At 42.7% G+C, this 144179-nt stretch overlaps 1 protein-coding gene across 1 annotated transcript; it reads right to left on the bottom strand.

Annotated features, from left to right (window-relative positions):
• Nucleotides 1-49151: 49151 nt before the first annotated feature.
• TMEM200A (transmembrane protein 200A) lies at nt 49152-127343 on the bottom strand. The gene is made up of 2 exons (XM_054985685.1): nt 127220-127343; nt 49152-52835 (listed from the first exon to the last, which is right to left on the bottom strand). The coding sequence occupies exon 2, from the start codon at nt 52817-52819 to the stop codon at nt 51344-51346; it is 1476 nt and encodes a 491-aa protein (XP_054841660.1). The 5' UTR covers nt 52820-52835; nt 127220-127343; the 3' UTR covers nt 49152-51343.
• Between the last annotated feature and the right edge of the window lie 16836 nt (nt 127344-144179).

The raw sequence follows: 144179 nt of genomic DNA, 5'->3' as shown, positions 1-144179 counted from the left end.
CTATAATCTCCCTGAGGTTTGTCTAGTTCATACAGAAAGACAGGTAGGCCCCAAGAATAGGGACAGGTACTTCTGTTGAAATGAATTATAAAAATGAAACAAAAATAACAAAAGAAATCATAACAAAACCCAATAATGAGGCCATTCCTTTAGGAGTTAATAAAAAACCCAAAACAAACTCCCATGCACAAGTCTACTAATTATTCCCCTCTGTTAAATCTTCACTGGGTATAATTTAGCAGAAGGGCATCATTGTGTCCAAACCAATAATCCCAAGTATTGGAAATATCAGAGGAATAGTGGAGATCGTTTTATATCTATGGCGGAAATAGCTGAACATTTGTTACCCAGGCTTTTAAGTATGAGGTTTTATATTATTTCATTTTTTTATGGTCAGCTTTATGGTCTGCTTCTAACCAAGCAGATCTCTGGAGAGGTGGTGTAAAATTTGCTAAAGAAATAATAAATAACAGCAGTAGTGCTCCTTCTATTCCTTCTTTTACCTATGGTGGAAGAGAATGGTAGTTTGGGAGTTATGCAGGACTCTTTTTCAGATACCAATATTCCTTCTATAACCATCCGATTTATATTTTAGTCAGATTCTTTCCAGTGACCTGGATGATTTTGGCATTCAATTTTATAATGCATACATCATCCATCTCTATTTGTTGTGGTCTTATTTAAAGCTTGTCATTCTTTAATGTTCACTTCCCCCTGAGGAATTAATTTCCCCCTGTTCCAAAGCCCAGCAGTACTATGCATGATGTATTTTAGACTTCCAATCTGTAACAGCTTTCAGACTTGATAAACCAGCAACTCTACAGCCTTTAGGGAGTGCAGAAATGCTTTCTTGGACAACCTACTGTGGAGCAAAAATAAGCCCTGAAGCTTTTGGTATGAATAAAGCAAAGACACTGAGAATTCCTGAATAATCATCGACACAATGAATTTTGTACTACAGAGCACTGTATGCATACTCTTTGGACATGCAAAATGGTTTTGTATAAATATCCAATAAAATCCTGACTGGAGGGGGAGTTTCTCCAACCGGGTGGAATTTGTGTCACACCTCACTTGATGGGAGCAGAAAGAAATAGTTTTGAATAAGGACAAAGAAAGAGAAATAAGATCTGAATGTTTGGAGGTGGCTAGACAGAGCAGCCTTGGGGGCTATAATAGCATTAGGGTTGCTAGCCAGCAGTCTTTTGCAGGAGAGAACATTTGGGGGTGGAACATGAGGTGGAGAGTGACATGTGTTGTGGTGACAGTTTAGCTTGAAGACCTGGAAGTAATGTCACCATGTGAAGTGATGCTGGGGATTTCAAAACACTGCTCAATGTGGTGATGTCACTTCTGGGTCTTCACCCGGAAGTTATGTCACTGCATTGCACAATGTTTCTTTCCCCTGCGTTGTTCCACTGCTGCACTGAGCAGCAGCAAGGGCCAAGAGCACAGGTATGGGAGGTTGCCTGCTACTTGCTGCACCAAATGGCATGTCTGTAGTTGGGATTGGGCATGTATTATGTATTATAAAGTTAGAGTTGCCTGTTCACGTATCTGATTCCTTCCCTTTGCTATACTTGATAAGTGTAAGTGTGTAGTTATTACAAAAATACTACAATTCTTCAATACTTTCTTCTCTCAAGGAAGCTGCTATGAAACTTCATACTGCTCAGAAAAAGTTGGAAGCACACCTATCTAGCACACTGGTGATGATATGTTAAATAATACTAGTAGCTATATATAAACTGGGAGGTGGGAAATCTCATTAAAATGCTCTACTTGTGTAACATTGATTACCGGGAGTATCTCTGGGCAATTTGAGAGATTCTTGTGAAGCCCTACTGTATAAACCAGTTTAGGAGTAGGAGTAGACCTACCTAGGATTGCTGTTTAAGGATTCCAGAACACTTTTCTTGAATGCTGAAAACTGCCCCATTCTGCTTCAGTGTGGCTAGTAGGTCAAATGAATCATTATTAATATAACTTTTGTATGAAAAAGGTTGATTAACAAGCCTAGTTTTACAGAAAAAATGTCATCTTTGGATACAGAAATGGAAAAACAATTTTTAGAACTGAAGGAGTTGAAATTTAAAAGTTTCAAAGAAATCTTAAGAACTATGAAAATAACAGGTTTTATGATTGGTCATCACATAAACGTGAGGTGCCTGAGAATAAATCAGTATCTTTCAGTACTGCTGCTGCTACTAATTATGATAGCAGTAGGAACAACACAGAACATCAGAAGATTCACTGAATTCATCTTCCTCCAGCCCTAGATACGCTTTTCAAGGGAAAACGAGCTGTTCCAGTCCCATTGGACCAAAGTCGTAAATGTGGAGTGCTCATTGGTAGATTTAGGGCTATACTTTGATTGCTGCAAATGAGGACCTGAGACCGTTTTGGTGTGTGAGTCAGGGTCCAGGCTGTGCATGTCTAACTGGGCTGATCTATGAGGGAAGGGATACCTGAATATTTATGAGATGATGATCGGGGGCAAGTGTTAAGATCTAACAAGGAATTAACGGTACTCAGGAGATGGGCAAAAATGGCCCTTTCATATAGATAATTGCTCTGTACAGATGGCCTTTGCAAGTGAGATACAAAAGAGGTTTGATAATTTTGATTATTTTATCTTGTAAACCTTGGTCATTTTATATGACCCAAAAGGTATGAAGAGCTCAGGGGGCTATCAAAGGAGTCTGAGCTGATGTCTTCCTGCTGCATTGGAGGTATCAAAGGAGGCAACAAGGATCCCTGTTTTCCACTTGGTATTTATTCATTCAACTTATTCATTCAACTCAATTGATACAATAAAATTATAAGGTACTTACAAACTTGGAGATCATGTAAAACAAAAGAATGTCTTTCTTTAGCTCTGGTATTCATTGGCCAGAGATCTGTTGGAGTATTGCATCCTGCCTTTTTGTACTCCTACATTCCTGTCATCTGGGTCAAAAGTTTCAGAGTTGAGGTACTCTTCTCTTCCTGCCCCAAGTTCAATGCTTTTGAGAAGTGGGTTTTTTCCATTCTTCCCCACAGCATTGTGGTGCATTTGGGCACCTCCAGGAGTTTCATTGGCTTTTCTCTGATCTTTCTCAAACCTGCTTTGCTCCAAAGTATTGGAAAAGATCACCATAAAGAAAGGATGGCTGCTTCATGAGCGTGTGTGTGTGTGTGTGGGGGGGGGAATACGTGTGTTGGATTTTCCAGCTCATATGGTAGCCATTTTCCCTTACCATGACCTCATGACAGCCCTTTCCCTGCAGCTAGAGGGCTTTTAATTTGTTTAAAAGATGAGCACTAGAATATCATCATTGATATGCCATTGTAGAAACAGCAAGTTTTCTGAAGTCTCAGCTTCTCTCTCTTTTTTGTTTTTTAAAGAAGTGTCTAACTCCTTCCCTTGAGAATTCAGATAACCTGGAAATTCAGATAATCTGCTGCATCGTATTTCGCTATAATGATATTCTAGTGCCTTTTTTTTAAAGTGCAAAAGCTCTGTTGGCCCAGGGGTGGGGGAGTGTCATTTCCTGGGGATTGGAGCAAGGAAACTGTGCTATGTAGACGCCCTGTTGCTGCTGCGCTTAGCCATGGGGAAACCACAAAATTCTCTCCCTGTGTGAAAGATGCTGATACCAGAGTTTCTCAAAGAAAGATATTAACCCACTGTCAGCTTCTGATAGGGGGGAACAGGCTAATACATGGTTCACCAGTCACCTTTATTGTATGTGTGTATGTGTGCTCTCAAGTCACAACCAACCTATGGCAACACCAAGAAGGGGCTGTCAAGGCAAGTTAAGATCAGAGGAGGTTTGCTAACTGCAGTCTTTTGGAGTGATTTCCCATCTAATTACTGACCTGCTTCGTTTCTGAGATCTGATGAGATTGGGATATACCATACTGTTCCACCACCCTGTCATCTTTATTACTGGCATTTTATTATTTTTTAGTCTCTAAACCTTTTGTCTGTTCCATTTGTGTTCTGTCCCTCACCCCATCTTTGTCTGTGGTAAGGTACATATTTGCTGCTGTTTTTACTCACACACTTTGTATCAATTTTTTAATAGAACCAGTCTTTACAAAAACTATTACACTTGCCAGCAGAAACTATATAATGAAGGGACCTGTCTAAACTCCTAGGGAAAGAAGTGCAGTCTCAGATCAAGCTAACATAAATGGTGGAAAGTTGAGCAAGACCTCTCAATGGATCTTAACAAATGTGAAGGCAAATATGGGTGCATAGACTCCCAAAGGTATGTGAGACAAGGCTGAAGATAGGCAGCCAATGCAATCATAGATTAAGATGGTAGCCATGTTAGTCTGTCTGTAGCAGTGGAAAAGAACAAGAGTCCAGTAGCACCTATAAGACTAATCAAATTAGTGGGAGGGTATCAGCTTTCATGAGCCACAGCTTACAGTATCTGAAGAGGTGAGCTGTGGCTCGTGGAAGCTTAATGCTATCATAGGAAGCCTGTACTGTTATGATCTCTTTTATATAATCCAGCCAAGAAATGCATACCTATTCAGGACCTATTGTAATTTCTGAACTATCTTCAAGAACAGTCCCAAATAAATCACATGACACTAATCTATACAGGAGATTACCAATGCATGAAAAACAGGTGCAAGATTACAACTGGAAAGGAGGGGTCACTTGCCTCATTAGACAAAACGGTGCTTCTGAACACTGCCACAACCTATGTGTCAATCAGCTGAATGAGAACCAAGTAGATCCCCAGTCTGTGTATATATAATTTAGGAGGGTTGTAATGCCATCAAAGTTATGCCCTCACATTTCCAGTCCTTTGACTCTTTGTCAGGATTCAGCTTCTGTTTGTGAAAACCCTCATCCAGTCCAGGATGACATTTGGGCACTTATTCAAGGAAGTGGCTGCTGCTCCTGGCTCAGATGTAAACCAGTCATAGAAATGGTGGCTTCCTACACTGCTCCTGGATGTGCACCAGACTAAACGAGAACTATAGCAAATAGTACTTGCAAAAAACAAAATAATATGGTCAACTATATGGACTAGCAGGGAATACCTTGAATTCTTATGCAAAGAAGTAAGGCAGAATATAAATTTGAAATTGAAAGCAGATATAGCATAGGAGATCAGAGAGTAAGATGGACAGTGAAGGGAGTGTAAAGAAGTAAAAGTACCTTTACCTTTTATAGCGTAGGAGATCAGAGAGTAAGATGGACAGTGCAGGGACTGTAAAGAAGTAAAGGTACCTTTACCTTTTATAGCGTAGGAGATCAGAGAGTAAGATGGACAGTGCAGGGAGTGTAAAGAAGTAAAGGTACCTTTACCTTTTATAGCGTAGGAGATCAGAGAGTAAGATGGACAGTGCAGGGACTGTATGTGTATGGGGGTAGGGAGGGATTACCCTGGTTGGCCCTGTCCTAGGGGATCTTCTCACATTCATCCAATGTTCTGAGGTACGTAGAAGCATATGTGAGGATTCTGTACAAAGGATTCTGTACCCTACATTTTCTGTATAAGTGTGTTTTCTGGTCCCCACCCCCTCAAACCTCCCCCCCCCCCAATAATTAAGAGACGGGTACATTTTACAATTTAATTAAATATTACTGTATTCTACAAAAATCCTTGCTGAAGTATGGGAGGTGAATTGACGACACTTTACACACATACACACACAAAGGATCTTTCCTAATTGCAATTGTCACAGCTCTCCAATTAGAGGTTGTTCAGCAGTACATTAATTGTACCTTAGAACTTATTCAATATTACTCCTCTACATTATTCTCCTGAGTGATATCTGTACAGACCTCTGCAAAATTAAGAAAGCAATACTGGCCAACTTGGCTGAAAAACTAGAGGCTTTTTATATTCCAAGGCCTGACACTGAATCTAATATGTTACCTCGTTATGACTGTGCAGAGAATATGATCATCCTATTGAGACTTGGCCATTCCTCTAAAGCAGCCATTCCAGCAATGGTTCAAATCAACTGCAAATTTCTAAGCTCAGGCTTATTTGTAGCTGTAACTATAGTAGTAGAATTTGGGGAAGGAGCCATTTCTTTGAGGTAAAGCATACATGTAACAAGTCCTTGGTGCTTCTCAATAAAATTTTGATTTAAAGGAATTACAAGGAGCAGGGGGGAGCAGCCTAGTGGACTGAGGACTTTATAACCTTATCAACATTTGAACATATCACATATAGATGACAGCTGCCTATGGACATTGTTAGATATTTGGAGACCTTTTGTAGAAGACTATGTATATATTTGCCACCATTATTGTTGTTTTGCTTTGCAGGACTAAATAATTTTTAAAAACACTCTCTTTTGCCATTTATGTGAATGTGAACCAGCATGGTATTGGATTAGGATCTTGAAGATCCAGATTTGAACCCCCACTTTGAAAGGTGGACACTGGGTAAATCACACAGCCTAATTTATTTCACAGGACTGTTATGAGGAGAAAATGGAAGAAAGGAGAACAATGTTGTAAGCTGCTTTGGGTTCCCATTGGGGAGAAAAATGGGGAATAAATAGTTAAATAAATAAATAAATGTCCTATCAAGGCTCATATGAATTTGAAACTGGAAGAGGGGCATTTGGTATGTAAATGAGTATTGTGGCTGCAGCAAGCTTCCTGGTTCTTACTACATGCCAATCTTAAAATAATAAGCCTCAAGTCTGAAAAACCCCTTTGCTTCATTGTTGTGGAGTAATTGCATATATTTTTCCCCATTAATTTTACTGGGTTAGTAATTTACAGAACCATGCTAAGAACACTTTCTTTGGAGTGAGAGAGAATTCTGAGTAGACCTGCTTCGGATTGCTTAGGCTAGGTAATAGCAGAACTTCAGAATGTAGAAGTAAATGGCAAGGAACTGGTGTTTACTGCTTCTTAAAGAAATAGAATCCTGCTATAAAGTTCTCAGCATAAAATAAATGTGCATAGTTCACAAGATTCTAATTCTATAACAAACACACTAGTTTAGTAAGCTTGGTTTTGCTGAATATACAGTTTAAGTACTATAATGCTGTATTTCAAAAATCTCTTTAAACTCTCACTATACTGCATTAGTTCCAATTTTTCCTTTCTATCATCAAAATATCAAATGCACTGACATCTATCTATAGTAATGAAAAGGCAACTGACAAGATTTCATTCCTATAAATCAGGTTTTGTGTAATTTAAGAACTTAAAAGAAACATCAGATAGCTCATGGGAAACAATTTAGTTTGCACTAGGAAACTAAAAATAAAACAAAAGCTCCCTTTCCAGATAATTTAAAGGATTTTGCCTGGCATATGCAAGCCATTTGAAAGGCTAAGGACTAAGTATATTATATATAATTAACAGATAGATTAATAGGCCGAGAGTGAGACCTGGCGCTGTCTGAATCATCCACTACAGGTTTATAAAAATTATTAGGTAACGATCAGGGCACCAACAATATTAAATAACATAAATAATCCATGATAATCTGATTACTGTTTGTCTAAAAAGAAGGCATTTTAATGTCTTTTTCACAAAATGGAATATTTGGTTGCCAGCTGAGTGCTGGCTACCTCCAGAAGATGCAGTGGGAAGAATCTGGACATTTGATATTGTGCTGATGCTGCAATTTCACTTCGATCACAACCTGGAAGTGACATTACTGTGCCAGGGCAATATACTAGGATTTACCTGAAACTCCATAGAGTTTTAGGTGAATCCTAGAGCATCACCTCTAAGTGGTTGGTATCACTTCCAGGTCTGTGCTAGAAGTAGCTTTGCAGCATTGGTGCTATACTGATTCCTCCCACCCCAATTTTGCTCCCATAGGGCATCAGTAGGAGCCTCAAGGTCCAGAGTGGAAGGTCTTGCAGCAAAGCAGGAGACTTGGCACTTCTGGTTAAAAAGCTGAAATTCAGTGCATGTTGCCTGAAGGCTTAAAAAATTCTGCAAGGGGAATATTTTCACCTATCTCTGTGAAAATAAACGATAAAATGTATACCCTCCAAATGATTGTTATTTCTATGCTAGACAGCTGATCGATAATGTGCTTATAATTATTTATTTTAATTTTACTTCATTTTACTTCATTTATACCCTACATTTCTCTCCAGCGGGGGACCCAAAGCTTTCATCATTCTCTTCTCCTCCATTTTATCCTCACACGACTCTGTGAAGTAAGTTAGGCTGAGAGTGTGTGACTGACCTAAAGTCTCCCAGCAGGCATCTACGGCAGAGTGAGGATTTCAACCTGGATCTCCCAGATCCTATTCCAACACTCTTATCATTAAATCACTCTAGCTCACATGTTTTGACATGTAATGGACTGACCTTGGGGCATTAACAGTACAATGCTAAATAGAGGTACCCTTCTAAGCGCATTGACTTTAATGGACTTAGAAGGTTATTGCTCTGCTTAGGATGGCACTGAAAGTTTACCTCATGACAGAAAGACCATACTATGATGTTCTCCAAAATAAAGGAAAGCTAAATGATGAACCATGTTGGAAGTGCAACCCCATGTAGTGTGATGGCTCAACACCCCATGGGATGAAAGGGGCAATAATAGTAACAAACTTAAAATGACCAAGTTCTTTTTTGTCTGAAGGCTGCTTCGCATGATGTGATAGACAGAGACAAAGGATTAGTAAAGATGTTCATCTTAAACCAACTAGAAGTTATGCTCTTCACATACATCTTTAGCTAGATGGGGTTTTGCAACTGTAAACAGGAGCTTTACTATTCCCCTCCTGATCTAGCAACTAGGATTATACAAGCAGTATAATGTTGAAATCCTGTGACTGACTAGAAGGTTTAGTCAAGTTTCCTTTCTGTGCAAAATAGCTGATCTGTGGGATTTTGGCTTTTTCAAAAAGGCTGCCTATGAGCAGGATACAACAGAAGTCCAGTGGCACCTTAAAGGCTAGCAACTTTTAATCCAGCATGAGCTTTTCTGAGTCAGAGCTCACTTCTTCAGATGTTGTGAACAGGAAATCATATTCTACCTTTTATAGGGAAAATTACCAAAGGGGATGGAGAAAAGGGAGGAACTGTGAGCAGAGAGAGGGTTGGTGTGAATCCTGTCATACATCTTTCAGGGTGATTCTCTGTGTAAGAGAGAGGACAGAGGTTCCAGCCTCTATCTCATGGATACAGATAAAAAGGTAGGATAAACATCAATAAATGAAGGAAGAAGAGGCGCACGAGCAGCCTATACTGTTCCATGCATAGTCTGACGTATCAAAGCCTTTTTCTTTCCTATGAGCAGGGTTCATTTCCAGGGGGAAAGCACTGGAACACTGTTGCGGCAGTTCCCCCAAGTCAGGTGGCCACACCCATCTGACTTTTGGACATTTTGGACTGTTTAGGCCTCGATTGGGGACAAAACGGCCCGGATTGGGTCGGTGCTAGGTGGGGGATGTTTGGGCCTGGATCAGGGCCAAAACAGCCCAGACCAGGTCAGTGCCAAGTAAGGGAGGATTCCCCCACCTGGCACCAACTGGATCCCAGCCGTTCCAGCCCTGATCCCGGTGGAAATGGGCCCAAAATGGCCATTTTGGGCCTGTTTGGGCCCGGATTGAGGCTGAAACAGCTGGGACTGGGTTGGTACCGGGCAGGGGAGGGTTCCCCGGTTCCCCCACCTGGCACCGACCTGATCTGGGCTGTTTTGGTCCCAATCTCGGCCGTTTTGGCCCTAATCCAGGCCAAAAATGGCCAAAAATGGCTGATATGGCCAGGACCCCCCCTGCCCTTGCCCAGCACTGACCCGATGCAGGCCATTTCGGGCCCAATCCTGGTGGAAATGGACCCCAAATGGCCAAAAATGGCCATTTGGGGCCCATTTCAGCCCGGATCGGGGCCTAAATGGCCGGGATCAGTTCGTTGCTCGGCAGGGAAGGCTTCCCCAACCTGGCACCAACCTGATCTGTGCCATTTCAGCCCCAATCCACACCATTTTGGCCACAATCCAGGCTGTAACAGGCCCAAAATGGCCATTTTTGGCCATTTGGGGGCTGTTTCAGCTGGGGTCAGGGCCAAAACCACCAGGATTGGGTCGGTACCTAGTGGGAGACCCCTCACCTGCCTGGCACTGACCCAATCTGGGCCATTTTGGGCCCAATCCAGGCCAAAACATGCCCCAAACGGCCATTTTAAGCCAGTTTTGGCCCATTTCGGCCTGGATTGGGGCCAAAACAGCCCTGATCAGGCCACTGCCAGGTGGGAGAATACTTCCCCATCTGGTAACAGCCAAATACTGGCCATTTCAGTCCAATCAAGGTGCATAGCATATGCTAATGATTTATTCTAATGATTTCCTGCAGCTCTTTTTCTACTAAATGACCCCGCCTATGAGTGTAAGACAGTTGTGTGTATTTAATATTATTTTGTATGTGTTTACGCTGTGGTGACATGCTGTAGGTAAGCCTAATTAGGGATGCAGTGAATTTCACAGTGAACACATTCAACTGACAATCTTACCATGTTTGAAGGTGGAAATCAGATGTGAGCCAATCATTTTGTCTGTTTTGTTCCTGATGAGCAGGTTTAATTGCCTGCCAAACTGATTCGCATCCAGTTTTCCCAAAGCTGCTTAACTACAAGGATTCAAGCTAATCAACAGCCATTATCACTAAGTAATACTAAGCTGAACGCCAAAGCATAGCATTTAACTGAAATAGAGCATTTATTGATAACTGATTTAAATTTGAGAGTGATCTGTCCAATTCAAAAATTGCCTGGTGAGTAAAATTGTTTCGCAGCAAGGATGGGGGTTCAATCAGGCCATGTGAGAATACACATGCATGCAAAACCAAGTGTACTGTTCTGCCTGGTTAGGAAGTAATATAGTGGAACAACTTGCTGAACACCCATGAACAGATTGATGAACTAAGTGTTGAAAGATCAGTCTTCACAATTGGTGAACAGGATATGCGTTGAATCAGAAGGTGTGCAAGCATTCCTCGCCAAAATAGTTACCATCTTCCTGGCTTGTGCGCACAGTTTTTAGGCATGCTCATTATTCCGCTTGACTAGCTTTATTCAATATTATTTTATGATTCTTTGTTTCTTAGCTAATTTGCTCATCATCTAAATTCTGAAAGAGATTTTGAAACATAAACATCATAATATTCCGTTACCAATTTGCCATTGATTTAAATCTTAAATAAGATTATAACACATAAAACTCATATAATCATTGTTTTCTTGAGACAAGAAGCCCTGTTTTTTCTTTTATTACATGTATCTTGTGTGTACTATAATGTGGATTAATGTCTGTATAGTGCCGTCTCATTATCCTTCATGCACTGTCAAGAAATACAAATTAATTTATGTTCCTTTGCATTTCAAGCATCCAAGTAAAATTAATCTGTAATATCATTGAACACACCATAGTAGAGCCAGCCAGTCTATCTGCCAAGGAGAGAAATTCCAATAAATTTGCACATCAGCAAGATTTATTATTTAATTCAGTATATAACCAGCACAAGTCTCTACAGTAAAACCAGACTAACAGAATAAATAAAGACACACTAAAATTCAAGTTATAAAAATACATTAAAACCTATCTACAAGATTTACTTTAAAATTCCCCACCTTCTCTATAGAGATTAAAATCAAAGTAAAAAGATACTCGTTCTCATAAGTCCCCAGCCTCCCAGCTACATTAGGCTTTGTCTATACAAATCTTGTAGGCTATAGCTAAAGATTTGGCAGAATTCAGTATGTATTGGGGATTAGGATCAAAAAGTAGCTGTTGGCATATTCTCTCATCTGTAAGCCCATAAAGACTCTTTAATAAGGGGTAGATAAGCTTTACTCTGCTGTCCTCATAGAACCTACAGAGCAATAATACATGATCAATCAATTCTATGTTCCCTGACCCACACAGGCAGAGCTGCTCTATCAATGGTACTTTTTTGTACCGTTGCTGCTGATGGAAAGATGTTACATCTGGCCATTGAGTAGGCCCTGAAGTGTGTTGGGATCTCTACCAGTGATAAATACGCCACTGGGGCTACTACATATTTTATTTTCTGTGGGACCCAGTAGCTAGGGACCCTTAAAATATCATTCTGCCTTTCTATGTCATATATTCTTTGTTTAACTATCGCCTTAGCTTTTCCAAGTGGCATAATCTGCAATGACTCGAAAGAGAAACCTAGTAGGGATATCTTGTGGTATACAGCCTTAAGCCAAGATGAGTGCTGGCTTTCTTTGAGAATTAGAGCGGTAATATCAGAGGGATTATTATATAGTCTCAGCCAGACATTTATGGCATCCAGAGTTATCCTGGCCTCTAATCTAATTAGACCTGTTTCTAGGCATAGGCGGGCATTGGAGGCACTGGTTGGAAAGTGGAATATTGCTCTTAGAAATTTTGTTTGGATCTTTTCCAAAGGAGCAAAGCTCCAGAAAAGGGAACCCAATGTGACACCATACATTAATTGCGGGATCGTTTTAGATGAATATAACTTGAGGCCGGCCAGAATGAAGCCCCTCCCTTTAGTCATGATAAATTTGACTATACTAAGTGTGGATTTACGCCCTTGATTAGCATTGTGTTCGTGCTGCTTTTTCACCCCTGAGCCTTGGAACATAACTCCAAGATATTTATAATTCAGTACTTGCTCTAATCTATGGCCTTTACTGGACCAGGACCCTATTTTGGGCCTCTTGCCAAAGATCATAAGCTTATTTTTTTGGTAATTGATCTCCAGAGAATTCAAGTCACAATAGTGGCCCAGTTGGTTTAGTGCCCTTTTAAGTCCAACTGTTGTCCTGGACAGCAGGACCATGTCGTTGGCATACAGTAAAGCAACTATAGGGCGGTTGGCTAGGATGGGGTGATTTGTCTCAACCATCTTAATATTGCAAATCAAGTCATTTATATAAAGGACAAAGAGGTAGGGGGCCAGGATGCAGCCCTGCTTGACTCCTTTCTCTACTAGGATGGCAATTGTTAGATGCCCTTGTTTATTGCATCTAATCCTGATGGTTGTATCTGTATACAGAGCTTTTATCAGGAATTATTGATTTATCAGGAATTATACTGCTCAACTTATCCCAGAGTCTTGCCCGGGAGATGGAGTCAAAAGCAGATTTTAGGTCTACGAAGGCCTACTATTTGATACATATTTATCTATTAAATGAGTAAGGATCATAACATGTACTAAGGTGGAATGCCCTAACCTAAATCCTGCTTGTTCAGGAACTCCGCGATGGAACTCCGTTCCATCAATTTAATGACAGCAAGATTTGGCATTATTTGTGATATTTTATGTGAGTTTGGCTAGCATAATGCTTTGAAAAGTTCGATCATGTTATACTACTTTTCAGCATAACTTAATTTGTTGTGTTTTCCTTTCCTGCTACTTTAGTTGCATAGTCTTACTGTTGAAGGTTGACAGATGCTTTTTAAAAAAAGCATAGGGCGCAATTCATCTTCCCACAAGTGCCTGTCTATTACCTTTCATGGGATAACTGCTTGTGTTTCCCACATGTAGATCCGAAGAGTTCATTCTTTTTTAGGATTGCACACTAGGAGTGTGCATAACAGAAAAAAGAAGCTGAAAATACAGCAGGAAATTGCTGGTTTGTTTTGTTAAAGCAGCTTCTGGACCACTGAACCAAATCCAGGAAACTAAATTGTAATGAGTCCCTTCCACCTTCAAATCTGTGTGTTTTGTTTAGGTTCATACCTTGCAGCAACAGGAGCAGGTAGACACTGGACTACCTTGCACAGGAGCATCCTGTTTTCGTGAACAGCATTCACCAATCAGATCTCTCTTATCTTATTAATTAACTCTATTGGCAGGAAGGGGAATGAACACAATGTACATGAGTGCACCCCCCCCCCCGCATTGCTACCTGGGAAATGGCATTTTCTCCCTGCCAATTGAATCTTTGCAAGGGGAGTCCCCTCTTCTCCCCCACATATCAGCTTTGGAAATGTTTGGAAAGGAGACTTCAATCATAGGCTGCAATTCATAAGACACTCCCCTGGGAGTAAATCTATTTAATTACATGGGACTTACATATGAGTAGACCTGCTGGGGTGCATCTTGGATTGTTTTGCAGTGCTACCCTGTCACTGATCTCTCTGCCCCACCCCCACCCCCAGCCATGAGCACTTGGATGATCACTCTTAGAATGATCTGTTCAATTAATCAAACTTGATAAAAGCCCTGGAAGACTTCAATCATACGTGGGAATTCTAAAGAAATTTCCTTGGGAGTAAATGAACATAAATCTGGATTGTTTTTTAATGCCTTCCCCCCACCCTTAACCGGCCAGTTTCTGGTCATGTACACCTGCTGACTCTCGCCATGTACACCTGCTGACCTGCTAAAGGAAGGATCGGATATATCCAAGCACACATTCCCTAGTTTACACACACTATGTCTTTCCAGGATGGGGCACAATCAACTTTGAAGTTCTGCTGTGTGAATGTTTTGAAATGCACAAGAATTGCATAAATGCTGTCACACAACTTCCATTTATTTTAGTGGGACTTCCACTGTACTATTGTACATAATACAATAATAAAAAAGTATCTTGTAAACTGGTAAAGAGAAGCGCAAGGGCTTATTTATCCATGAATATTTTGTTGAGAAGCTTATGACTTAAAAATAAATTCTGAGCACACTTTACAGGGGATGATGTAACCAAATTTTATTACAAGAGATTAATGTCTTGTGTGCAGCAGTCAAAACGAAGTATCTCTGCTATGTTTGTTAATATTATTTGGAGTTGTGGTAAATATGTAACACTGCATTTTCTTCTGCTCAGGAAAATGCAAAACAAATCAGAGAGTGAGTATATCCTCTGGGATCTCCTTTCGTCTTTGCTATACAAAGATGTTGTTATATTGTATTAAATCATGATTAAATCAGTAAGAGGAAGATCTGTGTTGAACACCCCCCCACCCCCCCACACACCTAAATCAGATTGGTATTAATAATCTCCAAGGTGATCTGTGTTACCATGACAATAATGATGTTTGTTTGTCTTTTGAACTCTGACTGGATCTGGGAAGTTTGGAAGCCTTCAGAAAGTAATCCAGCTGATTAAAAATATTAAGGCGCCATCATGAATGTTTCATTGCTGCTGTCAGGATGAATCCATCATTAATAAGAATAATGACTATAATAATATCATGTTCTGTGCTTGGAAGGGAAAATTCTCTGTACTAAATCTGTCCTTGTCCTCTTGTAAGCAGAATAAAAAGGAAGGGCGCATACAGAGTGACACTTTGTATAGATTCCTTGCCACTTAAAATTGTTTGGGCACCTCTCTTATCAGTTTGCAAATCTTTACTGTCAGAGTGGTTAAGGGCTGGATTTTTCTATTCTCTGTAGGTTCACAGGGGTCACTGTGTTTGAGTACAAAAATAGAGAAGGTTAGCAGAGCCAGCCCAAGGATTTTGGGTGGCCTAGGCTAAGGCAGTGAAGCTGCTGCCCACTTCCTCATCCCCCACTCAGGGAAGTGGGAGACCGAACCGAATGTCCTCATCCACTCATACTGCAGGGAGGTGGGAGGCCTCTGCATGCCCTCTTTGCCCAGCACTGTGCTATGCAGAAGGAGAAGGACACTGCTGACCCTCCTCTCCCCCCACCCCATGACATGGATAAGCAGGAGAGGGAAGGAAGAAGCAGGTTCTCTGTGGGCCGCCCAGTGGGGCTGAGGGTACCTCCCAGTGCTGCCTCTTACCACAGCAGACCCTGACACTGTAGGCAGTGTCAAGGCTGGTTGGTGCCCCACTGCCTCTGGCATCCTAAGTAATCACCTATGTTTGCCTAGTGGATGGGCTGGCTCTGGATGTTAGTCTAGGGCTAGGGCTTTTGACAAATTAAATAATTTTGTGTTGATTATCTGTTATAAGCCGAAAGTGCTTAGGGAGCCAATTAAGCATTACACCAATGTATCTCAGAGCTCTGCCAGCCAGGATCCTGCTTCTCTGCCATGGTGTTGCTGTCTCACCAGTTCCAGCCCAACTCCTGCACCATCTTTGGCTGCCATCCATCTGGCACAGCCATCCTACTCACAGGCAAGCTGTGATAGGGAGGGACAGCTCACTCTGTGTCCTCATGGTTACATGCTAGTTTTGTTTTGATTTTTTGGTTGTTGTTTTTGCCTTTGGCTCGGTATTGGATTTTGCTTATTTTCAAATTTCTACTATCCTACCCTATTGTATTGTATGTTGAATGCCCAAGCCAATGTTCATATTGACTTATGTTATGTAATCTGCCTGGAGTCTCAGGAATAAAGGCTGAGTATAAATAATGTAAATAAAATTTTAAAAAATAAAAAATAAAATGGCCTCTTGGTGCAGCTGCAAAGGCACTGTTAATGGACTTTGGCAATTCCTCATTCTCTGCTTGTTACTCACCTCAGCTATCTTCAAAATGGAACTGTCATTACCAAAGTAGGGGGCTGTGGCTCAGTGGCAGTGCACTGTTTGGCATACAGAAAGTCCCAGGTTCAATCCCCAGCATCTCCAGTTCACATAGAGATAGCTGAGACACTCTGACTGAACAGGATCAGGAACAGAATTGTGAAAATACACAGCACGCCCCTGCCTTTGAATGCTTCATGATAGGCAGCAAGGTAACAGGGAGCACTTTCCCTATCATTGTTAGATGCAGCTTCACATGACTTAAGCAGTTTGGGGAGATGTAGGCACCTTGCTAGAACAATAAACTTGACACCAACCTTACAGCAGCTGCTAATGTTGTTGCTATATATGTTGCTGGGTGCATAGAATAGACTTACCTCTGCGCCTGTTGGAGGGTTGCCTGCAAAGAGAGAACAGAAAGGACAATAACAGGCAAGAGACAACATGTAGTCTCTGGCTGTCAGTTGTGATTAAATTGTACCTCCTAGTTGTTCTTCTAGTCCCTGTGCTGTATCCTGCTCCCACTTGCCCACAGTGTCAAATTCATCTTAATCCAGAGTATGAAATTTACAGTTTATTCTACGTTTTTCTATTTTGCTACTGAAATGTCTGAGCTCACCGTAATTGTGCTATTTCTCCAGATTCTGTAATCAGCTCTAAAATCAGATTATCTAGCATATTTATCCCACCCTCCCTTCAAAGAATGCAGGGCAGCATACATGCTTCTTTCTTTCTCTGCACGAAAAGCTGCAAGAAAGTGATGGATCCAGCATCACCCAAGGAGCTGAGTGGAAATTTGAACTCTAGTTTCCACAGAGCTAATCCACAATTCTAACCCACTCTCCAGGGTAATAGCGGCAATTACCTTCACAGCAGCAGGCCTTCTGTGCACTCAGAACAAGAAAAAGCAAAAGAAAAATGGGTGGAGGAAATAATTTATTCAACTTAACAATGATTAAGCCATCATAAAACCACAAGTAAGTAACAGGTGCCTCCAGACAATGCTATATATATAGTTTTGTGCTTAGGGTGATGAAGCTTCTGATACCGGCTTACCTGGGATGTCAGAATAATAACAAACATTCTAATCGCTCATAAAATAACATTTTTAGCATCTGTAATGTAAAGAAAAGTTATCAGTTTGGCTTGGAATAAACCTCATGCAGGTTTGAGGGACAGCAGGAGTTTCGTAAGGAACACTAAGAAGAAGAAAAAATTCTAAAACTGTGGTTCCCAATTTTTGGGTATGGTGACCCACAAGGCCAAATTTACTTGGCACAGTGACCTATCCAAGTTTGGCCCAATGTTTTCTGGCAGACTAAGCAAACTATAACCTTGGCACCTGTAATGTTTTGCATTTTTAATAGTTCAGATTTGATTTCTGCTTACTAATGTGGGGTTTTTAAAGTTATTGCTGTTTTAAAATGCAGGCCTTTGAGGAAAGAAGGACAGGAGCTGGATGGATGGGCGGCGTGAAATCTGATTGGATAGTAGTACTATTCTAGGGGGTGAACTGGAGTTTTGAGAGAGTGTGCTGAGAGAAAGAGCAGATAATGGTCTAGACAGCCAAGCAGTGTGCAGCCTGAGAATGTCTGTGAGATTGAGATAAAATATTTATTCTGAGCAAAGCAGAACCTGAGTGGAAGCCTGAAAATATTCCAGTTCCAGTCAGGCAATCTGTGTGAAGCCTGAACTTTTTGTGCGATTCTGGTAAAAACAGACAAGCTGTGTGCAGCCTGAGAGTATCTGTGTGGTTCTAAGGTAAATTTATTCTGCCGAAGTTAAATACAACTGTGTGTTTCTGAGAGAGTCTCTATCTGTGTAGTGTTCAAAGAAATTATTCTGTCTAAGGCAAACTGTGTGTGCGCCTGGGACAGTATGAGTATATCTGACTGAGAAATAAATCTATCTAAATCAGGCAAGCTGTGTAGAAAAGCCTGAGTGAATCTATGTCTGTGCGGAGTTTATTTTGTTGGTGAAGACCTGTGTGAAAAAATTACTTTGTGTGACCGAGGCTGTGTAAATACTTTTAAGAAGAGATAACTGTTTAAATCACCAAGCCTAAGAACTATTCTGAAACTAATACACTTATTTAAACTCTACAACCATCAAGTTTATGTACCTACAAATACAATCTACTTTTTTTTTTAAACGTTACAACGCCCATCTACTCCAGTATTCCATTTTCTATAGTGGCCAACCAGATTTTTTGAGAAACCAACAAACATCATATCCTACTATGAACTCCAGGCAAGTGGCAATCCCAGTTCTAAGAAACATGTTCTAGTAACCATCAGGACACATTTTACGTGATTCTTTATTAATCAACATGCATACACAGCGAAGAAAAAATACCAACCAATGTATGACATACACCATTTCCAGAGTCAGGTCTTAAGTTTCCAAAAGATAGGTCAAAGCCTTGCAAAGCACTGATTTGTTCTTATAAAGATCCATACATGATGATTTTCCTACAGAAATATTATTCTGCATAGCAAAAATGTGTATACCTGTAAAGTTATTAGTTGCTGGATGGCTTCCACCCACCCCCATTATTACTGCAAAGGATGGGGGAAGCAACAAGGTGAATAATTGGCATGGAAGAAGAGGGGGGGAGAACAATGAAAAGGGAAGAGGTAGCCATTAGGGAGACTGCCGTAATGTCATCACTTCCTTAAATGATGACATCACGCCTGGCAATGGGCATGCTCCCACACTTCACAGGGGCCCCAGAAGTGACATCATCACACCCACCCCTCTGTGTGGGTCAAAAACGCACATACGAGAAGATCAAACAAGGTAAGTGCCAAGTCCCCCCATCCAACCAGGAGAGTACGGGGACCTGGCAATCCTAGTCCCTCCTGACCCACAAGTAGGGAAACACTGTCCTAGAAGACAGGAGTGCTAAAAGTTAATAGAAGGAGGAGGTGTAACTGATTGAGACAAAGAAGCTTCAGGAAGAATAAGGAGGTTTGCAGAAAAGGGCAGAAGAGGCAAGAAACCAAGGCAAGAAGAGACTGTTGAGACAGGCGTTCTCTGAGGAGGCCTTGAAGTACTTAAAATCAGGGGAGACTCTGGGCTATATCTGCTGTCACTACAACTTGATGATATAGCATCTCTAAAAATGTAATAAAAGCCCAAGAATAGTGACTAGGAATGGGATACTTTTCCATATTTATTTGAAAAGCTTCCCATGAGCTTTTAGTTTTTCTTTCTGCAGTAATATTCAGGTATAGCCCTCCCAGTTCTGTCCCTTTCCTCACATGGGCTTGACCTGGGCTAGTGTGTATATGCTAGGGGAGGATCAGCTGTTAAACTGGTCTTCTCTCACTCTAGGGCATGTAAATTTAGGTATATGGCAGCTGGGTACTAGGTGGAAATAGTCCTCCTATAAATAGCTCATCATTCATTAATGCAAACACAAATCCTCTTGAATACAGATCACAATAACTCCAAGAGTGCCATCCTTATTCAGAGTTTCACCCTTCTAACCTCATTGACTTCACTGGACTTTGAAAGATGTAACTCCGCTTAAGAGGGCACTATGTGTCTCAATCCCTTTCCCTGACACACCATTTTGATTATTTGCATTGGAACAGACACCCAGAAGTCACCTCAGGAGTTAAATGCCTATATCTGTGCATGTTCTTTTAAAAGTTCCTTGAGCTATTTTTGCACAAAATAGAATACTGTGTTACTACTACTTCAATTTTCAATCTACACCAACATTCTGAAAAGCATTAAAATATAGATTCAGTAGAACAAAGCCTAGGGTTTTCTTCCTTGAGTTCACTTTAATTTCCTGAGTATAATACATGAGTCAAAAGGCATGTATTTTAAATAAAGCTTTCCAAAAAGCTTAATTTGGGACTAGGCAGCTTGTTCAGAAAATCAAATGAACTTTTTAGTCCTGGTTCAGCTGAGTTGTGATTGAATACATCAAAGAAATACCAAAAGGTTTGCATCTAACATCAATCTTACAATGCAAGTAGAACTGCTTCAAATGTAAGTGCTTGGTATGAGTCACTCATGTAGATGTGATCAAGTTAGACTTAATTACCATTCTTCGTCATACTGAGCTTGTCATAAATCAAAGGAAAAAATTCAAAAGGGGAAACTCATTACCAGGATGCTGTCCAAAAATGTTGGCGGAGATATTTGGGTTACACCATAATCATGTAGCCACATTTTCTATACAGCAGATTTTCAGAGCTTTGGGGGACTAATTTAAGAGGATATCCTTCCTTATCAATAATTAAGAAGAACAGTACATGCATAAAGATAGGACTTGAATCATGCTCAATGAAGCACACATAATTCAGGTAAATTGCTGACTCCCATGTTGTATCTATTTAAAAGTTTAGTCTCCAGATGCTTAGATTCTGACACCCTTAGTTACATGCTATCTATACTCCAATGCACTGAGGGATTTTGTGTTGCTAGTGGTGATGGGTACAGCAGGAGAGCAGGCCAGGCTTTGGTAAAGCCTATGTGGTGTACTGGTTAGAATGTTGAACAAGTGTGAAACAAACTGGATGACATGGGGCTAATCATTTTTTTCTGCCTAACCTGCATCACAGGTTTGGAGTAAGGTTTAAAAGAGCAGGAAGTCAATGTACACACATTACTCAGAGCTCCTTTAAAGAAGGATGGAGTAAATATTTGATTCCAGAAAAATAAGAGGAAAGGCAGAAGTTAAGAAGACAGGGAGAGAGTGTGTGAACAGACATGAAAGGTGCACATTCGTTTAACTTCATTTATACCCTACCTTTCTGAGAAATAGTTAATACGTTTATTTTAGCAAGGGTCCATTCCACATTTCTATTTTTAATAAAACACAGAGAAACTAAATATTAATTTGTTAATAAAACAGCAAATATTTTAAAAAGACAATCAGTATCCAAAACTAGTAAAACATGAAAACAGCAGCAGCATCAAATGCCACTATATTTCTGGTGATGAATCAATTGTACCTTAAGCTGGCACATATTGAAAATGTATTTAGCCTTAGGAAATTCATAAAATTATATTTTCCATCTTCTATTATTTCGAAAGTGAAAAAAAAATAAAAGTACCAAAACCTGTATTGCAGGTCTATATTCTTAGGGCATATAAAAAAAGTAAGGCTTTAACTTTTTTTTCCTTTAGTGGACGGAGGAAACCATTATGAAGATACTAAGTTCTAGAGAGAGAAACTGGTTGGGGGGACCCCTTAACATTGGCCTGTTTTAAGAGTCAGAACTCTAAATTATAGTCTACATTTGAAAAGAAAAAAATAAATGGCAAGAAAATTGGGGGGTCTTCAGATAAGTGGACATGAATAGGTTTACAAGCAGGAAGCTGGGATCCCCCAAGTTCAGATGAGAAGTTCAAACTTACGTAACTACATTGCTGTATCATAACTAGGTTGCCAACTGCTTGGAGAATGTCCTGTCTATTAATGGAATGTAGTTTGCCAGGAGATGATATTTACTTTCTATGAAGAGCTCCAACTGCCCATTCTAAAAAATAAAACCTCTATTAAGAGGGAAAGGCATTCTTCTCCAGGCCAGTTGGCAACATGAACCTGTTAACCCTGCCATCTGCTAAAGTTAAGGTCCCCAGGTGCCCACCAGTGGCAGGCTAACTCTTGATGGTTTGCCCCATTGGCCGCCAAATGCTGGTGATTGGCTGGAGGTCGCAAGCCAGTGAAGCACAATGATGTCACTTCTTAAAGTGACATCCTCATGTCAGCCGTGGAAGTGTTCCCATATTTTGTGGGAGCTGATTTTGACACCAAATAAGCCATATAAGAAGCACAAGAGGATTCCCATGGCCAGTGCAATGATATCACTTCCAGAAGTGATGTCATCACATTGGGTCCAGGAGCTCATGCTCCCAAAGAGCATGCACTTGAACAACATACAAAAAGTATGTGCTGGGAGCCCCCTCCCATTGGGAGCCTATGAAGACCTGGCAACCCTCGCTAAAATTATTAATAACTAAGACTACAATCCTAAGAACTAGAGATGGGCACAAATTGATTCATGGTTCATAGCATTCCACGGAACATCGAACCATGAACTTCCGACCTTTTCCCAGTTTGTGGTTCGTTGTTCCATGGCATTTCAATTGCTGTTCACTGGCTGCTGAAGCCAGTGCGGGGTGTTTGAAACAGACAGCCCCTTTCTTCTGCCTGGCAGCAGAAGAAAGAAGCTGTCATTTCACAGACCCCGCACTGGAACTGGCGGGCGGGGGGGGGGGGGGGTGTCTGTGAAATGACAGCTTCTTTCTCCTGCTGCTGGGGCTGTCAGTTTTACAGACCCTGTGCTGGAACAGTGCTGTCCCGGGCTGTCCATTTCACAGACCCCACATTGTGGGTCTGTAAAACAGACAGCCTGGGAAGCAGGAGAAACGGGCAGTCAGTTTCACAGTCCCCGTGGTGGTTTCAGCCCATCGACTGAACCCCGTGCAGGGTCTGTGAAACTGACAGCCCCTTTCTCCTGCGCAGGGACTGTCCGTTTCACAGACCCCACGCTGGGTTCAGCCGATGGGCTGAAATTGGTGCGGGGTCTGTGAAACTCTGAACCCGGCCACGGAATGGCTGGAAAAAATCATTTGTTCCATAAACACTTGTTCCCACGTAACATATATTTTGGTGCAAACGAACCAGCCATTCTGTATGGAATTTTGTTCCGTGGTTTGTTTTGTGCCCATCTCTACTAAGAACACTTTCCTGGGAGTAAGGTTCACTAAATATCATGAGTCCTACTTTCAAGTACACCTTAGGGCATTAGCTCTGTAGAGTTCTGTAGAGTGAAGAGAGCCCTTGTCTGGTGTGGTTAGAAACTGCTTTTGGAGAACTTAAAGGTTAGTTAAAATTCAAGACAAGTACTAGTATTTCAAGAGAAGGGGGGTGAGTACTGGAAAGAGGGCATCAGTCTTCTGGAAACAAAATTAGTAAAAGAATACTCAAAGAAAGTGTACTAGAGTGATTGGGAAAATACTGGCCCCAAAGCCTTTCAACATAAATATTTAAGTAACTATGTAGACCTTAAGAAACTCTTAAACAATAGACCTTAAGTCTGTGCATGTACTGATTTTACCTCAGAGTTATCTATATTGAGTTATCTATATTGAGTTACCTCAGACATTTTCAACCCGATTGCACTTGACATTTCCCCTCTATGTTACATAAAATATTTAGTTATTTTTGAATTTAAAAATGCCTCTAGTACTGTTTAAGTTGATTATGTCAAAAAGCTGGGGGCTATCATAGGTAGGAGGACACTACGAGCCGAAACAGACGAGACGAGTTCCCTCAATTCAACCTGGGTTGAATTGCCTCAAGGTTTGACGGGAAATGTAGGCATTTCTCCTTCCCATCGCTCAGAGGAGGAGGGGGGAGGAGGAGGGCTCGCCGCTGCCGCCTCTCTCAACGCTGGAGAAGGAAGCCGAGAGGAAGGAGGACGAGAGGAAGAGGCTGGGGCGGGAGGCGGCTGCAGCAAGAGTGCCATTGCCGCCGTGCCCCAGCCTAAGAGCATCCCCCCACCACTTTCCAGGCTCCTCGAGTCCCTCGCGCTTGAGAACGGCGACGGCCAGGCGAGAGGAGCCCTCCTCCTCCCCCCTCCTCCTCTGAGCGACAGGAAGGAGAAATGCCTACATTTCCTGTCAAACCTTGAGGCAATTCAACCCAGGTTGAATTGAGGGAACTCGTCTTGTCTGTTTCAGCTCTGAGACAACATACAATCACAACAAGTTACTGAAACAAAGTACTAATGAAGCAAATAAAACTGAGGGAGATTAAATTTTTAAAAATTGTGTCCAAACAGCTGGAAGTGATAGGAGGAAGCAAGAACGCAAGACACAAATCAAATAGAAAGGCAGAGAAGAAGGGGGGCAAGCTCCAATTACAAACAATAAAATGCTTCAAAAAGAATTAGAGAACGCACTCACCAAACAGAAACTGTTCAGGAAGAAAGCTAAGAAAGTAAGACAGGAACACTAGCCTACAATATTTAATTGTATTTTGATTCATGTGAATATACAATATTAAAACACATCATAAAATAATGAATTTTTAATTTTCTAAATAGCCCCCCAAAACTAGCTTTTCTATTTGTTAGAGGAGATCGAGTCTACCATTCTGTCCAAACCTCTTTATTTGTAATTAGGGAGTAGAAATAACTGTCAACAGTTTTTTTCCTCTTATTGCCCTCAAAACAGAAGAAGGGTAGTTGGTAATTAGGGTTGGCACATATTTAATTACAGCTATAATTGCACAGAACCTTTTCAGTCTAAAACAGCAAGGAACATTCCCTGCAGCTTAATGGAAGTAACACTTCTTACCAATCGGTATTCTGATGAAACATCTATTCAGTTACGTAAAGGTCAATAGCAGCATATCACCCCACTGTCAGGCTACCTCTGGGTAACTGCTGGGTATGAAAATCCATCCAGCGATATACATTCTTTTGGCTTTTTAAAAATCTCTGCCTCACCGTGAGACATGTCTTTGAATGTAACTATTCCTTAACATTAAACTATTACTCAAGGCAATGAATAGTTCCTCCCCACAGGACAGCAAAGATCCTATGTTTGTATGGTGTACAAATTGTACTCAGAGTTCTTTGTTTCTGTTTTATGCTCTGTACTGCAAGATAAGAAAACAACTTATTTATTTCTGTTCACTGAAATCCACTGTTCCCTAAGATAGTATTTCTGAATATTTCCTTTTCATTAACACCTATTTACCTCATACAGTACCATAAAGTTTTACTGCATTTAAAAATAAATCAGCACATAGAATTGTTGCTACATTTTGCCAAAAGCAGACTCAATACCGGGAATATACAGTCAAAGAAATTTTGGATTTTTGTAACAATATATTAGTGCAAAGTGTGCAGAAGTGCAAAGTGTCCACAATAAATACAATTTCATACAAAGTAATAAATACAAGGTAACAGTTATACAAGGTAACAGTTGTTTGTCCGTGTTTTTGTAATGTTCACAGAAAAGCGTCTGGGTGAGAGCTGCAGTAGAGCCTTCTTAGGAATGTGGGCAGAGAGTCTCACAGGGAAGGGTGACCACAATCCAGATCAAATGAAAATATTGATGTGCCGACGGGATTATGCTTGCATATTATACCATTCCCGTTTCGTATAAACAACTTCTTCCTGGGCACAGTTATTGGACTGTGGACGTAAAGTCAATTGTATTAGATGTATATTATCACATGCAGAAGATTAGAAATTGCATCTCATATTAAAAAATATATAACTCACTGTACACCTTCCTAATGGTCTTCCTACCTTGTATAACTGTTACCTTGTATTTATTACTTTGTATGAAATTGTATTTATTGTGGACACCGCACTTTTGCACATTTTGCACTAATATATTGTTACAAAAATCCAAAATTTCTTTGACTGTATATTCCCGGTATTGTTTCTTGTAGCCTTTGACTACCCGGGGTTTCCCTGCTTTGTTTCTGCCAAAAGCAGACTCAAGGCTTTAGTCAGAATACTGTAGGAATTTTGAGGGAAATCAAAAGAATTTTGTTAGAATGGTTGAAATTTAAAGTGGTATCTTCACCATGGGGTGTTAAAGGTACACACTTCTGCTGATTCTTTGTCCAGTTTTACCTACCAATAGCCATCCTTTTCATCTAGGATGGTAAACAGCTTCTTCCCAGTTAAGTTTTTCCTGACATCTTCAACAGTGGGAATAGAGAAATGTTGCCTCAACGCTGCCTTATTCAGATTACATAGATCAAGACAAATCCGTAGTGGATCATTTTTCTTTTGTGTGATCACTAGGCTACTGACCCAAGGAGTGGGCTTTGTAATTTTTGTGATGATGCCTTGTACTTCCAATTGATGAATTGTGTCCTTCAACTTGTTCAAAATGGAGTAGGGGATCTTTCTACACTCATGGACAACTGGAGGGATTGTTGAATCCAGAAAGATGTGGTGAGTGCCATGAAATTGACCCAAATCTTCAAAAACATCAATGTAGTGTCTAAGGAGGTCATCTCTTGGTTCAGGCACTATATGGGGTAAGAAGTTGACACCCCTGAGGAGACTGATGTAGGCATCTCTTCCAAGCAAGGGAGGATCCTCATTATAAATCACATAAAAGTTCCACAGGGCTTTACCGGGACCTGCTGTTCAAGGAGCCTAATTGCCCCTAATGTCTTTATGCGACAACCTCCAAAAGCAATGAGCATGACTCGTGTTTGCATAAGGTGCATTTTTCCCATCGAAGCTTTAGCCACTGTAGCAGGGATGGTGTTCGCTTCAGCTCTGTTGTCCAGTTTAAGAGAGACTGGGAGACCTGGGCCACTTCCACATGTTCCAATTTTGGGGGGTTTTCTTGTCCCAAAGCCGTGACTTCCCGATCTGCTTTGAGAATTCATCTTTCACACGCATTGTCCTCTTCCATGTTTCATGGGTGTTTGTCACAAAAAAAGAGTCCCAAAACGTATTCTTTATCTGCACCTTGTCACAAATAACATTAGTGCATTCCTACCCAACTTTTTTTTTTTGAGCACATGCGGGATTGAGCTCTACCACTGTCCTGTCTTTCAGCTTCTGTTGAAACTATACATGAATAGCACTCTATACTCTACCGTTAATTTCCCGCTCAAAGTTTTAAATGCAAAAGTGTTTAACAAATACGCGAATAGGGAGGGACATAATGGATGGCATGCATATTTGTGGTATGATAAAGTAAAAGCGGACTTTATGTTTTTGCATCATTACATTCGAAGAAGCCTCTTCACAATCTGGAAGAAGTATAAGGTTTACATGGAAGATGGAATTCCTTCATGGGTGGTTCCGTATGAAGTAATAGATCCGAGAACTGTCGACAATGAACAGCAACGTCTAACTTACAAGGAGATAACACAAATACAACATTCAATATTAAGAATAAAAACAGAAGAAGAGCTGTCTCATTATGGATGGTTTCAATACAGACAGATCAGAGATCTTTTTAACTCGGACTGTTTAAAAGGAGGAATAAGAATGGAAAATTCAGAACTAGAAGAAGTGATATTACAAGAAGGCAAGAAAGAAATCTCAAAGATTTATAAAGTACTTCTAAAATGGCACACGGAGGATGAAATAGTAAAAGTCCAGATGGTGAAGTGGGCAATAAATTTTCATAAAGAAATAACAATGGAGGCGTGGGAGCATTTGTGGAAAAATACACTGAAGATCTCAACTTGTACGAATATTAAAGAGAATGTATATAAAATGATCTATAGATGGTATTTAACACCAAAGAAAATTGCGTTAGGAAATACCAACATGTCAGACAAATGCTGGAAATGTAAAAAGCATGAAGGATCATTGTATCATATGTGGTGGACTTGTGAGGTAGCCAAGCAATACTGGGGAGATATAATTGAAGCAATTAATGAGATTTTACAAATCCAAATAAATAAGAACCCAGAATTGTTGCTACTGAACTTGGGAATGGAAGATGTTCCAATGCAGTACAGAACATTGTTATTTTATATGACTACAGCGGCAAGACTTTTGTATGCGCAGAAATGGAAAGTACAAGAAATACCAACTACAGAAGATTGGATTTACAAATTGCTGTACATGGTGGAGATGGACAAAATGACAAGAAAACTCAAAGATCTTGATCCAGGACAATTTATTACTGATTGGGGGAAATTGAAACAATATTTAGAAAAAAAATGGGATGTGAAAGGAGAACTGTGGCAGTATGAGAATTATTAAAATGTGATGTTGAAAACAGAAGAGAGAAGCGACTTTACCATTAAGGGGGAAATTTAATTATTATAATCTAAGCTAGTATTATGTTTAAGGAAATTTTATCTAGAACATATAGTTTAATTAAGGAAGAGTAAAATGGATATACTAGTGGATTTAATATAGTATATATATAAAATAATTTGAATATGCTTAGAGTAAGAGATATCATGACATATGTGTTATAGAAGAATATAAGTGAAGTTAAGTAATAAGAAGGGTTAAGGGTTGGAAAGCTGTTGGAAGTCAACAAGGAGGGGGGAGGAAAAGGGTGGGGGTTAGAATAAATTAGATATGATGGGAATGTATGTATGAAATATGAAATATAAACTCACCAATAATTTTTTTTTAAAAAAACAAAAACAAATACGCGAATAGGAGAGTAGCGTGATTGTGCGACTCTATATTTAAAATAAAATTAGAAATGTCATTCTGTTTTCAATGTTGTTCTTAGACTGATAGTCCAATTGCTGAGTGATCCAATGTAGCAAGTACTGCAGTATGTCTCCCTTGTATATGTAGATATCGTAATAGCGCAAGGACTGTTTAAAAAGGTTAAAAAGGTGGGGGCGGAATTATACGATCGTGCGTGCAAGCCAGATGCATGTGTGATGTTTAAAGGAAGGGTAATGGTGAGAGGAGGGGTTGGAGATTTGTGGGAGGGCTCTTCTGAGGTGTAAAAAGCTTCCACATGCATTGAAACAGTAGGATAATTGTGCAGAAAAGCTACATCAAAAATAAATATGGACCAAAACAGATCTCACAAAAAACACTCAAAAGCTGGGATCATCATGACCCACTCGTGCATGGGAAACGGGGATGTGTGTAATGAGTGAGGTAACTCGCCAGACTTCTGTTGACAGGCTATCCCATGAAGGACATGTGGAAGCAGCCCTGCTAGTTACTGTGCTGTGCCATGTCTTAGAGTGATCAAGAGTAGGCAGGGAGCCCGTGAACAGCATTTTCACATCCTTTTCTAACTCTGCATGTTTTCCTTTAACTCTGCACACTTTAGCAAAATGATTGTTCCTTGAGCATTTGTAACAAGAAACTCCAAAGGCTGGGCACTGTTTAGGCTTGTGTGTGTTCCCACATTGGTTGCAAATCTCCTGCAATTTAGCTGGGGCAGTCATTTGTGTTGGGAGGTCTTTGCATGCTTGTTGCAAGGAGCTGGAACAGTTTCACTTTTGCTCCACAGCATGCAGTCTTGTTTTTGCAGACATAGCTCTGGTCTGGGCTCTTGTAGGAGCCTTTGTTCTGCACATATCAACTGTCTGAGGGAGGGTGATATCAGGCTTGTCTAGGAGTTTCTCCAGGAGTTTGCTATCAGTTAAAGTCAATACAGTCTTGTTCCTTAACATGAGATCCTGAGAAGTACCAAACTCACAATGTTGTGCCTTTTGTCTTAAGTTCAGTGACAAAATCATCTATTCCAGCAGCCTCATTATGTTGTGGTTGCCAGAACTGGTATCTCTCAAACACAGGGTTCTTTCTGGGTTTACAGTACATTTAGAAATCTATTAAATCCTCTGCCAGGGTCCTGTTGTCAGGATCTGCAAACACACCTTGCAAATTATTGTAAACTTGAAGGGCTATGCAATGAAGACTGCAATTTTGTAATCCTCAGATTCTTTATCAGCCTCGGTGACTTCAAGGTACAGTTTCAACTTCTGTTCCCATCTCCTCCAATTCTCCCCTAAATTCCTCACAAAGGATAAATCTGATGGAGGCTTGAAATACTCCATTGCTTTACAAGGGAGGCAATCTGGAACCCTCCTATTCAATGTTGGAAAACCAAAGGAGATACAGGCCGACTTCTGACACCACGTAATATCCCCCTTTGGCTGTGGGTTCCCAGGTTAGCGTACTCTCAGGCACTCATCCTCAGGGCCATTCAGGAGAGACAAGTTGGCTCAAAACACCAGCCGTTTATTTGCAAGGAGAGAACTCCAACAGGCAACAACTTCAGCTAATACACAAAACTGAAAACTGAAACTAGAACTCTACCCAATAGGACCAAACTAAATCACACAGATATTAGGGGAGGAGCAGACCATTCCATTACATACATACATATATACAGTAAATATAGCTGATGTGTACATAGACTTGTATTAATTAGTATATTTAGCAAAAGCTCATGGGGCATTTTTTTTTAAAGGCCATCATGACTAGGAGAGGTTGTATCAAGTGGGACTGGCTGAAAAGACAAGGGATAGAGACATGCTGAAGGTAGTGCTCTCTGAAAGGCAAAGCTTGTTTCTAAGCTTTAGATCCAAATAGGTCTAGGGGTGCCATTCCCTGTGCTCCCAGGGTACCCCCCAGGCAGCACAACATGCCCCGGTGCCCACAGCAGCCTGATTCAGGCTAAAATGTACCTGGCAGCGGGCCCATTCCAAGCCAAATCGTGGCCTGCATCAGGCCAATCCAGCCCATGAGAGTGCTCCCAGCTACCCTCTGACCCCACACGATGATGTCACTGTCCGGGGTCCACAGCCCAGCCCCCGGACTTACCTGGAGAAGAGGACGGGAGACTCTCGGGAGACAACTGCCCAGCTGCCTCAACAGATGGTGGTCCGGGGTTGAGCAGCCCTGGCACCCCAGCAGTAGATTCAGGATGCCCAGAGGAGCCCGGAAAGGCAGCACAGCCAGCGGCAAGTGCAGGAGGGGGAGAGCCAGGAGGGGAAGCCAGCCAGGGAAGCGCAGCCACGCCCAGACCTAGTGGGCAAGCAGCTCAGACACTGGCCAGGGCGGCACCTTGTGAGCAGAGGCAGAGACGGCCAAGGTGCGTTACCTGGAAAGGCCCTGCCTGCCCTGTCCTGCAGGGAAGACGAAGGGAGAAGGGAGAGGGAAGGAAAGGAGGCACACCTGGGGGGAGCCTCAGCTGGGATACATTCTCATTTAACCCTGCCCTGCTAGAGAGGCAAAGAAGGCTAGGAGGTGTCAGTGAAAGGGAAGGAACACCTGAGGGCAGAGACAACTGGGCAGCATTAGGAGAGGGAAGGAGCTTGGAAGGAAGGGCGGGGGCAGATAAAGGAAACCCTATAAAAGCTGGCTCAGGAGAGCGTTCAGGGTGGGTTGTGTAGGAGTGATGGAGTGGAGTTGGAGTGGAGCAAGAGAGTGTGAGGAGGAAAGTTGATGGCGGAGGAGATGGAGGAGATCAAGGGGGCTGACAGGAGCAGCTTGAGCAGGTCAGCGAGTGGACTGAGAGGGTGTCTGGGTGAGGTGTACCGCCCCTCCTTCCACAGAGCAGGGTCCTGCAGTATCCCTGACACCCCCTGGGAGTCAGAGCCGGGCATGCCGGCGCCCCACCCAGTGACACCTGTGGCAAGCTCTGACAGTCACTTCTGGGAAGTGATGTCATCATGCAAGCCGGGAACGTGCACACACTGCACACAGACATGTGAAACCAGGACCTGGGAGAACAGGAAGGTAGATGCCAATCTCCCAATCTCCTGCCAGAAGAGTCAAGGGACCAGGCAACCCTAAATAGGTCACAGAGTTGAACCTGCTGGCTGGGGAGGATTGAACACTTCTCCCTGGAAGAGTAGAAAGGGTTAGGAAGAGCTGAAGAAGCTGGGGAGAGCAAAGAGCAGGAATTGCTGACAGCTTCATCAACTGCCTGAGATCAACACCCTAGTACAGAGCTACCCACTTTTCCTTCCCAGGAGGAAAGGGGAACTGCTCCCAGGGCAACGAACAAGCTTGAGGATTCATCCAGCATCTTCACAAGCAGAGTTCCTGCCATTACCCGAAGGTCGTTTGAATATCTGAATACCCTGTTCCAGGTGTAGCCCCTGGATGAAACCACAGTACAAAGGGATTGTGAGTAGGACTCTGTTCTGGGGACATGGGTTAGTGAACCAATACTGGTACCTTTGAGAATATTTTTCACAGTTGCATTCTGTTATATTTAAATTGGATTTACATTTTGAATTTGTGAACATTACTCTAGAATTTGAAGCTGGCCCTCAGGACTCAGGGGGTTACATATGACAATCCTGTTTGTTGCACGAAGGAAATGTACATGAATGTGCCATCTAAAATGTCCTAATGAAGATCTGACCTGAACTATGGCCCACTCATTTCTTACATTCAAGAGTCTTCAGAAGTCTTCTGGTCAGATTGTTTTTTGTTGTCTTCAATTTTGGTTTTGGTGCCTTGTTTTCTGGTGTCATTTTCTGAGGTAATGTTTGGGGGAGGGGAGGGGACTTGTGCATGGCAGGGATGCCATCCCACTAGAAAAGTCTTAGCCAAAGAGGATCATGCGGATTGGTGGAAATTTTGTGCTAGTTACGAGAGGGCTTTCTGATTCTGTCACAGAGCCTGGAACCTGAGAGGTTCCATTATCAAGGGTTGTGCATATGCTTGGGTGGGAAGATAGGCTGGCAGGCAGGCAGGGGGAAAGTTGCAAGTCCAGCTCAAAGGGTGGAGGGGAAGGGCAAGGCAACAGAAGAGATAGCAGATGGACGTCACAACTTTATTGATTACAACTTTATAGAACATTGGTTCAGATCCAAGCACCAGCTGACCCACCTGCCAGCTGATGACCTCCACATCCCCTCAGCTCGTCTGCAAACATGCCCCAGCAGCCCCAGAGCTGGGCTTGCCTGTTCTGTGCTTCACTCTTGGGGTTTCTTAAGGGGATCCATAGCTATGGGGAAACAGTGCTGGCCAGCCATATTTACTCCTAAAATGATCCATGTCCCATGACAAACCACCCACCAAAGTTATGGGAGTAGCGCAACTCCATCTGTGCCAAAAAACCCAGAAACCAAAAAGGTGTAGGTGGGATGTCTCCCCTATTTAAACCCTGCTGGCAGATCTGACTGAAGCCTGTCCAGGCTAGGTCTGTTGGCAAGAACCCCTCCCACCACCCACCTAGCCACTGCTTATTGGCCAGCCAGATAGTTTGAAGCTATTGGCTTCGATGCCTCATGTGGAGGCTGATGGGATCTGCCTGTGCCAGGAAGCATGGCAGCTGACCTGCCCTGAGCCCTGCACCCTGTAGATCACCAAAAGTACCCTAGTGAGTCTGGGGGGGGGGGGGTTGAGTTGTGTGGCCACAACTTTATTGATTATAGCTTTATACAGCACTAGTGCTTCATGGCGCTCAGATCCAAGCATCAGCTGACTCACCTGCCAGCCAATGCCCCCCACAGTCCCTCAGCTCACCTGCAAGCATGTCCCAACAGCCACTGAGATGGGCTTGCCCCCCATGCCTCACTTCCAAGATCCCTTAAGGGATTCCAAGCTATGTGGAAACAGTGCCAGCCAGCCATGTTTACCCAAAAGGATCTGTGCCCCATGCCAAACTGTCACAAGACCCCCAAAATGGCTCCTGGAAAAGCACCAACCAATCCTGTAGACCACCGTGCATATCCTGCAACCAAATATCCTGCCACCAACTGGACACATGCACCCCTTTGGGACAGAACAATGCCTCCATGCAAAAGGAAATGTCCAGGTGTGACTAATACTCTCTCCCCAGAGTCCACAAACCATCTAATATTCTTAGCCACCTGCCTTCTGGCGATATCAATCTTCCTGGGAGAAACGGCACCCCACCACAAATGCCTCTTCAGCAAGTCTGGCCATAGCAGACATATGTTTGGAAAGCAATCCCATATAGTCCCAAAGCCTGCCTACATCAAGTCCGGGCCTAGCCTGGCATCCAAATTGTTCTCCCCCAGCTGGATCACATGTTCATTGGGGGGAGCGGCTTGGCAGCCTGTTGGAGCACAAAGGTGCTCCAACATGTTCCCCTTATGCCTATCCACCTCTGGAAGACATCCCCTTGAAGACCCGGGTGCCTGTCCCATTCAGATTCTGCTGCGTAGTGATCTGTCTAGTACACTATGCTATGCCCACAGGTCGAGATCAACTTCCGCTGCCCTTTGGGAAATAAAAACAAGCAGGATTAATAGCATGTCTGGGGTGTATGTATGCTTTGTATACATCTGACTTTCATCCGCTCACTGTTCAGATCTCGGGAGGGGAAAAGTCGAGGTTCGCAGTGGCTGGAGCAGCCCCAGTTCTAAAGGAGTGAGCCCTGAACTTCCCAGCTGGCAGACCTATAGCCTCCATGGACAACTGGAGCATGCTGTCAAATTGGAAACTCATAAGGGAGGAGCCACCAGCATGAACAAGAAGGGGGCCCTGACAGGGCAGGCCCTGAGGCATGCTGACTGGGCATGGTGAGAACCTGGCTGAACCCAGGAATGAGCGAACCACCCACCTCCTCTGATCAGTCTTGGACTTCAGGGTGAGGTGAACCCATGAGCCCTGAACAGATACATTTCCTCAACCCGAGGTGTCGTGGGAGTTGGCCACCAGATCTCCCGACCTGAAGGCCCATATGCCAGTGTAAAGGTGGCCTCGAACAGCTGGGTCTTAAATTCTGACTGGCAGGTGCGAGGGACTGCTTGTTTACCCCCGTGAGAAAGGGCCCAGTGATTGGTCTGTGGGAATTGCCAGAGGGTGGTATGTTCCTCCTCCAGCCCTCTGTGGCCCACTGCACCATGAAGGAATTGCATGTGTGAGGGAATCCCTGCGCCTTGCTGAAGAAAGAGAGAGCAGTCCAATGGCCGCTTGTGTTCTTAAGGGTGAAGCCCCATTCTCTTAGGGATGCTAAATAGTGCAAGCCCATGGCCTCGGAAGCAGACAGAAAAATCCAGGAAACTGGCCAGTGCAGCAGGGTACAGCTGGAGGTTAGGAGGAGTGATAGATGCCAATACTTCCTGCATTATTGACTGCTCCCAAGCTCCCACAAGTCCTCCATAATGTCATGATGTCAGGGAGGACGTTTGCCAATCCTAGAGCATCTCCTCAATGTCATGACATCATTTCTAGGGTTTGATGGCCTGCCACAACACTAGTGTGCCATTCCCCACCCCCAAAAGGCTCCCAGGGGTCACCAGCTGCACCCTAGCAACCTTAAGGAAGGAAGATTAGATCATCTCTTTATATGAGACAAATTTCTGATTCAAAGTCAAAAACCATTCATTGTTTGCAATTTTACTGAAAAGCACAAAGGCAATTGTTCTGTGCCCCTTCCCCAGTATAAATCCCTTGTTCTTTGCTGCTTTTAGCTGTAATAGAGGGAAAATACAGACATTATGTGCTGGCAATCATATGTAAAGACAGCGGGGTAGAGATTCTATTTTTTAAAGGAAAACGAGGCTCAGGAAAACCAAGCTCTGATATATTCTACATCATATTCCAGTGTTGGAAGCAAATTTTCTGTTGTCCAGGCTCCAATACGAGAAGTCAGTAGGCCTACAAGAAAAATATTGAAAGAAACCAAGTATAGTTAGGCACAGCAGAGGAGAAGCAGTGTTTAAGTCCTTTTCTTTACATACTCAACTTTTTATTTAAAAAAACCCAGACACCTTCACCTGCCATTTGAGGATCCAGCGAAAGGAATGGAAAGGTCACTTGCCTGCTAATTCATCTATTCATCTCTTTTCGACAATTGAGAATTTTAGCTGCCCATAGAATGGAGATGTTTTCTCATATCTGCCCCTAATTTCAGAGGGATGCACAATTGCATGAGGAATATAGTTTCTGAGACTGCCATCTCAAATTGGTGTTTATGGGTGGGAGGTAAACACCCAGATATGTGTTTTCCCTTGAGACCAATAGAAACAGTGATCTCGTTGGCTTCCTAATATACTTAACTTTACATATGATATTAAAAAGCCTAATTCAAATTTCTAAAATAACAGATAAGTAACTCAACTTTTTAAAAGCACAGACCTAGATATCGCTCTAGTGTTCATTTTGAACATGAAATCTTTGAAAACTGCACTATGAAAATCAAATCATTTGTGAGTCTGGACACTGCCTGGAGGAAAGAATGTCTCTCTGCTTCTTTGTCATGAATTATACATAAGACAATGAAAGTGGAAGCTCACCACTTATGATTTCTTTGGGGTTTTTTTAATACAAGGAAAAAGAACACAATTTACATGTCCCCATGGCAATTACAATATTCTCTATGACCGCCTTTGCGATGCACCTTTTTCTCCAGTGGTGGGGGTGGACTACAGAAACTTCCATGGAAATCAGCATATGTTTTTTTAAAAAATCCCTCTGAGCAACAGTGTCCTGTTTGCATTGATGACAAATTCTAGGTACAAAATTCAAGTTACTCACTCATTTTTTCTTACGTATTTCGAAAGCCTACCAGATCTGTGCTTCTACCATGCCAAAGGAAAGTAGTCAATTTTTTGCCTATGTAATTATCTGGAAAGCTGCACAAAATCTGGTGTTCAGTTTGCTCCTGGCAGAAACACAACACTAGTACTGGCAATGCTAACTTTAAACATTTTAACATGTGAAGACAAAAATGTAAAAACATTTTCCCTGGAATGCAGCATGAGGCACTGAGAGTCAAAGAGGCTGTGTTCATAGTGATGTCAGAAAACACTTCTCAAGACCCTGGCAACAAGGGTAGAATGCAGTGAAGAGTCTTAATGTGTCCATTCTGCATGGTAAAAAATATCAAATATTAACAGAGAATTTACTAGTTGTAACAGGCCACAGTTTTAATGTAATTTTTAAGGCCACTTGTATCGCTGTGTCTTTGTAAATAAAATACTTTAGAATCAAGGGCTGCTAATGTAAATTTTTAACCAGCCAAGCAAAAAAGGAAATGACCCTTATTTCAAATGTGGCCAACATAAACTACCAATACTTTGCTTCTCACAGATTGCACCTTTACTGCACCTTGTTGATTGCTAAACCTGTATACTTACTGGATGCTTCTTGTTTAATAACATTGATTTGTTTAGTGTGTGTAAAAAATTTGTTGATTCAGAGGAGAGCTCTTTGCTCCAATACATACCGACTTGATTTTCTTTATTTATGGATTGATTCTTTATACTTAACCTACTTGTGTGGTTTCACACACCCCCTCCCTTTATTGTATACTTTGAGTAGAGATGGGCACAACCAGCAATACGAACAAAAAAAGCCACAAACAGCCCAATCTGCTGTTCACGAACAAGCTGTTCTGTTGCAAGCCTCGTTCGTTGCTGTTCGTCAAGCCAGACAGTCTGGCACCTGCAATCAATTCCCTTGGCAACTTAGGCAGGGATTGTCTGAACTCTGTCTGAACTCCTGCTGTTGCCCTGGAAACCCCAATCTGAGCCCAATTTAGCTTGATAGGTAGGTCTTCCTTTCAAGTGTGGAGCTCCAAATTTGTTACAAGGGAACAAAGACCAGGGGGGAGGGGGGCTCCCAGCTCTGGCTTTGGAGAGGGAGAGACAGCTGCTGTTGGCATTTTGAAAGAGACAGTGCATTGGAGCTTGAATTTTCTTTGTGTGTGCTGGTATAGGGATCTACCCCTTCAAGTTCCAGGGCTGCTGCCAGGCTCTGGAGCCAAGCTATTATTTATTATTGGTACCTTTCCTGCTGCCTGCTCAGGTCAAGTTTCTGGGAGTGGTGCAGTAGGGATCTTGACCGAACTTCGATGATGGCTGGAGGAGAGCCTTCTGGCTCCCACCAACAGTCAACCATGAACATGTTCATGAACAGGGCCATGTTCGTGAGTCCTTGTTCGTGGATGGCAATGAACAACGAACATCATGTTCATTTTTTTCTGTTCATGCCCATCTCTAACTTTGAGTAGGCACCTCTCATTTATATAATCAGAAAAAGTTGATGGCAGAGAGTATAGGAAGTGACATCATCTACAAGGCCATGCAAGCCCCAGCCCCTGAGTCTCTCAGCAGAGAGAGACAGAGGCCAACAGTAGGGAGTTAGCCTGATTAGCCCAACTCCCTGGGGGTGCACCCCTTGATGGTGAGGGGGGGGGTGTTGGAGGAGCTGGGTACCCGGCCTGCCAGTGGTGCCACCACTGGCCCCAGGCCAACTGCTGCCTGTTTTGCTGTACTGAGTGGGCCAGCTTCCTGCATACTACATTGCTTGCTCCTCCTCTTCTCCTCCCTCTAGGTGTCCAGTATGTTAAGACTTTTTCCACCAGACAGTCCATCAAAATACTGGACAGTCTGGGTGAAAACCAGATGGATTTCAACTCTATTAAAGGCAAGTATACAAGCCTGGAAGTGGAGGGATCATTAGGACTTTGTTTCTTTGCAGGAGTGTGGCTTGGCTGACATGGCCAGGAGCCAATTGGAGGTGATGTCAGAGGAGCCTTGTGACAGAGGAGGTGGACCTCCCTCCACTCCCAAAGCTGTGCAGGGAGAAAAGGGGGGATGAAGCTTGAAGGCTGGGCACACAGACAGAGCTGGGCTACTGCTACATAGGAAGGAGCTTAATACAGCAGCGGCAGCAGTTCTGGCCAATGGAGCAGGATTTGAGGCGCTTGAACAGCACACACACAAACATATAGGGCATTTTTCATGCTTTATTTTTCTTGAAGAACCCCTTACAATGTCCTGCAGAACCCCAGGTGTTAGCAGACTTATCCCAGCCTTCTCCTTATTGAAAGGGCAGTTTATAAATATGTAATATCATAAGTCCCTTCCTTATGTGCCTTAAGCACATGGCACTGCCTGGTGAGGCAGGACAGATGCCAACCTTGGCTGGAGTTGGAAAATTACCAGGTGTGTCAGGCTGACTACCTGCCCCTCCACACCCTGGAGAAGTACTTAAGTAAAACAAAGAGGTCTTCCAGGACCTTTTCATCAATGCCTTTCCGTACCTTCCACACCCCTCTTTCCTAATCTGGCCTATTCAGGAACTTGATAGCCCATCCTATCCAGCCATTGCAGATCATCAAGCATCCTTTTTCAACTATAGTTTCTCCCAGATATGATTAATCAAACATTCCCAATTTATTGTTACAACTCTGAACAAGCCATCAAGCTATTGTTTCAGGGCAGAACTCATAATTCTGCCCCACCCATGCACCCTCAGATTATGTCTGAGCCCTTTCCCCCCCTTCTGTGAGCCACTGGCCATCCTCACTACTACTTCCATGGACCCTCTCTCCCTTCAAGGCTGGTAAATATCACTCCATCCCAATTACTCTTTCTGTTTCCTCCCTGTTTTTTAGTTAGCTCTGTATGTGTGCTATGTGTGTTCTCTGTGTGTTTGCTCTTTTCCCTCTGTTAATGAAGAAACCTTCCCTGTTGAACACCCACCTGTTTACTTGAGTGTTCTCTAAGGGAATGATCCTGGTATACATAGGTGGAAATCCTGCAGTTACCCCCTCTCGCTGTGTCTCCTTGAATGCTAATTCCCCCAACTCACAGAGACCCCCATTTAGAGTAACACAGGGATCCACAGAACCCTGACCAGGAAGCAATGGATTAAATTCTCAGTAACAATCCAAGACTAATTAATAAAACATTACAAAGCAATGAGGTTGGATCCACTGTTGGCTTCTGTTTACACAAAGGCATTTCTGTCTGGAGAAGATGATGGGCAATTGCTACTCATCCCCCAACTTCCTGAGGACTCCTGCACTTTGTACTCCACATAATTCCTGAGGGTCCAACTTCAAAAATAGCATTTAAGAAGAACAGGGGGCTGCAACTAGAACAGGTAGGAAAGATCCATTCCCATTATCAAGCAGGAGATGTGCAGATCCAATAACTTTTTTACAGATGTATTGAAACGTCTTCCTGAATAATATGTCTTCCTGAATAATTGTTATATTGCAGCTCTATTCCTTTATAAAATGCCCTCCTGGTCAGTTCTTTTTTATACAGCTTGTGGAAAGCCAAAAGTGTGGGAACTTCCTGACTTTTTTAGGCAGTGACTGCAGAATGCACTACCTAGTTCCTGGTAATAACCAAGCTGTAGCAAGCGGCATGAACTGGAGTTTGTGAGCTGATTTTGAAGGGCGGGAGACCTATATAGAGTGTATTACAAGTAGTCTAAGTCTTGATGTTTCTATGGCATGGGTCTAGATGGCCAAATCAGCCGAGACAAGGCTGAGGGCCATCTTCCATCTAAACTGAGATGGAAAAAAACATTTTTGTGACTGCATTAATTTGGTTCTCCAGTGGTAATGCTGAGTCCAATATAACCCATAGGTTCTTGGCCACGTGAGCAAGGATCAGCTGAACCCTGTCAAAAGCTTCATCCAAAGTAGGTTGCACCTTCAAGACTTCAGGCTTCCCAACCAGTACTACCTCAGTCTTGTCTGGGTTCAGTTTTGATTTGTTCACTTTTAGCCATTTCCCCACAGCAGTCGAACAATGATCCAAGACCTCTGCTGCAGCCCCAGAAGATTTGGCTAGAGAGATACAGAGCTGGGTGTTTTCAGTATACGGATAGGATCCAGTACCAAAATTATGAATGATTTCTGTTAAGGGCTTTACATAGAAATTGCATGAGGGAATAAAGCTGCTCCCTGTATTTATTTTTTAAAAACAGCTGTTGGTTTGTGCTGCCTTTCAGAGACCTGCTAAAGGTGGCTCACAACTAAAACAAAACTATGCAATCATTAAAAACAAATGATTAAAAACAAGCAAGTATAGTTACCAGTTTTGGAGTTTCTTATCTCCGAGCTGTCATATATAGCGCTCACTACTATGTGAATTAGCACCATCACAGTCCAAGTTCCTTCGTGCTACTACTGAATAACATAAAACATGGGCAGAGATGCTCACAATTTGATGGTCCGGACTCCGGTGGTACATTTTTCCAAGTGACATGGCAACATTCTCAGTGGGTTGCCAATCCTTGTGCCAAGTATAACCTCGACCTGGCAAGATATGTCCTTGAATGGAATAGAAATATTCTAAACAGAAATATTCTAAAGAAATAGTTTTGGAGGTATGCTGGCTGTTCTAGTAAAAATGACAATGGCAACCCATTACTCCTTTGATTAGTATTTTCCTCTGTATTTTTATTCTTACATATCATAAAGTTAGCCAACCCCAAGTCAGAGCTTGAATGTTGCATATCTAAAGGTTTTCAAGCATCAGAAGAGTTATACAAACAAGCTTCTCGTTTCCTGGAGAAATGAAAGTCCCTTGTGAAAATTATGTCCTGAGGAAAGGAACTGATCTTTTTAAAAAATCTCTATGAAGATAGAAAAAGATTATTCAGCAACAGATGGTTTGCTTACACAGGTAAAACAGAAAAAGGTAGCACATAAATCTGGATTCTGAGAGGAAGGGCTCTCTGTTTTTTCTTTCCATTAAATGAAGAATTATTATTCATTTATTTAAACTACCCAGCCAATTATATGGTTTGTGTCTGGAGTCATTAGGACTGGAAATGCTGAGGGTGAATAATTTTGTATTTCATTAACAGCTCAATCATTGCCCTGCATGCTCTTAGGACAGGATAGAAGGGAAAGAAATTGCCTTGGATGTAGAAATCCGTACAAGAGTTCAGTTGCGGTCCAATGGGCAGGAAAGAGGAGAGGTATGAAAGAGTCACAGGTCACTCTCCTGCAGACAATTTCTGGGAGCAAGCCTCATTGAGTAACATGGAGCTTGCTTCCAAGTAAGCTCGCTAGAATTTCTCCCACAGTGACCTAATGTCTTCTTTTTTTTTTGCTCCTACTAGGGCAGAATGTTTAAAATGGTCTTCCATGTCACAGTTTGTCAATCTAGTATGTGTAACCTCTTTCTGTATGAGTTCTAGGGGGCTAAACAGGAAAAAAATTGCAAGACAAATATAAGTTAAGAAATTTCTTTAAATCAAAACCTTTCAATAGACAGAACGATACAACTAGATTTTTATAGCCAAACACAAAGATGCAACAGAAAACAGAAACTTGCAACAAATAATGTCTCCGAATTCAGCCAAGTGACTGGTTGTCTCTTGGCACCACTTTGGGTGAGCAAAATCCAATTTTTTGCATCCACCAAGTGCCAGTCCCTTGATACAGTTCTCTTGATTACAGAAACAAATTGGAATCCAGGGTTTAATCTTCAACTTGGAAATTACAGCCCTTATTCAAAGTGATAAGAGCACAAAATGTTATCAAGCTCCCCAGCAACCAGCCTTCTCCTTGGCTGCTCAGTTCCAGGCACTGACTCCGCCCTGTTTGGCTAAACCAATGAGCTCATGGAGATTACACACGCACACACATAATGGTCCAAATAAGCGTATTAAGAGACTGATGATACAAATCAAACATTAACACTGTTCCAAATCCATTGAACTCAGTGGGCTTAGAAGGGTATAACTCTACTTAGGATTGTGCTGGTAAATAAATAAATCTATGTAATGCTTTTTTCCCTAATAAACACAGAAAGTTCACTTAAAATGGGGATCAAGAAATATTTCCCTCCAACTCAGCAATTTTTAGTTTAAAAGAAAAACACCGTGTAGTGTCCTCTCTCCACAGTGATCTCTTTGAGGTCTCATGGATAAAAGGAAGAAATTATGGTCTTCCTGTTTTGTCAGTATCTGGCACACAGAAAATAAGAGGGGCAGGAGACATTACAGAGACATGATAGCAGACAAAGATTACAGCAAATAAAAAGACATACGACGTGCTCAAGAGTTTCAAACTCAAACAAGGAAATGAAACTCAAACAAGGAAATTTAGTCTGCTTCACTCTGCACTGGGTTGCGGCCAGTACATTTCACTTACTTCTGACTGCATTTAACAAGTCTGTTCTACTGGGATAATCACAAAAGTTGCAAAATAAGGCCACCAAGAAAAAAACACTAGTGATGTGGTCATTTTCACAAATGTTATTTGCCCCACATTCAATGCTGTTGGGAAGTAGGTTTCTTTCCTGCTTCCCTACAAAAGTGGGTACATTTCCATACTTCCTGAGGTTTCCCTTTCTTTCTTCCAAACTTTCCCAAATTTGCTTTGCTGCAAAGCTTTGGAAAATATTGCAACAAAGCCTGGGTGGCTGCAGTATGGGCAGAAAAGTCCAGATGTTCCAGTCTTCCTCACACAGCAGCCTTTTCCCCTGTAGTGGTCATTCTCCCCCTCCTGCCAAAGGGAGGACTTTTTTGTTTTTCTAAATAAGCAGCAGAATATCATTATATTAATATAATATTATAACGATATGTGTATCAGGTTCTCTAAATTCCCAGCTTTTATTTTTTTAAAAAGGTCAGTCTCTAGCATCTTCTGTTGCAGAGATATAAAGGAAAAGATATTCAGATGCAGATCATCAACTAAAGCCACTTGCACTGTCTCTGTCCCATAGACTGGCCAAAAGCCAGACTGAAAAGGTCCAGAGTGCATGAGTTATTAAAGGAGGAGTTGATCTGCCCTCTCAATCTCCTTGCCCCCAAAGGGAAAATTAGAGATAAGGTGATAACTGGCTACATCACTTTACTGTAGGGATGGTTTTTAAAGTATGGGCTGGATGACTGCCTCTTTGAGCGGCCAAGGAAAAGTGCCTGAGTCAGTGATCGATTTACAATAGATATGAATGGCTCATGTATGTGCATTTACATGACTTCAGCAACTAAGGTAGACAAAGATACAGAGGACAAAAGGTAGTTTTCACAGATCCCAGGATCCTGTCAACATCCATCATGGTAACGGAGTCAAAAAGATCCATAAACAGACTAGATCCATTTTATAACCATCATCCAAGTCAGAATGTATCTGAGACATTTTGTCAGCAAAAAACTTTGCAACAGCATCACAATTAATTTCCTATTCCTGAGACAATAAATGCTCAGATGTAGGAGTCACTAGATGCCAGAATACCTTAAATAATTGGGATGGCCATGAACTGGCTGATGCACTGATAGCATCCATTGTCACTGCTGCTTCATATATCTCTATGGTATACCATAGAGTATATGTTCTGAATCTTCCATTTTCTCCAGGGGAACTGATCTGTTCCAGTTGCAAAACTGCAGACCCCACCTGGAGGTTGGCAACATTGGCCAGGGAAAACTCTGGAGGATGTGGGACTAGAAGAGGCAGGCAGGCTTGATGCAACTAGCAGCCATACCCTCCCTTTGTTTCATGTGGGTGGGGCTAATCCCACAGGAAGAAGGGACAGTTGAGGGGGTAGACATAGCCAGTAGAGCTTGCTCCATAAAGGCCAAAATCTCAGGCCAAGAAGTGGTGGAATAGAGGGGACTTGGCATATCTGGATACTGGAAGGGGCCTATTTTTCCCTTTTGCACTAGAATCAGACTGTGTATGTATTTGAAGCTTCTCTTTGTCTAAGATGGAAGTTCCTCTTTTACTCATTCTCTGTCAGTGCTTTTTGTTCTCTCTTTTCTTGTGGTCTTGCAAGAAGCAAGATTTTTGCAGAGGTTTCCTGTGCAAGTATAACCTCTTTCTGTGTGGGCTCTATGGGGCTAGGAACAAATGTCACAAGATAAATGTAAGCTAATAAGTTTCTTTAAGTCAAAACCTCTAATATTCAGAACAGCATAACAAGATTTGTATAACTAAACACATAGGTGTAACGGAGAACAAAAACCTTCAGAGGATGACTTAGAGATCAGTCAAGTAACTGGCTGTTGCTTAATAGAACTTTATAGTGAGTAAAGGTCAACTTTTCTGGCTCATCAAGTGCTAAAATTCTTCAAGGCAATCCTCTTGATTAAAGAAACAGCCTGGAAATCAACCTTTTGCCTCAACTCAAATACAGCACTACAATAGTAATATGATTCCACTAGTTTAACCCTCTTTTACTAATTAATTTTCACATACAAGTTTTTCCAGTTACCTTATTCAAGGTGATAAGGGCACCAAAATTTTTATCAGGCTTCTCAGCAACCAGCCTCCTCATTGACTTCTGACTCCACCCTACTGACACTGATTTCACCCTACTGGGCTAAACCAACTAACTGCTAGAGGTTACAGAAGCATGCCAGAGATACACCTACCCTCTCATACTCCCATTGACATGCAGCTAGATCAGCTAGCCACTTGTAATATGAAGTGTTATTTAGATTTCTATTTCTATTTTTCTTCTGCTTCTACAAAACTGCAAGTGAATGTGAATCAGCTTCAATAAAAATAAGTTTCATCTGTTGCAGTATATACTGGCTTAAAAAATGTTTCACCACACATGATTCTACACTTTCCTGACTGCAACATTGCTACCTTAACTAACAAATATCCCCCCAAAGAAGGACCTACCCAGCTGTCCTTGTGCCTAACTAGGGATCCCATTCCCCTGGCGGAAGCAGGTAATCCCTCCACCCCCCACCCACCATTCACTTGGCTGGTGAGGGAGAAGGGTATAGGAATGGGCCTCCCAGGCATGTTCCTGGGGGTGCCATGATGATGTGCTGCTGCCCCAAAGGCACGTGCATGCTTTGCTGCAGGCAAATTGGGTCAATTTGAGGTAAGGTTGCAAGGTCCCTTGACTCCCCTGGTGGGAGATCGGGAGCCTGGCACATAATTCACTGCACCCTGGATCCTAGTTTAGTATGCGTGAGCACTCCTGGCTTGCATGGTGACATAACTTCTGGGGAGTGATGTCAGTGTGCGGGTCAAAGGGTTGCCTGGGAGCGCTTCTGTGGGCTCCCAGCACCCCATGGGCTGGATTGGCCCACTTCAGGCACAATTCAGCCCGAAATAGACATGTTGTAGGGTGCATTTTGGCCCAAATTGGGCCACTGTGGGCGTGGGAGCACACCATACCGCCCAGGGAATGCACCTCAGGGAGTGCCCCCCCCCCACCAGCCAAGTTACATGGGTGCATGGGGGAAAGGCTGGGATTGATCATCACTGATAAATTACCATTCTGAGGGCAAGAATATAATTCACTTGTAGTGTTTTAGAGTGATCTCTCTATTAAAATGATAATGAAACTTGTGTTTGTGTGTGTGTATTGGTTTTATTAATGGTATCTCACTTCGAGAGTGAATATGTAGCTAAAAGATACTTGACAATCTTTGCTCATACAAACTGATATCATGACTGAAATCCATGAGAAAATGTGATGCCAATAATACTGTTCAAAGGCTAATGCCCTAATACACTAATACACAATGAGCATGCGCTATTTCTAAGGAAAGCTTGAAATGACTTGCATAGGAGCCAACTGTACAATTAGCCCAACTATAATTCACAGAAATGATTTCCATAGGGGTTGGGGTGGTAGTAAAAAAGATAACATCTACTCACTGTGCAGAAGTGATAAACAAGCAAAATGAAGTTACTATATTAGTAGACAAGAAGAACAGCAAAAACAGTGTAATCAGGAAGGTTATTTGGATCAACTTCAGTTTTCCTCATCTCTCCAGGATCTAGTTGTTTGCATCTCTCTTTTTTGACCACAACGCCTTCCTGTTTTTCAACCCCCCTTAGACTCTCCTGTAGCTCCTTGTCCCATAATTCCTTTATACTACTGCTTCCTCCAGATCTGCTTCCTTTAGTATATTACCTTAACAATCCTCTGTCATCTTCTTTCTTAGGCCTTTGTTTCTTCCTCCAAAATTCCGCTGGAAGGATCAGGTTACAACTAGAGATGGGCACGATCCAAAAAAAATTAACGATCAAGCTGATCGTGGATCGGCACCGGCAACAATCCCGATTTAACGACCAGCACTGAGCATCTCCCGTTCCCGATCTGTGGATCATGGATTGTGGATCGTGGAGGCAAAAGCGGAGGGGCGCCCCGCTGTTCCCAGCGATACAGGAATGGTGGGTGATGCCGGTGGCATCTGTGTTTGTGTTTGGCCGTCTGTGTTTGGCCATCAGAGCTGCCTATCAGGGTTTGCAGGGATGAGATTGGAGTGCCCATGGCTACAGAACACCCCCTTCCCCCTCCCTCCCCTGGGTGTCTTCTCCCAACTGGTGACTGCTTTGCTGCTCCATGGTTGGAAGGAAGCCCTGCTGATCAAGGAAAGCTGGGCTTCCATTCGGGTTTCCAGGGCGACAGAAGGAGGACAAACAGAGCCTAGGCATTCCCCTGGCTCCGTTGCCAGGGGAATAGATTGTTGGTGCCTGAGTGTCTGGATCCCCGATCCAAGCCTGATTGCCCCGATCCAGGCCCCTCCCAATCGCTGGATCATTGGCCGTGGATGATAACGATCCGCCACGTCACGATCGTGCGATCGCCATTATCGTGGGTTTTTTCCGATCGTAATGTGGATCGTGCCCATCTCTAGTTACAACCCATTGTGCTCTTCTCTAAGTATGGGTTGGGACTCTTAAGATAGATCACAGAATCCCATCTGTTGAGACATGAGTAGAGATTGGCAAGAACCTGAATACGAACCAAAAAAAACGATGAACCAGCCTGGTTCGTGGGTCATGAACCAGTGGCTCATGGAAGCTCATTTCCATGAACTTCCACTAACTGGTCTACTGGTTCATTTGGTTTGTTTTTAAAAGGCAATGCTCCTTTCCGTGCCACTGCAAAGCAGCAGGGAATAGGGCAGTTTAAATGGCCATTTAAACTTTTCCTGCCATTTGAGGGATGAGAAGGCCCTTTTCAGCCTCCCTTGCTGAAAAGGGCCTTCCCACCCCTCAAATGGCCACCATGGCCAACATTTGAGGGGTGGGAAGGGCATTTTTGGCTTCCCCCACTGCTGCGTGGGCCCGCAAGGTGGTGGAAGAGGCCAAAAAGAGCCTTCCTGCCCCTCAAATAGCCACCGTGGCAGTCATTTGAGTGGTGGGAAGGGCATTTTTGGCCTCTTCCGCCACTGCACGGGCCTGCAGTGTGGTGGAAGAGGCCAAAAAGGGCCTTCCTGCCCCTCAAATGGCCGCCATGGTGGCCATTTGAGGGGCGGGAAGGGCTTTTTTGGCCTCCTCTTCTGCTGTGTGGGCCCATGCAGTGGTAGAAGAGGCCAAAAATGCCCTTCTCACCCCTCGGAGGGGGAGGAGGATGCAGGCCTGCAGAGTGGCAAAACCACTGCTGCTGGGCCGCGGCCTCCACCACTCCAGCATCAGAGGCAAGGTAAGTGGGGGGCTGGGGCTGTGGTAGGGGGCTGGGGCTGGGGTTTGTGGGCTTTAGGCTGTTTAAAGGGCCCTGCCGCTTGCAAGCGGCAGGAAATTGCCCTTTAAACTATCAAATGCCCCTTTCCCTGACACTGCTAAGCTTCCGGAAAGGGTCATTTAAACCCCATGAACCATGAACTGGTTCGTGAACTTGCCCCAGTTCGTGGGAGTTCGTGGTTCCTGGTTCGTGAAAGCGCCACGAACTACGGCCCCCATGGTTTGGTTTTTTTGTGGTTCGTGCCCATGTCTAGTCATGAGCCCCCTATATCAAAACATTGTTATTACTTTGGGAAAGGACCTGCTTCTAGTGTACATGTACAGAGAGCACTGGTATCATATCTTCTACAGCTGTTTGTATGCATGCTGAGAGAAGCAGCTGGACAGTGAGGTTGGGTCACTCAATGATGGAAAGGATTCCTTCATAGTTCTGATCCTTGCTAATTTTTCACTAATATATTCTATAACAACATCAACAACAACAACATTCAATTTATATACTGCCTTCAGGACAATGTAATGCCCACTCAGAGCAGTTTACTAAGTATGTTATTATTATCCCCACAACAAAACACCCTGTGAGGTGGGGTGGGGCTGAGAGAGCTCCAGAGAGCTGTGACTGACCCAAGGTCACCCAGCTGGCTTCAAGTGGAGGAGTGGGGAATCAAACCCACCTCTCCAGATTAAAGTCCCATGCTCTTAACCACTACACCAAACTGGCTCTCTAGCTGGTGTTTAGCTTCTGTTTCCTGTCAAATGCTAGGAAATTGACGTCTAAATTTGAGGCCTCCTCTGATTGGCCCTGGTTATATGCAATTGTATGTAATTCCTGTGCCCCAGCAGCAGCCAGTGATATAAAGTAGGTGTAGGGAAATGCAGGTCCTAACAGGACATGGGTTGAGGGAAACACATCAGAGGAAAGGGAAATATAATGTGAACCTGTCATTTTGGGCAGAAGTCCACTCCCTCCTCATTTGTAATAATATCTAATTTTTTAGGCGTCAAATTTGCAGTCACTTCTATATGGGAAACAATATTTAAGAGCACACACTTAAGGAAAAAAGAACGTGCCCTTGCCCTCATGACATTATAATAGCAGCACTGCCAAATACTGAAAAGCGCACAATGTAAGTTATACTTTTGGTTTTTATTTAGAAAAAATAGCAAATGTATTAAGAACACTGACCAGAAAGTTATTAAAAGCTTCATAGCAAAATATTTAACTAACTTTTTTACAATATATAGGCTTGGGAGTCTAACACTATGCCTTAATTCACTGGGCAAATAATGCTATTGATACTGAAACATGGCATTGGTAGGATATGGATATGGAGCTTGAAATCAGTACAAAAATTCTGTTTTCCCTTTCATATTCAACTGAAGTACAATATTTTGACATAACTGTTTTGGGAGAAACTATTAAAATAATTCCTGAGTTAATGAAGAATATGAAACAACTGCTAAAAAGGCCAATTAACATGATGATCCCATTGGCCAATCCACAGGGTGAACAGGGATACACTAGACTGGTTAATTACAGTAGGGTCTAATTATCTTCATGAAACAGAAAGAGGTTTCCTAGTTGACCAATTCAAATTACTAATTTTTTAAGCTATAACTCTCTTCAGTGGTGACCACCTGACTGGAAGACATATAACATTTGCCTTTTAGGTGATCATCTTTGTGGCATTCATAATATAGTTTATCTTCGCATAAAGTGATTTTATAATAATTAAAAATATGGTCCACAGCAGTTTCATATTTAACATGAATATGGTTACTGAACTGCAATATTTGTTATTTCAATCTGTACCATAATCATTAAAACATGTAATCAGTGACTGTTATACAAGCAAAATTCCTCTTCTTCACACGTCTGTTTTTAAAATGTGTTGACGGTTTGAATTTCCTGCAATCCCAATCCTGACAGGTAGTTCTGTCACTCAAAACTGACCTGAACTACCCTACTATATAACCTTACTATATTTCATTCCTTTATTAATTCCTAATACATTTTAAATATTTATTTATTAATTCACTTCAATTATTCCACACCTTCTCCCCAATGGGACCTGTATTAATTCCTCATACATTCTAAATATTCACTCACTCACTCATTCCATTTATATCTACCTTTCTTTCCATTAAGCACCCAAAGCAGTTTACATCATTCTTCTCTCCTCTGTTTTATCTCACGAAAACTCTGCGAGGTAGTTTATGCTGAGAGAGACTGGCTCAAACCTGGCTCAAACTCAAACCAGTTCTGAGTCCAATTCTCTAACTACTAACTACACTGGCTAAAAAAGCCAATTTTTTCAGAGAATGCCTTTGTTGGCTAGCATGGACCCTTATTCACTTCTTGCCCTTCTGTTCTCACAGCTTATCTTCCTAGATCCCCTGTAGCATTTCACTCTCTGGCCCTTGCCTCATTACAACAGAACTACTCAACACATGACATTGGTATTCAGTGTAACTGATATCAAATTCACAAAACTGGTTTTCAGTCTATATACTTGTTCTTGTTTCTCAAATCCCATCCAGGGGGCAAAACCTACTGGGATCTTACAGTGTGCAAGCTCTGCTGGAATAAATGTTATTTGTTACTACATAGGACTTTCACCCTAATTCTATATTTGTTTCAATTGCATGAGAGAAAGATTTCAAAGAAAGATGCCCATTATCCACATTATTGCTTGGATCCAGAGAACCAGGCAACTAATTAATCCCTCATACCTAGGGGAAATTTGAGTTTTTGTTTCTCAATGAGCAGCACCTATATAACATGGTAAACCTCTTCCGAACAGTTTCAAAAATTGTTTGTAATGTAGAATAGAAGGCCATTCAAAAGGATCAAATTGTGCTATCCCACTGGAAACCTTAAATCCCCTTCTGTTTTCAGCTAAAAGCACCATAGTTAAAAGGTTGCTATCATTGATGCACGCAGAAGCTTAACCTGTCAGCTCTTTTGGTGTCTTGTAGCAATGGAAGATAGCATGCTAAAACAGAAACAAAAGAGCAATGAGACTGGTGGAAAACAGAATCTGAGGCACCAATATATGTTGAGTGGTGACAATTTACAGTATTGCAATTGTAAATTAAGAGGACGTCAATTCTTAAGCCACCCTCTCAGCACAAAACCCATTCAAATGGCATTATGCCAGTTTAAGTGCTTGGATGAACAAGCTGTTTGACATTAAACACTTGGCATTGCAGAGGTGGAAATAACCTTTGCTAACACAAGGCAATTTAATCTGATAGAAACATTTGGTAAAAACAGGTTTGCACCAGTTTCACTGGAAACAAAAAGACAAACAAAAAAGTCACATGTCAAAATTGTTTTCTTAAAAAATACTGTCACATACTTCATTAATTATTATTCTAGTCTATCAAAACCTTGTCTCAGAGGTTCCACGCTTTAGATTGTTACTCAAAAACTCATCATGTTCAAAACTTAGATTATTATGAGATCTGGAAATCATAAGAAGCTTTTCTTTATTAGTGAAGTCCTTCTTGACTGAGGCTGGTGGTACAAGCAGCCTGTCCATTGGGTCCTCCTTGTTTTCTAGTTTCATATAACCTTTACTGTTGTTCCGATCCAGTCTTGGCCAACTTGGATGTTTTCTTTGTTCAACTTGGACAGTGAGGGTTGAAGGTCCCCTGTCTAAGTCTAGGGATTTTGAATGTGCAGACAAAAAATGCAAAGAGGTGTTTGATCCAAACTGCTTTCTGGCTGCACCAGGTGACAAAAGCTTTCCAGTGCTTGGTCCAAGAGTCATAGCAGATTTGGACTGACTGGGTGAAGAGTCACCATATAAACTGCTTCTTGGTAGCAGTCCACAAGCAGGTTTGTAATGGTCATTGGTATCAGCTAACGGAACAGCTAGAGAGTCCATAGATAAATTTCTAGGCTGGCCTCTGGTGCTTGCAGAGTCCTCAGAAATATTGTCTATACTGGGTTCATCAATCACACAGTTATTTAGTTTGATTACTGGTAATGTAAAAGCATTAATGGAGGATGACACAATGGACTTTGTTTCACATTTTAGAGAGCCAGTGCTCCTATCCTCCTTTCCTTTCCCAGAGTGAGCATAGAGGCCAAAGACTGAACCAGAGCGCTCAGTCAGCAAAGGTGGTAAAAGATGAGTGGCATTTTTTCTGTCACTCACAGACATTTCATCTTCGTCAGTATTGCTGTCCACTTGAAAGTTGCTTGCAAAGCCTGAAAAAGGTGCAATTGTATTGGCTGCCAGCCGTGCTGCACAGGAGCTTCCACTCTGCTTGATTTCAGGCTCCCCCACAAAGCCCGTGTAAGCTCCATTCAGCTGCTTTTGTTCACTGATCCTCAGGGTATGTATATCAATGACAGTAGAATAGATGTCTCTCATGTGTATGATTTTTGTCTCCTTGTCACGGTTTTCATGGAGCATAGCATTGGCACAAATAAAAATAAAGATTCCAATTCCCATAGTGAAAGGCCCCAGCATTTTCATCTTATCAGAATGTAAATGCTGTTCAAAGAAACGAATGATAATTCCTCCTTCCTTTTCTATAACTTCGGTCTCATTTAGCGACAGGCTGTCTCCAGGCTCTAGAAAAGGGTCCTTTTGGGGCCAGTATCCAAGGATTGCCATAGCAATCCCCAGGAATGCAATGAGCACACCGAGAACCAGGAAAAATCCTGATGGGGAATAAAGTCGGATTTTGCCTCGGACGATGACTACATCTGCCCGGGGTCGGCGCTTGATTGGCTTTTGCTCTTCAGTGGCTGGCGACGCTGTTAGATTTAGATGATGCTGAGATCTGGCAGAGTCTTGCCTCTTCAAGGCAGCCAGTCCTGTGATAACTCCACCAGTTGCTATCATAGTTTTCTTTATTGATCTGGATGTGAAAAAGGCAGAGTTATAAAAATCCTTTAGTAGGAAGCATTCAATACTATTTAATTTTTTTATCTGTACATTTATAAGCTACCTTCCAGTCCACAAACCCCGTAACAGTATAACGAAAAAAACCTTAATGTTCTCCAAAACATCTGTAAAACACTTGAAATCGATTCTGTTATAATTATCAGTTGTTAATCTCAGTCTGCAACACCTGTATTTTCAATTCAGTAAAGAGCTATGAGGCCACACTACTGTGGAAATGATTGGTCATTACTAACTATCTGGTCAAATAGTTGAGAAGACTTTGCACATTTTCATATTACTGTTGAGAACTTGAAAGAGTAGTACATATCAGGGTACAATGAGCACCTTGATCCAGAGGTCCTCCTATACATAAGCAACTTGTGCAAGCATAACTTTTTGCAGGGATCTCCTGTGTCTAGCAGATAGTTAGAACTGTCTGCTTGCCAAACATATGAGAGGGAAAGGGGACACCTGGCTCCAGTAACTGAATCCCCAAACATATGATTTGTGTTGTCAATGCCAACAGCACTGCCCATCTGTTCACTGTGCATGCGCTCCAGGTACTTAAATGTGGTCACCATCCTCCCCACTCAATGTAATTCTACAGTGCTTATATTGGGGTGGGAAACAATTACCTTTGCTGAATCAGAACAAACCTAGTTTCACCAAAAAACCTTTCACAATCACTTAACACTCTACAATACATGGCTGAGGAGCTGTTTGGACCTGACTATTCTACAAGAGATTGGTGACTGGGTATTTGTAATTTTGCTAGATGATTTCCTAGTTGTCATCCAGACCAGGTCTTCTAGTTTTATTTATGTTGTGGGATAATTCTAATCAAAACAACACAAAACAAAAAAGCACAGGGTGACTTCTCAAATTGGCAGTTCACCAGAAAACTTTCTGCTGCATTGTGGTTCTAAGATATGGGACATGAACAGTGCAATCCTTGGGATGAGGAAAGTGCCCAGGGAGCCAGTGTGGTGCTCTGCCGGTGTACCTCCAAGATGTGCCAGTGGAGCATTCTGGTGGTGCTGTGCCTCAGCTGGGCTCTGGTGTAGCAACATTGTGGAGCAACATTGGTGTAAGCCACTGTGCCAGCAAGGAAATGGATGGACCCAGAGGCTTAGCAGGAGTTAGCCCGCCCCTTAAGCTGTCCCAGCTCAGAAATGCCTCCCCCCGCCATCACAAACCACAGCATAGCCTATAAGTGCCCATACAATGGGACCGGCCAAATGCACCCAACCAATCACCTCATCTCCAACAGCAGCCAAAACCTCTGCTCTGCACCCAATCATAGCCTCCATCACAGCTCCCTCCAGCACTATATAAACCCCAGACAGGATGCCCCATAGTTCAATAGGTAAGGCATGCAGCATGAGACTGTCTCAGAAGTTTCTGCCAGGCACATTTAGAGTACACAGTGTTGCACTTTGGTGGCAGGAGAGGCAGAGAGAGGGCAATTAGCACCACTGAGGGAGGACTTAACAGTAACACTGCAGAACTCTTCAGAGGCTCAACTTGAAGGGGCAACCACATGCTGACAGGCAGGAATCCAGTTGCACTGGCCCAGAAGTCCAACCTGCCTCCCCTGTCCCTCTCACATGAGCATGGGCACCACTTCGGATGGCTCCCACACCCAAGGCAAGTGGTGTGTGATGGGAGGGATATAAGCCAGGCCCACCGGGCACTATGGCCCATGCCGTGCAGTGGAGCATACTCCCTGAGAAGCTGCCTATGGGTGTGTGTGTGTGCATGCGCGTGCATGTGTACTGTTAGCACAATCTTTTGCCAGGGCATCCCTCCCACCAAGCAGGGGACAGGGCACAATTTTGGCTTCAGGTGCCTGGCAGCTGCCTCACTGTATTCTGTGGATCAGTTGGCCAAGCAACCCTGAGACCCAAGCAGTTGCAGAGCACTTCCTCCACAAGTGTCATTTGGAAGGTTACAGCACTTCCCCCTTGGGGGGGGGATGCAAACCCTGCAGGGACCCCACAGTCATGGCTGTGGCTGGCACAGCATCTGTGGTTTTTGCCATTACTCCACGCTTCTGTTTGGCATTCAACAGGGAGAACTGGGAGCATGACTCGTGCAGAGCCTGCCACTCTGCTCAGTCCCCAGTTCAAGCCTGGCTCCTGGAGCATCCTGCCTCAGGCAGCATTCCAGCAAGTCCACCTCACTCACATGCATCCTATGCTAGGGACAGCTCAGCCAGTCTTCCCATGTCCCCCAGGCATAGCTTGAAAAGGTATGGGTTCCATAGTGGACAGAGAGAGTTGGCAACCCAATTTGTTGGGCCTCTTCATGATTTGCTGTTCAATAAAGTCTGGGGTGTAACATTTAATAGCTATAATATGGTAACAAGGGCCATGTTTGTACTTGCAAATGAAGTGTTTTTAGACATTTCTTTCCTTTCTTGCCCAAATAACTAACTTGCAGAATTAATCCTCTAATTAGCAAAAGGAAATAGTTAAATTCCCAACTGGTGGCATCATTTGTATTTTGTTTGCTGACAAGTAATTTAAGTAGTAGGAACTACTAAACTCACACCACATTTCAGAGCTACTTATTACATAAAGCAGGGAAAGTGCTTTATATTATAATATTTTCATTTGTTTCTAATAAGTGAATACAACCTAAAAACAGAATCTCAGACCATTAATATACTTCTCATAATGACATATAATGGCCATATACATATTCAGCAAAAAATAAACATCCCAAGTAGATGTAATCCAATTTAAATTCCTACAAACTCCAGGGCAAAACCCAGAGTTCTTGCCCTAAATCAAAAAATCAACTCCTTTGTACCTGTCTCTGGGAATTAAAGATAGATTGGGTATCCTTCTTATGTATAGACCTCCTAGCTCCCCCATAAGCACCCTTTCTGAGTTGGCAGAGTTGCTAGCAGACATGGTGTTGGAGACACCTAGACTTACTGTTCTGGGAGACTTCAACATCCATGCTGAGTGTTCAAAGCCAGGCCCAGCTCAGGAATTTATAGCTTCCCTGTCAACCCTGGGCCTCTCACAAATTGTGACAGGCCCTACACATGAAAGGGGCCACATCATAGACTTAATATTTTGCACTGAGCCTTTAAGAGGAAATCTTGTTTCAACATTGGAGGTTCGACCTGAACCATGGTCAGGCCAGCCTTTGCTGAAGACAAAAGTGAATGTAGCCCCAACTCCCTACAAAATTGGGGGTCCAGTTACAATGATTCACCCACAAACGCTCATGGATCCATCTAGATTACAAAATGCCTTGGAGGATTTTAGAATCCCAGACACATGCCCTATGGTAGCTGCTGTAGGAGTGTGGAATGCAAAGCTCCTTGAAGCTATTGACTCCATTGCTCCTTGTCGACCGCTCCGGCCCTTGGGATGGATGCCGGCCCCATGGTTTACCATGGAGCTGGGTCACTTAAAGAGGGTTGGAAGATGTCTAGAAAGGTGCTGGTGAAAAACTCATGTGGAAGCAGATAGAACATGCTACAGAACCCACTGGAGGACCTATGAAGCAGAAATGAAAGTGGCAAAGAAACGTTATTTTTTGGCAACTATTGCATCGGCTAGTTCACGATCATCCCAGTTGTTTAAGATATCCAGACACTTCCTAACCCCTAAATCTGAACCTTTACAGTTCCAAGAACAGACAATTAGCTGCAAGGCCTTTGCTAAGTTTTTCACTGATAAAATATCATGAATACTCTCTGATCTAGAAGCTACCTGCAATGCAAGCGAGATAGAAGAAATGATAAATGCACCATCCAGCTTACATTTGGATTGCTTTGAACCAATCACAATGGCAGATCTTAACATGATCTTGATGTCTATGAAAACCACTCCTTGTGCGCTTGATCCTTGCCCATCCTGGCTGTTAAAATCAAGTAAGGACCACGTAAGTGAACCACTGAGATCTATTGTAAATTAATCACTAACTCAGGACAGCTTTCCCCGGCAGCTCAAACAGGTGGTTATCCGTCCGTTACTTAAAAAATCATCCCTAGACAAAAATGATGTGGCCAATTATCGCCCAGTCTCTAATCTGCCCTTTCTGGGCAAAGTGATTGAGAGAGCAGTACCTGAACAACTCCAGACCTTCTTGGATAACTCTAGCACTCTGGACCCTTTCCAGTCAGGTTTCAGACCAGGGCATGGGACAGAGACAACACAAGTAGCATTAGTGGATGTTCTCCGTCTGAATATAGACAAAGGCTATGCCTCCTTTTTGCTTCTATTGGATCTATCTGCAGCCTTTGACACAGTAGACCATGCCATCCTGTTGAGACGTTTAGAAACAGAAGTGGGCATCAAAGGATGTGCCCTGGACTGGTTTAAATCGTTTCTCTTGGAGTGGATGCAAAGGGTGGCCATTGGAGATCAACTATCTCTAGAATGGGAACTATCTTGCAGGGTTCTGCAGGGTGCAATCTTATCTCCCATGTTATTCAACCTCTATGTAAAACCTTTAGGAGAACTCATTTGGAGCTATGGAGTTGGATGTCATCAATATGCAGATGACATCCAACTCCAACCCAACTCTATATCTCGCTATCCAGGTCCCTGCAGGATGCAGTGGAAATCTTAGACCACTGCCTGACAGCTGTGGTGAAATGGTTGAAAAACAACAAATTGAAACTGAACCCAGACAAAACAGAAGTGATGCTTGTTGGAAAAACAGAGATCTTGAAGAACACTGTACTCCCCACTTTCGATGAAGTTTGTCTGACCCTTGCAGACTCAATTAAGAGCCTAGGGTTTATACTGAATCCAGTGTTATTACTAGAAAAACAAGTTAAGGCAGCGGCAAACTGCAACCTCACTCTAGCCTGGAAGATGGCTTCTTATCTTGACATGGCTAACCTGGCCACTTGGATCCATGCTATGGTAACATCAAGGCTTGACTATGGTAATGGTCTATACATAGGTCTCCCATCTAAGTTAACGAGGAGGCTCCAATTAGTGCAAAATGCTGCAGCTCGACTGTTAACAGGAGCGAGCAGCATGAACATCACTCCCATCCTAGAGTCGCTCCACTGGCTACCCATCATTTACCGTGCTCAGTTCAAGGTGTTAGTTATTACATACAAAGTTCTTCACGGCTTTGGTCCAGCATACCTATGGGACTGCCTCCCTCCCTATGTTCCTCCATGGCAGCTTTGCTCATTTGGTCTCCTGCAGGTGCCAGGCTGCACACAGGTGAAGTCAGCAGCAGCCCATACACGGGCTTTCTCTGTGGTGGCCCCTATCCTGTGGAATGACCTGCCTGAGGAAGTCAGAAGAGCCCCCACTCTCCTGGTTGCAAAACCGAACTATTCAAAAAGGCTTTTTACTCAAATGGGAGGGTTGTATTGTAGGGAAAGGTTCTCAGATGCTTTGCTAATGAGTTAGGGACCATAGAATTCATCACTATATTGCCTTACATATTATCTGCTGCTTTAAATATGTATTCCTATGTACCACCAGTGCTCCATGTTGTCTAATGTTAGTCCTAGAATTGATTATGTTCTGCTTCAGTATTTTTTCTACCCTGTATTGGGATTCTTGCTAATACTATGTCTTTTAAACTTGTATCTATTTACCCTATGGTATTGTTTATGAAATGTCCTTTATACTGTATTGAAATGTACTTGATACTGATTGTACTAATCTCATACTGTGTAATCCTCCTTGAGTCTCAGTGAGAAAGGCGGACTATAAATAAATAAATAAATAAATAAATAAATAAAAGATTTAAAGTTTTTAACTATTTTTACAATCAATTAGAACCCTGAGGGCTCTCATAGAGATCTTTTAAGCTCCCAGATGTTTGAACCTCTGGATTCCTATGCTGTTGGGTTTCTATCTTGTTTTATGCTCTAGGTTATTGGCTTGATTTTATATTTTATGATTTTATTCTATTTTGTGGAATTGCTTCAAGAAAGTCTCTGAAGAGACATCATAAAAATCTTTTAAGTAAATAAGTGTGTTGAATATCTTGCCTACAACATAACATTGCTTGTCACATATCTAAAAAATTACTTGGGGTAGAGAATAGCACCAGCAAGACTTCACATGCTGCAAACAGTTTTGGTGGTAGAAACTCTGTACAAGATGGCACTGTATGAAATAATCCTTTTTGATTCTTAACTTATCTTTAGGATTTGAAACAATTCCAGTAAAGACTGTACTGAAATAGAAGAGTTCTGCTGCTTGCAGAATCAAAATCCAGTCAATCCATCTCTTTGTTTAATTTGAAGCATGATAAACAGTTCTGTGGAATTCAAAAGTTAGCCTACCCATGTATTCTTCTAGTTGGTCTTTCATTGTGTGTTATACCGATGTTGCCTAATCACATGACAGCCTGATTCCTTTCATGTTCAAGTATGCAAATCCCTATGGTCTATTTCAGAAGAAATACCACTGTATTCTCTCAAATTTTTGCTACTGATTAAAGTGGAGCTCCATTGGCAGAAGGTATTGTTGAATACTCATGCGGCACTTCATATTTGAAGTAAAACACATTACCATTGAAAGCCCTACCACCAATAAGACCATTAAGTCAAATTACCTAACTGTAACACTGGCTGGGTAGCTGGCATCACCAATCCCCCAATGCCAGATGTGTGTGTTATGTGCCATCAAGTCACTTACGAATTATGGAGACCATCCAATTAACAACCTCCAAAACTTCTTATTGTTGACAGCCTTGCTTAGGTCTTGTAAACTAAAGGCCGGATTTTCCTTTATCTACTCAATCCATTTCATGTTGGGTCTCTCTCTTACAAGATCTCAAAATGTGGGCTGTGCTAGACAGCATACCTTGAAAGAGAGATGATATTCCAAAGAACCACAGTCACTCCACTTCCTGGCTATTAAGCCAGTGCTGGTTATATACAGGTAGGACTCAGATGAGATAAATTTATCCCTCTCTCCCAACCAAATGAGAAAAACGAGGATCGTGGTGGTGGATATACTATCGGAGCCTGGCAATCTAGCTTAAACACCAAATTATTTCTATGATATTTATGTCATTCCAGAAACAAAACATTCTTCTTTATGAGATTTTATATATTTGCTGAGATTGTGAATGTGTGTGGGGGTGTCTGTTTTACACAGATAAATATAGTTCCCCCAAATTATGCTTGGGCCATGGTCAGCCTCTAAGTCAATATCCATTCTAAACAGCAACATACGTATAAAAATTTCACGTGGGATAAAAAAGGAACTTATTTGTAAAATTTAAGATATACTAGTTCCAGTAAGGTGAATATAATGTTGCTGTTCATGATTTCTTAAGGAGTAACAAATCCTGCCTGGAGCAAGTATTGCAGATGCTTAGCAACACAAAAGCTCCGAAGTTGAGTCTACAGACCTCTCAGTTGGAGTGGTGGTACAGTATGTTGCCATGGCAGCAGTTACATAAGAACAAGTACACTGCTGCTGGCCAGCCTCACAGCAGGGGCACAAATTTAGAACTTGGTGCACATGTTGCATATTTACTGAGAGTCAAAAAGTAGAACTAAAATAAGGGAGCCACACTAGGTCTGCCAGTCCTTAAGTGGGGGCGAGGGATCCTCAGCTTCCAGCCTCTGCCTCCCCCACTCACCTGACCTACAAGGGGGGGCATGGGGAATGAGCCGGGGAGGCAAAATACCTCCTGGGCAAGCCCATAGTGGGAGCACTTCTGGCAGGCTGCAACAATGACACTTTTTGGAGTGACATCATTATGATGGCCATGGAAATGCTCCTATGCTTCGCTTGAGGCTAATTTGGGCCCCAACCGGGACAATTCTTAAAGAATTCACCCATCACGAAGCATAGGAGCATTCCTGGAGCCAGCACGATATCACTCTTGGAAGTGAGATCATCATGTCCGTGCCAGGAGATCATGCATGCTTATGCTATGCATGCTTATGAAGATTTTCAAATCGGTGAGTACCAGGTCTCCCCCCCTCCCACCAGGAGGATAAGGGGACCTAGTAACCTTAAGCCACATGTATGCCTTGTAAGACATATTAGGGCTAATTAATACTTCATGTTGCACCATATGTATACCAGCATTTAACAGTAGTGACAATAGCAAATATGTAAGATGCATAGGGATTATGGCCCAGTGGTGCAGGACATGATTTGCATGCAAAAGGTCTCTGGTTCAATCCCAGGCACCTTCAGGTAAAGGATAGTAACATAGAGTTGGAATGGACCCCAAGGGACATCTGGCCCAACTCTCACAGAATGCAAGATATTCACACTTACCCCCTTCCCCCGATTCCTCCAGTGACCCCTGCTCTATGCCCAGAGGAATGCAACAAATCTCCATGTTCCTTGGCCAATCTGGCCTGGAAGAAAATTGCTTCCTGACCTCAAAGTGGCAATTGGCATTACCCTGGTCATATAATAAAGAGCATGAGAGCCAGGTACAGGTGGACACGAATTGTAATACGAAACAGAAAAATGCACAAACCAGGCCTGTTCATGGTTCGTGAAAAGGCGGTTTGTGGGGCCGCATTTTCTACATACTCAATGACTTTTTTGCCCAGTTCGTGAGAGTCATGAGCGGTTTGTGCAGCCAGACAAGCTGGCGATGCCGATCAATTAATTCCCACATGGGGTGTGTGAAACTGACAGCCCCGCTCTGCCGCCTGCAAGTGGCAGGAGAAGGGGGCTGTCTGTTTCAAACACCCTGTGCTGGGTTCAGCCGATTGGCTGAAGGTTGCGCGGGATATGTGAACCTGACAGCCCCGTTCTCCTGTCGCCAATCGCCTGAAGGCGGCATGGGGTGTGTGAAAGTGACAGCCCCTTTCTCCTGCCGCCCACAAGTGGCAGGAGAAGGGGGCTTTCTGTTTCAAACACCCTGCACTGGGTTCAGCCGATTGGCTGAAGGTGGCGCGGGATGTGTGAAAGTGACAGCCCTGTTCTCCTGCTGCCCACGAGAGGCAGGAGAAGGGGGGTGTCTGTTTTAAATGCGCTGCACTGGGTTCAGCCGATCGGCTGAAGGTGGCATGGGGTGTGTGAAAGTGACAGCCCCGTTCTCCTGCCGTCCACAAGAATCCTGTGCAGGGTGGTTTGAAACTGACAACCTTCCCCTGCCAGTTGCAAGCGACAGGGGAAGGCTCTATCCTCTATGTGAAAATAGCTATCATATCACTTTTCAGTTTTCTCCTCTCCAAGCTAAATATACCCAGTTATTCAATCTTTCCTCATAGGACTAGTCCCAGTTATTTCTGAATATTTTCTGAACTAACTGGGACCGGCAATACTGATTTCTTCAAAAATCTTGATATTGGTCAGGAGCCCAGAATATACCTGCAAAATAATGTTAAGGTATTCTTTGGGTATATTTTTGGGCCAGATAAACCAAATCTCAAAGCCCTGATGAGGACTTAGGACACTAGAAAGGAACTACCAGCATTAATTGTGGAGTCAGCTCTTCCATAATGCCACAGCCCCAGATCAGATTTGTAGCTGCCACCATTGTGAGAGCATACAGGATCACCACCAGGCAGCACTTATACAAAAATACCTTTGAAACAGCTGATATCTCCATCTGGGACCCATACAGCTGTAACGATGTGAGAGATCATAGCTCACCTTCTTTTGATTTTTGTGATTTTACATGTAGCCCCCATGTGAATTTAAGAGATGCCTGGATGATAAGCCTGTGTTCCTTAGGCATTTGTTTCAGGATCACAAAAACGTGAATGAGTCCACAACTGCTAGTAGATGTTTCAAGGGGGGGGGGGGCGGGTAGGAGGAGGAAATGCTAACCAATAGGATTAGAACTCTGTATACAGCTTGAAAATATTTCAGAGAATACTTTGTTGCTCTCTACAATAAATCCTATGTATATATGTGCCATCAAGTTGCAACCGATTTATGGAAATCCCTAGGCAGAGGTGGTTTTCCATTGCCTTCCTCTGCAGTTTTCCTTGCTGGTCCCCCATCCAAATACTGACTCTGCTTATTTTCTGAGATCTGATGAGATTGGGCTATACCATACCATTCCATCCAAATAAACCCAAGTTAGCTCTAAATACCTATTTTGTTATCAAGTAACCTGGAAAGCTTCTCTTTGAAGGATGTATCATATATACTAGGGTTGTATCATATATACTGGTGGGAGGTGGGAGGCCTGGCTCCTACCTTTTGATGTCCCTCTCTCTTGTGCACTCTGTGACATCATTGCACTGGCTACATGCTGTCCTGGGAGTGCTCCTGCACTCCGCAGGGGGCTGAATCAGGCCCCAATTGGCCCAATTTGAGCCTGAATCAGGCCGTTGCAGAGTGCAGGGGTGCTGCCGCACTCTGCAGCAGCAAGATTCGGCTCGAATCGGCCCAAATCAGACCACTACAGAGCAGAGTGCAGGAGTGTGCTGCGCCACCCAGGAGTGTGGCCCAGGAGGTGTGTTCCCCCCGCCAGCAAGGTAAGTGGGGGTATGTCCCCTACCCCCCAGCAGGGGACTGGGAACCATAATGGATATTCAAAAGGAGGACAACATTTTAAACCGTTTTAGGCTTCCTAAAAAGGGAGGGGAGTTATCTTCCACTTGGGGGAACACCTCTGCTGAGTGTGAGAGGTGATTCATTGCACATGCGGGGAGAGCTTTGCAGAAAGCAGGCCAACTCATTCACCAGCAGTGAGGAATGGCAACGATAGCGATGCTGAGTCTGCAAATACTGACTTTCAAACTGCTTTGAGTTTCAGGGGGAGAGAGAGGAGGCGCAGGGTGGACTTGCTGGCTAGCTTTAGAAACTGCAGCTCCTTGCCCAGCAAATGGTAAGAAGTGGTAGAAACAGTGTGTATGGATTTGCTCCTCTACTGACCCATGTTTATGGGTCAGAAATTCAGAATAGTATTCCACACCAGCTTTTGCTTCTTTCCCAGTGCTTCAAGCGAAACTTGCCTAGTAATCCCACTCTTTTTTCTCCCAGGAGAGAAAAACGCAAAATATCAGTGTGTTTTCAGCACTTTAGCACAACTTGAACTACAGCTGTGATGAGATTGTGGACATTTCAGACAGAGAAGGATAAGGCAAATAGTTAATTTTAAATGTCCTACTGGATTGAAGATACAGCTCTGTGCCTACAGAAAGTATTGTGAAGAGGGGGCAATTTAACAGGACATTCCTAAAGAGAGTTACAGTCTTCTAAGTTAATTGATTTCCATGGATTTGGAAGGATGTCGTTTTGTTCAGGATTGCACTGCCAGTTGGTTAATTTATCTGCACCTTTGCCTAATAGTTCAATTGGGGGGGCAGTTTCTTGCCTTTTAAAATGTGAAAGTGTGACCCAGTATTACTTGTGAACCCAGTTCCCCAGCTGTATTGTGGGGATAATACTAACCCTGACTTTGTTCACCACTCTGAGTGAGGCACTAATCTGTCTTAAGAGTGGTTTATAAGCACTATTGTTGTTGTTGTTATTGTTATTGCAAGGAGATGAAAATAGTGAAAGTAATTATTTTCTTCTGTAGTCTATTATTTATTGTATATAGGTTACAATGTAATAAAAACTTTGTTAATACTGCTACCTTTTGTAGGAGGGTTTGCTTTAAATTCAGGGTCATCTGCTTTTATTATAACCTCCTCTTTCAGAGTAATCTTCCTCTCAAGTAAATAGGATACGTCAATAATCGTGATATGGTAAAAACCTGTTGCCTATCCATTCTTTGGGATTTTAACTGCACAAGCAAATGCTCATATTTTATCCTACATTTATATTTACTTGGATATACTGGGTTGGAAGCAATTTTGACGTTCTAGTTGTCTGTCATTTAGTACTGCTAGCCAAAACTTTATTCAAATGCCTATTATGTTCAGGGGTGTCATAAAATCATAGAATCACAGAGCTGGAAGGGACCTCCGTGGTCATCTAGTCCAACCTCCTGCAAAATGCAACTCCCCCCCCCACACCCCCAGTGACCCCTGTCCCATGCCCAGAAGATGGCAAAACACCATCAGGATCACTAGCTAACCTGGCCTGGAGAAAATTGCTTCCTGACTTCACAGTGGCAATTGGCATTACCCTTGGTGTGTAAGAAGGGGCCACAAGAAGTAAGCACTGATGCAACCCTTCTTCAGCCTTCTTCCGTCTCCTTCTTTAGCCTCTCTCTGCTCTGCTTTCAGCAAGCACTCGGTTTATGGAATGGATACTCTGAGGTCTCATTATTTTTAAAATACTGTGTACGCTCTATGTACAATAAAAGAAGTTAAACACAGAACAGGACAGATAAGGGCAAGTGTAGGTGGAAAGAAAATTACATTTTTATTTACATGCAAGAAGCCTGAACTCCAAAGGTTCCTTTAGTATAATTCCCCCGTTCAATATTACTTTCCATCACTCTTCTCTACCACAGACAATTACATTTAAACAAGCTATGGGATCATATGAGTTGGACTATTCGTTTCTGATTTTATATACTTATATATATATTACTCTTTCCCTTCTTCTTAAATTCATACTTTTTTATTGCAGTTGTGTTCTTCTTGCTTTTCCCCTCCCTGTTACAAAGGAGTAGATGATATCGATAGAAAAAAGGAAAGATTATGCCTGGAAGAAAGGTCCATTTAAATCAGGTTGCTGTCTTACATTCCAGGAACCATTCATACATCTTTAACACACACCCTTCCAGCAGTAAAGTGGATGGATGATAAGTATAGAGGGGCAGGACCAAAGAAGCTGTGGGCTGCCTTGTCTCACATTTCATTAAAGGATGCAACGTTATATCAACAATGTCTGAGGTGCAAGGTGGAAGTTCTCTCTGAAGTCAAGGGAACGTCCTTTTCCAAGGAGGGTATGCTTAGAATTGGATTTTAATGTTAGAACTGTAAGTTATGTGAAAAAGTACATTTTCATCTTTGTTGGTTGAGGAACTCAGTTCATTTTTATAATGCTAGGTTGTGTGCTAATTATAGGCAACAACAATCAGTGCCGCCCTCACCTTTGAATTTATTTACTGAGAAATTTAAGTCCCATTTTAACAAATTAAACATATTCTTATAAGCTATACTCCTACCACATTCTATTTTACTGCAATTAAATAATCAAACTTGAAGGTGGTGGCATTTCCAGGGTTCCAGAATTGCTATACAATCCTTGTTGAGGATTAATATCCTTTATTCTGTCCCAGGCAGGCAGCAAAGTTCCTTGGACCTCTGCAGGTGCCTTTTATTCAATCCAATCTATTACAGGTGGCACCAGATCAAATATGAATTGTTAAAAGTTGGTTGGCTGACTTGTCTTTTACTTTCAGAATTGTTCTGTCTTATCTTCCTAACATCATCTTCCTTCCTTTACCTTTTCTTGTTGTTAGCTCCTCTTCAACTGAGTGGTGGGCCAAGATAGTGTTGTGATTACAATCACAACTACAAGGCCTAAAGGATCAAATCCCCACTCAGCCATGAAAGCTCACTACATACTGCCATGAGTTCCATAGAGGAAAGGTGGGATAAAATGTATAAACACAACTGCCTCAGACCTATTGTTCCCCACCAGTCTCAGTGAAGATCTGTGTGAAAAATTAGTCTTTGCAACTGGGTCTGAGAATATTTAATTATCTATGAAACCACCAAGTTTATGAACTATTCTGAAACAAATATGCCTATCAAAACGCTACAACCATCACTTTTATGTTCTTCTAATATAATCTACTTCTGATTAAGCAAGAAAGGATCCACTTTTTACCTGACAGGTGCCCCACATGCTGACTGTTCTGTTACCGGAAATGGTCTCCTTGCATAAATATGATTTATGGGGGAATTAGCTAGCAAGGAAGACGGCTAAACAAGAGGTGGTAACTGGAATCTATCACCTTTGTATACCAGGTCCCTTCCTACAATAAAACAAGCGAGTCTGGTGCTTAATATAAAACAATAATTTTTTATTGAACACAAGAACTTCACGCGCATACACACCAATTACTGGGGGGAAATAATCACACGCACACAGAATCCTAGGAAATCTAGCCAGAGATTTGGGAATAGAGCAAGAGGGAGTAATTATATCTACCTATCCTGGAGAAGGGGTCCAGTCCACGTTGAGGAGGGAGAGAGAAGAGTTTCAAACGGCCAGCGTCCTTGGTAAAGCAAGAGGCTTAGAGCAAACCTCAAGGGAACAACGCTTGTGGATCCAGAAACATGTTCAAATGTGTTCGATTTGAATGGGGCCAGAGCTCTAACTTTATAGGTGAAATGTGCCCTGAGGTGGAGGAGAGTCCTCTTAGCAATTAGGACAAAGGCACCAATGGCTAGTTCCTGGGTCAGAAAAAAGGCTTGAGTACTTTGATTGATAGCTGCCGGGGCGTATGAATACAAATGTAAAACTAGTTCTAGCACTGCACAAAAGGATAGTTTTTCCTGATGAAGTACACCAGAGCTAGGTTAAGTATTTTTAGGGAGGGGATACATAGTGCCAGGAATGACTGTACATGCTTATGAATGTAATTTGATTAGCTCCTCAATCATGGACAGGAGATCTCATCACTGAAGGAGGAAGAGGAATGTGCTAAGTAGGGTTGATGGTATGAGTCCTTTGTTGCACTGGTCACGGGCGAGGCCAGGAAGATAGCAAGTCCAATCGCCACTTAATCACCCCGCATTCCTTTGTGGCATTCCATTCATACCATGTCTCCCGGGCGGGATCCAGCAACTGCTAGAGGTCCTCTGTTGGCCAAACTGCAGCCATTTTCCTCCAGAGACCTGAACATTTTTAATATTACCAGCAGCCATAAATATGAAGCTGCTATTAAAATGGTGGAGGCCAGGCCGACCGCTTACAGTTCTGTCATACTACCATCTATAACAAGTATACCAGTTAAACAGAAGAGATCTAAGGCAAAAGCCTTTGGTGGCAGTGGAAACCTTCTGAGAAGCAGCAATATATAGGTCACACAAACAGGACAAAATGCCACCATGGATGTTTGCATTGGGGTTCAAACCCCCAAATGAAAGTGTTCTCAAGGTATAAGCCTGAGTAAAGTAGTGAACTCTTGAAGCTGTGTGTGTCAAAGGAGTGTTAGTTGTGACCAGGGCCCTCCTGAGGTAAAATTTTAAGACAACGTAAGGAAGAGCTGAATTAAAGATCCAAGGTAGATTTAAAACACAAAACCATTGCAAAAAAGTATCTTAGCATACTGGTATATGCTATTATATAATAGCTATTTAAGTGGTTGTTTGTATGATAATAGCTAGAGGAGAAGTATGACAAACAACAGGGTTATGTGTGGGTTAATTACAGGGGCGGCGCAAGGGTTTGCGGCACTCGCAGCACACCAGCCTGCGTGATGATGTCACACATGACGCCATCATGGGAGCATGCACACGCGCCGCTGGTGGCCCGATCGCTGTGGTGGGCGGCCTCCGAGCTCTCTCGCTTGGTTGCCTGTGCCGCCGCAGATGCCTGCCCGTGGCAGCTGCGCCCAGCCGGGGGCTTGTGCTGGCGGCAGTGGCGCGGGGCGGGAGGGATAGGAGGCTGCTGCTTTGTGGCATGCGCTCCCACCCCCCGCGCCTCCTCCGGTGCTCCCTCTGGCACCCCGTGCCTGAGGCCACCGCCTACCTGGCCTCTATGGGTGCTCCAGCCCTGGTTAATTAGCAAACTGTAATCTCAACATCTGCAAGTTTAGCAATCCCACCCCACTTCTGTTTAAACATAAAAGTGAAAAGATGACAGGTGCTGAGACTTTTGCCACCGTCATAAAGCTGAGAGAATAAAGAAGAAATTAAAGCTCTGGTTCATGTACCCATCTGAGCCTTTATTTCCATTCATCCCTGTGTGCAAGTCAGATCATGACGAGCATATGCTAAATAATGAAAAGTTTAGCAGCAGTGGCTTTGGATAAGGTCTGGGCATTAACTCTCATTACGAGTGTATTGAAGTTTGCTACAGTGGGTTGATCTTTGAGAGCATGCCAGGACAAATGGTAGTCCATATGCAAAGTATTTCTGTTTTGCAGTTCCATCACTGGTGGGAGTCATCGGAATCCCTCACCCTGTGCCAGACTACATCATACTGCAATTCCAGTACTAGCAACCTGTCTGGAAGAATGGCAATTTCAAATGAGATTTGGGATTACTGATCTGGTCTAAATATATGCTGGCACTCAGTGATTACTTCTTACAAGGGACATCTGTAGACTACACTCTCATTGTCCTGTGAGCATGGACTATAAAGAAGCAAGTGTTCTTAGAATGGGCAGGTAAGAGTAACAGATGTTTGAGAGCAAACAGTAATGCCAAGAGACTTATTCAAATTGGGTATGCTGAGAAGCAGGGTCGGATCTAGCGTGCCCGGCGCCGGGGGAAACGCTTGTAGGTCCTCGTGTGCGCGCGCATAGCACGCGCGTGCTCCTGACGCGGCATGATGATGTCATTTTGGTGACATCATTGCGCCGGCGCCGGAGGCAGCGTGCGGGGCTGGGAAGCCGCCCGCGCCATTCGCTTCTCCACAGGCAAATGGCGCGGTCGGCTTTGCAGCCCCCACGCTGTCTTTCGCCTGCCCCGTAGGACAGGGGGCGGCCGGCTGCCCACTCTCCTGAGGGGCAAGCAAATGGCGTGGGCGCCTGCGCTGCCCTTTGCCTGCCCTGCGGGACAGGGTGTGCGGCAAGCCGGCCGCCCCCTATCCCACGGGGCAAGCGAAAGGCAGCACGGGAGCCTGTGAGGCTGCCCGCGCCATGCACCTGCCCCGCGGGACAGGGGGCGGCCGGCTGCCCCCTCTCCTGTGGGGCAAGTGAATGGCGTGGGCGCCCGTGCTGTCCTTTGCCTGCCCTGCAGGACAGGGGGTGCACTGCAAGCTGGCCACCCCCTATCCCACGGGGCAAGCGAAAGGCAGCACGGGAGCCTGTGAGGCTGCCCGCGCCATGCACCTGCCCCGCAGGACAGGGGGAGGCCGGCTGCCCCCTCTCCTGCGGGGCAAGTGAATGGCGTGGGCGCCCATGCTGCCCTTTGCCTGCCCTGCAGGACAGGGGGTGCACTGCAAGCTGGCCGCCCCCTGTCCCGCGGGGCAAGCAAAAGGCAGCGCGGCTGCCCATGCTGCCGCCTGTGCGCTCCGGCATCTGGGAGCTGCTCCCGGCGCCTCCTCCCTGGCGGCGCCCGGGAGCAGACTATCCCCCTGCCCCCCCCTAGATCCGGCCCTGCTGAGAAGGGTTGCACACATAGTGGTCAAATTCCAACTTGGGCTCCTGTGGAGCTGCTATTTAGGGTGGTTTAATATGGTGGGAGTTCTTTGTCTAAGTTGGTTCTGAGTAGCCAAAATGAGACTCTGTGCATCTCAGGATCAGCAGGTTAAAAAGTGACTTCCAGGAAAATTTTACCCTGCATCTTCTCATTTAGAAAATTGAATCCCATAGTTCATTACCTCTCTGAAATCTAAAAATGTTGTGGTTTTTCTTTCACCTTCTATCACTTTCCTCCCTCATGGTTGCTTGACCTACCCCCAAATAGTAACTCTGAAACAATTCTCCTTCAAAGTAACCTCTCTCTTCAATGCTGCCTGCAGCTACAATCACATTTTAGATCCTGTAGCATGCTGGTTTTATGATCTAGCAGTTATCTGTGCAGGGCAAACAGACGAAAACAAAAGAAACCCATTTTGTAAGAACTTCAAGCTGTGCTGTGGACTGTCCTAAGCTGTTTATATAGTGACTCTTGTTTCTATTTTGGGATATAATCTTTGGTTTCTCTATCCTGATTTTCACTTTGCAATCTGTTTTCAATGTGTTTGTCTCTGGGAATCACAACAAAAATTTAAAATGTTAAAAAATACAATTCTTGTGGTTAAAAATCCCCTTTTAGCAACAGTGCCTTTATAGGCCAATTAGTAAAAAAATAACACTTCACCTTCTTATGTAAGAAGTGTTTCAAAAGGAAATGTGGTGGGGGGAATACTGCTGGAGCTGCAGCTATGTTTTTTGCTAAGAGGGCAATTGCTATTAGAGAAATTCTTTAATCTTGCTCTAAAAATGGGAACACACAATGCACTTCAAAACTCAAGAACTATATTCACAGCAAATGAGCAGAGAAGGAGTGGAGAGGCAGACAGAATGGCAGCACAATACACTGACATAAACTGCAATAATAATAGCTCTTTCTAAGCAGAAGCAGCAGTACCAGAAGATGCTCAATTTATATTATTAGCCTTCTTAGTAATACAGATACCAATATTATTGTGACAGAATAAACAAAACTGGGCCAACTAAAGAACATACCTTGGCAACTGGCCACAGACTTCCCATTTATCTGCTATTTATCTACCTTTTGTTAGGGGTTTCTCTTTGCCATTCCTTTAAATGTGTTTTTTGGCTAAGTTAAGAATAGCAATAAACCCACATTAAATAAATTTATAAAAATAATCACATTATTATCTGGATTGAAGTCTTACACTAGACAGAAGTCATACATTTCCCTGGCCTATTGCTCCCTTTTTCCCTTACACCCCTTTACTATCAGAATATTTTGCTTTCTACACTGAACTGAACCCACACATCTCTCACACATTGTACTGCAGCAGAAAGATATGCCACTGAGTGTACATGTCACAAGGAAAGCCACAGTTGGCCCTTGTTCCCTACAAGTAAATGCTGTATGGAATGGATCCAGACTAAATTTTCAAAGGGCAGAATGGAACATTCCCGCCTCCCCCTTCCATTGAAGACCACTGACCCTCCCCTTGAAATGCTGTACCTGGGGGACAGAGGACCCTGAGGAATGTCATGAGTAGGGTCTGCACCCCTAGACCCCTGGTCAGTACATATATTCTTCAGCTCTAGAGAGAATATTTTACATATATGAATGGCACAGATAGGACATTGTCATTTGAGAGACTTGAGTGATCCTTGCTGTAACTATATTTTAATTTGAATTCTCATCTGACAAAGAGAACTGTGATTCTCGAAAGCTTATGGTACAGTAAAGTTAGTTAGTCTTAAAGGTGCCACTGGACTCTTTTCTATACTTGAATTTAGCACTGGTTTAGGATCACTAGTCAGTAGGAGGAAAGCCAACTCTGGTTAATCTCTATGCCTGCATTCATATATCACAGGTAGCTGGAAGAATTTTCTGACCAGGACTCCTCCCTTCATTTGGTTTCCCCCCCTCAGACCATCCTGTGATGATCTAGACATCATAGCTATGGTACCACTGAGTAAAACCTGAGTTCCTTTTGTACAGACAGAAAAAGAAACAGTCTTGCTGCTTCTTTCAGTTAGCCCACCTGTGCTGTGTACTGTATTCAACAAGTGTTTAAGTGCTGACAATATTGCATGCTGGTTCCCTCCACTTGAAGCCAGTTGGGTGACCTTGGGTCAGTCACAGCTTTCCAGAGCTCTCTCAGCCCCACCCACCTCACAGGGTGATTGTTGTGGGGATAATAACATACTTTGTAAATAGCTCTGAGTGGGTGTTAAGTTGTCCCGAAGGGCAGTATATAAATTGAATGTTATGATGATGATGAGCAGGTAAATTCAGCTGAGTAACACCCCATAAAAGATTTACGGAATTACTAGCCTGGCCTTAGGGAATTAGGACCTATTTTGCATCTTAGTTGTCATCTTGGTTGGAATTCCCTCGCATCTATATTTGATAAAAAGAAAACTATACCTTCCCTCAGTTCTTTAAAGCAGCCCCAGTTCAACTTCTTAAATAATTTTGAATAGTGTAATAATTTTTACACTTCTGCAGTTTGTAATTGTGAGGTTTTTTCCTTCTAATATTTTCTCACTTTTGTCTCTGAACTGATTTTGTAAAAAGTGTTGTAAGTCCAAGATGTTTGGAAACAGCAGGGAGTGTGGGGAGACAAAAAAAACTCTAGCTGGATGTTTTTTCCAATGTAGAGATCTGTACATAAACTTGACACCGAGTTATTCAGAAGAGAGAAGATGCAGACATTGTCATAAAACAATGAAAGGCATGAGAGAAATGTCCTCTGTAGACCCTAAAAGGAATTATTTCATAACACCAGACCCAACAGATTCCATCTATACATCAATGCTTTTGTGAGCGCAACAGTATCTTGGAAACCCATGAAAATTATAAACAGAAAAGGGTCCTGGAACTTGGTGGGGAAATTTTGTCTTTCATCTCAAATGTTTAAATTTCATAGTATAGACAATATCAGAATGCCTTTCTTTATCTGCATACTGGAGAACTGCTGTGAGCTATCAGCTTCATTTGGCTTTTGACCTACAGAGATAGGTAGAGGTAAAGTTTGGAGAGCATGAATGTAGTTGTATTGTAACTAGACATGGGCACGAACAGGGAAAAAACGAACAAGCTGTTCATTGTTCATTGCCATCCACGAACAATGAACAGTAACGAATATGACCCTGTTCACAAACATGTTCGTTGTTCGGTGCCCCTTAAAGATCCCTTTAAACTATCAGCTGGCGGGCGGCAGAGGGGAATTCCCCCCTGCCACCTGCCAGCTGATAGTTTAAAGGGCCCTTTCCTGCCATGTGCAAGGGACAGGGCCCTTTAAACACCCCACAAACTGACCTTCCCAATGTCCAATACCCACCAAATTTGCAGGGAACATAGTCCTCACTGTCCTCCAAAGACCCTCTAAGTTTCAGAGAGATTGCACCCCGGGAAAGGCATGATCCATGTGTCCCCCCCCCTTGCTGTTATTTTCTGTCCACAGTGGCAAAACCGGGACTCTCTGGTGGAAGCTACTTTGAGGGGTTACAAACTGACCTTCCCAAAGTCCAATACCCATCAAATTTGCAGGGAACATAATCCTCACTGTCCTCCGAAGATCCCCCAAGTTTCAGAGAGATTGTACCCCAGGAAAGGCATGATGCATGGGTCTCCCCCTTTGTTGTCATTTTCTCTTCACAGTGGCAAAAACGGGACTCTCTGCTGGAAATACTTTGAAGGATTAAAGCCAGAAGGAAAGCCAGAAGGAGTTCAGACAGAGTTCAGTCCCTGCTGCTGACAGTGGAATTGATTGCAGGTGCCAGACTGTCTGGCTTGACAAATGGCTGACAAAGGCGATGAACAAGGCTTGCAACGACCACTTGTTTGTTTAGAATGGAGCCTCATGAACGGCTTGTTCGCGAACAGACTAATGGGCTGTTCGTGGGTTTTTTCGTTCGTAATGCTGTTCATGCCCATGTCTAATTGTAACTAAGCTACATGAAAATTAATACCTGTTCCAGACTTCAGACTCTTCCCAAAAAGTTTTCACTTTCATTCTGTATAGTTAGCCCATTGATTTAAATGAAAACATGCTTCTGTCTACATAAGAAAGGCCATAAACCCAGCAGCAGCAGACTATTTTCAGTCCCTTGTACACAAGAGGTCTGTAGAGGGAGGTAGTATGAGCTGAGAACCTCAAAGCTCCTATCATTTTAGGGCTGTCAATTCCAGGCTGGGAAATTCCTGGTGATTTGGGCATGGAGCATGGGGGAAGCTGGGGTTTAGGGAGGGGATGGACCTCAACAGGGTATAATGCCATAAAGCTCATCCTCCAAAGAAGCCTTTTTCTCCAGGGGAATTGATCTTTGTACTCTGGAGATTAGTTCACCAGGATTTGAGTCCAATGGCACCTTAGAGACCAACAAGATTTTTAGGGTGTAAGGTTTTGAGAGTCAGAGCTGCCTTCTTCATACATAAGATTAGCTATAATTTCAGAAGACCTCCAGGCCCTGCCTGGAGGTTGGCAACCCTATATAATTTACCCCTCCTCCATTTTATGCTCTCAATAACTCTGTCAGGTAGGTTACATTAAAGAGAATGCTTATAACTGTCCGTATCTGTACTACTTACAAAAATTAATAAAAATTTCAAAAAGTTAGTATTCCACTAGATATTATGCTATTGTTAGAGGTAACACTGTGATGGATTAGACTTCATAGCTGGGTAGTAGAAAATAAGTTGGCAACCAAGCCCTGTCACAAATTCTGGATCCTTGCCCTTCCTGCTATAACTTCCATTGTGCCCAATCATATATGCGAGCTTGAACTGAAGTGATGCAAAGAGTGATCCCTGAAGTTATAATCTATGCCTGGTAGGTTGCAACCAGAGTGAGATGGAGGAGGGAGGAGACATGCGGGGGGATGTGGGGGCAGCCATTGGTGATGGCATGACATCATTTCTAGGGAAAACCCAGAAGTGACATCAGTCCTCTCTTGGAATTGCCAAACTCTGTGGTAAAATCTAGAGGGGACTGATGTCACTACCAGGCTTTCCCTAGAAGTGATGTCACACTATTGGCCTGCTTGTCTCCCACTACTCCTCTGAGCAGCAGCAGGAAAGAGGAGCTGGGGTAAGGGGATCTCCAACCCCATGGGGGAGAGCTGGGAACCCTAATGCCTGGCAGCTTGCTTTTCTTGCCTATATGAGCATATTTACTAGGCAGAATGACTGCAGAGACTGTGTATGGAGGGCCTGTATGCTGTAAGGATCCCTGAGCACAAAGTGCGTCTGTGCACTAGGGGTGGGGTAAGGCTTTCACTTAGGGTTCCCAGATCCCCTCACCTTCCCAGTGGGAGGGGTACTGAACCAGGCATCCACCTATGGAAGGTCTTTGCATACTCTCAAAGCACACATGTACTCCCAGCATGGTGTGATGACATCACTTCTGGAATGACATCATTGTGCCATGCTGGGAGCATGCTCCAGGAGGCCTGTTTCCCCACCTTTCCCCCGCCAGCCACATGAGTGGTGGTGAAGGGCGGAGGGTGGGAGTGGGGGATCCCCTGTCTCTACCAGCAGACCAGCAACCCTACTTTCACTGCACTGCAGTGGTGATGACAAGTGCAGTGCTTTTCTACATCTAAGTGAATTGCAATTATTACCTTGTATCAAAGAAAGAAAAGGAGTTCTTCTCTGGAATAGCACTGAAGTGGGAAGCTAAAAACATTCTCTCTCCTTTGTGAATCCTTGGTGATTCTTGCTCTCACCTCCATAAACCTATTCCATTTCTCAGTCATACTGGCATGTGGTGGACTGTTGGAAACTGCTGTTATGTATATCAGCATTATTTTTGCTATAAGAGTAAATTGGCTGGCTCATCCTGATGATGAAAGCAGCAAAACTAGGTCATTCACAGTATCCAAAATATTCTGAATTCTCTAACATTCATATTCTTAATTCTTACATTCAACAGTATACAAACACCACAGCAGAAGTGCCACATATCTCCAATTTTAATGCAAACTTTTAAATAAAAGATGAGAATTGGTTGTGGCTTTCTAACTCACAGCATATTTTAAAAATATCCTTTTATAGCAAACAAGTTGTCCTCCTTTATTTAGAAAAGAGTATTCAGGAAGAATAAATGCCCATTCTTAAGTGGCAGTAAATGGCATATAATTGGTACAGAAGAAAGATAGGAATAAGCAATGCTAAACTTCTAGGAATTATTGAACATTATCTTTGACAGCTCCTGGTGATTTTGATTGGACTTTTGAAACAAAAATGCACATACTAACCTGCATAATTTGATGGTTCACACACTGGAAAAGAGAGGCTAAGAAAAGGAAACCAGATTCCCAGACGCAAGAAAGTTTTTCCAGCCAATTTGAATAGTGAGTAAAATTGTTTTGCATTTAGAAATTACAAAAGATTCATGAGTCATGCTATATTTGAAGTAAGTTACACATCTTCATTTTAGAGTATAAATATGAATATTTAAACAATATAAAAGAAAATGCAGTCTGTTCAGTCCTGAAAATAGATCTGGAAACACACCTCTAAGACTGGGAGAGAATTTTTGTAAACTATATAAATTATGCCAAGCTTCAAAGACAGCAAGGATAAACTTTCAAAGCTAAACCCAAGCAATGTCCCCGGCTTCTGAAATTTCCAAATTTCTGCCAAGGCAGTTGGAACTGAAAACATATCAGAGAGCATTAGAAGAAGGTAGCTCTTTGGCTAAGCGATTTCTAATCCTTGCACAACTGGAGTTCCAGTGTTCTGATGCTGTCTGTGAATGCAATTTTTGCAAGGATGTAGCTATCATGTGTGTGGTGGTATTCTGTATGTATTTCCAGTAAAATAAGAGTTCTAAACTCTGCTTGATGGAAAATGATGTCTGAGAGCACAGGAAACAGTGGCCTATAGGGATGCGGGACCAAAACAGAAATCATGAAGATCACAGCTCTCCAGTCATCTTTAGGAGCAAACTGCAAGTGTGCACAACCTTGCATTAGACTCAGGAGGGGAAAGAGGTTCAACTGTTTAACCCTGTAGAGTTTCATTGATCACTCCCCCCGCCCTCCCCGCCCACACACACACACACACAGTTTCATTAAAATTTCAGAGAGGAAAATATGAGCTTTTAATATGTGCCTTCTATGAAAATATGTCATTTTCAATATGTCTATTTTGGCCTTTAGTGAGTGATGCATCAGCACTGGACACATTTCACTTATTAAAAATAAACCTTTTTTGCCCTTGACTTGGAATTTGTGCGCCTGATATAACAATATGCCCTGTCTTTCCAACAAGATACTAGAAGGAGTCTACTTTCCTATTCCAATTGCACCAGGGTATTGCAATTTCCCAACAGCAGAGGGAGTCAGTTTGGCAAAAATATGGCATTCTTAAGCATCAGGAAGTAGGAAGGAAGGAAGAAGAAAATACAAGTAATCTAGCAGAAGCAACTGCAGTGGACAAGTACCATAATTTCCTCTTACTTTCTTCTGTTCATTTAATATTTTCCAGAGTGCTTCTTACTCTCAAATCAAGACACAGCCCAAGATAATATCCCTGTCATCAGGTATATTTTAGCAACTGTTTTATATGTATATCACCCCTAAATTTTTGCAACTCTTTTATACCCTGTTTGCATCTCAAGCAAAAATTGTTACACATTTCAACACACTCCTCTCCTACTTCTGTTTGATGCTGACAACTTCTAGTGAACTCTTTTTTCTCCAACGCCTGCTGCTACACCTTCCTCAAACCCTGCCTTCTCCTCTCATCTGTGTTCTGTTTGCTTTCATTGGGCTATAAACCTGTAGCATCTTATGTTTTGTATTGTGCATGGGAGCAGAGCATGTACCCTGGAGCTCTCTGTGCTCACCTGTGGACATGCAGAGCTCTGGATGGGGCTAACAGGTGCAGGAATCCTATATTATTATATCTTAAATGTGACAATATCAAATTTATTTATAGCTTGACATCTCCATCTCCCAGCCTGAGCATTATGGCTGCTGTAGTGTCAGGCTGTGCACTAGCATTGCTGTAGCATGATGTCTTTTGATCTCAGGTGTCCGATGGCAGTCTGCTAGTGCAGTAGCATTTGGCTGTAATTCCATCCTTTCTTGACAATGTAATTCAAAGACAGGATAATCTGACATCATTAAAAATCTTGTATATCCAGTATAATGAAATACCTGATGATCAACTACATCTACTATTCCTATAAATTATTTTTAAAACTTCTATAGACAAGCTTAGACTCAGACTTCAGGTTATTTATATTTATATACACATTTAAAATATCAAGACCTATGAGGAAGGTCACTGTTTCAGTCTGGCAGCTTAGGAACCAACACCAAGAGGAAGCAACTTGTCCAAGGCTACTCCATGCATCTATGACTGAACTTGGATAGTACCAGTCATTTCAAAACAAGGAACCAGATCCCTTACTTTAGATAAGATTTTAAACTGAGGCACAATCCTATGCACACTCCCTTGCCAGTAAATGCCATTTAACTCAAGTAGGTTGTATGCATGTCTTTCAATTAGAGACATAGAGGACTCGACTACACAACAAATTTAAGTCAGTAACATCATACATCTATTTGTTCTAGCTGTAGCTCCCCAACATAAAAAGAATAACGAATAAAGTAAAAAATGTTCCTGTTCTGGGAAGAGAGCTTAAGATAACATAGTGAAGTGGCAACAATCTCTTGTTATGCAAATCAGAGATGAAACATAAATTTCTGAAATAAAAGACTTCATTTTCTGCAAAGGAGGGTGTTGTCCTTTACTAAAAATTCAGTCTTCTAAAAAAAAACATTTTCCAGAAAATAAATTTCCCGGAAAATAAATGATCACAATTAGAGTCTGTTTTTTGGCTGTCTTCACAGCTATGAATAGCTACTGCCAAATACTGCGTGTAATAACTGCTATACAACTGAAGCAGGCATTATATGCAAATATGTGTAACATTACCTTTAAGATTTCAGGTTGGTAGCTATGTTAGTCTGTAGTAACAGTACAAAATTTAAGACCAGTAGCACTATAAAAACCAACAAAACTTTCCAAATTATAAGATTTCATGAGTCAAAGCTCAGTTTGGCACAGCATACCATATCTCTGTCAGGGATGGGGGATCCACCCCCTTGGCTCATGTTTCCCACCACCACTTGAAGCAGTGGTGAAAGAAAATCGTTTCAAAAGGCCACCAGGACAATGGTGTGAAATCACTTCCAGGTACAACCCAGAAGTAGAGATGGGCAAGAACCGTGAAAAAACTTAACCATGTGGTTCATGGTTCGTCAAATTTCACGAACCATGAACTTTCACGAACCTGCCCCCCCCCCATTTGTGAACCGATTTGTTTGGTTTGTGAAAACATCACATCCAGGTCAGAAAATTGTCACTTTCGGGCCAGCAGAAGGTCACTTCCGGGTCAGCAGAAGGTCTGCAGGAAGTTCATCCCCTGTTGCCTAGGAAACTGATTGATTGGCCCCAGGCTGTCTGCAGTGATGAACCCAAAAACGAACCAAATTAACCAGCCTAAAGTTCGTGGCGGTTTGTCAGAAATGGGATCTGATAAATCGCTGGTTCGCGAACCACGAACCGGCTTGGTTCATCATTAATTTTGGTTCGTGTCCATCTCTACCCAGAAGTGACCAAGTGACATCAGTCCTCTCTAAGAATTTCCAAAAACAAAAGGTTTCTAGTGGTTTCTAGGGAGGCATAAAAATCACTTCCAGGTTTTCTCAAAAGTGATGTCACATCATTGTTGATACTTCTTCCCCCAACTCCCTGTCCACTGGTCTCCTCTTGGTCTTCAACTGCCTGGCAAACCAACTTTGGTACCTAACAAAGTGAGATTTTACTCATGAAAGCTTATACCCAGAAAAAAAGCTTATACCCAAATCACCCTTCTCCCAAGTAGCTTTCAGCCACTGTGATCCAAATGCCACATTTGGAAAAGAGAAGAAAATGGGGGAAAGTTAAGCACCTCTTCACTATTGTTTTTTTATCCTGATCACCTCTCCAGAAGCAGCTGCATCTTGTGCTGAATGGAAACAAAATAGTGGTGAAGAGAAGTTCTCTAGACGGTAACTCTAAATCCATTTTAAAAAATCTAAATAAAATATTACAAAGATGTAGGACGACCACCTACACATCTTCTTTCTCTGTTTCTATGCTCATGTCAGAAATGGGCTTCATTAGACAACAGTGATATTCATTCACAGTGATATTCATGAGCGATGGAAGTTATTTTGGACTCAGTGAACTCATTGCTAGTAAGATCAGAATGGAAACAGGCAAGTTCATGAAATGCTCTCTGTCCAAATACAATGACTTTGATAAGCAAGTGTTGGAGTTGGGCTTCTTGAGGAATATCTCCCATTGATGTCTGGCCGAGTTTAGCATGGTAAGTTTGTTTTGGCTTCCTCAGTATCATTTTTGTTGAATCTCTTGTTTGATTCATTTGAAATGTGGCATTGGAGGAGAGTTTTATGGATACCACGGACTGCCAAAAAGACAAATAAATGCATTCTAGACCCCATTTATTCTCCCTAAAAGCTAAAGTGACAAAATTGAGACTATTGTACTTTGGTCACATCGAGAGAAGACTCACAGGAAAAGAAAACAATGCCAAGAAAAGAAAAGTGGAAGGCAGTAGGAAAAGTAGGAAAATGAGACAGCTTAACTCAATAAAGGAAGCCACAGCCTTCATTTTTCAAGACCTGAGCAAAGCTGTTAAGGATAGGATGTTATGGATGTCATTTACTTATCGGGTTGCCATATGTTAGAAGCAACTTGACAGCATATAACACGTATACACTTGCTTGAGCCATCTGGAGTTATTTCCTCTAGGCAGCTTCTACAATGCACTTACCCTTGGCTCATGACAGACTGTACTCCATGGTTGTTCCAGCTCAACAGGAAGTCAGAACTGTTTTGGCCTGACCAAGAACATTTTCAGTGGCAGTATTAGTCCTTTGGAAGTGTGTAAAGTGACATCTCTGCAGGTGTTTCATAAAAGGTACAAGGCAGGATTTTTTAAAAGGGCATTAAGGTATTTTACAGAGCAAACCTAAACAAGTCTCTTCCAAAGTAAGTCCCATTTTATCCAATGCTTTTAATTCAATGCTTCCTCCAAGGTCAGGGTTAGATTGCAGCCTTAATGAGTTTTTAGTCCTGGTAAATTTATTGGTTGTATTTTGGAATCTGTAAAAATGGTGAAGATGTGTTTTAAAGTTTACTGTTTTATAGAAACTGCTCTGAGGAAATTGGAAAAGTGCTATATTAAAATTTAAATTAATTAATAATATTACTTATTGAAGACCACTGAACAGATCTTCATGTGCACAATAGATATCATGGTGAAAGAATCTACGGCACAGGGAAGAGCAATTTTAAGGATGCCTTGAAAGGTGTGCATATAGCATTTTGCTATGTAACAAAGAGAGACTCTAGCTCCACCCTGTTAACAGTCTACCACTGGAGTTAACAGTACAACTCTTGCAATTTCAGCAATTACAACTCTAGCAATTACAGTACAACTCTTAACAATTACAGGCATTTTTCAACATTTGTCATATGTAAATCAGTCAAACCGAGTATAGAGATCCAAAGCTCAAGGAGGCACAAAAAGGGGTTGAAATTAAACACCTTCTGCCTGATAACAATAGACAATTTTATGTATCAGTGAAATAAACCAGAATAATCAAGTCCAATATCAATAGTTATACAAAGTCCCATTCACAAAATTATCATATGTTTTCTTGTTTCCTTGATTTTCAAGGTTGCCTTTAACGGAGCACACAGTCTTTTGACCTGTTGTTAATGGAAGCCGCTTGTTCCCCTGTGGGAAGGGAAGAACAGAGGCGGTATTTCCAAACAGATGGCTACGAGCTTCACTGGCCCAGTCTCTTTCAGCTCGTTTCGAGAACAGTCTTCTTCCGGCCAATATTTCTACAAATAACCACAGTATATTTACTCCAAGGCATTCTTATATGACAAAATAAAGACTTAAACGTACAATTCTTCTCTATAAACAGTGAATCGCTCTTAAAGGGAAATCCTTCTATCTAATTTTACAAATGGAACAAACCCGTGGGTTACCACAGAATCCTTACTCATATATAATTAATTACATAAATAGTTACATAGAAGGATTTCCCTTTAAGAGTGATTCATGGATTAATTAACATGACGGTATATACTTTGTAGCAACTGGAAGTGCCTCACCCCACTGATATTGACTATACTGGAGATGGAAGTTTGAATATTGTTTATTGAGAAGAATTGTAAGTTTCTTTACTTTATTATGTCATATAGGAATGCCTTGGAGTAAATATACTGTGGTTATTTGTAGAAATATTGGCCGGAAGAAGACTGTTCTCAAAATGAGCCGAAAGAGACAGAACTGGCGAAGCTCGTAGCCATCTGTTTGGAAATACCACCTCTGTTCTTCCCTTCCCACAGGGGAACAAGCGGCTTCCATTAACTACAGGTCGAAAGACTATGTGTGCTCCATTAAAGGCAACCTTGAAAATCAAGGAAACAAGAAAACACATGATAATTTTGTGAATGGGACTTTGTATAACTATTGATATTGGACTTGATTATTCTGGTTTATTTCACTGATACATAAAATTGTCTATTGTTATCAGGCAGAAGGTGTTTAATTTCAACCCCTTTTTGTGCCTCCTTGAGCTTTAGCTCTCTACACTCGGTTTGACCAATAGGAGTTTTCCCTTTCAGGTTTTGGCCATATATAAATCAGCTACATTTGTGTCTCCAATTCAGACATCATATTTCATGTATTAATATCAACAACATTAAATACTTCACAACAGGTTATCAACAATGCAAAATGGAACCCACACCACCCACAAACTCTGAATGTTGTTTATCATTATCAAAGTGACAGAATTCAAGGATAAATCCAAACAGAGAACATCTGCAAACTGTTTGGCATGAAATCCACTGCCTCATTACAGGTCGTATACATTCTGTCTGAACATCTGTTCTCATGGGAAAAGAATAGCAAACCAAATAAGGAACCAAATGCTCTCTTATAAAAGCACTTGCCATGATCAAGATTATAATAGATATGTTAATAATGTGTGCAGTTGCAGAATTTTGCAACAATAATCAAAGAATAATGCTATTGTGTTTGGAAGGTCTCTTAACACTAGTTTTTTATGGAGATCAATTCTGTCCTTCATGCATAGGAAATACAGATGTGTGTGTTGCAATTGTTTTTTGGAATTGGCAGCACAATGAGTTTCAGACCCGTCCTTCTAGTACTTTAATTATTTAATATTTTCATGTTTTGTTGAACTAGATTGTAGCCAGTCCCTTTCCAAAGATTTGGGGATGGACATATGCTAAATTTTCCCAATCCTCCTCTACTTGAACTTTCTAAATGCTAGTTTCAAATACATTGCTTTGGGGAGATGCGTGGCCATGTGCATAGAACACTCTTCACAGAATTCAAAAGGTGCAACCATTTGTAGTCCTGACTTAATTAAGCTGCCATTTCAGGTTGACTTTAGAATTTATGCAAAAAAAACAGGGTATAGATGGTCTATTAGGTAGCTGGGATCCAAGTCGTTTAAGGCTTTATGTGTTATTACCAGAACCATGAACTGTGCCTTGAAGACAATATGAGTCAGAACCATGAAATGAGCCTTGAAGACAAAATGAGCCACTGTAGATATTGGAATGTTAGTGTAATGTGTCCTCAACATCCCATTCCAATTAGAAGATAAAAGACAGCATTTTCTGCCAGTTGGATTTTCCAAAGAATTATCAGGAAAAACTCAAATAAAACAGTAGTGTGACAGGGTTGATAAAATGTTGTTAATAGAGGTGGGCACAAACTGAAATACGAACTGAAGTTCATCACAAACTGGGCCGGATTGTGGTTTGTGAACTTGCAGATCATGGGAGCTCAATTCTCATGAACCATGACGAATTTTAGCCCAGTTCATTTGGTTTGTATTTTGGTTCATCACTGCAGACAGCCTGGTGCCAATCAATCAGTTTCCTAAGCAACTGGCGGGGGGGGGGGGGATGGCTCTCTGCAGACCTTCTGCTGACCCGGAAGTGACATTTTCTCAAACCGAACAAACCAGTTCACAAACTGGGGCAAATTTTTGAAAGTTCGTGGTTCATGAAGCGTGATAAACCATGAACCGCACGGTTCTGAATTTTCCTGGTTTATGCCCATCTCTAGTTGTTAATTCTGCTATATAGTATTCAAGAGTAATTTGTAAAATGAATCTAATTGAACACAATAGGTATCCTCTAATATATGTACGATATTTTATTCCTACATTCTCATATATGTGCACAACAGTATTAATTTGCTGATATATTAACAACTAGCAACAAAGTCCATTGTGGCAAAAAATACAACGGGCACTAGAAAGGGAAGGGGGGCTGGGCCGACCATTGCTCCCTCCCCAGTGGCCCAATCTGGGGCAGATGAGGAGGTCAGGGTGGCGGGGCAGGGCATTGCTCTCTCCCCAGTACCCCAATCTAGAGCAAGGGAGGAGGGCAGGGCAGTGCAGCCAGATATTGCCCCCTCCCCAGTGCCCCGATCTGGGGCAGGTGGAGGAGGACTGGGCAGCATGCCTGCCTCCATATGCCTCCTGTGTCCCCACTTGTGACTTTTGGGGAGGCAGGGCAGATGAACTAGGCATGCCCACTGCTGGACGCTCACCTCACCCCCACCCAAGTCACAGCTTTAGGCAGGGTTGCCAGCTCCAGGCTAGGAAATTCATGGAGGTCTGGGAGGTAGAGCCTGGAGAGGGTGGGGTTTGGAGAGGGGAGTAATCTTAGCTGGGTATAATGCCGTAGAGCCTACCTTCCAAGGCAGCCATTTTCTCCAAGGGAACTGATCTCTGTCGCCTGGAGATGAGTTGTAATTCTGGGAGATTTCCAACCACCACCTGGAGACTAGGCAGGCAAGCAAGGCATGCCCTCTGTGTGACCCCCACCCCCCACGATTGCAGCTTTGGGGGAGCAAGGCAGGTGAGTGAGGCATGCCCTCCATGTGTGCCCCTGCTCTGCCCTCCAATTGTGGCAGGGCATATGCCTCGTGCCTTGATCTAGGTTTAGTGGACAACAAGGGATCAGCGCGTGCCCCCAACACTCCCTTCCCCTGATCAAGGTTTTGGGGGGCATGACAGGGAGCCGCACATGCCCCCGAAGCCCCCATCCCTGATTGAGGCTTTGGGGGTGCAGGGCAGGGAGCTGTGCATGCCTCCTTGCCCCTGCCCCCAATCGATGTTTTAGGGGCAGGGCAGGAAGCCATTCTTCCCATGCCCCATGCCCAATTTGGGCTTTGGGGGCAGGGCAGGGAGCCGCACATGCTCCCTTGTGCCCCTACCACCGATCTAAGCTTTGGGGACAGGGCAGGGAGGTGAGCATACCCCCATGCCCCCCGCCCCTGATCAAGGCTTTGGGAGGAGGGCAGGGAGCCACACATTTCCCAATGCCCCCGCCCTGATCAAAGCTTTGGGGGGCTGGGCAGAGAATTGTGCATGCTACAAATGCCCCTTGCCCCTGATCTAGGCTTTGGGGGACAGGGCAGGAAGCTGTACTTCCCCCCTCACCCCCCACCCCAATTGAGGTTTTGAGGTGGCAAACAGGGAGCTGTGCATGCCCCTCCACCCCTTGATCTAGGCTTTGGGGGCAGCACAGGAAGCTGTGCATGCCCCTGCCCCCAATCATGGCTTTGGGGGGGGCATGGCAGGTTCACCTGTGCTGCCAGGGCTTCTTGGACCTCCAGAAGCCCCAAGGAGGCAGCAGATGGGAAACCATGTTGCCCCGACTGGCTTCCTATCTTCACGTACTGTGCCTGCATTGGGGATAACAGGTGAGTCATCGGTAACATGGTTTGCCTTTTATGTTTAAGGATGAGTAAGAGCTATTAAATCAGGCCCTTAACTTTTTTATGAATACTAAATATTCTGTGTTTCCCAAGGTAAGAGAGAAGAAAAACACCTCAATATATGGTGTAAAACCATTTGTGACGGATGGGAGATACTGTGGCATATGGATGAAATATTTGCCAATATTTAGCCCTCTTCCCTGTGAACAGTTTTCCACAGTGAAACAAGTTGTCTTGTGCAAATAATCTTGGGATTAACAGGCTGTTATGTGGGAAGAAAAGTTTCCACATCAAGTTACGTGTCCATGCCTTTGGAACAGGAGCTGAGTAAAAAAAGTTTGAGGACAGCCCTTCATATTGCTTTTTAAAGATCAGAAGTATGGAGCAGTTAGACTTGCTCAGGTTGTCCCTTTTTGCCCAGGAAACAGGAATCAGCCCTATATAGGAAACTATTTACACTGTTAATTTTGATATGGGGATCAGGAGATGAGGAACCCTAATGGGATCCAAGAGCCCCAATCTCTGGCTTCCATAGTTGTCTGAATCAAGGCCCTTGGTTTTTATTTCTCTAGAATGCCAACCCTACGCAATACTTTATTAAAACAGACAGCTTCTGTTTTCCTGTAGGCAGTCATAGGGACACGGGCAGGCAATATTTGCTTGAAATGAAATGCACAACAACAACCAGCTACCCGTACAGTCATTAATCTTTTTGCAGGTTTTCAGTTCCATTAAGAATGCTATTGTTTCTTGTCCTTGCCCATTAATCTTTGCTTATAAAAAGCTGGTAAACAAACACTAATACCAGTCCTTTAGAAGTCACCAAACCAGATTTTCTTCTTGACCAATACCTTCTAATGGTGTGAGGGGATGGGATGCTGGAAACCAGAAGTTCAAAAATATGCAGGGCTACCTAAGTGAATAATAAAATCAAATCTATGTTATAGAACATAATAGACTCTGAGCCTCAAGATACTGGTGGAGGGATTTGCTTCCTGCATCCTTTTATGAATGATATTCAGGACTAGTCCTATGCCTGTGCTTATCTGTCATAGGTCATAGAAGTGATCTGAATAGTAAAGAAAGATGATGGTGGGGCAGCTGTTCTTTGGACAGCAGCTGCCCATTTTTTAAAAAGTCATGCTTTAGTTCTTCTGCCACTATACTGACAGCTGAGTTGGGAGAGGTATTAAATGTGCATAGGATCAGGCTGCATGCTGCAACTTCAATGAACACACCAAAGAAGGGCACGGCTGACATGACTGACTGAGAAAACTGACCTTTGGGGGGGTAGAGGTGAAATAGAAAGGGTTCTGAAGACCTGGGAGAATGAATTTGTGGAAGGTTTAGCTAGAAGGAAAAAAGAATGTGGGAGACAATTAATTTTTGGACGGTTTGGGAGATCTGAGATGTCATTATGTGGGATCTGAGAAAGAAATGATTCTGTAAAGACAGAAAATGTTCTCACAATACGTGGGGCAAAGAATCAGTAATTGGATTCCATTCTTACATATTATTGCTGCTGGATCACCTGTTCCAGCATTCTGTTGTAAGTCTGAAGCCTTTGGGAAACTCACAAAGAGGGTCTGAAAGGCAACAACCTTCTCTTGTCCTAATTGTCAAAAAAAAAAGACCCTTGGTTACCACAGGTAACTAGAAATCATCTCCAGACCATCAGGAAGTGACTCAGAATTCCTTCTTCACTGCATTTCCACAGCATAGACTAGCCATTTAATTTAAAAAATAAACATTTGACATGCTCAAATCAATGCTTATTGACTACTCATCAATTACTAGGCCAGTGATTTTGCCTAGAAATATCTTGCTTTGTTCTGTGAAGAACATCACTGTTTGCTTCTTTTTTTGCATAGATTACAGTCCAGTGTTTTGAAAGAGCTCGTCTCTTGATTATTACTATTATTGCCCTGAAGCTGAATCATAGGAAAAGATGTACACTTTAATTGGATGTTTGCATTTGCTACAAAAGCTGCAACTGCCTTAAGACACAGCAGCCTGGAAGCTGATTTTTAGGATGTTTCAAGATAGCTTATAGATCCTTGGGGTATTGAAAAAAACCCTTTATTAATGCTGAGAGATCATCTATTATTACTTCACATGTTTTCACCCTGTCATTCCCTCCCATTTCCCTGAGGTGGAAAGTCTCTACCTCCATTCCTAGAAAACTGAGAAAGCTTTCCCCATTTGCCAGATGATATGGAATGGGTCTTGTCCCCAGCCCTTGCAAAGGATTTTTGCACTTTCCCTCTTGCCAACATAAAACACAAGAATCTTGTATCGGTTAACCTTAAGTGTATATTTCATTTTGTCTTGAGTGACACCTGATCTGGACTGCCTTAACCGTTCTGTTCTGGAAGACTTTAGTCAGGCCTGATTCAGATAGACGCATGCACTTAAGAAGCCCTAAGTATCTAGTTAGCTTTTCAGTATCAAATCATGTAACTTCTGGCAAGAGGTCCACTTCAGTAACATTTTAGGTTCATTACCAGATATAATACACAAGTAATACTCTTCCAGAATCTCTGCTTCAATTCTAAGCCTTTATTAAAACATGATTATTCAGCAATCTTAGTATTAGCTAAATCAACACAAAATCATAGCATCCATTATAACTCCATAGATCATTAAAGGAGAGCAATTATATGAGTTCAAAAAAAGTATCTTGCCCAAAGATAAGCAGGTTATAGGCAAAGAGCCTCTTCTAGGAAGAAACTCCCAATCAATTCAACTTTTCATATTTATAAGGTTTGAGAACCACCTTCTAACAATAACTACTGTCCCGCTTAATAAGGGCTTACATTCTTGGCTATCTAATAATCACATAACTTCAAATCCCAGACAAGGTTATCTATATTTGAAACATCTTTTCAGTGTATATAAAAATTCTTAGTTCATTCTTGCTACATTTTATCTTAACAAAGTCTATGTAAAATCAGTGATTATAAATTTCTCATACATATGAATGTCTTTTGGCCCTCAACCAATACATATGTCCTTGAATCATATTTCCAGTTCTATAAAGTTAGACATTCCAGCCATCCTCAGATGCTCTCTGTACCTGGGCTTCAACACATTGAATCAATTGATATGGGTTACACGTAGGGTTGCCAGGACTCCCTGTACTCCCAGCAGGAGGTGGGGCCCCGGAACCTACATTCTTGGTGGGTTTGTTGTGCGTGTGCCCCTGCACAATGATATCACTTCTGGGAAGTGAAATCATCATGCAGGCCATGGCCACCCTCAGGAGAGCTCCTGTGCTCCGCAGGGGGCCCGATCCTGGCTATTTGGGGCCGAAATTGGGCCAAAATGGACCCAAAACAGCAAGGATCAGGCCCATATCAACCAGGATCGGGCCTGAATTGGCCTGGAATGGGCCTCTGCCATGCGGGGGAGCACTCCCCTGCCCAGAAGTGGCCCAATCATGGCTGTTTTGGGCCAGAATTGGGCTTAAATGGGCCCAAAATGGCCAGGATTGGGCCTGAATCTGCCTGGAACAGGCTGCTGCTGCATGGGCCATACAACTGTGTTACTCCTCTGTTTCATGCCCTTCTCCAAGGCTGTTCTATTCTAGGCCTCTAGACGCCCTTTCTGGCATATCTAACTTTGGGGCCAGGCTAGCCTGTGTGCAAAGACATCTTCTTTGATCTTCTTGGTCAAATCCAGCAACAGTTCCCTTATATTTTATATTTCATGACAACTGAATCACATTTTACCCCATTCTTCCTTTGAAAAGAGCTCAGGGCATCGCACACAATTCATACCTCTCCATTCTATTCCACAACATCTCATGAGGCAGTTTGACCTCATCAGCATCATCACAGGGTACAGCTCAGAGCCAGCCACTAATGGCATGGGACTGGGAAATGACAGGAAAAGGCAATATTCTTCCCACACCACCTGTACTGCCAGCAGCCAGAATCTAGCTGAGCCTCTATGACAACAAGCTTGGCTGGGATAAAGCAACCAGCCATGTAGGTCAAGGAGATGATGTGCATCCTATCTCCCTCCCTCATGACTGAGGTGCTACACAACCAGACAACCTGAGTATCTTGCAATGCAAGTCTAGGCTAAGTTGACATTGAAGACAATGGGTTTAAAAGGGTGTAGGGCTGCTCTACAAGTCAGGGAAGCTGCACGGAACCCTCATCTTGTATAGAGCAGCTGACCAGCTGAGCGTCTGTCTCCATTTGTGCAGGAAAGGGCTGAGCCATAGGACAAAGGAGGGAAGGAGGTGGGAACTTCTTTTCTGCCACTGTGAAGAGGACACCCAGAGCCTCCTCTGCCAGCTCAGTCTGTTCCTTCTCCTCTCAGCTGCAAGAGCATTGTGACCCACTTTTGGGTTCTAAACCACAAAATCACAGGTTTAATTCTTCTTAAAAGTCATCTAAGCTTGTGGTCATTACCAAACCATGTGTCAGTAAATCTGTAAGCTGTGAGAATAAGTAATGTAATCAGCACTTTTGAGACTGCTTGAATTGGTCTTTCCTTTCATCTCTGCAAACACAGAAGTATGGGGAGGGGAGAAGAGCAATTGGAACATGGCATCATTTCCCAGATTAGTTTAGAGTAGGGGCTCAGCTGCCCCCACTGCCTTGTGCTGTTTGTTGCCCAGGCCTAATCACTGGTCTTCCTTTAATCCAACATGCTGTTTCCAACCCTCGCCAGTCAAATGCTTCTGGGAAACTTTTCAGGAGAGCAGGAGAAGCGCAATGCTCTCCTTTTCTTTGCCCTCAGCTGCTGGGATACAGCCCCTGAACACAGAGGTTCAATTGAACTACTATGGCTAATACAGGTAAGGACAGGGGTAAAGGCAGGGGAATTTATTGGCCATGGCTTGGCATGCTGCTGTGAACTAACAGTATTTATTTTTGCTTCAATTTCATACCTTTTACACATTCAGGACTAAGATATCAAGATCCATTTCAATTATTTATCCCATCATATTAGTAACAGATGTTTAAAAGCTATAGCACAATGAAGTTGCAAAAGAAGAAGTAACCATAGCTGTAGCTGGAAAATCTGACACCTGCACTTGGACTTTCTGCAAATATTTTGCAAAATGTACCTCCTCTTTCATTGCAATGCCCTCTGATCTGTATGATAGACCCAAGGTCACCTAAGTGAGTTTCAGCAGCAGAGCAGGGAATCAAACCTCTGTCACCCAGATCCTCCATTCTAGCCACTATACCACACTGGCTCAATTCATCAACAGCCCATTTTATGCCTTACTAATAAGTAATATATTTCTGTTGCAGCTTGTGACTGCTTTTGTATTTGGCAAATCTCCCAAGTCACCAGTATACAGACATATAGTCTCATTTCACATCCCTCCCTGTGCATGCATAACTGGATGCATCCTTTACCTACAGAGGATACACGGCCTACATTTTGCATCTGCAAAGCTGGCAGCTTCTAACATAAAATGATTGCAAGAACTGATTACTAGTTTAGACACATAAGCTCACGGGCAGACACCAAGTGATGGATCAAAAACACCATAGAAACACCAAAGTAGTAAGTCTCAAAATTTTAAAAATTAAAAACCACATGCCTTTCATAATTGAAGATGTAGCATGTGGATGGTGGAGATGCAGCAGGTTTGAGAAAGCAGCGTATAGTTGTGTAAACAAATACATCAAAACTATTTAGATTCAGCAAAACAGCCTGGTCTTGGGATCTCTTGATCCCTACTCATTCTATATCTTGAAACAGTGACTGACTAGCCTATCAATAATCTGCCATGTTTAAATATAAACAGAGAGCAGTTTCTTCTATGGCTTCTATTTGTTTTGCATATAACTCACAAAACAAATACAATGGTGGTACAGGGCATCCTGAAGATCAAAAGCAGAAGGCTGTAGCCAGAACTATTGCTGGCAAGGACAAGGACAGAAAGTAGGGTTCTGAGCCTCCATGTGGTTGCTGGAGATCCTCTGGGATTACAACTGATCTCCTGGAGAAAAGGGCTGCTGTGGAGGGTGGACTCTATAGCATTATACCTCGAGGACCCTCCCCTCTCAAAGCCTTGCTCTCCCCAGGCTTCACCCCCCAAATTTCTAGAAATTTCCTAACCTGGAGCCAACAACCCTAATAGAAAGCCAAATTTTCAAGCTTGCTAACAAATTACAACATCCAAATTTAAAAATACAAGGGATCTATTGGATGAGACTAAAGCCATTTAGTCTAACAAACGGCAGGTACTGAGTTCCTGTAATATATTAGAAGACAAAAAGTCTTTCTTCACATCATGCATAATTTCTGTCATGTTTTCCTTACACACACACAACCCGAGGCCCTTTGTCATCTTTTCTAAACTAAAAAGGATTGACTGTAGCCTTTTCTGGCAATATGCTCCAATTCAATAATTTTGGTTGCCCACTCCTGCACCTTTTCCAGTGCTACAATATCCTTTTTGAGGTAGGAAAATCCCAGATATACACTATATTCCCAATAGAGATAAATCAAGATAGGTAGCCATGTTAGTCTGTCTGTAGCAGTGAAAAAGAGCAAGAGTTCAGTAGCACCTGTAAGACTAACAAAATTTATGGTAAGGTATGATCTTCTGTGAGCTGTAACTCATGAAAGCTCATACCCTACCACAACTTTTGTTAGTCTTACAGGTGCTACTGGACTCTTTCTATATTCCCAGTGTAAGTGTAACCCTCATGAACTTGCTGGTTTAGCCCAGTAGGGCAAAGTCAAGTGTCTGGAGCTCAGCAGCCAAGGAAAAGGCTGGTCGTTGAGGAGATGTATAAAATGTTATGTGCTCTTATCACTTTGAATTAGGTAACTGGAAACACATTGTAAGTGAAAATTAATGAGTAAAAGTGTGTGTGTGTGTTATATTTAGTTTGGTATTATTACTGGAATCATAATGTTATTGTAGGGTCATCATTTCTAAGGTGAAGACTGAAGCCTAGGTTCCAGTTTGTTTCTATAATCAAGAGTAGACATCAGCGCAAACAAACAAAAAAATAACGAACCAGCGGTTTGCAGTTCGGTGCCGACAACGATCCCGAGATTGCGAACCGCAACGAACATTTTCCATTGCCGAACCGGTTTGTAATTCATGGTTCGTTGGGCGCGGAATGGCCCCTGTGGCACTTACAGAGCCCATATTTCTGGGGAGTCTTTTGCAGGCTCTCCTACAGCCATCACCCAATTTTGGACAAGATTGCAAAAAGGATCTTGGAGTTATACCCTCTCCAATCGAAGGCCCCAGGAAACTCTCACTCAATACAATTAGAGCCACCGGTTGACGTTGGCCCAGTGTACAAAAGGTGGGTGCTGATGGCGGCTGCCGGGCCTGGCGGCCACGGGGAAGCAACATTGAGCCACCTCCCCTCAGGGGGCGGGGGGTCTGGCCGCTCGCCGGTGGCACCTCCTCATGTACCTGCCCACCAGGCCAAGGAGGAGCGCGCTAGTATTCCCGGCGTGGGTGGGAGAGGACCTGTCATAATGAGGAGGGCAGGGGGAAGATCCCCCAGCATCCGCGGGTCCTCACCCGAGGGTCCCACTGAGGAACAGTGCGGCGGCGGCAGCCAACAGTACACACCTTCCTGCCTTGCCGGAAAGGATGGGAGGGAGAGGACCTGTCATGTGGGGGGTAAGTGGGAAGATCCCCCCAACCTCCAGGGCAAAGAGGAGCGCGCAGGTATTCCCGGAGTGGGTGGGAGAGGACCTGTCATCATGAGGAGGGGGAGGGGGAATATCCCTCAGCATCCACGGATCCTCACCCAAGGGTCCCACTGAGGAATAGTGCGGCGGTGGCAGCCAACAGTACACACCTTCCTGCCTTGCTAGAAAGGATGGGAGGGAGAGGATCTGTCACATGGGGGATAAGTGGGAAGATCCCCCCGCAACCGCCAGGCCAAAGAGGAGCGCACTGGTATTCCCGGAGTTGGTGAGAGAGGACCTGTTATCATGAGGAGGGGAGGGGGAAGATCCCCTAGCATCCGCGGGTCCTCACCCAAGGGTCCCACTGAGGAACAGTGCAGTGGTGGCAGCCAACAATACACACCTCCTGCCTTGCCAGAAAGGATGGGAGGGAGAGGACCTGTCATGTGGGGTGTAAGTGGGAAGATCCCCCTGCAACTGCCAGGCCAAAGAGGAGCGCGCTGGTATTCCCGGCGTGGGAGGGAGAGGACGTGTCATTTGGACCGGGGGCCTGATCCCTCATCCACCACGGGTCCTCACCTGAGGGTCCCACTGAGGAATAGTGTGGCGGCAGCCGCCTCCTGAGCCATCAGCCTCGAGGTTATAAGCGGCGCTGTCCCAGACCCCAAGGGGACAGCCTCCGCCAGCGCAGCCTGCCGGAGTGCTCTGCTCTCACCAGCATCACCCTCAGGGCAAAGTGATCCTCCCACTGACCCCTGTTCAGAAGAGCTGGTGGCCCCCTTTCTCCCCCCAATGGATGTTTCACTGGGTGAGGAGGGAGAAAGGCTTGGGTGGAGCCTCTTCAGGTGCCTCTTCGGGGCCGTTGAAGACAGGTGCTTTGGGTTTTTGCCCCTGTGCACCAGGACATCACAGGCACAGCACTGCACCACATGGGAGTCATCAGGAAGGGCCCGAAAGTGCCTCCATATGGAGGCGTTGTAATATCGACCGCTAACTGTCTCAGGGGAAGGAGGACGAATGGTTACAGGCTGCGCTGCGGGGCTGGACACAGACAACGGGGTGAGGGGTGGACTGCAGGAGGGGACACCACCAAGAGTTTGGGATGGGGATGGGAGGGATCTTTCATAACAGACATACCATTCCTCCAGGGATCCATCGCCCACCCACCCCTCCTCAAAATGTTAAGAGAAATTCTCCCACCCCTGTGCAAAGACCTCTTGGGCCTCCACAGCCCACATAGGTGAATTGGGGGGAGCGGGAGGACTCCCTGCGGCCCCCAAGCCACACCCAATACTGCTTTCCACAACTGAACCAGGAGGACTGCCATCGCACTTCACCCCACAACCACCCTTGGCAGCCAACACAAGAGGAAGACTCATTGTGCCACCAAACTAGAATTAAGGAGGATAGGAAAGGAGATGATTCTGTGTGCCCTCCGCCGTGGTGCCCACTGAGCTTGGCCCCAGGGCCTGGCAGCAGCCCTGGCACCGGAGGGAGGGAGGAAGGGACTAGAGCCCTAGCCCACCACTCCCACAGACCTGAACAGATCAGGCACTAATAACACTGTGTGAGCCCTCAGCTGAGGTGCCCACTGAGCTTGTCCCCAGGGCCTGGTAGCAGCCCTGGCACCAGAGGGAGGGAGGGACTAGAGCCCTAGCCCTCCACTCCCACAGACCTAACCTGATCAGGCACTGATTAATAATAATCAATGTGAGCCCTCAGCCAAGGTGCCCACTGAGCTTGGCCCCAGAGCCAGGCAACAGCCCTGGAACCAGAGGAGATAGATCCTTATCCCCCAAATCCAAGCTGAAATAGTCTCTCTCCCCAAAGGCTAGCAAGTGGCAAGCAAGAGCTCTGTCCCACTCCACTGCTCGCTGAAAGTGAAACCCAGCCTGGGAGCCCATGGCTATTTATAAGCACAGGTCCCATTGAGCAACACAGGAGGTCTGTGTTTGGCCGTCAGAGCTGCCTATCAGGGTTTGCAGGGATGAGATTGGAGTGCTCGTGGCTACAGGACACCCCCTCCCCCCTCCCTCTCCTGGGTGTCTTCAACCAACTTGTAACCGCTTTGCTGCTCCGTGGTTGGAAGGAAGACCTGCTGATCAAGGTAAGCTGGGCTTCCATTCGGGTTTCCAGGGCGACAATAGAAGGCTTTTACCGACCGCTGGTTCGTTGGCTGTGGCCGATAACGAACCGCCGGATCGCGATTGCGTGATCGCCATTTTCATGGGTTTTTGAAGTTCATAATGCGGTTCGTGCCCATCTCTAATCAAGAGAACGGTAGCAAGGGAGTCTGCCACTAGGTGGACCTAAAAAGTTGGACTTTGTTCCCCCCAAGTGGTGCCAATAGACAAACAGTTACTTGGCTGAACTCAAAGACATTATTGGCTGCACATTTCTGTTCTCTGTTGCACCTATGCATTTGGTTGTAAAAAAAATCTAGAGCCAGTTTGGTGTAGCGGCTAAGAGCGTAGGACTCTAATCTGGAGAGCCGGGTTTGATTCCCCATTCCTCCAGTTGAAGCCAGCTGGGTGACCTTGGGCTCTCTGGAGCTCTCTCAGCCTCACCCACCTCACAGGGTGTTTGTTGTTGTGGGGATAATAATAAAATACTTTGTAAACCACTCTGAGTGGGCATTAAGTTGTCCTGAAGGGCAGCATAGAAATCGAATGTTGTTGTTGTTGTCATTATTATTATATTGTTCTGACTATTGAGAGGTTTTGGTTTAAAGACATTTCTTAACTTATCCTTCATGTTTTGTTCCTAATTTAGCACCATAGAACCAATACAAAAAAAAGGTTAGATAAGCACAGTATAGTTTTAGTTAAAGTTATGACAGTGGCAGCTTTGTTTTGAATCCCATTCCTAATAATAAGGAAGGGAAATGCCCTTTTTTCTGTGGCTGCAAGCTAAGTTGGCATTTTCATTGAGCTACCCATTATGACCCCAAGGGCCCTCTAGTGGGTAGCAGCAGTTCAGATCTCATTTGGCATGTACTTTAGATTTATGCCCCAATGAGCTTTACCTTACACTTGCTTACACTGAATCTCATTTGCTGTTTTGTTGCCCATTGACCCAGTTTTCAGTTTCTCAAGTCACAGCCAACTTATGGCAACCCTGTAGGGTTTTCAAGGCAAGAGACATTTGCTCTACATAGTGATCCTGGATCTCCTTGGTGGTCTCCCATCCAAGTACTAATGAGGGCCAACCTGCTTAGCAGCCAAGATCTGACAAGATAAAGCCAAGATAAGGCTATCCAGGTCACAGCTTGCTCTATATTGAATAATGTTTTTACTCCATTAACCTGGCTATTTCACTGCTCACCTTTTCTCTAGATAATTTATAAACATAGAGCAACCATTCATATCCTTTGGAGACCCCACCACTTGTTTCTGTTCATTGTGCAAATTGCCTGTTTATTACCCACACTGCTTCCTATCTTTTAACCAATTAGTAGTCACTGTCAGTGCAATAGCTGAGATAATCATAAGAGCAATAGTGGAAGAAAAATCATCAGGATGGTAACTGAACACAAGCAAAAGTCATTTTTAGAGCTTACACTGTGGTGGGAATTTTAACGAAGAAACTATACTCTTCTGCCACTCTTGCATCAGCTTAATTATTTTGAGGGCTGAGGCCTTTTACATCTTGTCCCAAGAAGAGTTAATGAGTCACAGTGACCAATTTTCAAAGCACTTTGCAGATACAATCAATTATGACCTGAACTCTCCTTTAATTACCAATGTGATTAATGCTCCTGAGGTTTCTACTTGCCATGTTCAGATAGATACTTTGCAGTTAAGGCACCCTGAAGCTGAAAATACAATATTCGGAAAAGAGAGTCCCACCACTTGTTTACTTGACCCTTGCTTGTCTTGGCTGGTGAAAGCTGACAAAAGAAAGGCTATGCTAGTGGACAGAGCAGATCATCAATACCTTTTTAATGGATCCATGTGGACGGCTTTAAAAGACGCTACTGTAAGGCCATTGCATTAAAAACATCTTTGGATCCTAGAGAACTAAACAACTATTGGCCATTCTCTAACATGCCCATTAAGGGGCAAGGTGCTCAAATGCACAGTGGGATCTCAACTTCAGGTATATTTATATGATCTGTAGATCATTTGGATCCATTTCAATCTGGTTTTCAGTCTAGGCTTTCAATACCCTCAGCCATGGTATCCTTCCAAACTGCTGCCAGATGAGACTAGAAGGAACAGTTAATCTGCTTTGACTATATCCACATGGTATTTGAAAATATAGAATCATTTGATGATGGAAAAGATCTCAGATGGTCTTCTCCAATCTGAAATTTATCCTAAAACAACTGGGTTCATTGAGAAATGGCTCCCATTTCTTGAGCACATTACCAAAGAGGATATCCTACCTCAAAACCCAGTTTATCTGAAACTCTTATATCCATAAAATGTAACTATCTTAACAGTATAAGATATCTAAGGTTACTCTCTGTTGTGTGCAATGTTTAGCCGTGGAGTACATACTCCATACAACGTTAGTAGAATGTTACTGCTCATCTCTCTCATTTGCAGCTTGTTGTGTTGGCTTAAACTTAATATGTTTAATTAGCTCCAATAGTATGACCTGATATCTGTAATTCATTCTCAGTTATATTGTAACTTATATGAAATGTCAATATGATGTGCTGTAAATCTTAGAATCAAAAATAAAATTGGGTGGGGGGGAGAACCTAGAAAACATAGTTGTGCAGTGGCTCCAACCCTTCCTGGTGGACAGATCTTAAAAGATTGTGGTGGGAGAATTCTGCTTTACCCCTTGGCTCTTGACTCATGTTGTTGCCACATGGTTTTATCTTGTCTCCCATACTGTTTAAAATTGCTAGGGTAGGTTTTCTGGAGAGCTGCAGGTATCTCTAAGATGATGGTACTCAGCTCTCTCTCCCCCTCTCTTCTTTCCCTCTGATCTTTATCTATTTCTAAGAAGTTCAGCAACACTTGCATCTCATACCAGATCCTATGCACAACTCAGTATTCAGACTAGGGCTGCCTTTTCTCCATGACTCACTGATCTACCAGATAGTCCTTCAGCATATTATTTTGCCCAAATTGCCTATTCCTGTGTGTGTTTAAAGAGAGTTCTGAGAGGTGAGACTACATAGTTCTGGATAATTGTAGTGTGCAACGTTTCTGGTTCTAACTCTGAATCCCCTGACATCTCTGTGAAAACCTTCAGGATACACCAATCAGTAAAAAGAAAACTTTTTTTGCCTAGGTTTTCTGGTGATTATTTTTAATGAGGATTTTAATGTGTGATTATTGCTTATAGTGCCTCTTAATTATGTGTAGGCCACACTGAACATCTTTGGTAAAGTCAGTGGGAGAGAAATGATTCAAACAAATGCAATACTTAAAAATACACAGGTGTACATAGTATGCCAAGTATGAATGCAAGAAAGTATTTTGGAAAAAAAAACCCAGCAGGGCTCTAAAATGGTTATTTTTAAACCTGTTGAAACTTCTGGAAGACGACATAGCAGGGCTACATACTGTCCTCCCTCATAAAAAAGCAGCTTTTCTGCCTTAAGCATTTTAAGATAATGTAACTATTGTTAACGGTCTGCCAGAAAGAGAGAGATGTGCTCCACTTAGGGACCTTCTACACAGTTTGAACAAGACTGAGTGAAGGGAAATGAAACCCTTCCAGCCCCTTAAAGAAAAGCCAGACAGCATGTACCTTCTGCTTTCATGTATAGTACAATGAAGGCAATGGTTATCATAATGTGTCATTTTCTCCCTACGCATAAATGCTTCCTGTTGAGACATCTAGAGTATATTTTCTAAAGATATCTCTTTTTTAATTTCATTATACTACCTACGATTTCTATAGTTCTTTCTTGAACGTTTTTGATTCCACGATGGGGTTGGGTGGGTGATGTGAGTAACTGCTGTTGCCCCTGCCTGAGAGGCATCTTTTAAGAATGAGAAGAATGAGATCTTAAAGCATTGGCATCATTGAAGGGCTCTTCTGGGCTTCTTTCTTTCCATCTTCTAGTTGAGTGTATACACAGCCCAACTGAAAAGGCAGCACAGGAGGTTTTTCAAGCATGAAAACCCTAAGTGTGTCTCCTCCTGTATGTTTTGCTGATAGTATACTGTATACACAAAAGTGGCAGTGGCACCAGTACTAGTTAACAATGATGCTCCTGGCTCATTTCTCCATTTGACCAAGAACACCCACACAAGTCCCAGCTTGCCCCCCACCCCCAGCTCAAGCTGCTATGATGGCTGCTACCTCCTCTTTCTCCCAAATTATCTCCCAAGAGGAGCTTCTCATGCTCAATCACTGCATCTGTGAACAACTGTGTACAACACATGTGTTTCATGCAATTTGCACCACACCAAATGGTCTTCAAGAAATGTTTTTACTGACCAGTGTAAAGCTTCCACAGTGCTCATGGTGAGCTGCTCTATGCAAGCAGTTCACCTCTGTGAGCTTACTGTGAGACAATAACAACAGATGTCACGAGGAGTATTAAAAGCAGCCTCCAGAGAACAGCTGTTCTATACGAAGACACCCAGAGATTTTCTCAGACCATTATAGGACTGAAGTGCAAGTGAGTGGGTAAGTGTGCGCACGCATGCATACACACGACCTGGGTCCTTTTCATTAACTTATGTTTGCCTTACCTTGAAAGCCACTAGACTGAGAGTTATGTGCAATGGATTTCATTGATTTTATTTCTAGGAATTATGGTTCGATGCTAAACAGAGTCCACTGAAATCAATGGGCTAATATTATACAGGAGAAACCCATATTGTGCTGGACATGTTGAATAAGTGTTTTTATAATTTTATAACTATGAGAGCGGAACCACAAGTGACGCCTGACACTGGTTGGACACTTGTCAGCTTCCCTCCAGTTTTGATGGGAAATGTAGGCAGCTTGGCGGAATGTTGGACAAGTGACAGTTGAAAAGTCCATTGGACAGCAGTCGGAGAGCCAAGCTGCAAGACCAGGATGCCTACATTTCCCATCCAAACTTGAGGGAAGCTGACAAGTGTCCAACCTGTGCCTTTTGTCACTTGTAGTTCTGCTCTGAGCCTCTACAGCATCAAGCAAAAAGAATGTGACCACCACTCTCTCTAATATAACTAGCAAAATAAAGGGGGGGAGGGGTCCTACATAGCATTTTTCTACGGAAGGATTATACGTGGAAAGATACTGTTGGGAAAATTATACCCCACATGGAGTTCCACATGGATTTTGCAGGCAAGATCCATAAGCAGGAAAATAAATTCCTGTCTGCTTATTTCCATGGATCTTATTCTACAGATTCTATGCATAGTTAGATGCATCTATAGGGGAAACTATACAAATTGCAAACAAATTATTTAATACAGATATCAAAAGGGTACAATGTATTTCCAATAAAGAAAAGCAAAGAATTGATCAGAACTGTAGCTAGGGTCAGGTTAGTAGGAGTTAGAAAACTGTTTGATCCAGTGTAAGTACATCACATTGGCTTCATCTCATTTAATATGTTTTTAAACTATTCATTTGTAATGCAATATCAAAAACAATTTCTTATGTAGAAGCTAAACAGAAATTCTGGTTAAAAGATCAGTGGTGGCTGATGGTTCTCCCAAGTCATAGCATTCCAAGCTCTCCCCACCAAACCTGCACAGCTCTGGCCACTCAAGATTCTTCCGGCTCAGGAAGACTTTTCAAGGCCTACCATCACTCTTACCTTTAAAAAGCTACTATGGAGCATGACAGGGTGCTTAGAGGGAAAACTGAAAGCGAGGTTGGACAATTTCTTTAGCCGTTCCAAGCCAAAATGATCAGGGCTAGACTCTCTCAACCAAGGTATCACTCCCCACTCCTCAAGACTGCTCAGGGAGGAACCCTGTACCCTCCAGGGGGCGGGGGCAGCACTTGCCTGTTTGTAAATCTTCACATGCACACACTGCACATGTGTGCTACTGGTGGGCGCAATGATGTCATGCCTTTAAGAATCAGCCTGTTCGGAACCAAATCAGTACCAAGTGAAGTGCAGGAGCATTCTCATGGCTGGTGTGATGACATCACTCCTGGAAGTGATGTCAGCATGCCCATTGGGAGTGGGCCCACTGCAGCTTGCCTGGGAGGTATTTTGCCTCCTGGGCTCATTCCCTGTGCCTTTTTCCCCACCAGCCAGATGAGTGGTGGCAGCGGGGGGGGGAGATGCTGGGAGAGGGGAATCCCCCACTCCCACTGGGAGACTGGCAGCCCTACCAGCAACTGTTCCCCTGTATTCCAGCCATGTCCATAACAAACAGCAGAACAACATCTTGCTGAGTGCTCTCCTCTCTCCACATGAGTATTTAAAGCCTGGGTATACTCAGAGCCTGCAAGTTGGAGCTTAGAACTGGACAGAAGTTCAACTAGTGAAAAGACTGCTTGGCAGTTGGATGCTTCCTCTCCCTTTAGGGTACCAGGTCCCCTTACCCTCCCAACAGGTGGGGGGACCCAGCACTCACCTTTTGGGATGTCTTCATGCAGGGGCCAAGAGCACTCCTGAGCTTCACAGTGGGCCAATTTTGGCCCCAAATGTTATTGCGATGCCCCGGAAGCACACCTGGGAGACCCTTTTCCCTTTCCCCCTCCTGCTGTCCAGATGACTAGTGGTGGGCAGAGGAGGGTGGAAGCAGGTGATCCCTCATAGCTCTTGAGTTTATGGCTTAACCAGGGACTTCTTGAAATCTAGCTAACACTCATAGCCACTAATCTACAGGCATATGTTTGCATGCACTCTCATGGCTTAAGCGAATCTCTTATATTTATCTCTTGTATTTATTTATTTATAAAGAGTCATTTATCTCTTGTAACGACTTGTAGTGTTTAGCTTCTTACCCCTTAAATTAATAGATATCACAGCATCCTAATGCAGGATGTATTTTGAGGCTACTCAATGAAGATGACAATTTTACTTGAATCAACAACATAATTGTTTTGTTTTTAAAAAAATGCAAACTGTTTCATTTGCACAAACACCCTTCTGATGTTCTGATTAAAATCCAAATAAATATCCCCTTTGATCAGATCACCAGTTACTTCCTGCCTTCCACTGTGACATTATCTATTGCTATTATTTCTATTGCTATGACATTATCTATTGCTGTTTGCTTGAAAATCCCAAATTCTTGTGTATGCATTAATTATTATGAAATACATTGTCAATACATAGTGAAACGGGGTTATCAGCCTTATAAGAATTTATATAAATATATAAAGTTTTTGACTAATCTGAGAAAGGACAGGAGAGCTGCATTCATTGTGCAAAGAGAATAATTATTCTGTTGCTGGTTGAGAAGTGCCAAGAGATGAGACACTTGAGTATAAAAGAGATTCCTTTATTTTACTCTGCAGCCTGTGCAGACCAACACATTCATTCTGCATGCTTACAAGAAGACTGAAAGGTTCACAGAATGCCACGTCAAGAGTTCTCACCCAAAAGATATTTCTATATGAAAGTCCAACAAAAAGACAAGCAAACCAACAAATGAGATTCTTTTACAGTGAACAGCTTAATCCTAGGCTTGCTTATCTTGAAGTAATTTCCACCGCATTCAATTAAACTTACTCCCAGGTAACTGTATATGATTGGCTTCCATAAGTAAAACCAACATGAATGGCCTTACTCAAAGAATTAATATGCGAGCACAAGTAGATTATACCTTAGGCACAATGCAGCCAAAGTTAAGCACCATGGCAACTTGACCTTCTTCATCCTCATTTAATTTCTCACCATTCACTGTCAGTCCCTGAGGCTCTCTGCTGTTCCTGTCTTGTTTGCCTAATGGAGATTATAAACCTCTTGGGTACAGATTCTGCCTACTCCGTGTTCTATTCACAACCTTGTACACTGCATGATGGATAACAATACTAACAGCCCACCGTTACCACATCATAACCTGTGGCACTGCAATGGATGGCTCTCCTTAGGATCAGGTGATTTAAAAAAAACAAACCCAATTTTTGCTGATGGAATTTTTGTATATATAAATCAGATTTAGATACACACATGAAATGTTTTGTTTCATTTACATCTTCAATCATTTTGGTTAACATTGAGGAGGTCAGGAGAGCCCCCACGCTCCTGGCTTTCTGCAAACAATGCAAAACCAAATTATTCAAAAAGGCTTTTTTACTCAGATAGGAGGGTGGTATTGTAGGGAGGGGGTCTCAGATATTTCACTAATGAGTTAGGAACCATAGACTTCACCACTATGTTGCCTTACACATTATCTGTTGTTTTAAATATGTACTCCTATATACTACCTGTGCTTCATGTTGTCTAATGTCAGTCCTAGAATTTATTATGTTCTGTTTCAGCAATTCTTCAACCCCTTATTGCATCCTTGCTAATGCTATGTCTTTGTAAACTTGTATTTATTTACCCTATAACGTTGTTTATGGAAATGTCCTTGACACTGTATGGAAATGCCTGCCCTTGTCCTTGCTACTGATTGAACAAATCTCACACTATGTAATCTGCCTTGAGTCTCAGTGAGAAAGGTGGACTATAAATGACATACATACATACATACATCTGGATAGGTCCATTTCTGGATTTATCCATAATACATTAACTTGTTCATGTTCATCCTATCTGCCAGTAAAAAGATTTCTTTCCAACTAGTAAGAAATATAGTTAAAATAATATAGGACAGAGTGTATTTATTTATTTTATTAATTTGATTTATAGTCCGCTCTCCCTGCAAGCAGGCTCAGAGCAGATTTACATAAAAAATTTAAAAACAATTTAAAACATTGGTAGCAACCATAAGATACAGCATTTAAACACAAACAAGGCAGATCATTTTGCCCCTACATAGCACCTCAGGCCCACAGGGCAGGGCAGTTAAAAATAAGCCAGTGTGGAATTGGCACATATTCCCCCTTCACTGGGAGGGGCTGGTTGGGTGGCTTGTCCACCTCAATCCCCATAAGCCTGGTGGAACATCTCCGTCTTGCAGGCCTGGTGAAATAATAGCAGATCTTGTTGAGACTAGGCCTCCACAGACAGAGAGTTCCACCAGGTAAGTGCCAGGAATGAGAAAGCCCTGGCCCTGGTAGAGGCAAGGCGAACTTCTTTGGGGGCCAGGGATCACGAGTAGTTGTTTGTCTGCTGATCGAAGCAGCCTCTGGGGAATATAGGGTGCAGGCGCAAGGGCAGCCTAGCGTAACATGAGTTACAGTAATCCAGCCTGGAGGTGACTGTTGCATGGATCACTGTCCATTGACAAGGAGGCATCCAGAATTATGCCCACTGGTGTCAGCTCAAGAGACACCCCACCAAGGACTGGGAGTTGTATCCCCAAACCTGATAACCCACAGTCCAGATGCAAGACCTCCATCTTTCCAGGGTTCAATTTCAGTCAACTCTGCTTTAACCACCCAGTCATGGCCTCCAAAGCCCTTGACAGATTATCTGGGACAGAGCTCAGCTGGCCATCCATCAATAGTTAACGCTGGGTGTCATCAGTGTACTGATGGCAACCCAGCCTGAAACTCCGCATCAACTGGGCAAAGGGGCACATGTAAATGTTAAATAGTATTAGGGAGAGTATCACCCCTTGTGGAACACCATATACCAAAAAGTGATGCAGCAACAACTGCTCCCCAAGCACCACCCTCTGTCCCCGACCGTGAATAAAAGAGATCAGCTGCTGTAAGGCTGCCCCACATCAGCAAGGTGGTAGGCCAATAGATAGTGGTCGACCATGTTGAACGTCACTGTAAGATCTAACAATATCAGCAGGGCCGACCCACCTCGATCCAGGTGTCTGCGGAGAACATCTGTGAGGGTGACCAATGCTGTCTTCACCCCGTGACCAGGGTGGAAGCTGGACTGGAATGGGTCTAGGACAGAGGAATTCTTCAGGAATACCTGCAGTTGTTCTGCCACGGCCCGCTCAATCACTTTACCCAGAAAAGGTAAGTTCAAGACTAGCCGGTAGTTGACTGGGTTAGAGGGGTCCGAAGATGGTTTCTTCAGTAGAGGCTGGTCTCTGGTTGGCAGACAGACCTGCCTAACAGGGTTTGGAGGGATGAGATTGGTGTTCCCATGGCTACAGAAGGCCTATCTCCTCAGTTGCCTAGGGGATTAAACCCCCCTGCTCCTTGCTGTATAGGGAAGAATGGAAGCTCTCCAGTTGGCAGAGCGAGCTTTCTGTCAAGGTTATGAGGCCTATGATTGGGGTTTCCAATGGCAACAAAAGGTCTGCAGACATTCTGGGCCTATGTTGCCTATGGAATCAATGGATCGGCACCAGCCTATCTGGAATCACGAATCATTCACAAATTGAACAAATCAGCCCCAAAAGTCATGAATTTTGTGAAAACTGTGGCCCCACAAAATGCCCTGATTCATCACGAAATTTGATTCGTATTTTGATTTGTGCCCATGTCTGCTTGGATGTGGCCCTTATGTACTTTGTACACCTTTCAACCTGAGTTCCTTAAAATTTGAGTCCTCATGTTCGTTTTGATTCAGAACGCATCAGTACTATGATGTCCATCTTATACATCAATAAAACACATTACAGAACCCTGAAAAAATGAATGAACACTCTTAATTAGTTTACAGTACACACTGTCCAGGGGAAGAGCACAGCAGTACTTGTTGCCTCATAGACAACAGCTTGTTCTTATCCTCTGTATCATATGTTATGATAAGTCTGCTAGATCAAAACAACTGTCTGCCTTTTGGGCTGGAAAAGGTCCTACCTCTATAGAATAAAAGTCAGAGCAGCTGGGGCCTGGAATAACATCAAAAAACATTTGTACTTAATTCCATGTCATGACCTAATGTAACAAGGTTTCCCCACAAACTGAAATACAAAAACAACCATTTTTATACAACAGTACATAATTTACTAACTGGGGTAATCTAATTGAGAATTATATAGAAACAGATTTAATGGGGAAAAATGGACCCCTCAATGGCAAACTTTTGTTACAAAAGCTTTTTGCTCTAGTCTTACATATTGTTTACAAACGGGCAGCCTATCCTGCCCCCAAACACACACATACACATATAGGGTTTGCCAGGCATATTGGGTTTGCCAGGTCCTGTGAGTCCTCCAGCAGGAGACTGGGACTCTGGCACTTACTCTGTGAAGTGCCGAGTCTGTGTTTGTGCCAGGTATCAAATGCAAGGTATTGTTTTAAAAGATGGCAGATTTCCAAATAATTCCCAGCAACCATGGACAACAGAAGTACCTCATTAGAAATTCTGGTGTATCTATAAAGAACCGTACAGGTGAACAGGCTCAAATTCAACACAAGCTGGCACACCTTCCAGGAAGTGACATCATTATGCGGGTCAAAGGGCGGCCCAGGAGCACTCGGCAAGGAGTCTGAATCGCCCCCCCACGGACCCGATTCAGCCTGAAACGGGCCCTTTGCGGGGTGCGGGAGCACACCGCGCTGCCCAGGGGTGTGCTGCACCACCGGGGGTGCCATGGGGTGCACCCCCCACTGGCTAGGTAAGTGGGGGCGGGGGGAGGAGGTGGGAGCAGGGGATTGGCAAGCCTAGTAGCATAGGAAGTATGATTATAGGTGGCTGTGAGCTCGTTCTGCTGGCTGGTGTCTGTGCAGGAATCAAAATAATAAAAGCATACACTTGGTTTATATTTAGGAAAGAGATGAGAGTTCTTTATTGCAGGAACTCCATACTCTGATAGGAAAAGAGGAGAGATAGATCCTAACTACCTATCTAGTCTGAGGATGGACATGGAGGGCAGGGAAAGGCCTGCATCCATGCTGCCAAGATGGAGGGAGGAGAAAGAGAGGTGTTGCCTGGAACAAAGCCAGGAAGAGAAAGGGTGAGAGGAGGAAGTTAGGTGGAGGAAATCCTGAGAATAGCACATTAAAGGACAGTCAGAGCAGTAAACAATAGTAAACAGAGTGCCCTGACCTCTCTGTCTTTTTAACTCTTTGGTTTGTCCCCCTCTAAAACCTGAGGGGAGAGACAGCACTGGATCCTCCTCTTCCAACTCATAGTTTCCAAGATGGATTGTCAACATGCATTTGCAAACAGGTTCCTGCATTTTTATTTTTATTTCATTCAATTCATATATCACCCTTCAGGACAACTTAATGCCTACCCAGAGCGGTTTACAAAGTGTGTTATTATTATCCTCACAACAATCACTCTGAGAGGTGGGTGGGGCTGAGGGAGCTCTAAGAGAACTGACTGACCCAAGGTCACCCAGCTGACTTCAAGCCGAGGAATAAGGAATCAAACCCAGTTCTCCAGATTGGAATCCTACTGCTCTTAACCACTAAACCAAACTTGCATGTATGGTGCGGTTATTGTTGTCACATTAAGACTCCTTGGATGCACAGAATGTGGTGTGGGAATGGAGAAAAACGTTATCACCGGCCAATTGTACAGGTCTAGCTATAGTTACATGCAAAACCCCAGGGGCAGTTCAAAAGCTGGAAATCCTGGCTGGGGATTGGCAACAGGTTTATGCAACCAGATAAACAATAGAAAAAGACCACCTGCTCATCCCTCTATCAGTTTCTCCTGTCATTCCTTGTCAGCTCCTCCTCCTCTTTCTATCACCCCATCACCATTTTCCTAGGATACACCAATTTATCAGCTGCTTTTCCAGCTATGGTTTCCAACTGGCCAATAAAAGAAAACTAGCATGGCCTACTTCAACAGTAGCTTAGTATGCAGGAATTCCTAGCAGAAGGTTATGGAGATAAGCATTATCCACTGGCTATTGTCTGTGCATCAAGCTGTTATTAAAAGAGCATACAAGTAACTGTTTAAAAAGTTGGCAACCCGGTGGCCTTCCCTTCCAGGGCTTGCTTAGATCAGAGAAAGGCATGTCAACAAAAGCTGATCCTATAGATAGGAAACAGCATTCAGGATTTTTAAAAATCCATTCTAGCTAAGCCGTACAAAGAAAAAAAATAAAACAGGCTTGGAAGCTTTGGGAGCATCATGGGAGCAGAAGTCTCTTCTCCTGGACAGATACTCTGAAGGGGAAAAAAGCAGAAATGAACACAACAGCAATGGGAACCAGAAAGGTCCATATAGATCAGGCTTGGCAAACTTTGCACAGGGTCTAACAGACCTTCCAAGGATGCATGGCTGTGATTACAGCTTAATGGTTCTTTCCATTCTTGGGGTCTAAACAGTGGGATCTGAGGCTGAAAACTCAGGGTAGATACAGGGGCAACTTATCACTTATAGTGCCTTTTATAGATCTGCCAAGTGATAAGAAAAATGTATTACACATGAGGTGCAGTGATGTAAGGTAGAATGGCAACTTGTATCTGCCCAGAGAGCAGATCTGGCAAAATTGACTGGGTTTCTGCTGGGAACAGAAAGGAGTATGAAACAAGTAAGTGGCTAGGCACAAAGAAGATATTCATAGCGTGGGACCAAAATTATCTATGAAGGCTGCCAAAGCAGCTCATTAGCAGCTCAAGCAAAGTGGGAGCTGTTCAATAGATACTAGTGTTAACCACAGAACACACATACACCCATCTTAGCTAACAGCTGTTATTTATTTCAACAGTTAAAAACCACACTGATTTATAACTAACTAATGAATTACACTGTTTGATTAATGGTTCCTATTCTGGAGTTAAGATACTAAACTTTCTCATTATCAAAATGACAGACCATCTTCCCTTTATTCTCAAGTGTACTAGAACTGACATGCACTAATGTAAAACTCAAATGAAATTTGCTATTAGATATATTAGAACTTTTAAAAATATATAATATAACACAGATAAACTATGCTGAGTCTTCTAATGAGAGTATATCCCAATAGACTCTTTGGGGGATTTTCAGAAGCGTAGGTTTATTATCTGAAACAAGGATCTCAGCAGTCATTCCTTTGCATTCATGCAAAGATACACATGGTTCATGAACTAAGGGCTGATTTCAACAGCTATCCATAAAAGGAGACACTTTTTTCAAATACTCTCCTCACTCTGGTGATCCTAATTCTATTAAACCAAAATCTACAAAACAGGGCTGAGAATGCTTGGATTAGCTTGCTGGCGTGGCAGGTATTTAGGACTTCTATGCACAGTCTGAAAGAACTAACCATCACAACACGGTCTGCATTGCCAAAGATGTCCACAGCCTTGAGCCACTCAGGTTTGAACTCTATATTTCATTAGGGAGGTACTGTACAAATTATGAATATTTGTTAATCAAAAAGCCTGGATGTTATGGAGAAATTGTCTTCTGGTGGTGGAAAGTACCCTCAAGTTATAGCTGACTTATGGCAACCCCTGGTGGGGTTTTCATGGCAACAGACTACTGAAGGTGGATTGCCATTGCTTGCCTCTGCAACCCTGGTCTTTGTTGGAGGTCTCCCCTCCAATTACTAACCAAGGCCCACTCTGCTTAGCTTCTGAGAACTGACCAGATTGGGCTTGCCTGGGCTATCCAGGTCAGGTCTTCTGCAAAATACAGAGCATTTATTCTTGAAATACATGATACACATAATGTCTAGCAAAAATTCCCAATTCCACAACTGCTGTTTTAAACAGATACAGTAAAAAGCATCACAGCAGCACGACCAAAGGTTTTAGATTATACTCCTAAATTGTATGCAGGCATTGTTCAGTTACACACTGGTGTTTCCTTGTTACTCCAATCACTCATTGAGCCTCATGGCTAAATGGGGATTTGAAACTGGATCTTCTCTGTCATAGCCCATCACTCTAATCACTGTACTACAGTGAGTGCAGTGAGCAGATATACATGCCAAATACATTAATCAGAAGGTAGAATATTATTACACTTCCGGTTTGGGATCATGGTGGTCTGACGCAGCTCAGGGAGCTGAGCTGTCCGAGCTGCTGTTTGTGAGGGCTAGTGGGGTGCCAGATCGCCCGCGGCCCCCTGTTCTCAGGTAGAGGACAGGCGTGAATGCTCAGGATCCAGAGGGTGTGTTGATCTCGGCTGTGGGGGGAGGTCTGCGTAACGATCGCCCACCCAGCCTTGAGTTTCCGCTCTACGAAGGATGGCAAAGATCTCTGCAGCGGCTCTGGAATCATTGAATTGACATAAGATCATCGTACCCAAGCTTCAGCAATTAATTTGGATTAATTTGGAGTATTTTGAGTATTGAAGCAGTGATTACAACCCGCAAATAGCAATCTTTACCTTAACAGTTCTATTTGATAGCAATCTTTACCTTAACAGTTCTCTCTCTCTTTGCGAGAAGGAATTTAATAAGAGGAACTGAACTAAATTGGAAGATAAAAATTGCTAAGTTTTAAAGTCTCATAGGTTATGTTCCAGGAAAGTGACTGAGTAAAAAGGAATTTATTTAGAAGAATTAGAGCGGAAAAATAATTATTGTTTACATACCTGCGGTCTAAGAGAGATAGTGAAGTGTGGGAAACTTGAAGAATCGCAAGAAATGCTGTGTGGCTGAGACGGATCAGGAAGTGCGTCAAAGTAATAGAGTAACGGGTTGGAAGCGGCGGCTAAAGGAAACCTGGAAAAGGAAGTGCACCATTTTGGAAAAGGGAAAGGGCAAGACCTCAATCCAAGCGGAAGTGGGCCATCTTGGAAAAGGGTAAGGGCAGAAGCTTCGAGTCAAAACCATAGAGAAAAGACGCCCGACATTTTGGATACCGGAACTTTTTAACTGGGGAAGAATTTGTTTAAAATAAAGGTTTTAACTTTGATAATAATAAATTACTCTCGCCATGGAGTTGCGGAAGAGAGCGGACTTGTGGGAGTGAGGTAAAGCTAGCCCCACGATGTCAAAGAAGGAGTGGCAGTCGGCATTGGAGAGTCTTGATAGGAAAGTGGCGGAGGGAAATAAAGAGATTAAAGATACGATAAAGGATATGGTGAAAGATTTTAAAGAGGCACTTAAATCAGAGGTGGCAGAGGTAACCAAGAGTATCGATGAGGTCAAGAAGGAACTACAAACGACACAGCTGAAAGTTAAAGTAATGGAAGATGAAGCAGATAAACTGTCAGCTTCCTTCAAGACAGAAACCAAGGGTTTGAAAGGAAGAATGGCTGTGATGGAATGTAAACACATGGAAAAACAACTTAGATTTCGTGGAGTCCTGGAAGTAGAGGGGAAATCAGCCCAAGAACAGATATCAGAAATACTTGCAGAATTTTTGGATAAGGAAGTTGAAGAGGTTGTGGCTTTTCTGGATGTGGCGTACAGAATTAATTCAAAATATGCAGCTCAAAAAAATTTATCAAGAGATATGATAGTGCAATTTACAACAAAAAGAACAAGAGAAGACATTGTGAGTAAGCAGTTTCAAAACCCTCTGGTAATTGACGGAAAAAGAGTGCAAATAATGAAAGAACTACCTAGGGGAGTCCTGTTGGAAAGGAAGAAATACAGAGAACTGGTCCAAATGCTGAAGGAGTTGAATATCAGATATAGATGGGAGATACCAGAGGGTCTGAGCTTTGAATTTCAAACAGTTAAGAAAAATATCAGGTCCAGTCATGAGATGGAGACGTTTTTCATGGACAATGAAAAAGACTTACCTAAAAGATCCAGAATTTGATCATGGAATGCAAAATCATATCTTGGAATGTAAACGGGTTGAATTCACCTTCTAAACGTAAAACTATTTTCCATTGGCTATTTAAACAGCATTGTAATATAATTTGTTTACAGGAGACCCATATTAAGAAACAAGATGTGAAATATTTAAAAAATGTCAAATTGGGAAGGGAATTTGCAGCTACATCGAAACAAAAAAAAAAAGAGTTGTTTTATACATTAAAGAGGAGTTGCAACCCAAAATGATATTTAATGATGTGGAAGGTAGATATATAGCCATGGAAATTATTTGGAATACAGAAAAGATTTTGCTGATTGGGATTTATGCACCTAATGGTGCTAAGGACAATTTTTTTAAGGATCTACAGAAACAATTGGACTAACTTACTCACAAATAATTTTGGCAAGTGACTTCAATGGAGTTACGGCTTTAGATGTTGATAAAAAAAACAAAAGGTGCACACACAAAAAAGAGGACTTTTGCCAAAATCCTTTTTTGAAATTAAGGATCAGGAGAATTTGGAGGATGTTTGGAGGAGGAACAATTTTAAAGTAAAGCAATATACGTATTATTCGCCAAGACACTCGACATTATCAAGAATTGATATGATCTGGGCCTCTAAGGACTTGGTTGTATGGACAAAAGATGTGGAGATAATGCCAAAAGGAGGCTCAGATCACAATCCAATTATGTGGAAGTTTGGAAAATGCACCAAAAGACGAAGTTGGAGAATAAATGAAGATTTGTGTATAAATGAGAATTTGTGAATAAATGAGAATCTGCTGCACCAAGAGGGTAATTTAGAATTGTTACAAAAGGAGACCACATTTTTTATACAGTATAATTTGGATAACACCGTTCCAACCTACAAAGTTTGGGATACTTATAAAGCAGTTATTAGAGGAGTATTAATGGACTTAAATGCAAGGGACAAAAAGAGAAAAGAAGAAAAAAAGAAAGAAATCGTGGAAAATATAAGAACCAAGGAGGCACAATTGAAGAAAAGACCTGGGGAAAAAAATTATATCAAGAAATTAAAATCTTGCAAGAGCAATTGAAGGCGATGGAGAATAAAGAGTTGGAATGGGAATTGAAGAAATTAAATCAAAAGTCATTTGAAGGGGCAAATAAACCTGGGAAATATCTAGCGTGGCAGTTGAAAAAGAAAAAAGAAAAAAAAGTGATAACTAAGATACAAGAAAACAGAATGACATTGATGGATCAACCAGCGATCAGTAGAGCATTTTTTAAATTTTATGCAAAATTGTATCAAAGGAAAGAAGTAAATGTGGACGTTATTGAACAATATTTAGACAAAATTAAATTACCATTGATATCAGAAAAATGGAAGGAAAAGCTGAACGCAGAAATTACAGAGATAGAGATAAAAGAAGCTATTCAGTCGACTAAATTAGGCAAGGCACCAGGAGCAGATGGAATTATGACCAAATTTTATAAATCATTGGCAAATGAATTGGTACCTTTTTTGAAGGTGGTAATGAATGAAATTTTAAGAGGGCAAAAGGTTCCAGAATCTTGGAATGAGGCCATTATATCACTGATACCAAAGGAAGACCAGGATTTATGTAATGTCAAAAATTATCGACCTATTTCATTGCTGAATAATGTTTATAAATGTTTTGCAAAAATTTTGGCAGAGAGACTAAAGGAGGGGCTGGTGGAATTTATTGCAGAAGAACAAGCAGGTTTCCTTCCAAATAGACAAATTAAAGACAATTTGAGAACTGTTTTAAATGCGATAGAATATTATGATAAACACTATGAGAAAGAAGTTGGTTTCTTTTTTGTGGATGCAGAGAAAGCTTTTGATAATTTAAATTGGAGTTTTATGTTTGCCACAATGGAAAAACTGCAAATGGGAAAAGATTTTATTCAAGCGGTAAGAGCGATTTATAAAGACCAATGTGCAGCAATTGTAGTTAACAATGACTTAACCAAAAAATTGGAAGTTAGAAAGGGTACAAGGCAAGGTTGCCCACTATCTCCATTGTTGTTTATCTTTATTTTGGAAATGTTATTGATTCAGATTCGAGAAGATGATGCTATAAGAGGCATAAAGATTAAAGATTTCACCTACAAAGTTAGAGCTTTTGCGGATGATGTGATGGTTATTGTTGAAGACCCAATACAAAACATGCCAAAGCTGCAAGATAAAATAAAAGAATTTGGAGAGCTGGCTGGATTTTATGTTAATAAGAGAAAATCAAAGATACTGTGTAAGAATATGATCAAACAAAAGCAACAAGAATTGATGGAAATCACAAATTGCGAAGTAACACATAAAGTAAAATATTTAGGAATTGAGCTTACAGCAAAGAATATTGATTTGTTCAAGAATAATTATGAAAATCTATGGCAGCAGATTGACAGAGACTTGATTAAATGGAATAAATTAAATCTGTCATGGCTGGGAAGAATAGCGGCAGTCAAGATGAATGTGTTACCACGGATTATGTTTTTATTACAAACAATTCCAATTATCAGAGACAGTAAGCAATTTGAAAAGTGGCAGAGGAAGATTTCCGATTTTGTATGGGCAGGCAAGAAACCCCGAGTGAAAATGAAAGTTTTGTGCGATGCCAAAGAGAGAGGTGGACTGCAATTACCGAATATTAGACTATATTATGAAGCAGTTTGTTTGGTTTGGCTTAAAGATTGGATGTCATTGGAGAATTGTAAGCTACTAACTTTGGAAGGCTATAAAAAGTTGTTTGGATGGCATGCCTACTTGTGGCACGATAAACTGAAAGCTGATTCTATGTTTCTGCATCATTACGTTAGAAGAAGTCTCTTCACAATCTGGAAAAAGTACAAAAGTCATCTGGGTGAGGGTATCCCCTCGTGGGTGGTACCTTTTGAAACTATAGACCCGAGAGTTATTTATAATAGAGACCAATGTCTGTCCTATAAAAAGATTCTTATCCAGGAACAGAATATGATAAGAATTAAAACAGAAGAGAAGCTTTTTGTTATGGATGGTTTCAATATAGGCAGATAAAGGACTTATATAACTCGGATCGTTCAAAGGATGGAATTAAATGGAAAGACTCAGAATTGGAAGAAGTTATACTACAAGAAAGTAAGAAGAAAATTTCAAAAATTTATAAAATACTTTTGAAGTGGTATACAGAGGATGAAACTGTTAAAGTCCAGATGGTAAAGTGGGCTATAAATTGTCAAAGAGACATAACAATGGAGGCATGGGAGTATTTGTGGGAAAATACATTGAAGATTTCAACTTGTACCAGTATTAAGGAAAATGTTTAAGGTGATTTATAGGTGGTATTTGACGCCAAAAAAAATAGCCTATGGAAATGCTAAGATGTCTGATAAGTGTTGGAAATGTAAAAGGCATGAAGGATCATTCTATCATATGTGGTGGACTTGTGAGGTCGCTAGGCAATACTGCGGAGATATTTTAGAAGAGATAAATGAGATTTTGCAGATTTCAATAATAAAGAACCCAGAACTCCTGCTACTGAACTTAAATATGGAAGATGTTCCTACGCAATACAGAACACTGTTATTTTATATGACAACAGCGGCAAGAATATTATATGCACAGAAATGGAAAGTGCAAGAAATACCATCTATTGGAGAGTGGATACAAAAGTTGCTGTACATGGCGGAAATGGATAAAATGACAAGAAGGCTGAGAGACCAGAATTCTGAAGAATTTTTTAATGACTGGGGGAAATTGAAGGAGTATTTGGAGAAAAAGAGGGACGTGAAGGGGAAATTATGGCAATTTGAAAGTTACTAATTGGGGAAACTATTAGGGATAGGGATCTTTACCAGTGAAAGTGAAGTTTTAATTATTGTCAAGTTTGAATTCTGAATAGATTTGACTTTAATGGATATTATTTAGTTTATTAACGGAATATGAGATAATAGCATATAGAGAGAATAGATAAGTAAATTATAGAATAAGATATGGGTTGGAAAGCTGTTGGAAGTCTTTGAAAAAGGGGGGAGGGAAAGGGTGGGGGAAAATTGATATTTAGGTTCTTAATTGAAAATTATATCTGTAATTTGTACTCACCTAATAAAAATTTTAAAAAAGAAAAGAAAGTAGAAGATTATTTAGTTCAATGCACCTTAGGATGGGCATTATTAAATGAGATGCTGCTACATATTATAACCAGTTTAATACTTGAAAATGCTTCAGGTTTTGCAATCCAAGACAGGCAGAAAAAACAGGCTATTTAGAAGCCCCTAGTGGGCTTATTCTGATCCTACATCAGAGAATCTTTTCCCTTTGTGCAAAGCCTGGAAGGAGAGAAACTGACGCAAGCAGAACATATCTGGAAAACAAGCTCAGCCATCAAGTAGGCAGCAATATGGAAGTTTATAGTAGTACTGAAAAAGACAGATACTTCATTATGCTATAATGCACCCCTTGTGGAATCCTGACCGGTACAGAGTTCATTTAGCAAAAAAATACATCTATTCCAGTTGACTCAGCTTCATTGCTCTCCCTGGAGTAAACAGCCAGAAGCTGATGTTTCAGAGTATTATCCTGAATCAAAATCCCTTAATTCAGCTAGTTTTCAGCATCTGATTAATTCTTAAAGTGAAGGTAACTGTAATATACACAGGGCCGGCTCCAGCATCGCCAGCACCTGAGGCAGCTTAATGCTGCCTCTGAGTGTGTGTGCGTGCATGCACACATGCACAGGGAGCCTTCCAGCCTTCCCATTAGGTTGCTCTGCGGGCCAGGCACAGCCGGCCGCCCTGGCTGCCGGCTGTGCCTGGCCCGCAGAGCAACTGAATGGGAGGCTGCCTGCTCAGCTGCCCCATGCTGCTGCTGCCAGCACATGCTCCTGACCAGCGGTGGTGGCAGCAGCTCCGTGGCGCGCACCCTGCCCCCGGGTCGGCACCCCTCTGGCTCCTTAGCATCCTGAGGCGGCTGCCTCACTGGCCTCAATGGACGGGCCAGCCCTGAATATACAAGATCTAGAAAACGTAGTTGCCATATTACTTTTTTAAAAATCTGCCACATATTAGTTTTCTTAATAAACATCTAAAAATGAACAAAGTACATGTTAAAAAAATGCTTACAGAATGCATTCATTTATACTTTTTGTTCCTCCTAGGAGGCTTACAATGCAATCCTAAACTGAGTTATATCCTACCTAAGTCCACCGAAGTAACTGAAGCGATGTTAATTTAAACAACATGAAATGGTTTTGTTTTACTTGACCAGTGCTTTTGTTTTGGCTGTGATAGCTTTTCATTTGCATACCAGATTATGAAAGGGCATCCTATTGCTACTGGGTGTTGACGCAACTGGGTGTTGATGCATTTTTACCTGGGAACTGTAGTTTTCCAAGATAGAGCCGAGTGCTGGGGGAAAGGAGGGAGTCCTTTGCAGCCCTTCTCCTAGCTGCTGCTGCCTGTGCTGGCTGCTCATCCAGCTCCCTTCTTCCCAACTTCAACTGCTCACTCACCTCCCTCTTTCCCACCTGTGCTCTGGGTGGCAGTGCTGGCTGTTGCACGTCACTGCTGCCTTACCCCTGCCTTTTTCCCCTCCAGAAATGCAGACGTACAGCCATCCAGAGTGCAGGGGAAGGGAGCGAAGGTAGGAGAAAGGTGGCAGTGGCATGCAACAGCCTGCGCAGCCACCCAGAATGCAGAAGGGAGGCAGGCAGGCAGGCAGGCAGGCAGGCAGGTGAGCAGCCGGAGCGGGGAGGGAGATGGCAAAGCAGCAAGCAGAGGCAGCCAGGCAGAGGGCTGTGAGGGAATCCCTCCCCTCCCCATCCCCTAGTGGGCAGCTCTGTCTTTGAAAACTATAGTTCTCAGATAAAACTGCATCACTGGCCATGGGTTCAACCCATGCCCAGAGTCTTGTTTAGCTTGACCCTTGTAGGATCCTGGATCTAGAAAGCAGCAATAATTTCAGATATCCCCAGTTCCTCACCTATCACAGCATATGAATCCTGTTTGCTTCCTCCATTTTTTTCCAGTAAGATTAAATATAAGAAAAAGCCCAGCTAAAGTGTGACATTTGCTGTGTTCACATAATTACCAAGTGATTATTGCTTCTGTAAAAGTGAAGTTCTGAGTGGCTGATAAGGGGAAACCCTTCTTCAATAAAGATTCAGTGAGCAAGTATAAGATGACTCAACAGAGGGGAATAAGAAAATACAAACACTTCTCCACATCAGTGAGGACCTCTTCTCCATGGAGTCACGGAGAAAAATCACTTGACTTGTTCAAGCCCTGTATGACGCCTGAGGCTGTTCTGCTAAAGCAGATACAGGCTACTAGCAGGAGAGAAGTGAGCCCCTACCTAAAGACAATTTCTGGAATGCCTTCATTAGGGCAGGAAGTGGGAACTTCCCGTCATATTTCTCCTCTCGGTGAATGCAATATGGATATAGGTTCTTACCATTTACTGGCTTTTGGAGCCCACCATGCAACACATTTTATTCCCCTAGTTTCCTTGGGCTAATAATAAAAATGAGCATTTATACAATGTACTTCCAGTGTACAAAGTGTGTCACATACATTACGTGAAAAGGGAGTTCACCTGGTTTCCTTTCCAAATGTTTATTTAAGGAATACTTATGTCAGAAGACCTTTGGGAGTGGGTTAGTGTTGAAAGTGCTGCTGTATTTAATTGAGTTGATCTTATTTGTTTGCAATAGATGATGATGATTATATAATGGTGTATTTGGAGTATTTATACCAATCTCCCCCTTGGGTATTATGTATATAGTAGAGACATCATTTTTATACACTTTTTATTATTAATAGTAAAGAACCAGTCAGTGTTATTATCATCTTATTGTGGGCACAAGTAAAGAGAACAATGGCTTCTCTACAAAAAGAGTTCATGGCTGAGACAGGATTTGAATTCACACTCTATCCTAGCACTTATGGACTTCAAACCATATGAAGAGTGTAACAAGAGTCTTGCTGGATCTGACCAAATGCACTGCATCTTGTTTCACACAGCCCAACAAGCTGCCCTGGAGGGCCAACAGACAGGGCATACAGGCCTAGGACTGTAACATTAAGCTTCCCCTAATGTTATCCCCTAGCACTGGTATTGAGATATTTTCTGCCTCTGGATGTAGAGACATCATGGCTAGCAGCCAGTGATGGATCTGTCCTGCATGAATCTGTCTAATCCTCGTTTAAGGACAATCGAACCTGGCAGTGAATTACACTGAGTAAAGATTTCCTTTTGTCCATTCTGAATCAATTGTTTATCAACTCCTCAGGGTGCCCCTGAGTTCTAGTATTACGAGATCCATTTGGACCAGCTCCTTTACTCCCTGTTACCATACATGAAAATAACTAAGCAAAGTATCTTGCCTTTGTTAGACTGGTGTTGCCCTTGTGATTTAAAGGAAACCTATAAAATTAAATTCCACTGTGCAAGAAAATAATTTGCAGATATTTGTTTAGTAAAAACAACTGCTTCCTTAAAGCCTGATTTGTCTAAATAGAATGCACTATGGGTCCATATTCTAGCATTGCTCTCAAACAGACAGACATCAGAATGGTAGATATACAAGCAGACTATTTGGGAAAGTATTTTAAAGAGTATTTTAAAAAGTCTTGCCAATTATAGTATTGAATAGAATGAGTGGAGCTACTGGTGCTCCTTATGCCAGTGTGAGCTTTACACTCTTGAGTATACATATCTGCATCTTAGAAAGTATAGATTGTTTGATAGAGAGGTGCAGAATCCCTTAATTAATAGGGAGGCCCTGATCTCAGAGAAAATTCTGTGTGTGTGTGTGTGTGTGTGTGTGAGAGAGAGAGAGAGAGAGAGAGAGAGAGGAGAGAGAGAGAGAGAGAGAGAGAGATGAAAACCAGGGATCCCCTGGTAGGATCCCAAGTTTTCATGGCAACTATCAGAGGTGGTTTGCCATTGCCTGCCTCTGCAACCCTGGTCTTCACTGGAGGTCTCCCATCCAATTATTAACCAAGGCCAACCCTGCATAGCTCCTGAGATCTAATAAGATCAGACTCACCTGGGCTATCCAGGTCAGGGCATATTTCCGGCTTAGAGGAGATAGATGATTTTTCTTTATGGAGGTAGGATGGGGATTACCATTTCCCAAGACAAGTGAAATATAGGTGGCTATTTGTATATATTAAGTAGAGTAATTGTAAGTTTGGAATATGTGCCTTTGTGCCACTCTCAGTTTCATGTTAGGTTAAAGTTGAACTCTTGCAGCGGAGACAGGGAGGGTTAAAAGATCTGAACACCCTGTCAGAAGAGTGCAAGAAAAGGTCCAGGGAACAAGTGAAGTCTGTCTTCTTGACCAGTCTCTACTTTCAAAGTTCCTGTAGGCTCACATTCATTCCAAGGAAGAGAATGCCAAATTAAAACCAGTGACTGTACAACTTAGTTAGCCTCATATATAAGATGTTCTTTTGTTAGTCTGTATGATACCCTGTAGTATTTTGATATAGTTTTCCAATGTGCTCTAGTGGACTGAAAATATATTTTAGTAAATATCAATAGACAGTGGCCAAAAATCTTACCTATGCACCTGACCGCTCATGCTGAATGTAAACCAGAAACTCTTTACTATCTACAATTAGCTAGCACACACAGCACCTGTCTGTGCCGCAAGCAGCAGGTAGAGAAATAAAGGGCAGAATTCGAGTGGTGGCATGCTACCCACTACAGCAGGAATGGAGATGGCAAGTGGAGCAAGCCCTCTTACACACATCTAGATTCCCCTCTGCCTCTTGGACAAAGATAGCAGGAACACAGGGAAGAACACAAACACTTTTAAACATATAACTTAAAAGGATCACAGATCTTCAAAAAAATAGTATTGTCCAGTTTATTGCATAAAAGAATGACTAAAGGACTTCTATGAGCGATCTTATGGTTCACTCTACAGTTTACTTACACAGCTATAGTAAAATTCTGGAACTGGGGAAGGGATCATACCTAAAATCTACACCCTTTCACCTATAAAACAGTCTTCCTAATTTCAGGTTTGTGGTTTAATTACTCAGGGGTAAAAGAAGGACATTCCATGTGTTCTCAAAGGCAGAATAATAACAACAACAACATTCTATTCATATAATGCCTTCAGGATAACTTATAGCCCACCCAGAGTGGTTTACAAAGTATGTTATTGTTATCCTCATGACAATCACCCTGTGAGGTGGGTGGAGCTGCAAGAGCTCTGGAAGAGTTGTGAAGGACCCAAGGTTACCCAGCTGGCTTCAAGTGGAGAAGTGGGAAATCAGACCTGGTTCTCCAGATTAGAGTTCTGCCACTCTTAACCACTACTCCATACTGGCTCTATCATTTCCTTTATTGTGAACTATTTTCTAGCATCAAGTCCTAGCACTGAAGAACTTGCTACCAAGTAAGATGAATTCCACTGCAACCAAGTTTGTCACCATTGTACTTGTGTGTGCCATTTCCTAGTCAGGTCATTTTTTTCAATTAATGTCTTAAGAATATTATTTATTTATTTAGACTTATATCCTGCCCTCCCCACGAATGGGCTCAGGGCGGCTCACTTCATCATTAAAACACAATAAATTAATAGTCAACTTTAAAAACAGATTTAAAAACATATATCTGGTGCCATTATACATAGGATCCTTTGGATACTAATAAAAGACCTGCATAGGTCATAGCTGTGGGTAAAACGCATAGCCAAGGGCAGTCATAGAAGAGGCAGCGATCTTAGATAGGATAAAGGGGGGGGGGACACCGGCTGGTCCTCAACCAAAGACAAAGTAGTCACAAAGTTTAATTGAAAAGTTCTTCATTGTGTAAAACTTATTTTAAAATTATTACATTGCTTAACCTTTATTATTACCTTAACTAAAATTCATTGTACTACAAAAAGTTTCATCATGACATTTCAGATCATTATGGAAGGATAATGTTTAAATTAAAAAGGGATCCAAGGGGGGACCAGGAAATCACAGGCTAGTTAGCCTAACATCTGTCCCAGGAAAATTAGCAGGAGCTATAATCAAAGACAGAATTATTAGGCACACAAGAGGAATGGCTTGCAGAGGGAAAATAAAGAGGATGGCTTCTGCAAAGGAAAGTCCTGCCTCACCAACCTTTCGCAGAGGGGACATGATAGAGGTTTATAAAACTATGGATAGCATAGAGAGAATGGACAGAGAGAACGTTTTCTCCTCCCCAAAACTAGAACCTGAGGGCATCCAGTGAAGCTGATGGGCAGTAGATTCAGGCTAGACAGAAGGAAATATTTTACACAAGTGAGTAAGATGTGGAATTTACTGCCAAAGGATTCAGCGATGGCCACAGGCATAGATAATTTTAAAAGGAGATTAGACAGATTCATAGAGGATAGGTCTGTTAGTGACTACTAGCCACAGAGACCAAAGGGAACCTCTCTATTTGGAGGCAGTAAACCTCTGCAAACCAGTGCCAGGAGGCAACTTCAGGGGAAGGCCTCAACCTCTATCCCCTGCTGCTGGCCCTCCAGAGTAATCGGCTGGCCATTGTGTGAAACAGGATGCTGAACTAGATGGGCCACTGGTATGATCCAGCAGGACTTACTTTTTACCATATTAAGATACCTCCCCCTTTTGAACATATCTAACCAACGTGAACAGATATTTGTCCAAATGTGTGCTTTTAAAACTTTAAACAGACACATCTCCCAAAAGACAGCACAGAGGTCTGACACTAAATGCTTCAACCCAAATTACATATAGTAGTCAAGCACATTTCCCCCCAGTATTTTCTGATCTTCCTTTTCAAACTGGTAAGGCTACAGTAAGTAATACTTTTGACCTCTGAACTAGGGTTTCCATTCCCCCGCCCGGGGTGGGGGGATCCCCCAATCCCACCCTCCCCCCCCCATGCCCACTTACTTGGCCGGTGAGGGGAGCATGCTCCCTGGGGTGTCCTCTCCCCAGGTGGTGTGGTGCACCCCCGATTGGGGGGGGGTGCTCCTGTGCTGCGAGAGCAAGCAATGGTGGCAGTGGCAGGAGTGGTGCGGCAGCAGCAAGAGCAGCCTGCTCTTGCCGCTGGTGGTGCCGCAGCCCACTCTCGCCACCACTGCAGCCCGCTCTTGCCACCACCACCGCCACCATTGCCCCTTTGTGCCAGATGAGAACAGGATGCAACTGCAATGGTGAGAGCAGTCCACCCCAACAAGGACAAGGGTCCCTTTGACCTGGGGGCACCCTTTGACCCCTGCATGATGATGTCACTCCAGGAAGTGATGTCATCACGTGAGCTGGGAGCGCGTGTGCACACTGCACATGCACACAAGGAAAGAAGCCAAGGTAAGTGCTGGCTCTCAATCCCTTGCTGGGAGAGCCCAGGGACCTGGGGATCTCTCACTGAGGGACTCCAAGTCCCCGGCAACCCTAAGCCGAACAAATATCCATCAGGAAAGGTTAAAGTCTCGAGCTCACCCTTGATTCTTTTTAGAGTTAAACAATGGCTATATTTATACAGTTTATATAAAGACAAAAGAGGTGTACAAGACCATCCCCTTTCAGAGAGCTTTTTACTGAGGCTGCTTCTTATATTGGATGTACTGAAATTCTAAATGAAGTGAATTCATTGTTGGCCTGCTGTACTTATTTGATTTCGATGACACCCGGAATCCTTGGAGGAAGGCAGGATAAAATAAAGGAAATCTCTTTTTCCCCTTGGTAACTCGATTTGAAAGATTCCCTTTGGGTTACACCATATTTCAAGCAGGGAGAACACCGAGAGGAAATTCTGGCTACTGTCCCACAACTGAGGGCACCCTCAGTCTCAGGCTTGAGCTGTGCATTAAGGACAGAACACAGGAAACATTTCAAACCATGATGTTGTGCCAACACTGTAAATGTTATGAACATATCAAGGTGACTTATTCTAAATAACATCTAGTATGCCTGGTAGTGGCTCTCCAGGGTCTGAAGCAAAAAGAGATCTTTCCCTTCTACCTGAGAATCTTTTATTTAGAGCTGCCAGAGACTTAAACTGGCACCATCAACATTGCACCACCATATCTCCTCCTAAATCACGACACCACAACTCTTTGCCAACATTACAGGGATGGGGCTCAGGAATTATTATACCAAGGCAAATGGATTAGGATCAAGGAATCGGGGAATCAAGGACTTTATATACTTTAAGAAATCTTCAGAATGGTTGGGGCTGAAGTGAACACTTTGCAGTGCTTTTAAATAACCAAGTTGAGAAAAATTCTGCAATTGTTACCCACAGTTCTGGCATGGGACTGTGCTAGAGACATACTTGTAGAGCCAAGCCCTATAAAGAATGCTTGAGGCAATAATTTTCTTCAAGCTTCACGGAATATGCAGTGATTCCTTACTTATCCTATGCCTCTTGGTCCAAACAAGGTGATACAGTCCAAACAAAGGATGCACTACACAGTTCCCTTACTAACTCATACAATTGGTTGTATTGGCAGTAGTCAGTTAGATACAATTATAGTTTTAAGTTTACCTTTACAAAGGTTTTTACACTGACCATTTGTACCAAGATTACTGGGAGATAACATGTAATGATAAACCTTTTCCACAGTGAAAGTGTGGTGTTTTGCCACACAAAACCCAATTTGGACATAGGGCTATTTCATACCCTGATCTCCATGTCAGAAAAAGACAATGGTTGTATTACAAAAAGATATCTTAAGGTACACATATCTTCTTTTGCCTTTGCTATATGTTGTACATGTCAAAGAATCTTCTGCACGCACTAGCAGGCATCCTAGCATAAGACACCACTTACACATTACGAGGTACAGAGGTACAAACTTTTTCCAACAGAGATTCACATCCATATCAGAAAAAGTAACATGTCAGATGGCCCATAGTCCTTGATGAGGACCAAGGATTTATGTCATTTCTCTCCCCCATTGGCAGCAATAAGGGAAGGTAGATTGACAAGCAGAGAAGGAATGGGGAAGTGAATTTGAGTTGCAATGAGGCAACCTGCAAGTAGCACCTTCTGTGTCAAATGCTATCGATTAAGAAAGGGAGGTGTGCCTTTGAGAAAAAGAGATGGCTATCACAGAGGAACTGCTGCTGTGTACAGGTGTTATCGAGACATATATAGAGGTTGTTCTCAGGCGCTGAAGCAGCATCTTCTTTTCAGACTCCCTCCATAAGACCAAAGTCTACGTACAGAGATAAGAGGAATCCTCACTTGGTCAGACTTTCCAAAATAAAGGACAGAGTGAGTTTGTGTCAGTATCTTTTTACCCATGTTGCACTTTCATCTGAATCATATTGATGCCAACAAAGGAGCAACAAGTAATATATGTTTCTATGCCAACACAATCTAAATTATATACGATTTCTTCTCCAAATTACTATATATCTGCACTTGAGCTTTTCCCCACATGAACAGAGCTTTCTGATCAGGACAAAAGACTAATTGTTACTCATGTACTAAATTACTCAAACTGCCTCTTAATTACCCTCTAACAAGTATTTTGCTGGAAAAGAAATGTTACTGGCAACATGGTGTGGATGTTAAAATGTTCCAGTTTAGAAACAAGATATAGCACTATTGCCAAATTATTCAACTACTCAGACTGCTATTTAGTATGAATATAGATCTCTTTTTAGAATAGACTTTTTAAAAAGTACAAGAAGGGGGCAGAAGATGGTTTTCTCAAATCCAGTCCATATACATATTTGCCCATCACAGGTGGAGAATCAGAGTGCTTTATGTACAGCATATCAGACTACATTCTGTTACAGAAATAAGTACTTTATTATTTTTTTAAAAAAGAGTTTTATTTGTACAATTGTTTGGTACAATTTGGACGTATGTCGACCGTCAAGGCAACTGTGAGGTCAAAGGGGAGGTATGCCTAAAATGCCCTTTTCCTTGCTGTATTTGATTGTGGCGTTCCAAATAACAAATAATAACAATAACAGAAAGAAATGCACTAAGAAACATGGGTCACATTCCAATTCCTCGCAGCCGAGTGGCACAACTTGGATAACTTCCATATGTACAGAACTCTACCATTTGGAATTTCACATTTGGTTTCACTGTCATTTCTAATTTGGGATTTCCCTTTTCAAAGTGTAGTTTCCTAGATTCTAAATAAATGCAAACTGATAATTCTTCTACAGCAGCCTACAGGGACTGAGCCATGTATGACACCATGTATTTCAGCAAATTATTATATTTATATTATATGTTATTATATTTACCTGGTAATAAACAAGAGTTTTACACTCATGGACTGGATTTAGAAAGCTGTAACTCTGTTTAGGATTGCACCGTCATCCTAATTCGGTGTGTGTGTGGGGGATTGACTAATAAAGTCTCTTCCTCACTTCTACAGAGCAGCATATACACTGAGTTCTATGTAAAATGAACAAGGCAATGGAAATTATAACTACTGACCATTTAAACTCTTCATTAACAGGTCATCTGATTATGGCACTTTTGTCACAGCCATCTGTTTTTTAATTAACAATTCAGGCTCCCATCCTAATGTAATTTAGGACCAGAATGCTGGCCCTTGCTTGTCATTTCTATCACTGGAACAAGAACACTCCCCCCCCCCAGCTTTGATAGTTTCCATCTGTCCCTCATCCAAGCAAACATTCAGCAAACATGCTGCTTTTTTGTGAAAGAAGGCATAAAGCCACAATTAAAAATGAAGCTCGTTTTAAAATAGCCAGGGACCGCCCATGGGAGAATACCAGTGCCCCCTCCCCCGTTTCCATTTCTTGAGGCCAGTAGGGAATTGTTGCTAAAGAATTTCAGAATTCTCAGAGCCAAACAAAAGAGGGTGTAGCAGCTGCAAAGAGACGGGCGGACTCTCAACATGCCAACTGGCCCTATTTAGAAGGAAGGCATGCCCTATTTTAGGAAATGTAGCCTACCTCGTTTTTCCATTCTGTCCCCTTCGCAACTGAAGCCCATTGAATTGATCCTTTCTCTTTTCTATGACACGTGTCAATGGGAATATACATAAGATACAGGGGTGGGGGGGAGTTGTTTCTGCCATCCACATGAAATCCCAAGACAGTCGCGATTTTTGCTTGTCTAATTTTCCTATGAAAGCATTATGCATTTCCTTAAGATGCGGACCATAAAGGAACAGACTCCATAGGCTATCAGTGGCGGCTATGCTTATTCCCCACCCCTTTGAGTTACCTGTGGCAAACGTGCGCTGTCTCTCGTTCCCTTTTGTGTTCTCAGAAGACGCGCCTCCTTCTTAGGCTCCTTCACAGCACAGAAAGAGGCTCAAGACGAGCCAGAGCAGCAGCGCATCTCTTCATCCTTTCCCCTCCTCATTCTCAGAGGGGCTCAGGCAGAAAGCCATAAGCGGGGGCCAGCAGGAGAAACGCACATGCATAGACCTAGAGAAAGAGAGAGAGACCTGGTCAGGGCAGAAGGCGGCGGGCTGAGAAGGCATTGATTTCTGGCTTTAGCAAAAGTCTTGCGATGCACAGGCTGCTGCCGCTTTAACCTCCCCCCTTTTACAGCCAGCCAGATGTTGCAGCCCCCGGTTCATCCGTGGGAAAAGCAGAGGTGCCATTGGAGGGAGTCTTTTCTGGGGCGGGGCCAGCAGGCACCTCCTCAGCGGCTGCGAATGGGAGGTGTCTGTCGAGAGGCGGGGAAGGAAGGGCGCGGATGGGAGGGAGCCCAGAAAAGTTTTCAGCGTCTGCCTGCTGCGGGAGCCCGCTTGCTCGACCCGCTCGGGAAGGTGCTTCGCTGGTCCTGCGCCGGGTCAAAAGCCGGTTTGCAGAGGGCTCAGTCACGGGCGCCCTGCTTGTGGGGGTGGCGCTAATCACCCTGCGCGCTGCTGCGCCTTCTGACTCCCTGTCCGGGGGTTCCAGACTTGACTGAAAGGGCAGGAAGCGCAGGCTGCAGCCCCCCGCGGGGCCCTCCCTCTCCGCCCGCTCTCCGGACCCCCCTGTGTCACATGCCAACCAACATGGCAACAGCTCAGACGCAGAAACAAGATTCTCTCCCCAAGCACTGTCGGGAGCGTCTCAGTGGACACACGCGTGCACACGCCCCGCCACAGAGAAGCAATCTGATTGGGACGGCGGCAGCAACAAAAACGGTTTCCCGTACTCTAGACTTAAAAGCATCCTCTTGCATTGCGCTAATGACGCTGAAATAACCGCTCTTCCAATAACCAACGTTGGATTTAAAAACCTCTCTTCGCTCTAAAGCTTATATAGAAGGACGAGGGAGGGGCGGGGAGAAGATCTCTTAGTAGATCAGGCGCTCCTATGTCGTTCTGTAATCCGCCTGGCTAAGAGACGACTGACTAGTGATAACAAGCTTTGGCCACCACCTAAACCAGTTGAACGCCCCGTCGAAACTAGTTCCAAGTAATGTGACTTAAGCAGGGGTGGCTGGACTATAATGGGGATAAGACTAAGGAAACCGGGAAGGGGTAAAAGCCCGGACGAGCCAGAACAGGCATTAAACAAATACTGGTACACAAAAAACAGTGGGATATGTTAAAGACACCAGAGAACAATATTTTAGAAATGGAAACATGGACATGTCATGCTTTTATTAACCCTTTCCCTGCCAAAATTATCCTGGAACACCACGGAACAGGATGTAATGGGCACTAATTTTTATTGATTTATTTACGTCATTTATAGTCCACCTTGCTCACTGATGCAGAGGAGTTAGCTGTGTTAGTCTGTAGTAGCAAAATCAAAAAGAGTCCAGTAGCACCTTTAAGACTAACCAACTTTATTGTAGCATAAGCTTTCGAGAATCACAGTTCTCTTCGTCAGATGCAGGTGCTACTGGACTCTTTTTGCTTTCTCACTGAGACTGAAGGCAGATTACACAGTATGAGGTTAATACAATCAGTATCAAGTACATTTCAATACAATACCGTAAGGTAAACAGGAACAAGTTTAAAAGACATAGCATTAGCAAGGATCCAAGGCAGAGTAGAAAAAATATTGGAGCAAAACAATCAGTTCTAGGACTAACATTAGACAACATGGAGCACTGGTTGTACATAGGAGTACATATTTAAAGCAGCAGATAATATATAAGGCAAAAATAGTGATGAAGTCTATAATTCCTAACTCATTAGCGAAACATCTGAGGGCCAAGCTACAAGTGATGAATGACACTTGAACGGCAAATGGATTGAGTGGAGGGCAAGTGAACAGCGAGAAATACACTTGCTGTTCAAGTGTCATTCGTCACTTGTAGCTTGGACCTGAGACCCCATCCCTACAATACAGCCATTTGAGTAAAAAGGCTTTTTGAATAGTTCAGTTTTGCATCATTTATGGAAAGCCTGGAGAGTGGGGGCTCTTCTGACTTCCTCAGACATGTCCTTCCACAGGATAGGGGCCACCACGGAGAAAGCCTGTCAGTCCCTGGCAGGTAGAGCCCTCAAGCCCATCCATAGTGAATACACGTTGGTTCCAGCAGAAGTAAGTTTATTAGAATCTATGCAGTTCAGGTCAGTACACCATCACAGGATTTGGCAGAAGTGACAATTCAAATCAAGCAGTCTCTGTTATAGTTGATTTTCCCATGCTCCAAATGACAGTTAAGGTTTTGGTGCGCAAGCCTACACGAGTTCTATGAGAATGTATTTAGTTATGACTATGCATCAGGTATACAATAAAGTATTCCCAGCATCTGGGAAGAGTTGTGAAAGCTGGCATCTAGACACATCAAGGTCACGATTAGCTGAGAGCAGAACCACAAGTGACAAAAGGCACAGGTTGGACACTTGTCAGCTTCCCTCAAGGTTTGATGGGAAATGTAGGCAACTTGGCAGAATGTTTGACAAGTGACAGTTGAAAAGTCCATTGGACAGTAGTCAGAGAGCCAAGGTGCAAGACTAGGATGCCTACGTTTCCCATCAAAACTTGAGGGAAGCTGACAAGTGTCCAACCTGTGCCTTTTGTCACTTGTGGTTCCGCTCTGAGACTTGCATATTTCTCCAAGATAACTGGGGAGGCCCACTCTGGGTCCTAAGTAAGTAACACCTGCAATATGGTTATGAATGATCAGAGAGAGAGTACACATAAAAGTAGCAATAAGGCAGTATAGCTTCAGCATATTGTGGCACAAGCAATACAACAAACAGACAACCATGGCGTGGCTGTACACAGACATGACAACGCCCTTGTATGGGCTGCTGCTGATTTCACCTGTGTGCAGCCCGGCACCTGCAGGAGAACCTGTTCAGATGAGCGAAGCTGCCATGGAGGAACACAGGGAGGGTCCCGTAGGTAAGCTGGACCAAAGCCGTGAAGAACTTTGTATGTAATAACTAATACCTTGAACTGAGCACGATAAATGATGGGTAGCCAGTGGAGCGACTGTAGGATGGGAGTGATGTTCATGCTCCTGCTCGCTCCTGATAACAACCAAGCTGCAGCATTTTGCACTAATTGGAGCCTCCTAGTTAGATGGGAGGCCAATGTATAGAGCATTTCAATAGTCAAGCCTTGATGTTACCATAGCAGGGATCCAAGAGGCCAGGTCAGCCATGTAAAGATAAGAAGCCATCTTCCAGGCTAGAGTGAGGTTGTAGAAAGCATTTTTTGCCGCGGCTTTAACTTGTTTTTCTAGTAATAATGCTGGATCCAGTATAACCCCTAGGCTCTTAACTGAGTCTGCGAGGGTCAGACAAACTCCATTGAAAGTGCCACAAAAATCAGTGGGAAGTAATAAAGACACCAGAGAACAATACTTTAGAAATGAAAACATGGAAATATAATGCTTTTATTAACCCTTTCTGTGGTGCAGAGTGGTAAGCTGCAGTACTGCAGCCCAAGCTCTGCTCACAACCTGAGTTCGATCCTGGCAGAAGCCGAGTTCAGGTAGCTGGCTCAAGGTTGACTCAGCCTTCCATCTTAACGAGGTTGGTAAAATGAGTTCTCAGTTTCCTGGGGGTAAAGTATAGATGACTGGGGAAGGCAATGGCAAACCACCCTCTAAAAAGTCTGCCAAGAAAACGTGATGCAACATCCGCCATGGGTCAGTAATGACTCGGTGCTTGCACACTTTTACCCTGCCAAAATGATCCCGGAACACAACAGAACAGGTCAGAATGGCCACTAAATAAATGATAGGATCACAAGAACAGTGGGAAGCCTTAAAGGCACTGGAGAAGATTTTAGAAATGAATACACTGAACAGGCATGCTTTTATTAACCATTTCCCTGCCAAAATAATCCTGGAACACCATGGAACACACTGGAATGGGAACTAAAGAAATGCTAGTACCACAAGAAACAGTGGGAAGTAATAAAGAAACCAGAAGACAATGTTTTAGAAATGAAAACATGGAAATAGCAGGCTTTCATTAACCCTTTCCCTGCCAAAAGTCTCCCAGAACACCACAAAGCCAGCAGTAACAGGCACTAAAGAAATGCTAGTACCGGAGTCGGTTTCGTTTTCTCAGCCATGTCGGACGCTCCTCTTCGCAGGTCCGAGAGGAAGCGCCCGAGCACCCTGTCCGGGCGGCTGATCTGCGAAGATTAGCCCCCAAAACTCCCAGTGAGGGAGGCTGGGTCCGGGACGCTGCGGGAAGAGCCCCCCGGAATCAATGCGGGGGGTTAATTGCCCGTTTGTCCCTACGGAGGCCGGCAGACGTGCGCGGCGCCTCGAGTGCTGCCGGGCCATGGAAAACGGCAAAGAGCAGAATTAGGCGAAAGCCTGCAAGTAAGCGAATCCCTTCTGTTATTACAAGCGTACGCGAAGGAGTGGTGGGATCTGAAGCTAAGAAGGCTCGTTCTTCCCCTTCGCTGAGTTTCAGAATCTGGTTGGCGGCTTCCCCCCCCAAAAAATGGCAACGAAAAAACAAAGTCCCGCTTTAGGCAAGTCAGTTTTGGCTGCCCTGAAGGGAGAGTCGTTGGAGGAAGTAGTGCGGAGGGCGGTTGGTGAAGCCATAAAACCCTTTGTTGACAAGCTGAACGAAACAGATCAAAGGGTGGGCTTAATTGAGAGCGAAGTGAAAACCATTAAGGAAGCAGCGGGGGGGGGCAGAGAAGTCTGCTCGGGAAAGTGCGTCACTCGTGAAGGCTACGAATAAAGAGCTTAAGCTGGTGGAAAACCAGCTGATCGGGCTACAAGTGGAACGAACACAGACAATTTTGCACCTCCAGAATGTGAAAGAGGAGGAAAATGAGGATTTACGGGGTCTGGTCTCAGAACTACTGGCGACACCCGCGAGGGCAACTAAAGAAGAAGTAAAAAGCGCCATTTTGGAAGTCCGTCGGGCTACTTCAAAATATGCAATGAAGCGTCAGCTGCCTCGCGAGATCATCATTGATTTTTCATCTAAGAGGATCCGGGACACTATCCTATATAATTCATACAATGCAGATTTGGACTTTTGGGGTAATAAAGTTAAGATATTGAAAGACGTCCCATTTTTAGTTCGGAAAAGACGTTTTAAGTATAAAAAGTTCGCAGCTCTTCTGAGAGAACGTGGAATAAAGTACAAATGGTTATTTCCGGAAGGAATCTGGTTCAGTCACAAAGATCAAGCTTTCAAGATATTATCAGAAGATCACCTAAGGGATTTTGAGGATAAAAATCCGGAATTTCAGTGCACCAAGCAAGACGAAAAGGAGAAGTCTGAGGGGGGGGGGGGAGGAAACGAGCACTGCGGCTGCAGTTGCTCAGAGAGAATTGCGTCCGGGACCCAGGAGGGGAAGGAAAATTTAATTTGAATTTAAATTGTAATTTGCATTTAGTAAGGTCAACCACTCCATCAATATAACATAAAGCTTTAACTTTTGAATAATGGCAGTATGAAGGGAAAACATTTTGTGTAGCATAGTGGTTACATGTTGTAGTTGTTGTGTTTTTTTTTCCTTCCTCCCCTTGTTCCCTTTCTTCCCTTTGTATTGTTAGTCAATGTAGTTAATAAAAAATAAAAATATTACAAAAAAAAAAAAGAAATGCTAGTACCACAAGTACTACAAGCAACAGTGGGGAGGATTAAAGGCACAAGAGAACAATATTCTATAAATGAAAACATGGAAATATTAAGCTTTCATTAACCCCCTCTCTGCCAAAATGTTCATGGAACACCATGGAACAGGCACTAAATAAATTCCAGTACCACAAAAAAAGTGGGAAGAATTAAAGAAACTGGAAAACAATATTTTAGAAATGAAAAGGTTGAACTATAATGTTTTATTAACGCTATCCCTACTAAAATGCTTCCAGAACAGCACAGGCTGGAATGGGCTCTAAAGAAATGCTAGAATGCTAGAAATGTGGGAATCATTCAAGACACAGTGGCTTGGAGCTATGGTTACTAACAGTTCTGGACAAAAATGTCTTGTTGTCCCTTTAATCGAGGAAATGGACAGTTGAAGCTTTTCATGGTATGGAGTGGCTAGGAGCCACTTAAAGATATGATATATGTTCCTACAAATATCAGGTGCACCCTTGTTCACATAAAAATTTTGAACTAAGTATGGAGGTTACAATACATTTAAACTAGCCATCAACTCTTCCACTTGCTCAGACATTGCACAAAAATGGTCTGAAATATGGGGTTGCTAAGTTCCATAAAAAGGTAGGAATGAGCTATAGGTGAATTCTAGAAAGGATAGTTTGCCAGATTTTCAGGAGGGAAGAACAATGGAAAATTGGATCAGAACAGCAGGGAGCAGGGTTTTCTTCAGTGGCTCAGGGCTTTAAGTGCATGCTCCCCCATTGTCTGGAGGTAGCCTGGGGCTTAAAACATGGCTTCAAGCCAATGGGGTCACCTGGCTGGATTCTCCAACTAACAATCAAAAAGAGATGTCCTATTAATATATATAATCAACCAAACAAAGGAAACTGCTTTAAGCATTGCTCCCTATATACTAATTCAGTCAGTGGGTCAAAATGAAGGTAAGTACAACAATTATGGAAAGGGTGTATGTGTGAACATTGAACAGTAGATGAATGTGAACAAAACCAGTGATGCAAAAATGGATGACACTTTGGTTGGAAAACTGCATGAAGCATTGGTATTTGAAGAGGGATTTGACTAAAGATCAGTAGACACTTGGAGAGATGATTCAAGAATCCAGGGGAGAGCTGATTGAAGAGCAGGAGACTGGGTAAGGTTGCCAACCTCCAGGTGGGGCCGGGAGTTCTTCTTGAATTACAGCTGATCTCTAGAGCAATTCCCCTAGGGAAAATGGCTGCTTTGGAGGAGAGTCTCTATGACATTATTCCCAGCTGAAGTTCCTTCCCTTCCTAAACCATGCCCTCCTCAGGTTCTACTCCCAAATCTCCTGGTACAAGCAGGGGTCTGCAGCCATAAGGCTGGGGAGGCTGAGGATGATGGAGCAGCAAATGTCATATGCTAGAATATAACAGATAACAGATAAGGAGCTTCTACGGAGGAGTAGTGTAGGAATGCTGCTGGGGTGGCGTGAGGGGCCCTGGAGTGCACCTGTGCTCTGCACCAGCCCGATTTCCACCTGTTTGAGGCTGAATTGGGCTGGTGCATGGCGCAGGAATGCTGCTGGGGTGGTGTGATGGGCCTTGGAGTGCTCCTGCGCTCCGTAGTGGCCTGATTTCTGCCTGTTTGAGGACAAAATCAGCCCGCTGTGGAGCACAGGAACGCTGCTGGGGCAGTGCATGATCTCACATGGCCTTGCTACAGCCCGTTGTATTGTTAAGCACAAGGGGATTTGTTGCTAGTAATGGAATAATTGCCCATAGGAAATTATAATAATATGTTTATTGCTTTTCCGGCCGAAGCCATAAGCCATACAAACACCAACAAAATATGAACTGTACACTTGAACATACCCAGTTCACACAGACATAACTCGTCATTATCACTTTAAACTATCTAAACTCATGAAGATTTTGTTTCTTTATCACCGTGGCTAAAAAGGAAGCCACTATAGCAGAGGTTTGATTGTCAGGAAAGTTATCAGACAATAACACTGAGATTGCCCAAGGAAGGAAGGGAAGCTTTTCTTTTAACATAATAGGAATAATAAATCTCTCTCTTTCCTTACTCCACTTAGGGCAAAAAACTATTATATGATCCAAGGTCTCTAACTTTCCTTGTCCACAGTCACAAACTCGTTCAGAATAAGGGAGTCCAGAGAAACGACCAGAAAGCACTTTAGAGGGGAAGGAGTTAAGTCTAGCCAATGTGAAGGCTCTGCGTTGAGCTGGAATCTTTAAAGAATAGCAATAAGATGGAATAGCCTCTGGGGGTGAAAGTCCCAGGGATAAGCCCGAACATGTACGTCCGGCTCTCTGGAGAGTACTGCTGTAATCAAGATCCTTTAGTTTTAATTTTATAACTCTTAGGGCCTCATTTGTCTGTAAAGATGTTATATCAATATCCAGAATTTTTAGTTTCTGGTTAATTAAATTAGGAAATTATAGGGGGGAATGGTTGCCCATAGGGAATAATCAAGACCATGCTTGCCTACTTTCCAGTTTCCAGATAACTGAAGCAGAGCAAGTCAAAGAATGTATAATTAAATGGGATAAAAACTTTGGGTATGATATATTAATAGAACAATGGGAAAATATGTGGTTAAAAGGATTGAAATTTACATTAAGTTCCAGTCTTAAGGAGAATTTTTATAAGATGATGTATTGATGGTATATGACTCCTGAAAAATTGGCTAGAATGTATCAGGGTACATTGAATGCATGTTGGAAATGTACTCAACATGAAGGATTGTTCTTTCATATATAGAGGTCTTGTAAGTTAGCAAAAAAAATTTGGAAACAAATACAGTTATTGATACAGAAGATTTTAAAGATTAAAGTGCAATTGAAACCTGAGACATTTCTCTTGGGAATGATGAACTTTCAGTGCTAGCACTCTCTTTTTAGATATGATTACAGCAGCGAGACTACTAAATGCTCAAAATTGGAAGAATTCGACTCTGCCTACAATGGAGGAAAGGTTGACAAAGATGGTGGAATTGGCTGAGATAGCAACGCGTACTTCACTGATAAGAAAAAAAGTCAATCCATTCATTTGTTGATGAATGGAAACCTTTCATAGACTATTTATATGAAATACATAACAATGATTTGATGAATTCTGGATTAAGGGATTTTGACATTAGAAAAAAGAGTGCTCCTGTAGTAATAAAAATGAATGTACTTCCACGAATTATGTTTTTACTGCAAACAATACCAATAATAAGAGACAACAAGCAATTTGACAAGTGGCAAAGGAAAATATCGGACTTTGTATGGTCAGGGAAGAAGCCTCGAGTGAAGAGGAAAGTTCTATGTGATGCCAAAGAAAGAGGGGGATTACAATTACCAAATATAAAACTATACCATGAAGCAATATGTTTGGTGTGGCTTAAAGAATGGATGTTGTTAGAGAATCTTAAACTCTTAACTCTCGAAGGATATAAAAAAAATTTGGTTTGCATGCGTACTTATGGTATGATAAAATTAAAGCGGACTCTATGTTTCTGCATCATTATATTAGGCGAAGTCTCTTCACGGTCTGGCAAGAATATAAAAAATATTTGGATGAAGGTATCCCGATGTGGGTGATGCCAATGGAAGCCATTGACCCGAGGATAATTTATAATAGAGAACAATGTGTGCCATATAAAGAGGTGTTGAAAATGGATCAGAATATGATTAAGCTTAAAACAGAAGATGAAGTATCTTATTATGGATGGTTCCAATACAGGCAGATTCGGATCGTATAAAATTGGGATTTAAATGGAAAAACTCGGAATTGGAAGAATGTATACTACAAGAAGGCAAGAAAAAGATTTCTAAAGTTTATAAGATCTTGTTAAAATGGTATACAGAAGATGAAACTGTTAAAGTCCAGATGGTGAAGTGGGCTATAAACTGTAATAGAGACATAACAATGGAGGCATGGGAATACTTATGGAAAAATACATTGAAGATATTGACTTGTACTAATATTAAAGAAAATGTTTACAAGATGATATATAGATGGTACTTAATGCCGAAGAAAATAGCATATGGGAATAACAAAATGTCAGATAAGTGCTGGAAATGTAGAAACCATGAAGGTTCATTATATCATATGTGGTGGACCTGTGAGGTAGCAAAGCAGTTCTGGGGAGATATTATAGAAGCTATGACTGCAATTTTACATATTCAAATAAATAAGAACCCAGAACTGCTGTTGTTGAATTTGAATATGGAGGGGATTCCCAGGCAATATAGAACATTACTATTTTATATGACAACAGCGGCGAGAATTTTATACGCTCAGAAGTGGAAGACAAAAGAAGTACCATCTATCGAAAATTGGATACAAAAATTGCTGTACATGGCAGAAATGGACAAAATGACAAGAAAGCTGAGAGAACAGAATCTAGAGGAATTCTTTAATGATTGGGGGAAACTAAAACAGTATTTGGAAAAGAAGTGGGACGTAAAGGGAGAAATGTGGGTGCTAGATAACTATTAATTTAGCAGAGGAGAGGAGAGGGCGATCTTTACAAGAGGAGAAGAGATAAGTTAGAAACTTGTTGTAATTGTTAATTTGATATTAGGTTTTTTATAGTTTAACATTTAATATCTATTTTAGTAGTATATTAGAATGAATAAGAAAAGAAAAAGAGAGATAAGCAGTAGATTTAGACAGCGGGTTGGAAAACTGTTGGAAGTCTGAGATAAAGGGGGGAGGGGAAAGGGTGGGGGAATATGGAAATGAGGGTATTAATCAAAAAATTTGTAATATTAAATTTTACTCACCCAGTAAAAATCTTTTAAAAAAAGAAAAAGAAAAAAGAGTACTCTTAATCATTACTTAGAGAAAGCGTACATTTGACATGATACGAATATTTGTTTTGGAGAAAATCAGAAACATTTTAGTTTAGATTGTTTTTGTTGTTTTATTTTTGTATTATGTATGTTTTTGTATGTTGATTTGTTGTTTATTCTTGTTTGTTTTATAATACATGTGTAATTGGAGCTTTTTTCAGGTTTGTTTTTAATTATATAAAACTGTTAATAAAAAAAAGAAAAAAAGGAAGACCACGCTTGCCCATAAGGAATAATGGAAAGCATGTTTGCTCATAGGAAATAAGGGAGAACTTATTGCCCATAGGGAATGATGGAAAGCGCGCTTACCCACAGGGAAAAATGGGGACAGCAATTGCCCATAGGAAAAATGGAGACCACAATTGCCCATAGGAAATAATGGAAAACACACTTGCCCACAGGCAACAATCAGACAGTAATTGCCCATATGGCATAATGGAGACCATGCTTGCCCAGAGGGAATAAGGGAGAATAAGCTCTTCCATAGGGAATAATGAGTACAGTAATTACCCACAGGGAATAATGGAAGGCACACTTGCCTATAGGAAATCATGGGGACAGCGATTGCCCATAGGGAATAATGGAAAGCATGCTGGCCCTTAAGAAATAATGGAAAGAACACATACCCATAGGGAATGATGGACGCTTGCCCATAGGGAATATTGGAAAGCATGCTTGCTCATTGGAAATAAGGGAGGCCCGGCTTGCCCATAGGCAATAATAGAGACCACACTTACCCATAGGCAATGATGGAGAGAAGGCTTGCTCACAGGGAATAATGGGGACAGCAATTGGCCACAGGGAATAACGGGGATATCGAATGCCCATAGGGAATAATGGAGAGCACACTTGCACACAGGGAATAGAATCATAGAATCACAGGGTTGGAAGGGACCAGTGGGTGAGGCCCCGGGAAGCAACAGACCCGGGGCCTCTGGCCCATGACTTGCTGGCACAAAACCAGTGTTATGTGACTGGAATGGCATCCTAGTCAGAATGTGTGTCTCCGCATTCTGGACCAGTTGCAGTTTCCAGAGTAGGGACAAGGGCGGTGCAGCATAGAGCAAGTTGCAGTAGTCCAATCTGGAGGTGACCATTGAGTGGATCACAGCAGCAAGCTCGGGAGCTAAAAAATAAGAAACAACCTGCCCGATCTGATGAAGGAAGAAAAACGCAGATCAGGCAACTGCTGTGACCTGGGTCTCCCTTAGAGATGGGCACAAACCAAAATACAAACCGAAGTTCATGATGAACCGGGCTGGTTCATGGTTCGCAAACCAGCAGTTCATCAGAGCCTATTTCTGACGAACCACCAAAAACTTTAGGCTGGTTCGTTTGGTTCGTTTTTTAGTTCATCACTGCAGACAGCCTGGTACAGATCTATCAGTTTCCTAGGCAACAGGGGATGGACTTTTCCATGAACCAAATAAACCAGTTTGTGAACCAGGGCAGATTCATGGTTTGTGGTTCATGAAATGAGACAAATATTCATTTTTTTCCGGTTCATGCCCATTTCTAGTCATTGACAGGGAGACATCCAAGGTCACACCCAGACTCCTCACCACTTGCACAGGTGTAAGTGGCACCCTATCGAGGGCTGGGAGCTGGATCCCCGAACCCAAGAGCACATGGCCCAAATGCAGGACCTCTGTCTTCATAGGATTCAACTTCAGCCTGCTCTGTTTCAACCAGTCACTGCCTCCAAAGCCTTGGAAAAATTATCTGGAGTGAAGTCTGGCTGGCCATCCATCAACAGATAGAGTTGGATGTCATCAACAAATGTGAGAACCAAGTTTGAGTCCAGTGGCCTCTTTTTAGGACCCAAAGTTTAATTTCTGGGTATAAGTAAAAACAGAATGACTTAGCATGTGTAGTGAAATAAGAAGTCAATGCCTCTGTTAAGCTCTGGGGGTTCCATTGTCCTGAGTGTTGTAATAATTTGTAATTCAACAATCTCCCATTCCGATCTGTTTCTGAATTTTTTTGTGTGATAAAACAGCTACTTTGAGGTTCCCCATTGAGTGCTCTGGGAGGTTGAACTGTTTTCCTACTGGTTTCTCAGTTTTGTGAAACTTGATGTCAGGTATGTATCCATTTATCTTTCGGCTAGGGTGTGCAGTAAATTATCATACAGCATAATGAAGATGTTTAACACATCAGAGGTCAAACAGGAAAAATAAGCTTAGTTTATATGGTTTCCATTTGTTTGGGTTCAATTCCAGAAGAAAAACAGTGAAAGAAAGAAATACGTCAAAATTGGAGAGTGATTTATCCTTAATTGTTGAATGCTGAGAGTAATTGATTGAGGCCATTGATTGAGACCCTGCCATCTGTCTCTTCTCAAACACAGAGGCAAATCTAAATAATTGTTCCTTGGAACAGATGGGCATGGGCAGGGACTGGCAGGGAGGTGATCCAGTAGTTAGTCCTAAGTAATGCTCAGAACCTGGTGCAAAATATAGAGCTGGTTGTGCCCCTTGGGAACAATGATCACAACTCAGTAGAGTGCAACTTATATGTGAACTGAAAGGTTGACTAAGAAATCCAACCCAAACCCAATTTTAAACATTTCATTTCAGAAGGCCAAAGTACTCAAAAATTCAGGCGGGGGGTGTGGGTGGGGGGGAGACTGATGTGCAATGGCAAAGGATGCACAGAACTGAAGCTCCTGGACCCTTTCCTCTCCTTTCAAGCATTTTGAAGCATCTGCCAGCCAAACAACAAAAACAACAATGGGAAAGACCACTGGAACTAAAAGCAAACAAAATGCGACAGAATCCCCATCAATGAAGGCTTTCTTCCCTCCTGGTGAGTCAAATAGTAAGCAGGGCCCCAGGAAGCACAGGAAAGACAAAATGGAGGCTGGTCAGACAGAAAGCCCTGAACAGCATGCTGCTGTTACAAAGCATGACTTAGCTGAGTTTATGACGATTCTGGAACAAAAAATAACTAGCAGCCTTGTCCAGTTAATCAATCTACTATCTAAGCAGCTAAAAGAAATAAGCTGAAGCTGCCAAGGCTGCAGATATTGCTTAGGAGCTGATAATTACTCTGCAGGAGAACAGAAAAAAATCTGGAATCTTCAGAGGAAACTATGCAAAACAAAATTTTAGATCTCAAATTACAACTCAGGCAAAATAATCAGAAATTCAGAGGGATTTGTCAGACTATGTCATTCCAGAATTGATAGTCTGCTTCACTCCCTTTCTGCAAGAAGACAAGGTCCTTTGATTTAAAAGAGGTTTATTGTGAAGAAACAGCATTCATTTCCAGACGTACATATTCCAGGATAGAGAACCTGGCCAACCAAAGTATTGTCAAGAATGACTCATAGAAAGAAAGTGGTTACATTTCACACTCCCAAGCCCAGCCTCCCCCCCGAGTTCGCATAGCAAAGCTTCTCAGAGGAACGTAGAGCTGGCCAAGATCGAGCAGACAGATAAGAGGATTTCCTTTCCCATGGACTCGGCTTCTTGCAGGTGTTGGGGCCTAGAGGGAAAGTAGACTAAACACTACAAAGTTAAACATGGTGTTACTCAGATTAAACAGGCTCTGACAGGATTGAGGAAGCCATAGAAGAAAACACTGACCTCTCGATTTTCATCTCCTTGTGGCTATCAACAGTCCTAGAACTAGAAGAAGGAGTAGCACCAGTAATAATAATATCCTTTTGCCAAGTCCTTCCACCATCATCTAAAAGCAAACCTAGATTCCCATGGGACATCAATGTACAATTTCTCCATTCAAGAACAAAAGATAAAATATTCAACATAAGACATAAAGGTGGGGCTTGAAATCCTAAACCATGATTGAAATTTTTTTTCAACCATAATAGCACAGAGAATGAACAAAATTATCCCCAACTACATTCATAGAGACCAGTCAGGTTTTATACCCAGAAGATCCCTTTCAGATAATGTTAGGAAATCATTGAACATTATCAATTATTGCCAAAATTCCAAAACTGAATCATTAATCCTAGCTATTGATGGCAAAAAAGCTTTTTGATGCAAAAAAAAGAAGACGCTGTTTTGGCAACTATGGGATTTGGAGCACACTTCCTTAGAATTATAGATACATTATATAATCTGCCAAAAGCACAACTTTATATTAACAACTACAGATCAGATGACATAGTATTAACCAGACGCACCAGGCAGGGTTGTCCACTATCACCCATCCTTTTTGCCATATCTATTGAACCATTAGTGCATGCCATTCATCTTAAGGGGATCACAATTAATTCAATTACTCATAAACTGAGTCTGTTTGCAGATGATTTGGTTTTATACATCAGCAACCCCTCAAACTCTTTAGAGAATCCAATAAGAAATATCCAGTCATACACAGCATTATCGGGCTTGACCATAAACTATACTAAATTGGAAATATACCCTTTATGCATAAACACAACAACAAAACAACAACTATTGGACTCCTTCAAATTCAAAGGGGTATATACAGTTATATTATGTATTATGGATTGTATGTGTCAACCTACCCAATAAAAACCTTTATTCACCGATGAAATTCAAACGAGCAGCGCCCTGCCGGGGAATCCCAGGGCTAGACCCAAGGGGCGGGGCTTTTGAATTGAGGGGGAGGGGCTTACCACTGGAGGGCGTGGCCTCCCCTCCCGTAGCAACTCACCGTTGCTTCTTCCCCTTCAGGGCTCTCCGGGCGGCGCTGACCTTGCCGGCAACAGTTGGGGACAAGGTCGGCAAGGGGGTATGCCAGGGCCGGGCCCGTTCCCGGGCCAAGGCGGTGGGAGGGGAGTCCTCTCTGGGCCCCACTGAAGCCCATGTGAGGAACTGCCATGGAGCAGCTAAGCGAGAGCTAGGAAGCACAGCCCTCGGTACTACGCATGCGCCTGGGGCGAGGTGGGGCCGGCCATCTGTGCATGCATGTTGACCGCTGCTTCTTCCAAAGGGGTGTCTTAGCTGGTTTTATAGAGAGCAAGAGATTGCCAAGCGACTCGCCTGGGTTTTGTGAGGTGGCTAAGCCGGAGCCCAGCAGCCCTGACGACGTTTAATATGTCCTGAAGTGGAATCCTTTTTCCAGCACAGAGCCCAGAAAGGGAGCAGTTCCTTGAGTTCTTCGCAAGAAGCGACCAAGAATAAATGTTTATTCACTAACCAGACCAGAGAAACATGGAAGACTAGGCCTTCTGAATCTTACCAAATATTATGAGGCTGCTCAACTTAAAAATGTCTTATCCTACAATTCAACAAGTACTGACATGGAATGGCTTCAAATAGAACAAACTTATGCAAAGCCTTATAGTTTACAAGAGGTAAGCTGAAGTAAACCAAGACCTAGTAACATTTCAACAATCCTTTTCTGTTAACTACTTTGCAAGTTTGCGATAATTCAGGACTCTTTTAACCCCAGGTACCTCCCCAGTAATGACATTTCTGGAACAAAAGTGGTTTCCTCCAGGCCAGACCAGGAATATAGTAAGATATGGAAGTCAGTCAAGGCATTCAGATATCATGATATATTCCACAAGGGTAAATTAAAAACAAAATCTCAGATTGAACTGGAATATAAAACAAAGATTCCTTGGTAACAATATCATCAGCTTAATAATTTAATACACAATACAGAAATCAGAACCTTAATAGACAGACCTTTGACATCATTTGAAAACCTTATGAAAACAGAATTCCACAATGTAAAAGGCCCGATATCCTTTATGGTACAAACTCCTAAATCAAAATCTATGGGCAACTACAGCAATCTTGCAAAATGCGTGGCAAAAAGACTGTGACAGCAACATAAAAGACAAACAATGGAAACAAATCAGGTCATCCAAATCATTTACTTCTAAGCTGTATAGCCGTGGTCTTGGCATTGTAGTTCCTGACGTTTCGCCAGCAGCTGTGGCTGGCATCTTCAGAGGTGTAGCACCAAAAGACAGAATTCTCTCAGTGCCACAGTGTCTGTGACACTGAGAGCCAAGCTACAAGTGACGCCTGACACAGGTTGGATACTTGTCAGCTTCCCTCAAGTTTTGATGGGAAATATAGGCATCCTGGTCTTGCAGCTGTAATGGAGAGCCAAGCTGTAAAACCAGGATGCCTACATTTCCCATCAAAACTTGAGGGAAGCTGACAAGTGTCCAACCTGTGTAAGGCGTCACTTGTAGCTTGGCTCTGAGAGATCTTTGTCTTTTGGTGCTACACCTCTGAAGATGCCAGCCACAGCTGCTGGCGAAACGTCAGGAACTACAATGCCAAGACCACGGCTATACAGCCCGGAAAATCCACAACAACCATCGTTCTCCAGCCGTGAAAGCCTTCGACAATACATTTACTTCTAAATCTGTAAACTTTAAACTTCAAAC

The sequence above is a fragment of the Eublepharis macularius genome, chromosome 1, assembly GCF_028583425.1.
Source record: "Eublepharis macularius isolate TG4126 chromosome 1, MPM_Emac_v1.0, whole genome shotgun sequence".
NCBI lineage: Eukaryota > Metazoa > Chordata > Lepidosauria > Squamata > Eublepharidae > Eublepharis > Eublepharis macularius.
Note: the sequence above shows the minus strand (reverse complement) of the source record. Positions and strands in the feature narration are given on the sequence as shown.

Bases quoted from the DNA above. Each gene is read 5' to 3' on its own strand.
- TMEM200A (XM_054985685.1), bottom strand. From the start codon at position 52,819: ATGATAGCAACTGGTGGAGTTATCACAGGACTGGCTGCCTTGAAGAGG.